Below are 144179 nucleotides of genomic sequence, written 5' to 3'. Positions count from 1 at the left end.
ATCACTGGACAGCGTGACGCCTCCCCTTTCACGTCCCAAACAGGATGTACCCGCTGGCTCCAAGAAGCCAAAATCCCATAAATGTCTTTTGAGAAACAAACCATCTTTGCTCTTATTCCTTTTTTTTTAACATCTTGCTAATTCTAATGTTCATTTCATGATAGTTTTTATCTTTATTGGAAGTTATTCAAGTTATAAGGTAACTCATGATTGGCGACAGAAGTCGCCCTCGAAGCGTGACTCAGACCGACTTGGACCAATCACTTCAACAGGTTTCACATGGCGGTGCCCTTAACGTGGATAAGTGGCGACTGAACTGTCGTTATTTCGCTGGAGCTGGAGGTAAGGCATTTCCTTTGTGTAATGTCTCACCCGTCTTTATCCATCTCTCCACAGTCTATGGTTGGGACCATCAGTGCCCCCTTCCCCTCTCATGTGGCCTGCCGATTGTAGTTTATGTGTCACAATTAAGTCTTTCTTCATCAGAAATGCAATTTTGAGCTAATCTGTCTATATACACTGACCAAAAATATAAGCGCAACACTTTTGTTATTGCTTCCATTTTTTATGGTATGAACTCAAAGATGTGAAACATTTTCCACATACACAAAATAACCAGTTCTATTAAATATTGTTCATAAATCTGTATAAATCTGTGATAGTGAGCACTTCTCCTTTGCCAAGACAATCCATCCCACCTCACAGGTGTGCCATATCAAGATGATGATTAGATAGCATGATAATTGCACAGGTGTGCCTTAGACTGGCCACGAGAAAAGGCCACTCTTTGAGTTCATACCATAAAAACATGTGAGCAATAACAAAAGTGTTGCGTTTATATTTTTTGTCAGTGTATGTCCTCAATCAGAAAAAAATCATTTGGGCATGTTAAAAAAACAAAACAAAAGAAAAACAATTTTAATTGGAGTGAGGCTTAAAGTAGCTGCCAAAAATCCTGAACTTTTCAAAAATCCATCACACATGACTGGAGGTAACCAGCTGTCCGTGTGTATTAATGATCATGTTGGTTCCTGCAGACAAGACAAGGCCATTTATCAGCTGATCAATGTTAGTGCGGCATGCCGGGGTCAGATCCCACTGCTAATCAAAAGTTGCAACAGCTACTTTAAGATTCTGCCTGATATCTCTGGTGGAGAACCGCAAGCTGCAGAAGGTTAATATGCTGCCCCGTGCTAAGCAGGTGCTTAAGAAGTTGTTACGCCCAAACATTATGGGCCCACACAATTAGTTTTTTTTTTTTTTTAGTGTCACTTTTTTCAGTGACTACTAATTACTCTAAATTAGTTAAAGGGTAGATGAAGACACAAGGGAGAAAATACAGAAACTCTGGTCACCAGTTCATCGAATCTATTTAAAGCCTGCATCTAAGAAGCACTTGGAGTCATTTGTGCACTCAGTCCATGTCTAGTGTGTGGGTGTCAATATAGTAGATTGGTAGCATGAAGGGGGTCATCTTGTTCCTCTTTAGCAGGCAACTTTAACAACAGTCTGCAGTGACACACAAAGAAGAGCCACAGTGTGCTTTGGCTGTGAAAAATAGGTATTTGACCCCCATTTTTTATCATTAGTACTTCAAACAAGCAAGTCTGAGATTAAATCTTCATTTTCCTACTCATTCCACTAACCCTCCTTTTCTAGAGCTAAAGGTTGGGAAAATGATGCAAACATCTAGAGAATGTCTTTCAGCAAATCTTTCTTTGAGTTTCCTTGTTTGATTATTAAAGTTATGTAAATAATGTGTAGCTGTGTAAAAAAGAAAAAGGTCACCTAGATAGATGGCTACAAACAAGTATAATGATTTACATATTTCATTGAAAATGTTTAAATTATACTAAAAAAGTTATGTACATACTGTACACTCCTTTTTTAGGCTTTTAAGGTTGTGTGTGTAACATCCACCATCCATCTTTTTCCTCTCATCTGGGAACAGGTTGCAGAGGCAGATGTATAGCCTAGATGCCCAGACTTACTGTACCTCTCTCCAGCCACTACCTCCAGCTGCTCTGAGGGACCCTGAGGTTTTTCTAGGCCCGTCGACAGACATAGTCTCTCCAACGTGTCCTGAGTCTTCTCCTAGGTCTTCACCCATTAGAACATGCCCAGAATACCTCTCCAAGGACACATCCAGGACCCGTCTGTGAACTGTCACCTTAATGTGGTGAAGGGCTTTGAGAGATTGAGTTATCCCAAGAACTAAGCTGTCCAGGGCTTGTGCCCCTGGTTGGACAGACAGGTCCTAGGTGATGAATGGTCAATGGCAAATATTTTTAAAGCGCTTTGTAGAAAGCCCACAGCGCTTTACAGTCGCAGTGCCATTCCCCCATGCACATCCTCCTTACACTGGTGAAGACCTATAATCTCCAAGACCAATTTGGGGTTGAGTGTCACTAATACCTCACTCTGAAGCTAGACCTAGGTTAGGGACTAACAAGCCAACACCTGATCGCCGGCGCTAAAAGGCTAAAAACATAACAAAAAAACAAAAGTAGTAGGTGTTACAAAGAATGTGTTTGTCTCAGCATCAGATAGGTGCAGAACGACAGGATTTCTGGAAGACAATCTAAGCTTGTGGCTAAGGTTTCCAAATGTGCTCTATTGGGTTAGGATCTAGAAATTGTGGAGGCCATTTGAGTCCAGTGAACTCATTGTCATGTGTAACCCTTGTGCTATCCTAGGCACTGGAACATTGGGAGTTGGGTCATCTAGTCCCCACTGGACAGTGCACTGAACCTTTTTTATTCAATGATTTGTGATCTTCACTGGTGTCCATGGATTACATGAAATCTTTCTACCTTTATCCACCTCTGTCATGGTAGGAAGAACACGTCAATGTAAGGGTGGGGTCATCTAAGATCGCAAAAGGGTTAAGAAACCAGTCTGAGATGATTCCAGCTTTATGGCAGCTTATCTTGCTGGAAGTAGTCATCAGATGATGGGTACATTGTGGTCATACAGGTCTGACAAACATGGATGAATTGTAGCCTTAGTTTCCTGTTTTTGGGAGACAGGAATGGTACCCAGTCTTCTGCTGCTGTAGCCCATCTGTCTCAAGGTTGGACGTATTGTGCATTCAGAGATGCTCTTCTTCAAACCTAGGTTATCGTGCTATATATTCTTTGAGTTACTGTTGCCTTTCTGTCAGCTCAAACAAGCCTGGCCATTTTCCTCTGACCTCTGGCATCAACAAGGTATTTTCTTCCCACATAACCATGGAATCATTTCTGTGGCATAATTAAAAATAAAAGTCAATACCAAAAAATGTGTTTTTTTTTTATTTTTAAAATGAAGCTGCATCTGTTGACTCAAAATAAAAAAAAAGGAATTTGCCAAACCGCTTTTTCTTTTTCTTCTTCAACACTGCTCATTCTGTCACTTAATTGAAATAACGAAAAGGGTATTTGACATTTCATATTCAAAAAGTTATTTAGTAAATGTGTAGCAAAATTCAATTAGGAATATCTAATTTGACAATTAAAATGGATTAACAGAAATGCTTTTTTTCATTTTCACAATGTAACTGCATCAGGGCCTGCAATTTCCACAGCTGTGGACAAAAAGGCACAGGGGTGGGGCAAATTGGATGCAAATGAGGCACCTTCCTTCTTTAAGGTACAAGTCTTTTTTTAAATCTGTAATGTGAATAATAGTAAAAATCAATTCAAATCCTTTTTTTCACCTATGTTTCATTTTGGGATATTTGCTGCTTCAGTCCACTGAAGCTGCAAATGATTTTTTTTTTTTTTTTTTTTTTGGCAGTAAAAATGCTTGTCTGTAGGAGTTAGTCCTCACAAGACAGAAATTGGCACTCTTTGTCGGGTTGCCAGATTTGACAATCATTAGGTCTGTTTCGGGGTCAAAGCCCTTTCTATTATTTGCTTAAAAACACGTTCATTAAATTTGCAGACCAACAATCTTTAATTGTTGGCATCAATTAGACCAAATAAAGCAATAATAAATTAATTAACATCTGAAAAAAACATAAATGATGCTTATATGTCTTTACTTTTAATGAGTCACCACGTACGTGGGGGCAATTAAAATAAACTGTTGTACAGTAAGAAGAGTAGTTCACATTTATTTTAATTCTAAAGAAAAGTTTAGGGATCAGAGGGATGACTGCAAAGTCTCATCTTTTAAGGTTATGCTGAAAGAAATTAACTGTGCTGCTCAAATATTTTCCATTATTCTTGTTTTACAGATTTTACAGATCAATTGGTCATTGAAATTCAGCCTAAATTCAAAAGTGTATTTCTGTACCATAAGAGTCCCTGGCAAATAGAACTGCATCAGTATCCACTCCGCTAGTGGAGGCGAGTCAAAAAGGGGGCGGCAGGTGTGCAATTTTGCACATCGAACACCACCATGTAGTTAAGGACAAACAAATTTGTCAGCTAAACTATACTGTAAGACAGTTTGGTAACCCTTCAACACCGAAGATGTCACCAGTGACACCTGATTAACACCTGCTCTTTGAACTAGCGTAACTCTTTAATTGTTTAAGCAATTAAATTTGAACAGATTCTTTGCTAACTTTTTAAAGTTAGTAAAGTGTGGATGAAAGCAGCAAAGCCACTTTTCTACGCAGCATTATCCAGCAGTGCTTTAAATTTGCCATGCTACCCCCATAGCACGGTTTACACCAGAGGATAAAATTTGACGTATATTCTCACAAAGATTGTTGTACTCTTACTGTAGAGAGAGAGAGAGAGAGAGAGAGAGAGAGAGAGAGAGAGAGGGTGGATCTTTAAGACATTGTCGTCTCAAAAGTAGCTCACATGGCAAAAAAGTGTGTACACCCCTGGCATAAACGGTTGAAAAGTTGCTGTAATTTGAAAAGTGTAAAAATTGGAGCAAAAACTCCTGTTTTAAAGGGTTAAAGAAGAAATGTCAACCATGATAATGTAAGAAGGATGTAAACTTTTTAGCACCAACCAGGTTGCACGACCTTCACTATCAAAACTACTGTATCAAGCTGGCTTGTTATCTCTTGTGCTATCTTAGATGACCCCACCCTTACTTTGACGTGTTCTCCCTACCATGACAAAGGTGGATAAAGGTGGAAAGATTTCATGTAATCCATGGACACCAGTGAGGATCACAAATCATTGAAGAAAAAAGGTTCAGAGCACTGTCTAGTGGGTCACCAGCATCCAAAAATTAAAAAAAAAGAAGGAGAAACTCATAGTATGTATTGATCTACAGCCCCTCCACAATCTCACATGCATTTTTGAGATAATTCTTGCAGAAAAAGCTGGAAACTGCAGCTTTTTTTTTCTAAAAGATTCAATAAAAGTTAAGTTAGAAGATTTAAAAATAGTTTGATGCGTGTTCGTTGGTTTCAAGACGTTTAACGACAGATCTCCGTATGCGCTGTCACTCTCACAACCCAATGCATCATGGGAGATGTAGTGCATAAAACGGCCGGAGATCGGTTTTCGGAGCTTCATTGTTTTGTTCACTTGTTACACGGTCTGATACCGGATTCTGTGGAAAGCAACAGCGCAAAAGACGAGCTTTAGCTGGTATTTTTGTTAGAACTGAGCGCTTTACGAGCTAAATCGGGACAAGGAAGTGAAGACTTTAACCACTTCTGATTGGTCAGACTGATTACATGTGATTAAGCCCCTCAAGAATGATTGGTGGAGACAGTCAAAGGAACGGGACTTTTCCCAAACACAGCCGGAGCTGCAGCTGAATCGTGGTACTGTCATTCATATCAAAATGTATTTAATAAAATAAAATAAACGCAAAGAAAAAGTATTTTACGATCTTTTATATTCCTAACTCCTCAGTGTTTTATCAGGGCCTGTTTGGATGAACACAGAGCTGAAATCCTGGAGATGGGAAATGTTTTTAGATCAGTTAATGAGGGCAATTTTCCACGGCACACTTGACCATCTCCCACGGCACACTAGTGTGCCGTGGGAGATGCGCACTGGTTGAAAAACACTGGTCTAGATGACCCAACTCCCAATGTTAAAATGCCAAGGATAGCACAAGGGTTACTTTGACCAGGTAATTCAATTTGTCTTAGAATTGCTAAACAGATTAAATTATGCATAAGGAAAAAAAATATTCATTTTTTGCAAGTGTATACTGTTTAGATTTTGGCTCCACTGAAATGAAAAATATGATTCTTAAACAAACAATTGATATCACTCATCAACAACGGCAAAACAACTCAAAGCTGTGGTGTTGAATGAACCATGCTTCACCTTGTCTAATCAATATCCTGTGGTAAAAAGCAATAAAATTGTGAAATGTTTTTTGTTCGTGTGTTAGACGTCCCATTTAGAGCATGTTTTATAAGAGGACTATAAGTCTGTGTTTATGTGTGCAAATAATTTATGATTATCTAGCGATGTAATCATGCTTGTGGCCCATCCCTTGTCCTCCTCCAGCCCTCCTCTCCCAGCCTTCCTCTTTATTTATTTACCCTGGTCTCATCTAATCGAGTGACAGATCAGTCTGTGGAAAGGGCAGCTTGGCAAGCAACCCTCTGTGACAGAGCAATGCATTAGGACATTAAGACACCAGCTCCTGCACAAAAAAATCAATCACACACCCCCAAATGCATTAGAGGCATAGAAGGCACCTCTCACACCTATCTAGTCCTGCTGCTTTACAATCCCATCGTAGCTCTGGATGTGTGCACACCTGGCTCAGTGGGTTTGCTGATATTCTGCTGTTCAGAAAAGCAAGAGTGCTGGTTCATTATGCAAATCCTTAACTTTTTCTCTGAGTTGTGAAGAACCAACTACACGTTAAAAGCCTTTTTTTTTGGCAATATTTGAAAGACTGCTTGTGATTTTCAAGTTTGTCAAAATTTGATAAAAATGGTTGGACCATGAGAAGGAACCTTGAACACAAACTATGTCTTGATCATTCATGTGAATAAGGTGAAAGGTATTTATTTTTGAACAAATGGAATTAAAAACCTCCAAAAATTCCAATCGTGTGTCCGCCACCAACGGTTGAAAGATATTGGTTTCAAAGGTTAAAGTGGTGCAATTCTCCCAAATCTTTCTCCTTTTTTCCCCCCACAGCTCTATTCTAATATTTGACAACTTGAAGACTCATTTTGGCTGGGTACAAACCGCAATTCTTAATTTCTCCTCAATGTGGTTGGTAATTCCGTGGTGTTAACCCTTGTGCTATCCTAGGCACTTTAACATTGGGAGTTGGGTCATCTAGACCCACTAGACAGTGCTCTGAACCTTTATTCTTCAATGATTTGTGATCTTCACTGGTGTCCATGGATTACATGAAATCTTTCCACCTTTATCCACCTTTGTCATGGTAGGGAGAACACGTCAATGTAAGGGTGGGGTCATCTAAGATAGCACAAGGGTTAAAGGGGGCATCCTCCATTTCGTCACAACCAAATCTTAGTCCCTTATTGGTAAAAGTTGGCCTAAAATTACCTGCAATGCACGTTCAATGGCTCAAAAACAGTCGTAAAAACTTGTGTGGCTATGCGTGTACGTAAAAGTTTTGAATGCGGATGCCCAAATAAACTTTTCATTAGTGATCAACTACACTACCACTGCATGACAGGTGCCTCTCTGGAATGGCAAGATGCATATTTTATTTTTAAAACTAAGTTAAACCTATGAAGAATGTGAGTAGAATCCTCTGCATTTTCTCTCACATAAAATAAATAACGTTGAGAAAGTCCCTTTGAGAGAGATCCCACTTAAAAAAAGAAACTCATTCCACTTTTTTTTTTTTAGCTCCAACTCTAGATAATATATAACAAATAAATATATAAAATCAGTAAATAGCTGTTGCCTGTTGCTCTAGTCACTTCTCTATTACTTTGGCCAGTGGAGTGGGACCAACTTCTTATTTCTTGCTCCAAAAAGCAGCTCTCACTTTCACTGATAAGACAAAACAAAGCAAGGAATTGGCAGGAAGGAAATAAATGGAGAAATAAGTGAGGGGATGTAATTACATTTGCATTTTGAGAACCAATTTGCAGGTGCTCATTTAAACATTGTCATGTTGTCAAGATAGGAATTGGTTTCATCCACATTTCTCCCTCAACTTCAGAAGCCATTATAGTCGACGCGCCCCCGAGGAACTGGCAGCTTCTCTCCACATTCCAGGAACATGTGCCCAAATCAAAAGACAATAGTCGTCATCTAAGGATGAGTTTAAAAAAAAAAAAAAAAGACATTTCTGAGTTAAAGATTACTTCTCACATCCCATTGTTATATATGGTGATGAGAGGATTGGGTTTTGCTTTTTAGTGTGCGACCTCTACCTTCTGCCCTATACTCTTCTCCCCTGTTTGGTGATCCTTGCTGACTCCCCTGAAGGGTGAGATGGGATGTCTGGAATGATGCACAAGGTGGCTGTGGGAAAGTCCTGGCCTGTCACATAGTATCAAGAGGGACATAGGACTCCCTTGCAGTGGCCATTCTTTTGTGGTCCATTTGTGGTGCTTTTCCGTTGCCTTTACACAAGAAAATAGAAGGTTAATTTACAAGTCGGAATGTTTAAATCGCCTCTGTCATATCTGCGTCTGCACCAAAACGCAAACTTTACGCAGGAGTTCTATTTACAGCCAATCGACGCGTCAATGCTGCAGTAAAAAGCCAGAGAAACATATCTGATCTGATCAAAATAAAAACTTCCTTTGTACTTAAAAAAATTGCACTTTATTTTTAAGGTGGTGTGCCCACGCAATAATGGACATAAACACCGCAGATATTACAGGCAAGTTTAATTTTGGAATTACAAGAACATTGCATCATTTATGATCCCAAACATGGATTTTACAAGGACTTAGTGAAGAAGTGTAGTGGGGCCTACATTGCTCAAGTTTTGGATGAGGGAAGAGAGCGGGATGAACTACTCGACATGGGGGTGGCAGGACAAACGACTCGTCTGGGAGCCAGAGGAGAGGGGAGACGGACCGAAGACGCAACGGTTGTTAGACAGACTTCCCACTCAATGTAACGGAGAGGCACCACGAACGGAACAGTGGAAATCCAGGGTTGGGCTTGCAGGGTATTGTTTTGGACCAAGGACATGGGGGTTGCCTTACCTTTAGCAAAGACTGGGGTAATTATACTACCTTTCTCACACTGTGCTGTCCATCACAAAGAGATTTTTATTGTAGTTAAATGTTCTCTCATTTTAGGTGCTCTATAGGATCTTTTGGATGCTATGGTTGCTTGCGATCCTGAGCTGCCCGTTGTGGGGTCCAATGCGATATCTGGGTGTCATTTTCTTAGTATTGCATCCAGTAATAGTGCCTTAAATGTATCTTTTGCATTTGTCTGGTCTGTGACGTAAAAAAAAAAATACAATCTATGTTTTAGAACAACAAGGGTATTTGTAAACTGTGTTCCTTCAATGCTCAAGGAGCTTCCTTAACTCTTGTTGGCATTATTAAAACAAACAAATGGTTCGTAGCAAGCAAACAAATAAATTCTCTGTTGCTTTAACCATTTCTATTTTTAGTCAATCATGTCACAAAAAGACAGGAACATATAGAATAATAAGCTATGCATAAAAAACTGGTTTGAAGTATTTTCCTCAGCTTGTTGAAAGCAGATGTGAGGAGTTTACTTGTATTTGTGTTATGTGCCAACCTGCTACAATAACTGACCAAGCTGTGATGGCAAATTAAAAAAACAAAAAAAAAAGAAACAAAACCGAATTTAATTTTTATACCACAACTGAAAAAATGGAAGTAGTTTTCACTGAGAACAATGTACCACCTGCACCATCCATTATTTATAGCACCAGAAGCTCACATCTGTCACTTGTCATGATGTGTCGTCACATCTGTTAAATGCTAATGAAGTTATGTCAAGTGTGTGTCTGTTTGATTTTAGCACACTGAACACCTTTTTTCCTTTTTTTTATTTTTTAGCATGGCCTTATATAACTTTTAAAAGTCGATATTGACTGTGAACAAAACTATATTACATTAACTTTGGTTTTTCCTCAAACATACCGTAATTTCCGGACTCTAGAGCGCACCTGATTATAAGCTGCACCCATTACACTTTTAAAGGATAAAACATTTTGTACATACATAAGCCGCACCTGTCCATAAGCCGCATGTGCCCACATTTAAACATGTGTTGTAGAATGAGGATGTGTATGTGCTGAAGCTGCGCGTGTGTCAGAAGGAGGAGGGAGCGCGTGCAGCGGAAGGGTGTTGGGGGTGCACATTCATGTTTAATATACAGAGTAAAGGAGAACTGTAAAAAAAGAAGGTTTTTCCCAGAAGAGCTGTGAATGATTCTTTATTAACCCGGTCTGAAGGATCTGAGGGTCCGAACGGGTAAGTGAACCCCAAAGGAAGAATTCTCCAAAATGGATCTGTTACATTTCTCACCCGCAAACCTCATCTACCTTTGAAAAGCAGTACTTCCTTCAGAAAATAGCCAAAGTCCCACACTCTGTTCCCCTAATTTAAGATACCCAGATATACAGCAAACAGTTCCTCAAATATCCACTAGAGACTTGTTTTAAAAGTAAGCAAATTACCAATAATTCCTCTAGCAAATGGCATCTATCAACCCTTGTGCTATCCTAGGCACTTTAACGTTGGGAGTTGGGTCATCTAGACCCACTAGACAGTGGGCTGAACCTATTTTCTTCAATGATTTGTGATCTTCACTGGTGTCCATGGATTACATGAAATCTTTCCACCTTTATCCATCTTTGTCATGGTAGGGAGAATGCATCAAAGTAAGGGTGGGGTCATCTAAGATAGCACAAGGGATAATTTATTAAAGCACTTTACCGTTTCCATGACCCGCGGCACTTTACAAATCACTGTAACTTTCACGCACACATCTAAACATTGATAGTGAGGGTGCTACCATACATGCTGCTAAACAGGCCACTAAAAACTATGTGGATGTCATGACTAGAACGCGGAGGAAGACCCAGATGCTGAAAACCCAGAAGGCAGAGGCAGGCGAGTGAAGAAGTTTTTATTTTCTTAATGTTTCTTGCGGTTGTTGATGGTGTAGTGGGTAATCGTGGCTGTGGCTCTCGAGTGCAGATCCAGAATTTCCAGAGCGGGAGCGAGACAATGTTCGTGGGCAGGATCTTGAAGCCTGGTGTGGCGTGGTGATCTTGATAAGCGTGGACGCTCGGTGGCGTAGCCGTGGTCTAGATGAGGACAGCGGCTGTGGCTCTCAGTGGCAGGAAACGTCAGCGGAGGAAGGCTGAGGCTGTAGCTGCTCCGGATGGTGAACTCAGGTGACTCTCGTGGCGTGATAAGGTAACCTGAGTGCAGAGGACAAGACAAGGTTAACTTAGTGCCGAGACTAAGGGGCCAGACGTAGAGCTTCAGGAGACAAGGGCACCGTCAGGGTTAACGGACTGGCGATGATTGCTGGAGCTGGGTCTCCTTAAGAAGAGCAGAGGCTTGATGAGGTGAGTAGTCACAGCTGAGGGAGATGAGCAGCAGCTGCTGGAGGGGGAGGAGTCTGACAGGCCACCATGACAGTGGAGACCAGTGTCTTGCACATAAATATACATAACTGGATAAATCATCTATGATGTTATTTATTGGAGACCCACTCTGATGAAAACTGTGTTTCTGATGCTTTGACCATTTTCTTGTAGAATCTGTCAGTTGATAGAGGATATTTATGATGAAAAACTAATGCTAAAATTGTATTTCAGTCAGACAACTCATGCAGTAAAGAAGATTTATATCCTTATTTCTTTTAGTTTAGCATAAGGCTCCTTTCAGATACATAAAACAAAGATCTCAGTAGAAAACTTTTGGTATTAAACTACCCCTGACGGAGCTCACAGGTGGAAGCTGGGGAGGAAGGTGGGGCGACGAATGCTCGCGGAAATGGATGAAGAGGGATTGGACCGCACACCTGGAACTTAAGTAAGATGCTGAACAGGTGAGTTAATTGGGCTGAGTGGGGCGAAGAAGTATGTAGTCAGCCGCACCAATTTTGCCTGTGGTATAATTTATTTCAAAATAAATAATTTAATAATCCAGCAATGCCATTTTCTGGATTCTTTTTCCTCATTTTACCTCTCATAGTTGAGCCATACCTATTATGAAAATTACAGGCCTCTCTCATCATTTTAAGTGAAAGAACTTGCACAATTGGTGGTTGACTAAACATGATTCTTAAATAACAATTTGCTAGAAAAGAAGACAGGATCCCAAATACTTTTTTAAAGCAAATTTTGATCTATTTTTAGCTACTTTTTGAATGGTCTGATCTTTTTAGCATAAAGTTATGACTGTTTTGTGCAGATTTTTTGTATGGTGTTTATTTTGTGTTACACCATATTATATTGGTGTTATATGGCACAACACCTGAGAACATTTAAAATTGCTTGGCACTCAAGACTTTTGACAAGAGATTTCTCTGAGCCACAGATTGCCACAGTGACATTGGGTACGAGATGAGACCAGCTGAGCATGACTTCAATCTGATTCTCTGCCAGTTTCTGTGAAAGTCCCACAGCTAAGAAGAATTTTTACAGAGGTAAAAGACGAAACAGGGGAAATATCAGGGCACAGTCATATACTCTGCACAATCAACAAATTGAAAATTGACAAAGAATAAAACTGAAAAGTGCTTCTTGAAAGTGATGAAGTAGCATTCCCTTGAAGAAGTACAATATGGCATCACAAGATATGTCCAGGATACATTTGAATAGGAAACCATGTGGTATTGGCATATGGATACATTTATTTTAAACATTTTGCAGATTTCCAGAACTGGTGTAGTCATTAGTGATGCATAAAAATTACTTGTTTAGAACTGATTGGATATAGTTACAGTATAAATTAGAGGTGAAAGCCCATTACAACATTTTCAAAAAATCCTGATGGATGAAACATAAATATTTTAGGTTTAACCTTAAAGATCAGTTGTGGGTAAGATGAATTGGTACAAAGTCCTCGGTCAGAATGGGCAGAGGCTGCACTAAAAGACAAATTAAAGGTCACTTATCCCTCAAGAAATTAAAATATTCTGCACACATCCACAGAAAAACAGAAAAATGAAGGCATACAGTGTTACCTTCACACTTCAAGGCTTCCAGAAAGTGGTGGCTCTTTCCTTTCTTTGTGTTGAATCAAAAAGTTAAAAGTCAAATGTGTTCAAACTTCAATATCAAAACTTAAACTTTTCCAAAGACCACGTCTCACCACCACTATTCAGATTTTGTGCATGCTGCATGGATGAAAATTGGTCATATGTGAAAAAGTGAAGAAAAGTTGTGGATCTTTACATTAAAGTTAAAAGATGTATCATGAATGTACCATGTTAAAACCGTGGAAGAAGTACGAATAAACCCAGCAAAGAACATGTAAACCAACGTAGAACATGTCATTAGTGACTCATGCGTCTCTTACATAATTTTAACGTGATATGTGTGCCGTATAAGTGATATAAAAGTTAAACATCGGTGTTAATTGCATGAAAAGTCAGTTAGACATACAAGAAATGGTCGTGGAAAGGACAAATTTGCGCATGCATTTCGAAACAATCATGCACAATTGCGTAAGATTTATGTGATTGCGTATAAACCATGTAATATACGCGTAAACTGCGTAACTCTCAAACGACCAAAAATATTGAACAGCTCAAAACCGATTTCACTTAAAGACCCTTCGGCCAAAACCCTTGGCGGTGCACATTAGCAAATGACAAACACCAGAAACACTTATGAGTTATGTATATCATGCATGTATCACGAATGACGATGACAATTCCATTTGTCAAAAATGCGCAAAATGTACGTCGTGGCTGTGTGACATGACCTTAACAGTCAGGACTTCAAAGGACCTTGAAATACCAGAGTTGTTCAAGGTGAGGTTGATTGTTTAGGTTCAGGGGTTAAAGTTTGCATCCTCTCTGTCATCTATATTACTTTTTTACCTGAAGCTAAGTGAAAGAAGGGAAGATATGGTTAAAAAACAAACTCAAATTTTCTTGTGATCCATGATTCTTTCCTTACAAAGTAAGAAAGATTAAGACAATATGCAAGAAAGTCATTTTCAGATGCAAAACACTTGCTTGACCCCATAGAGATAACAGTAGTTGTGAAATACTTTGGAGAATTGAGGCCAATTTAGGCATTTTGTTTAATTTAATATAGTTAAATTTCTAACAAACAAAAAAATGGATTTCTGGTCATGTGTTTTGTGTTTCCCAAACTTCATCCAAACTTAGAAATGTATAATGTGTGAGCAATGCAATACGAAATGTCATAAAAACCTTTTGTTTATATTTCATTATGACAAAAACAAGACACATTTTAATTGCTCATTGATTGTGTTCTGTGCTGTATTTTTTGTTTTTTTCCCAGTTCAGGAGCCCTCATTGATTATCTCCACTAGCCACTTATAACAGATATCTCACAACATGTGTTGCTCCCAATCAATTTGTAAAACAACATTTAATTCAGCCGCTTGGATGGAATTGAGGTTTGCTGGCAGTTTTTCATTTCTTAACCCAAGTCCCGACTGTTCAATAAATAAACAAATGCATTTTATGAAACAAATTGGTTCATTGCCAGAATGACTCTTGATAAATCTTGTGTTGCAAGTGTATGGATTAAGGATTTTTAATGGTTAGGCATCCAATATAAGGAATTGGTCTGATTCTTAAAAAGTTACTCGAGGGCCTTGAGGGCATCTAGCAATCAATATGTAGGTCTAGATTGTTTGGTTCTTTGAGGACAGACAAACTTGGTGCACAAAGCTGAGACAGACAGGCTATTTGTTGTTTAAATATTAACTATAGAGTCAAGGTATTGTATCTGGATTGTTGATACTGTAATTTAAGCACTTGTATGGGTGTGTGTGTGTGTGTGTGTGTGTGTGTGAGACGCTGAGTTAAACGGAAAGTTGTATTTGTCTATTGCTTTAAATCTATCTGAACAAAAAATATTTAAATTTGTTTATTTCTACAAAACATCACAATAAGAAAGTCTTATCCGTGCAAAGTTTGTTTGATTCTGTTTGTTTTTCTAAGGAGCATCCTTGTGACAAGAACAGGACAATAATTTATGATTTGTAAAATATGTACACTTAGTTTAAGAGTTTAACATGAGTTTACCAGCATTTATATGGGTGGAACAACTTTTTTCTACTAGGTAACCAAATCAGTCATGTAGGAAGCCACTAAATGGGTATTATATGACAGATATGCATTAGATATTGTAGGAAATAATCTGTCGCTTTGAGATTACTTTCCTTGTTGCATGTTCAAAAAAGTCGAGAAGAAGAAAACCACGGGATTCCACCGGATTAAGTTTAACAAATTTATTCCCTAACAATATTTCTAAAAACAGAATAAAAACAGATCGATCTGGGTGTCCAAAATCAAGGCCTGCAATACGCAAGAGGTTACATTCCGAAATCACATGCAGCTTGTCTGGAGACAAAGAAAAGTTCCTTGAGTTCAGACTTTTAAGCATGTGGTCAGAACATCCTCCCCCGGGAGCAAGATGGCCGCTGAATCTCCGCCTCTGGTCGCTAGAGATTGGCTGACAGACTTCCTTCAGCCCATCCTTAGAATCACAGCATCTGGTCTCTGCTTCCCATGTGGTACTCCACAGGTGGCCGAAACTTCCCATCATGCATACAGTAGATCATAAAGCTTTTGTTCTCCACACGTGAGCGGACGCCTGGAGTGGTCCCCACAGCTACAGTACCAGAGATAGTTAATTTATGGCCCATGTCAGACCTACAACCAAATGGCCTTAGAAGATCAAAGACTGTTTTCTCCTGAAGGGGGGGTGAGATTGGAGCTCCAGCATCACAACCTCTTTACATATGCAATGTTCAGGAAGCCCCTTTGAAATTCAAAGTATGGGAACCCCACACAGTAAACCTGTAAGAAAACCTTCAATGTAATAAAGATAAGATAAAAGCCTAGGAGAAATGAGGACCACAAAAAATTTAAAATTCCTTCAATATCAAAACCACCTAGGCTGGCTTGTAGAGTGGAAGCTTCACTCTAGAAAGAATTTCACCCGGACACGTCCCCAGTGTGCTGTTACTGGCATCTCCAACTGGCAAACTCTGGATACACTAGAGATTATTTGTCATAGATGGCCTGAGAATATTAAGTGTCCCCCCAGAAGAGCTGGAAGTGGTCAGACGGAGCGACCAATGTCCACACTACCCAAACCTACAGAAGCAGATTTTAACATATGGAGATAGTTGGACAATAACACATCAGCAGCAGCTCTTGGCTCATAAGGGCATCTGTGGCATAATAGGAGAGCAGTTTCCCAGTCATAAGGTTGATGGTTCAATTTTTGGTTGTCCAAGTTAAATGTCAAGATGGGCTATGAACCAAAATTAGTTTACCACTGCATGTTGTGCCTAAGTCACAACTACCCTTAGGGGCTATCAGTCAGTAAAATATGGGCAAATCTGTATGGGACACAAGACCCACAGAGAAGGTTAAGATCGTAGACCGCTGAGTGAGCCCGTAGGGTGAAAATGTCCACATTTTTTTCCTGTGAGCATGTTAAGGGCAAGTTGTAGTGAACACATAAACCCTCATAAGGTAGGTAAAAGAGAAGTAGGTAAGACATGGCATTTTTTGTATTTTCAACCCCCAAACCCTGCGCAAAGAGCCCGTCAGTGCTGTTGAAATTGCACACCTGTGCCAGCACGAAACCTGGCTGTTGGAAATTGGGAAATTATACAACCAGAGTGTAGTTTGTGTGGACATCTCACAGGGACTTATGTATCACTTGTACAACTCGTGCATGCGCATTTGCACACAGTCAGTAACTGACCAGTACTCGCACCTTACAAATGACTAGAGTGCGTCATAACAGCCTTGTACGACAGCATCACCCATACGTGAAGTCAGAGAAACTTACATGATCCTCACAGATACTTCACAATATACCAACCACACGTACGTCAATTGTATGTTCCAATTTCATGATGTTCCTTGAGGTGGTCGTATGAGCCTCAAGGAAACTGTATGACACACCAGTGCTCCCCTTGAGATTTACCTGCTTCTGCCTATAAGCTTCCATGGGCCTGGACAACCCAAAAACCCGCAGCACTCTTACGGGTAGGGCTGGGTATCGTTGAGGTTTTAACGGTACTACTACTCTTATTGATACTGCTTATCGATCCGGTATTTTAACGACACTCTTATAGATACTTTTTGATGACGAAAAATGAATAAATAAATAACAAATTAAGAACATAAAGTGTTTTATTTCCTCATTATGCAACAACACTATTTTTTAATGTTCCAATACAAACCTGGGGTGCACTTGGACATGCTAGACCAGGGGTCTAGCATGGTACAGGTCAGCAACCTGTACCTCTCAGAAAGCCATTTAGATCAGTTTCCCACTGAGATGAAAGCACAAGAACCCACAACACTAGGTGTGTTAGAAAAAATGTTTTTGCCGATATGTTGCGATAGTTCATTTGGCAATACTTGTATTTATTCATTACAGGGCTGCACGGTGGCGCAGTGGTTAGCGCTCTTGCCTCACAGCAAGAAGGCCCCCGGTTCAAGTCCCAGCTGGGGGACATGAAAAACACAACATCAATGGGGGACCTTTCTGTATGGAGTTTGCATGTTCTCCCCGTGCATGCGTGGGTTTTCTCCGGGATCTCCGGCTTCCTCCCACCATCCAAAAACATGCTACATAGGTTGATTGGCAACTCTAAATTGTCCATAGGTGTGAGTGTGAGAGTGAATGGATGTGTGATTGAGGATATTCTACCCTGCGACAGACTGGCGACCAGTCCAGGGTATCCCTTGCCTACGCCCAAGTGGCCGGGATAGGCTCCGGCAACCCCGTGACCCTGAAAGGGAATAAACGGTTAGGAAGATGAATGAATGTATTTATTCAAAATGCTGTCAGGATATGTATTTAATTATTTTTATTCTTTATGAGTGTGATGTTTCCTTTGATCTTTTGTCCGTAGTCCACAACCTTAAATAGACTTTTCTATCTGTCGAACCCCCAGAGTTAAGATGAATGAGATGATGGAAACAAATAACTTTGATGCAGACTCCTTTCTATTTGTTTATTTAATTCAGTAAAACCAATAAATTGTATTAATTTTATGGATGACAACTATTTTTATTAGGAAGCAGCTGTCAGTTTGTCTGGAATCATAAGTGGTGAGTCTAAACCCTGCCTCTCTACTTGTTCATTGAATTCCCCCCCCCCCCCCCCCCCCGTGCAATCCCCCCTCCAGCGTGTTCTACACAGACAGTGGAGCAAACGGTTATCGTAGCAGCAAGGTGACAGGATAGTAAGGGCGCCCTGATGCAAATTTAATTCATTGTAGGTGGAAATGGGTTGTTTTAGTCTACTGCGAAAAAAGGATTTTTTTTTTTTTTTTGGGGCGCTCATGGGGCCACTGACTGTCTTTCTATAAAAACTTTCCATCCCATAACAGACTCTGGTCGGCGTTCACAGCTGCAGACACGACCCCTCTGCGTACTCACACTGCTGTCTTCCTCCTGCCTCTCGCTCTACCTGACGGTGTTAAAGGCACCACAACAATGTGAGAACATGATAGTTATTTTACAAAAACACAGACAGCCGCAGCACAGAGAGGAAAGAGCCACATTTTGGACCGTTTAGCTCTTTCCGCCAACGTATATCTTTGGTAGCTGTCCTGTGTGCGCGCGCCACTTACTGTCTGAACTACAGCGCCGCCCCACCATGCACACAAATAGCCAAATAGACATATCCTCTTCAGCAAGAATAGTGGAGTTAATATCATCATTGATAAACGGAAAATTGACTGACTTGGTGAGTTAAATATGGCATATAACGTTTATATCTTGTGGGACACAAAAAAATGTGATTTTTCCAGGACCGATAGCAGAACCGCTGAGGTCAGATCTTAACGATACTGCGGTCTTGAAGAATGTTGCCCCAGGGCTCGTTCAAAACCGGGGCTCGGTACCCATCCCCTTCTTACGGGTCCGTGTGACTAAAGCCTTAGAAGTTTATGAGTGACTAAATGAAAATGCAATATTTAAGTGCTTTGTTTTCCAATAGCTTTAGAATCAATTTATTAAAAAAAAAGTAGGACCAGTTCCTATGAAACAGAAACTGCAATAAAGGGATTTCCCCCTTTTACACCAAACTATCACAAAACTAAAAGATTTTACATTTTCAATCAATGGTCTTGTAGTTTTAGTTGTAAAAGAGGTTAAATGTCTAATGTGGTAATGATAAAGGCTATTTTTAATGAATCCTGATCCAGATCATTTGTTAAACAAATGAAAGGTCTAAAAGAAAAAAATCACATCACTATTTCTAAGCTAATATGACTAAACTGAAGGTAAAAGGACCAGATATGACTCCAATATGTGCTTATTATGCTAACACATGGTGAGATAAGCTTTCCTCACATGCTGGCTGCCCTTTGACACACATTATTATAGCTGACAGCGACTGGGGCTTCAAGCCCAACTGTCATTTTCTATAAACTACCAGATCTCTCCTATGGATGATAAGCCTTTCTTACGTGTCCTTCGAAGCTTCTTAGGGATTCACACAAATAAGAATGAAGCTCCACCGAGATGGACATATGTCATTACCTGTTATTATTCAATACAAATACTTCTCAGCTGTACTTTGTCATATCTGTGACAGCTCTCTGAGGTGTTCGGTGATGGAGAGCTGCTGTGGTGTCACGGTGCCCCTCTCAAAAAACCAAAAGGTGAAAACACATCCTCACCACATGGAAAATAACAGAATAAAATGAAAGTCTGAGTTATTCATGTCTTGGGATTAAAACAACTTATATTGTGGCTTCACAGTCAGCTACACTTTGATCACATCAAAAAAGGAAAGACACTCCAAGCTTCCAAAAGAAACACTATTTGCAGATCAATAAATTATCAAAAAAGTACTAATATATTGTAAATGTTCCCACCATTGACTGAATATTAAAAAGCTATACGGAGTGACCCCTCCCCTCTGCGTTCAAAACAGGAAGTACCTTCTGGCTCCAAGAAGCCAAAATCCCATAGACACATATTAAGAAATAAACAGCTATTACTGAGTCATTCTATTTGTTATAATAACCGTTTTTGCTCTTCTAGCTGTTTTTAACATGTTCGTAATAATCCAGATTTGTTTCTCCCCACAGCTGAGCCACACCCTCACTGGTTCTTTGCTGAGGAGTGATTTTAGCTAGAATAGCTTGCTCCCTATTTAAGTTGATTTAAGTGGGTTTTTTTTGTCTGGTGAGTTTTTTGTTGTTGTTATTAAATCATTAGACTTTTTGACTTGTGCCTGGACCTCTTTCCTTGCATATGGGACCTCGCCAACCAGCCCGTAACATTGGTCTCACGCCAGAAAAGATTGATTGAAAGATTCTCCTGAGCCCACTTTAGGTGGAAGGGTGGGCACATCCAACAAACTTACTCCTGATTGGTGATAGTGGTTACCATAGAAATCAGACTCAGACCATTGACTATATGTAGAGTAGGGGTGTGTATTGGCAAGAGTCTGGCGATATGATACGTATCCCGATACGCGCCCCGCGATACGATACGTATCCCGATATTTTACCGAAACATATTTTCTTTCTCTTTTTTTTAAAAAATATGACTTTGAAAATACTCTTCCTGAATTTCAATATGTCTTCCATTGTAGTAAAAATTTCAAATTCAGTTTATTTAATGATCAAAATGTTAAGCACTGCAACTGTATCTCATATATGAGTTGCTTTTACCAAGGCAAATTCATAGTGCTTTTATTTTGGCAACTAAAAATAAAGAAAGATTTCCACAACAAAATATTTTTCGGTATAAGAAAAAACAAAGAATAAATGTGCCTTAACTAATAAGTTTCTATTGGGGAATTAAAATACTGGGTATTTTTTAATACTGCTTAATGTAGCTTCTTCAGTGCTTTTAAACGGTTCAGGAGCCTGAATGGTGCTTTAAAAAATAAAGGGTGGGGGCACTGATTCTTTCCAGAAACAATAAAGTGTGATGATGAGGTAGCATGATGACAGAATGAAGGAGACGCTTTATGTGACAAAGATGCTTTGTTTTGTTAACATATCACTCTGCTCTGCACCGTTGCAGCCAGGCTTTCTCATACTAGCAAACTATGAACGTCAATCACCACGATGTTGGCCTTTTTTCAGAGCGTTGTACACATCCCTCTGATTTATCAGGTCTCTGAATTAGAATCTATTGCTGGGAGGTTCTGCAGAACTTTAGCCCACTTTGCCGACAGCATTAGCCGATGCTAAGTGCATTAGCCGATGCTAAGTACATTAGCCGCTGCGCAGCTGCACTGCTTTTTGTTTTTATCTGAGCCGCTAAAAACACAGCAATCCACGTTTTTATATCTTACTGGCAGCAACATGGCACAGGGTTTCTGTTTTGTATCCATTCCAACTGAAACCGAAGTATTTCATGTCTCATAAAAACAGAACAAGCTGCCTCTGGCTGCAGTCTTCCTGTTGACTTGTGCAGAGTAGAGCTGCTCAAAGAGGCTCCGTGCGCTCTGCTGCCAACTAGCGGTCGGAGGGTGAAGTGGACAACAAGAGTCAGACACTGGCGGATGCTCAGAAATAATTAAATAAATATCGTCATGGCAGCATTTTGAATCGATACAATTATTGCCAAATGACGTATTGCGATATATTGCCGAATCGATTTTTTCTTACATCCCTAATGTAGAGGACAGTCACCGATAGAAAATGTCTTACTTCTGGTTTCAACCAAATGAAGAAAACTCAGTCACCACTTTTCAGCAATACCTCTGTTGCCAGGTTGGAACCAGACATCCTCAGTAAGCCATGATTGGTCCGTGGTGGTCTTGATCTAGGTTTCTAGGACAACCACTTCCTGTAGGGAGCGTGTTAGAAGGCCTTCCACTAAAAGCCTGCTCAGGAGAATCTGTCCAACACTTTGAATGTTTGATGTGAGGCCATTTACTTTTATTGATGCTTCTGATTGGTCAGTGCATACCTTGAATAGCTTACGCTACAGCAAAAATATCACAAAAAAATTAGGATAAGCAAGAACATGTTAAAAAGCAGAGCAAGAATGGTTATTCTGACAAATATTATGATTTAGTAATAGCTGATTATTTCCCAATAGAAGTCTCTGGGATTTCGGCTTTTTGGGACCAATGGGTACTTCCTATTTGGAACACAAGGCGGTGGGGGGGGGGGGTCACTCAGTCCAGTTCTTTGTATACAGTCAATGACTCAGACCGACTTGGACAAATCCTTGCTTTCTGACATTGTCTGGTTCCAACATGCTGATGTCCATATTACAAAAAATGGCAACTGAATAACTTATTTTATTGGAACCAGAAACAAGTCATTTTCTTTGGGTGATCTCACACTCACTTAGTCCAGTTCTCTAATACAGTCAAGGGTTTCCATCGAAACCCTTGACTGTATTAGAGAATCATAAGTGGTGAGTCTAAACCCTGCCTCTCTACTTGTTCATTGAATTCCCCCCCCCCCCCCCCCCCCCCGTGCAATCCCCCCTCCAGCGTGTTCTACACAGACAGTGGAGCAAACGGTTATCGTAGCAGCAAGGTGACAGGATAGTAAGGGCGCCCTGATGCAAATTTAATTCATTGTAGGTGGAAATGGGTTGTTTTAGTCTACTGCGAAAAAAGGATTTTTTTTTTTTTTTTGGGGCGCTCATGGGGCCACTGACTGTCTTTCTATAAAAACTTTCCATCCCATAACAGACTCTGGTCGGCGTTCACAGCTGCAGACACGACCCCTCTGCGTACTCACACTGCTGTCTTCCTCCTGCCTCTCGCTCTACCTGACGGTGTTAAAGGCACCACAACAATGTGAGAACATGATAGTTATTTTACAAAAACACAGACAGCCGCAGCACAGAGAGGAAAGAGCCACATTTTGGACCGTTTAGCTCTTTCCGCCAACGTATATCTTTGGTAGCTGTCCTGTGTGCGCGCGCCACTTACTGTCTGAACTACAGCGCCGCCCCACCATGCACACAAATAGCCAAATAGACATATCCTCTTCAGCAAGAATAGTGGAGTTAATATCATCATTGATAAACGGAAAATTGACTGACTTGGTGAGTTAAATATGGCATATAACGTTTATATCTTGTGGGACACAAAAAAATGTGATTTTTCCAGGACCGATAGCAGAACCGCTGAGGTCAGATCTTAACGATACTGCGGTCTTGAAGAATGTTGCCCCAGGGCTCGTTCAAAACCGGGGCTCGGTACCCATCCCCTTCTTACGGGTCCGTGTGACTAAAGCCTTAGAAGTTTATGAGTGACTAAATGAAAATGCAATATTTAAGTGCTTTGTTTTCCAATAGCTTTAGAATCAATTTATTAAAAAAAAAGTAGGACCAGTTCCTATGAAACAGAAACTGCAATAAAGGGATTTCCCCCTTTTACACCAAACTATCACAAAACTAAAAGATTTTACATTTTCAATCAATGGTCTTGTAGTTTTAGTTGTAAAAGAGGTTAAATGTCTAATGTGGTAATGATAAAGGCTATTTTTAATGAATCCTGATCCAGATCATTTGTTAAACAAATGAAAGGTCTAAAAGAAAAAAATCACATCACTATTTCTAAGCTAATATGACTAAACTGAAGGTAAAAGGACCAGATATGACTCCAATATGTGCTTATTATGCTAACACATGGTGAGATAAGCTTTCCTCACATGCTGGCTGCCCTTTGACACACATTATTATAGCTGACAGCGACTGGGGCTTCAAGCCCAACTGTCATTTTCTATAAACTACCAGATCTCTCCTATGGATGATAAGCCTTTCTTACGTGTCCTTCGAAGCTTCTTAGGGATTCACACAAATAAGAATGAAGCTCCACCGAGATGGACATATGTCATTACCTGTTATTATTCAATACAAATACTTCTCAGCTGTACTTTGTCATATCTGTGACAGCTCTCTGAGGTGTTCGGTGATGGAGAGCTGCTGTGGTGTCACGGTGCCCCTCTCAAAAAACCAAAAGGTGAAAACACATCCTCACCACATGGAAAATAACAGAATAAAATGAAAGTCTGAGTTATTCATGTCTTGGGATTAAAACAACTTATATTGTGGCTTCACAGTCAGCTACACTTTGATCACATCAAAAAAGGAAAGACACTCCAAGCTTCCAAAAGAAACACTATTTGCAGATCAATAAATTATCAAAAAAGTACTAATATATTGTAAATGTTCCCACCATTGACTGAATATTAAAAAGCTATACGGAGTGACCCCTCCCCTCTGCGTTCAAAACAGGAAGTACCTTCTGGCTCCAAGAAGCCAAAATCCCATAGACACATATTAAGAAATAAACAGCTATTACTGAGTCATTCTATTTGTTATAATAACCGTTTTTGCTCTTCTAGCTGTTTTTAACATGTTCGTAATAATCCAGATTTGTTTCTCCCCACAGCTGAGCCACACCCTCACTGGTTCTTTGCTGAGGAGTGATTTTAGCTAGAATAGCTTGCTCCCTATTTAAGTTGATTTAAGTGGGTTTTTTTTGTCTGGTGAGTTTTTTGTTGTTGTTATTAAATCATTAGACTTTTTGACTTGTGCCTGGACCTCTTTCCTTGCATATGGGACCTCGCCAACCAGCCCGTAACATTGGTCTCACGCCAGAAAAGATTGATTGAAAGATTCTCCTGAGCCCACTTTAGGTGGAAGGGTGGGCACATCCAACAAACTTACTCCTGATTGGTGATAGTGGTTACCATAGAAATCAGACTCAGACCATTGACTATATGTAGAGTAGGGGTGTGTATTGGCAAGAGTCTGGCGATATGATACGTATCCCGATACGCGCCCCGCGATACGATACGTATCCCGATATTTTACCGAAACATATTTTCTTTCTCTTTTTTTTAAAAAATATGACTTTGAAAATACTCTTCCTGAATTTCAATATGTCTTCCATTGTAATAAAAATTTCAAATTCAGTTTATTTAATGATCAAAATGTTAAGCACTGCAACTGTATCTCATATATGAGTTGCTTTTACCAAGGCAAATTCATAGTGCTTTTATTTTGGCAACTAAAAATAAAGAAAGATTTCCACAACAAAATATTTTTCGGTATAAGAAAAAACAAAGAATAAATGTGCCTTAACTAATAAGTTTCTATTGGGGAATTAAAATACTGGGTATTTTTTAATACTGCTTAATGTAGCTTCTTCAGTGCTTTTAAACGGTTCAGGAGCCTGAATGGTGCTTTAAAAAATAAAGGGTGGGGGCACTGATTCTTTCCAGAAACAATAAAGTGTGATGATGAGGTAGCATGATGACAGAATGAAGGAGACGCTTTATGTGACAAAGATGCTTTGTTTTGTTAACATATCACTCTGCTCTGCACCGTTGCAGCCAGGCTTTCTCATACTAGCAAACTATGAACGTCAATCACCACGATGTTGGCCTTTTTTCAGAGCGTTGTACACATCCCTCTGATTTATCAGGTCTCTGAATTAGAATCTATTGCTGGGAGGTTCTGCAGAACTTTAGCCCACTTTGCCGACAGCATTAGCCGATGCTAAGTGCATTAGCCGATGCTAAGTACATTAGCCGCTGCGCAGCTGCACTGCTTTTTGTTTTTATCTGAGCCGCTAAAAACACAGCAATCCACGTTTTTATATCTTACTGGCAGCAACATGGCACAGGGTTTCTGTTTTGTATCCATTCCAACTGAAACCGAAGTATTTCATGTCTCATAAAAACAGAACAAGCTGCCTCTGGCTGCAGTCTTCCTGTTGACTTGTGCAGAGTAGAGCTGCTCAAAGAGGCTCCGTGCGCTCTGCTGCCAACTAGCGGTCGGAGGGTGAAGTGGACAACAAGAGTCAGACACTGGCGGATGCTCAGAAATAATTAAATAAATATCGTCATGGCAGCATTTTGAATCGATACAATTATTGCCAAATGACGTATTGCGATATATTGCCGAATCGATTTTTTCTTACATCCCTAATGTAGAGGACAGTCACCGATAGAAAATGTCTTACTTCTGGTTTCAACCAAATGAAGAAAACTCAGTCACCACTTTTCAGCAATACCTCTGTTGCCAGGTTGGAACCAGACATCCTCAGTAAGCCATGATTGGTCCGTGGTGGTCTTGATCTAGGTTTCTAGGACAACCACTTCCTGTAGGGAGCGTGTTAGAAGGCCTTCCACTAAAAGCCTGCTCAGGAGAATCTGTCCAACACTTTGAATGTTTGATGTGAGGCCATTTACTTTTATTGATGCTTCTGATTGGTCAGTGCATACCTTGAATAGCTTACGCTACAGCAAAAATATCACAAAAAAATTAGGATAAGCAAGAACATGTTAAAAAGCAGAGCAAGAATGGTTATTCTGACAAATATTATGATTTAGTAATAGCTGATTATTTCCCAATAGAAGTCTCTGGGATTTCGGCTTTTTGGGACCAATGGGTACTTCCTATTTGGAACACAAGGCGGTGGGGGGGGGGGGTCACTCAGTCCAGTTCTTTGTATACAGTCAATGACTCAGACCGACTTGGACAAATCCTTGCTTTCTGACATTGTCTGGTTCCAACATGCTGATGTCCATATTACAAAAAATGGCAACTGAATAACTTATTTTATTGGAACCAGAAACAAGTCATTTTCTTTGGGTGATCTCACACTCACTTAGTCCAGTTCTCTAATACAGTCAAGGGTTTCCATCTATGGTTTAATTGCTTGAAGAACATGTATTCTCACATTTGTAGGGACTAATTTAATTACAGCGTTTTTAGGTCTTACCAATTCCTCTTTTTCCTTTCCATGTTCTGCACAAGATTTTAGTCTCCTCTAAGGTTAAAATGTATCCCACCTTTATCCTCCCTAACAGACAGCTTTATTTCAGACCTTGAAAGTTTTTTTGGTTGGTAAAAAGGACTTCATAGTTGAAAACACTCTGAAATCAAGTTCACCCTCCCACCACTCCACACCTAGATAAACTGGTAAATATGTTGTGTTTGCACCAACTAAATTGTGTGACTCTTTATAAATGTAAGACTTTGTCATTGTGGTATTCACTGTGAAAATTCATTTCAAATATATTTACCACTCAAAGAAATGTAACATTGCAAAACAAGGTCATGGTGAAACTTTCTTTGTTCCTTCAGACTGAATAATCTTTGCTTATGTAACCTTGCTTAGACATTATGTTTCCATTTACTAGAGCTCTTCAAACTATAGAAATGACAACATACATCAACTGGCCACTTTATTATGTACACCTTGCTAGTACCGGGTTGGACCCCCTTTTGGCTTCTGAACTGCCTTTACCTTTGGTGGCATACAACAAAGTACTGGAAAGTACTCAAAGAGTTTTGTCTGTACTGACATGACGCGTTAATCTACTGGAAGTAGCCATCAGAAGAGGAGTACGCTGTGTTCATAAAGGGATGGGCATTGTCAACAACAATACTCAGGTAGGCTGTGGTGTTTTAACCATCCTCCATTGGTACTAGAGAGCCAAAAGTGTGCTAAGAAAATATCCCCCCCATTATACCACCAGCAGCCGCCTGAACTGTTGACACATCAGCTGGAACCAGTCTGGCCATTCTCCTCTGACATCAACAAGGCATTTCCACCCACAGAGCTTCCACTCACTAGATATTTTCTCTTCTCTGTACCATTCTCGACAAAGATAGAGATGTTTGTGGGGAAAAATCACAGTAGTCTCTGAAATACTCAGATCAGTCCGTCTGGCACCAACAACCATGCCACGTTCAAAGTCACCAAAGTCACCAGTCTCCTTTATCCCCCATTGTGATGCTTGATTTGAACTACTGCTGATCCTCTTGACCATGTCTTCATGCCATAATGCATTGAGTTTGAAAATTGCTTTAATGAGGAGTTGGACTGGTGTGGCTTATAAGGGGCCAGTGAGTGTACATTTCTTCCTTTATTAATACAGACTCGTTGATGATCAATAGATCACCATCATTAATGGATAAAATTTTTTAGGATTTACTAAAATTGTTAAGTATTCCTTAAATAACTTGCGACTGCTTCATGTCTCAAAGAGACAGATTTTGACTGTTTGAACCTTTTTTGACATTCAGGTGATCATGTAAGATTTGGACAAGAATGTACTTTCACTGAAGCATACTTGTTTGTAGTGGATCCTCATTGCAATGTCCTGATATTTCTGATGCTTTAAGTATTACACTATCATATTAAAGTATCTAAGAAGTATTATATTGTAAGAGAGAAAAAAACAGCACAGCTTTGATAATTTGAAGACTGTCCCCAACTTACCATTGGGAGTTGGGTCATCTAGACCCACTAGACAGTGCGCTGAACCTTTTTTCTTCAATGATTTGTGAACCTCACTGGTGTCCATGGATTACATGAAATCTTTCCACCTTTATCCACCTTTGTCATGCTAGGGAGAACATGTCAAAGTAAGGGTGGGGTCATCTAAGATAGCACAAGGGTTAAAAAAAGCTTGTATGTTTCTAAGACGGTCATTTCAGATGTTCAACTAAAACCTCCAGTTTACTTTCTATCAACTAGTATGTAAAGAGATGTTGCATTTCAAAAGGGTTAAAAAATGTCAAACAGGGAGTTTAAAGGGCCTATAGTAAACTACAGTCCCTTGTGTAAGTATTTGCCCCATGAACCTTTTAACCTTTTGCCACATTTCAGGCTTCAAACATAAAGATATAAACCTGTAATTGTTTGTGAAGAATCAGCAAGTGGGGCACAATCATGAAGTGGAACAAAATGTATTGACTATTTCAAACTTGTTTAACAAAAAAACAAAAAAACTTAAATATTGGGTATGCAAAATTATTCAGCCCCTTTACTTTCAGTGCAACAAACTCTCCAGATGTTCAGTGAGGATCTCTGAATGACCCAATGCTGACAAATAGAATCCACCTGTGTGTAATCAAGTCTCCGTATAAAAAAATCTGTAATAAATCTGGCCTTTATGGAAGAGTGGCAAGAAGAAAGCCATTTCCATAAAAATATATCCATAAGTGTTGTTTAAAGTTTGCCACAAGCCACCTAGGAAACACACCAAACATGTGGAAGAAGGTGCTTTGGTCAATTGAAACCAAAATCGAACTTTTTGACAACAACTGGAGGTCTATCTGAAGGAGGAGGGCACGCCCACAGGATCACAACAGAGGCTGGTTAGAATTGATGGGAAGATGGATGGAGCCAAATACAGTACCATTCTGGAAGAAAACCTGATGGAGAAGACAAAGATTTGTCCTCCAACAAGACAATGATCCAAAACATAAAGCAAGATCTAGAATGGAATGGTTCACAAATAAACTCATCCAGGAGTTAGACTGACCAAGTCAAAGTCCAGACCGTAATCCAATCGAATCAGTGGAAAGAACTGACAACTGGAACTGGAAGTGAGACGACTGGATCTCTGAGGCACCGCCTTTCGCTTTTTGTGGGTCACGCCCGTTTCAGGATGTCAACCTAGAGCCGGCCTTGGTAGTGTGTCTGGGTTTTGCCCACAAAAACCAACATCTGACCTTTTGCATAGATGGATGTGCATATTGTGTATATAAAATGAAAGAAAGTGGGTGTGCGTGTTAGTCTGGAGGCGTTGCTGGCGATGCAAACCTTTCCTGGAAGGGGCTGTTCCCCACTTTGTATATGTCACAATGTGAGGACCCACTCTTTTTTGTGGATTGAACTTGCCTGGTGCTTAGACAGCAGGGTTTTAAAGGAATGCTCAGAGATGGGTAAATGGATCAAAATACTGCTTTGGTGATTGCTTTTCATGATTAATTTACATTGTAATACACTTAAAAGCTCAAAAAGTTGATTTTGCATCATGTTGGGCCACAGATTTACTCTAATTGCGCAGTTTGCTTAGGAAAATATAAAGTGAGAGTCGTGTGTGGCTAAAACAAAACAACATATTTATTTTATTTGAAATAAAAGGAAACAGTGCAACATAATAATCAGATTTTTTCTCAGAATTTTTCAAATAATGACTGAAATAATGATAAACTACAGCAGGCATGACAGTCTGAAAAACCTACTTTTTTTCTCCATGAAGCTCTTGCTTTGCCAGAGTCTCAGTAATGATGTCCTTGAGCACCAAATAATAGGTTCTGTGTTTTTGGTGACACATGTCAGCAAAAGTGATGTTGGCGATGAGCCTTTGTGGCCTCCAGTGAACAGAAACACAACCCGACCAGACCGCATTTGAAAGGATCAGATTGCGGAGCCTTATCTCTGGGGGCAATTCATTCTCCTCAGAAATGATGAACAGATCAATGTGTGACACACGCTCTGCTGGTACCACCAGGACACTGAGGGGAATACATTACAATGGCGTGGTAGTATCTTAATTATCTCTTGAGTTTTTGTCTAAAAAGGACCCTTTGGGGTGCCATACCTGGAGGTGACTGTTTTATCAAGCCCCGGTTAAGTGCCACATATGGGCGGGGGGTTAACAGTCATCTTGCTTTCTGCAAGGTCATGGGGTAAAATCCCCAAACAGATGGCACTGAGCTCATATTGAGCCTGTATGGGGTAAGGTGTATGAAAATATCTAACAAGCAGTGTAGCCTTCAGGAGAACTGGGTACAACAGCAAAAAAGTGTTTAGCTAAATAGCAAGATGTTGTTCAGAGCACTCCATGCGACTATGAAGCTTTTTTTTCAGGTGTCAGACTCCCCCCCCCCTCTGCCATGATTAATGAGGGCAGAGCAGATGCTGCGGATATGAGGCCCAGACAGTAAAGCAGGGAGTGGCACCTTTATCTGCACCCCACATGATGACAGCACTCATTTCTTCACCTTTGCACCAGTGGGTTGCTGCCTGTGTCTGCAGTTTTGTGCATCTGTGTTGGTATCCATATGTTACAAATGTCTGCGTTTGTCCAGGGCTTAATAATGCAAAAAAGGTTGGCATCCAGAATGTGTAAAGAAGGAATATATTTGCTGTCACCTATATGTTTTTCATTTGATTATAGAGATGATACACCCAAGATATTTCATATTTTGCCTAATCAATGTCAATTCATTGATCATCTACATCTGCTACAGCATCTGTTGGTGACATTAACAGATGCTGTTTGTGAAGAATCACACTGTAAGGAATCTAAATAAATACTGTAAATCCCTTTTCCGTTATGCACAATTTCCACAAGTTATTGTAACTTTTTCTACAGTTTTGGTAAAAAATATCAGGGATTTTAGTTTGTCAGATTGAATTACTTTGGTTTGCAGAGAAAGATGACCAAACGTCATGGTATGGCTGCTCATATTTTTACAGCAAAATAAGCATTGAGAGACTGAAAAAAGGAGCTACAGTCATGACAGTAAAAATTCATGATGATGCTGAATTTGTGGTTGAATGTAGTCAAGGGTTGAACATCAACTTTCATAAGTTCTGCATTGGAATGTATATTGTATGTGTGTATATTGGAATATAGCAACATTGGCAATAAGAGTTAGAATGAGCACAAAGGTTGTTACCAAAAAAAGGAGGTCCTCTTTCAGTCGTTCTTTTTCTGCAAACCTGCAGGACGATTTTTTTTCCCTATGGACTCGTTGCAAACACAAAAACAACATGTAAGGGTAAGTAAGTGTGTAGTATGTAGTACATGAGATGCAGGTGTGTTACAGATTTTTTAGTTTCCCTACCCCCCTGAATCCTGTGCACTGAGCAGGGAGCTCACTAGTGCTGTTCAAGGGGAAAGGTGCTCCTTGCGTGAAACTTGAGTGTTAAAAATGATGGGGTGTCACAACATTAGGCACGTTGGAAAAAAAAGGGTTAGAGTGACAATATCTCCTCACAATGAGCTTTTTTGTCATAAGGAGGGTCCATTCAATGCTGTTACTGTGACCCCGTCCACCTATATAAATAATGCCGCTTTTCTATGTCAGCCTTCATCAACAGGCGGTTCAAGGAAATTAAACAAAGTTTTCCAGATCCAAAGAAAAAGTTGTAACAATTGTTGTGTTTTGAAATTGTTGCCAGTGAAAAGACATGTGGGATGACATAAGCGTTTGCGTGAATGGGAAAAGCCCAAAGCTGTTGCACACGTTTATGACTCCAATGCTGTTTTTTTGGCATCTAATTTATGAAATTAAAACCTCAGTTTGTTGAATAATAACCAAGCAAAGTTATGTTAAACCTAGACTTTCTTTCTGCCAAATGTCAATAGAAACATTCAGAAGTTTTAAAATTTTTATTATAGCTGATCGCCTCTCCATTTCAATCCAAGACAGCAAATTTATATAACTATAATTAAAATGCCAGCGAAGAAGTAAAAACATTTAATTTTACATGCAATAAAAGCGCATCACAGAATTTACTTACATTAGGTTACTCTGGTCATGTCCCAGAAATCCCTAGAAACCTTGTATGCTGTTTCTAGGGATTTCTGGGCCTTTGTCACTTATTCTCAATGCCTCTCTAAGCCAATTAATTCTCTGGAAATTTAAAATATTCTGTTTGATGGTTACATTAACCAGACTGGAGCCTCCTTGTTGTCCAAATCAGCCTGATGTTGTAACAATTGTTGTTATGGTTTCAGACTGAATGTCTCATCATAGGCGCAAGATCTACAGGGGATTATGTCATAGCTAAAAAGTGAGCAAGATCTCAAAAGATGGTGATACATTTTTGCATCTCGGACACATTTAATGTGCTATCTTAGATGACCCCACCCTTAACTTGACGTGTTCTCCCTACCATAACAAAGGTGGAAAGATTTCATGTCATCCATGGACACCAGTGAAGATCACAAATCATTGAAGAAAAAAGGTTCAGCGCACTGTCTAGTGGGTCTAGATGACCCAACTCCCAATGGTAATGTGCCTAGGATAGCACAAGGGTTGATGATTTTAGGAATTGATTGTCAAGTATGTCCATTAGTGTTTAAAGAATCATCTGAAGCTGCCTTTATATCTCAGTAATCATCATCATGTTGGTCAGACCTGATAACTTCAAACACAAGTTGGGGGATAAAATCCACTGATGTTTGTTGGTTTATCATTTATTAATAAATCTATCTCAAATCTACCTCCATTATGTGTGTGTGGAGCTTTTGTTTTGTTTGAGTTGAATTTATTTGCAGTTAAATGAACAGGGACTTGCTTATATTGCCTAACGTTTTTGTAGAACCCGGTTTAAGTTTCTCTCTTAGTTTTTTTAATCAGTATAAATCTTGAAGCAGCTCCTTGGTCATGTACATTGACCGTATAAGAGAACCGGACTGAGTGAGTGTGATGTCACCCATAGAAAATGGCTTACTCTTGGTTCTAACCAAATCAAGTCAATTCATTCGCTATTTTTTCACGACACAGACGTGCATGTTGGAGCCAGAGGATGTCAGTAAGCAGTGAATTGTTTGAGTCCCATTTCTATAGCAACCAGTGTCATCACTTAGGCGTGAGCTTCTTTGAATTTGCCACATTCATTTATTGAAGCATCTGATTGGTCTGTTTATGACCAAGAACTTGCAATAAGGGAAAATAAATATCTAAGACAGTACATTATTTTTACGAAGAAAAAACAAGTCTTTTTAGGGAAGTAGAAATGAAAAAATAAAAAACCTTTGTCATCTTTTAAAATGACACTTTACTTTCCTGATTGAAAAATTGTTTGACTGACAATCTGTTTTTTTCTTTTTTGCCTTTTTGTCACGTTATCATCAATTGCACTGAAAAATATTTACAGTTGTCTCACACCTCAAAATTCATCTCTTCACATGGCCTGCTTGGATTTAATTTTATGTATTCTTTATCAAGCTTATGTCTGACTGGCCTCTCAAAATGAACAAGATCGTACTTCTTGGCATTTTTGCAAATTCAACCTTTCTTGTTAAATAGTCATACTAATAATCCTCTAGAAAAATTGTATTGTATCAAATAATAAAGAAAATATATGTTTTCCAGCAAATCAATTTGGTAAAATGTTAATTTATGTGTGATTTGGACCAAAGGAGATCATTTACAATTCTGTATATGTAGGATTAGAAGCAGTCAGTAATGTGGATACTGTAAAAGAAGACAGGCTGGGTTCCAGCCAGCTGTTTTGCCAGCATGGTTGGCACGTACAAACTGATTGCTTCCTTCCTACGTTGATCTTATTTTCATGTGTAGACGCATACTCTGGCTGGTTGTTTAGAAAGGTCAGGTCTAAATTGAGAGCAGGGAACAGATCTTAAAGGTTTAAGGATCAACTCTCAAAAGACACTTTGGCAACCCATGTGGAGAAGAGAAGATAAAAAGAAGAAGAGTATTTCTTTTTTTCTCCGTTTAAAGAGGATGTTGATCTTTTTGGTAAAGGTGTTGATTTGGATAACACTTGTACTATGTTATTAGTTTTACCATCACATGCAGAAAAACCAATAAGCTTATACACTGAAATCCATTCAAATGAACTAATATTTATGTAAAATGTGTTTTTTTTAGACAGTATTTTGTTTCTTTTTCATGTTTCTTTTTCACATCAACATATCACTATACACACTAAAATATTAAAGATCACAACAATCAAAAAAGCAAAACAAATATGAGAAAAAAAGCACATTTTAGAAATCAAAACAAAATGTTAAAAAATAAAATGAATAAAAATGAGAAGTTTCAGAAAACAAAAGTAATTTCCAGGAATCAAAATGAAATGTTAAAAAATGAAACAAAATAAGAAACCGAAAAATGTTGATACTATGGGAGGTCATTTATCGCATTTGATTTTCAATGTTTTTTTAAATGCGTCTTTATTGCATGTTTAATGTTCGCGTACTAACAAAGGTTTTATGTCTTATTTAGTATGGAGCATATTTGACTTAACTTCATGAAACTTGTGATTTGGTGTGATAGACAAACGCCATCATCCAATGAGTAATGTCCGATACTTCCTACATTTCTGGTTTCTTATTCTGTTTTGTTTTTTAACTTTTCATTTGGATATTACCTTTTTTCCAGAAACGTTACATTTCTCTGGAATTGTGTTTTGGAATTTGGTTTTGATTTTTAAAATTTCTAAAATTTGCTCAGACATGTATTTACATTTCATATCTTGTTTTTTGAAGCTGGGTTAACACCGTCACAGACTGCATCAATATCTGGTTTCCTTTAACTAAGTTTTCTTTAAAAAATATGTATTCTTAATTTAAAAAACAACTGTCCATTTCCTATAATAGCTCAATATATTTACAAATGGAAGTTATCTATTTTTGTTTCAATTCTTAAAATGTAGAAAAAGGTAGATTGTTGCAACAGAAAGATTAAAGAGAAAAATCATAGTCTCTAACAATGGTTGCAACGATGTATAAAGTCCATGTCAGTATTTTGCATGTAAAGAATATTTGTAAAATAGATAAAATTTCTAGATAAAATAAAATGTGCTTTTTTAAATTGTCATTGTGATCTTTAATGTGTTTTTCATTCCGTAATGTATTGATGTGATTTGGACTTTAGGGGCACCGTACGTTTCCATAAATACACCCCTCTTTACTATGGAGTGATTTTTGTGCTATTTGTGCAACACTCTTTGTTTTGAGGATTCACCTTTAAAAATGTGTTCTCAAAAAATTATTTTGCACTTGACACAGAAAAATGCATTTGAAACTTAAAAAATACATGAAAATACAAAAATCTTTACTCCAGAAAATAAAAAATAATTATACAATCAAAACAACTTTCGCTCTTAAAACAGAAAAGCCAGCCAGTCACAGACATCAACCTTCATGTCCATGTCTGTGATTGGCTGGCTTTTGTGGAACATTTGTACCACGGTGCCCTTCTCTGGTTTAAGCGCAGAAGAGAGAGAATTTCTCTCAAGTGAAAATTGCTTTGATTGCACATATTTTTGAGTTTCAAGTGCAAAATCATTTTTTAAGCACACAAAAGATTTATTATCAAACAGTGAGTGTTGCGCTTGGAATATTGATTCAAAAATCACTCCATAATTTGGTTCTTTTAATAAAAGAAAGGATTAATAACAATATGCATCAGAGATAGACACTGTTTCCATTTAAATATTTTTGGAGAAATGAATGTATCCTCATGTAGACACTTGCCTCTGGGAACGAGCTGTGCAGGAAGGTGGGGGCCCCTTATTCATTTATCTTCTATTTATGTTCCTCCATTTAATTGAATTTTCAACCATAGTGCTGGGCCGTGGACATAAATCATGACTCTCAATCGGTCAAGATAGCCCAAAGACGGTTCCTGCTACAGATGTACGAGAAGGGCGGGCAAGGGGCAAGAGGAGGCCAAGATTTATGTGTGCGAGGAAAAACATGACCCTGGGTCTCTGCTGCCTGTCAGCACAACATCTTTTCCATTACCTTGAGGATTCATAAGCACCATTCCTCAGTTAGGGTCCTTGAAAATTTCTGGACTGACACAAAAGTCGGTGTAATTTCAGCCAACTGTTAATACTCCTCTTTTATCACATATCAGTGCAATTAAAACCTGTATTTGGCATCAGGGTTTATCGGCATTCATATGCCCTGTGAACAACAGTGCATGTGTGGAATGAGAAATCCTTGGGTATTTTGCTCTTTTCCCCTCTTTTTGTTTGCTCAAGTAGTTCTGTCTCGCACAGAGAGTCCTTGAAGGAGTATAAACAGCTTCTGATATCAACTTAATTAAATCGCTGCGCTCAAAACGAGAGTTTATCTTGTTTGTGGTAAAAGCTGGCAGGCTGGCATGGTCAAGTATTAAATTTGTATCTTAAACTTTATTAGAAAAGTTACTAATCATTTGCCCCAGCATTTTGCTGTATTAGAATATTTTCATTTGTAAAAACCGGAGTCCAGACGTATTGTTGATTAAATGAATGAACACGGGCAATAAAGGGCAAGGTGACTGAAAACACATTCGATGCTAATGAAGGTGCTGTGGGTGGAGGGTGCGTTTTTCTGTATTTTTAATTTAAATGTGCTGGTAAAAGCAAGGACGGGAATGAAAAAGCCGATTTCATCCGACACGTGCTTCATTTTTATGATTTCACTGTTCAGCTTTTAACGAAATCTAATGTTACTTTGTCTGAAATTCCTGATGACTTCACCCTAATCAACACGGGTCAACTCTATACAAACTCTTTTCTAAAGAAACTGATTTAAGTTTTTTCAGCTGGACGAAATTGTCATTTCCTTTTTCTTCAAAAAAGGGAAAATAAAAAGAGTTTCTCCCAAATTCAATATAATCATTCCACCGATGCCAGAAAACTCCCACACCCTCCGTTTTGACTGCACCCAGCCTCCAATCTGGCTGCAGTGCTTCTCAATAAAGCCTCTCCTGACAAACATGATAGAGAGCCACTCTTCCCCAGAACACCATCCTCAGAAAACGACTCCTGGCTAAAATATTGCCGTTCTGGACAGATGACTTGCCAATCCAAATTAAAAAAGTCAGAGTGGCTGGGGTTTATGCGGCACCCTTCATTGCAAGCTGTATGTCATTCTTTTACTGCTGTTATCCACTGATTTTCTGGGACACTGACACAGGAAGCAGATTCCTGTCAAGCAAAGGTAAACGCAAGATACTTAAAATAAATGCAGAGGCTTTTATTCCCTTAAATCTCCTTAAATCTTAGACCTACATGGATATTTTCATCATTATTAATTTGTTAACTGTCAAGAGAAGGATGCTTCTTTTATTCTCTAAAGTTACAATCACATGTGACCCTGGCATTTAGCCCATGGTGTTTACACGCCTGTCGCTAACCAATGCTAGTTCATGTTTCCCACCTATGGTTAGAAGGCTCGGTGGGAAACGCCGAAGTGGTGCAAATCTCGCAGATCTTGCTCCAGGCTTTTTCTTTCGCAGCTCTATTGCTATATCTGAAAGACTGGGGGTCATGTAATTGTATCTGGGCACAAGCTGGAATCATTTGAAGAGAAACGGAATTTCAACTTCTATGTATGTGGAAACATTGTAGAAATTGACAATAAAGTTACTTTGACTTTGATTATTTTTTTCTCCATGATCAGTTTTCAAACAGTTGTCACTTCCATGAATTAAAAGGGACACCATTAATATGTCACTCCTACATCAGAGTTACCTGATTGGTCAAAGTTTGACCTGGTTTAACTTTCAGGGCGCGTTCAATGTCTGCACCTTTTTCTACGTAGATCCCAAAAACAAAGTGGTTGCTTAAACATCAGTGCCAACGGTAATGTGAACGTAATAGAACACATAACCATTGTTGCTGGATATAGAATTATAGATGCAGTCTCCACTCTGACGCTGCCGGAGCGCTCCGGGCTGCCGTTAAATAAAAGCATGAATTAGCCGCATCATTGAATAAGCCGCAGGGTTGAAAGTTGGTGACAAAAGTAGCAGGTTACAGTCCGGAAAATACGGTACATTTCGCTTTCCTTGGCTGCTGCAGTCGAGGTCGGTGCCGACTCAGCGCGTTCTCGTGTTACTGTGACAACGTGCCGCACCACATTTTTTGTGTGAAAAAAGCGATATAAACCAAGAAAAAAAATAAAAATAAAATTACAAAAACAAATATGTAAAGACATATGGGTTGCCCCGGCCTGCCTGTGGGGGTGGGAGTGGGGGTTGGGGCGGGTGGGGGCTCAGAACTCACGGGCGGTGGCGTTCCTGTATTGTCTGCGCCGGCGTAGGTCTCGAGTGGTCGGGGCATTGGGTATGGGCCCGGAGTGCATTGGGGTGGGACAGCTCTTTGTCCTTGCGGGGGCTCCGGTTATGCATACTCTCTGTTCCTCCTACTGCAAATAGTTGCAACAGAAAGATTGGTGTGGTTGCTGATGGTGGGGCTAATGGATGCCTGAATCGGCCTCCTGCCTTTGCTGGAGCATTCATTGTGATAAAAGTACACTCTAAGAAGCACACATTCATTCAACCCACCTGCCTATATTCACTTTTGCACAAATATGGTCATGGGAATTTTGTTTTTACATCCCCCTTAAAGAATATTAGTTGTGGGATACATTTTCCAACATGAACGTATGAATATAATTAAAACTTGTTACTAGCTGTGTGTAAACTAATTTGTTGGTGAGTGTATTATTGACTGGCCCCCCCATCTCCCTCATTTTAACCCCTTAGCCCCCACCTCTGACATCCCACTCTTTCTCACTTTTTTTTTCTTCCGTTCAGTCCAACAAGGAATGCATATAAATATAGTTTTTATAAATAAGGTTTAGCCTCAAATACAAAAGGGGTTTTTCAAATATACACTCTGTTTGCCTGAAAATCCATAAACCCCTATTGTAACCATCAAGTCTGTCCAACACAAGAGGCCTTCAGCTCTGATTTGCTTGCTCAGCTGTTGGACAGGACAAGATAGAGAAGAAAAAAAATTCTGACAATGCACACTTTGTCTGTCATTATCCCTTACTTAATGGATGATGCTGAAGTCTGAACCTCTTCTGCGAAGTCCAGTAATTCCTGACAATACACACCTAACAGGGTCACCCCATGGTCACTTACAAAAGAAATAATATATCAATTATTAGTAGTTTTTTTCCTCTCTTTTTTTTTTTACAAAAAGCGGACTTTCATCGTAACAGTTGTGGAGTTTGCACAAACCTCCCTCTGCAGCAGTGGAGGAAAATGGTGTTTATGCTGAATGTGATAAGTTAAAGAAAACATCATTTGAGATAGAACATTCTTACTGCTCGTTTTGTCCAGATGATGAAGCAAAAATTTGTTTCAAGAAACAAAGTCTAAATTGTTCAATTCCTTCGGTGTCACCTAGTTGTGTCTCATCGCCTCCTTTATTTATTCTGTTCTTTCGCTTCTGCTCTGTGACCAAAGGAAGCCAGCGCAGTGATATAAAACATTAAGCTATGTGACCGGAATTTCTTTTTTAGGTGTGCATTATCATTGTGAATTATCACTTTAAATCCACACCCTGCAGTTAATCAGAATCTAACATTCACCCGGAGCATATGATGAATGGAAAAAAATGTTATAAAAAGGTATTTTGCTCAAGATTTGATTATTAGGCAAAAAGAAATTACAACTATGAGTAGGGTTACACACACACAAGAATAAATGTGCGCCAGAACAGTCTGATAACCAGCATTTAGCTGCATTGACCTTGTCTCTTTAATGTCTTACAACATCTGCAGCGCTGTCAGAAAGTGGGGTAAGAGAAATGGTTCCTATCAAAGTAATTGCAACCTGCAGGGTTTTGCTTTTATATCGATCAGTTCAGAGGTTTAGGGGGATTGTTTTTTTTTATGTTCTTGCACTTCGGCAAAGCATTTCCTTTGATTAAATTGCAGTACAACAAGAAAGTTGTAAAGGGACAATCAAAGACTGTTATGATAATCTAGATTATGAAAAAAATTAATTTCTACTACTGGGAATTACATTTTTGTTTTTATCTACATCCAGCACCATAAATATTTGGACAAAGACACATTCTTTCTAATTTAGTTTCTGTACATTACCACAGTGAATTTTAAATGAAACAACTCAGATGTCATTGAAGTGCAGACTTTCAGCTTTTATTCCATGGGTTGAACAAAAAGAATGCATAAAAATGTGAAAAACTAAAGCATTTTTTAAACACAATCCCTTTATTTCATGGGCTCTTAAGTAATTGGACAATTGACTTCCATGCTATTGCATGGGCAGGTGTGGGCAATTACCTTGTTATTTCATTATGAGTGAAACTGATAAAAGGCCTGGAGTTGATTAGAGGACTCGTGCTTGCATTTTGAAGATTATGTTGTGAACAGACAACAATCGTTGGTTAGTACACACAAGTTAACTTAGTTTAAAGATGCTCTATTTACAGGTTATCACCTGGCTACTGCTGTCACCAATCCCAAACACATTTCTTTTTTACGTTACAAAACTTTTGTACATACAGACATTTCTTTTTTCTACAGGTATAAAATATTTTTTTAGACACACAAATCTCTTACCACAAGTACAACACTTTTTTTTTATGAGCGGACAATGCTTTGGCAACAAATCTAACTTCATAAACCCAGGACAGGCTGGACATACTACATGTCTTGGATGGCCAGGGAATGCCTCAGGGTCTCTCCTAAGGAGCCGGAGGAAGTGGCAGGAAGTGAGAGAGTCTTTGCATAGACTGCTAAGACAAATGGATGGATGGTGATCACTGAAATCTACACTCTAGATGTGTTCCAGTAACTGTCAGTCTCGTTTGTCCTTCCTATTTGATCACCTAGTCCAAATCAATTATTTAACTCAGTAATTTCACTCTCACCTTTACAGTCATTAAGAAATTAAGATGAAGACTGGGAGAGAGCATCCAGAGTGCCCTAAAGAGTTCTAGTAAACTCTGTCACCTCTAGAGCTCTTTTACTTTTTTTAATTCTCATCTGGAGTGGGGGGAAATTTCCCATCAATAAATTCCTTTTATTGCTAAACTTTTTTCACACAAAGTTCTGTTATGGCAGCCTCGGTCTACGAGAGACTTCTTTTGGAATCACTAAGTAGTGACAGCAACTCTATGGTTTCAGTGTTTGGGGTTGCAGAGGTCTGTTAGAGTTTATTCCACCTGTCCAGATGAAAGGTGGGGCAGACTCTGAAGTCTGAGCCTATTTATTTTTAATGAATTCTATACAGAAACTCAGTAAATAAGAAAAAACCTTTTTACTACTGCAGTGCTCCATTGTTAAAGAAATCAGCCTCAAGAAAGAACACGCCAGTTCTTTTGTGTGCCTGTCCCAAGTGTGGCTAAATACAGAAGTATAACCAAAGCTGAATACATATTAACAGAATTTCCGGGTTACTGAGGATAGAATGAAATGAAGCTGATGATTCACTCTGGTGACCCTTAAAGGGAGCAGCAAAAAAAAAAAAAAAAGCTTGTGCAGATATTTTTCAAAAGGCGTTCTTTTCCAGTAAGATACATACAAGTTTTCTGCATTTTTAGTGTTTGTTGACTTTGTTAAAGTTGAAAGCTTACATTAATTTTATGGGAATAATAAAGCGTTTTATAATCTGGCAATGCTGTGCAATAAAAATGCGGAGCAACTGCTCTAAATAGCTTGGCGCTGCTCAGCACCACCTTCAAAATCTTTTGCTGGGGTTTTCACAGAAGAGGGAAACATAAAGAAACTGGTCATTCAGCAGAGGTTAAGGTCAATGAGAACTGTGTCCGCATGAATTATAAGACAGACTGCTGAACCGTTTCCGCCTGTCGACCACATCTAAAGAGGCATTGATGAGTTTAATGGTGTTTTATTGTGTGAACTCAGCATGTGAGGGGTCTCTGGGTACAAGGAAGAGAGCTCTGACTTTTCACTGATGTTTTATATCCAATTATCTTGAAGCTGAATGGAAGGAGGAATGGCAAACGTGCACTAAATGGTGCGTTTCAACTGGGTCAGACGCACGTCTGTGCTCGGTCTGGGTTGGGCTGTAATTCTTTGAGTCAATAAACACAAACAGAAATTGTGTTTAGAAGCTCGACATTAATAACTGAGGCTCAGAAACAAACATGTCGCATAGCCTAAAACACTAATTGCAAATATATATATATGTATGTAAATGTACGTTTATATTCTTTCAAACATTTCTTTGTGATATATGCATTTTTAGTCACTTTCTATTCTTTTCAGAACAGGATGTATTATTAAATGACTTGACAAGATCAGAAACTTTGTGATTGCAACGACTTGTCTGCTTGTTTTTTAACGTCAATGTGTTAAACTTGTAGTTAATGGTCCATTCCGACCATCTTTTGATCAAATTAAAATTCATTCCCAGTGGTCTTCTAAGTATGAATATGCTGTTTTTAGCCAAAATCCAAAACCTTTTTTAGGACATAAGTTTCTGCAGAGCGACAGTAGTTCATTCGAAATTCTCCTCTGAGCTGTGGGCATTACTGCCTGCCCCCACTTCCCATCAATCATCTGTTTACACACGTTTCCGCTAGCTTGCAGCCCTTCACACTATTAATCTAACGTAAACAAAGACGTACAAGGATCTAGTTGTCTACAAGTGGATGATACAGAATGGAGCGGAGCAGGGAGCTCCGATTGGAGCTTCTACCTCTCAACTTCAAGCTTATAACAATAATTTTTTTTCTACTCCTGGATTAACAATAATTTCAATTTTTTTTTTAAAACTTGTCCTGTCCAACAGCTGGTCAGGCAGATGATAACTGAAGGCCTCTTGTGTTGGACATATTTTACTTTAACAACAGGGGTTATTAATCTTCAGAAAAACCAGAGGTATGTCTGAATAAACCCCTTTTGTAATTGAGGCCAAACTTTATTAATTTCAATCATGTTTTAAAATCTTTGGTGTTGGACCGGACGAAAAAGGAAAGAAGGGAAGAAGAGAGAGGGATGTTAGAGAGAGAGAGGGGGGGGGGTAGGAGGGTGATAATAGGAGGGGGGGGATAAGACCATGAAGCAGCATAAAGCAACAAGTTTAATGGTTGTTTATCATTTAGGTAAGGTTCAAATGTTGTACAAATCTCAAAGGGCGGGGCCTGTCCACACACACACTCAAATGTTATCAACACACCTGCTAGCTGCAAAAATGTCCACATGTCAACATGTACACAAAACAGATAGTGTTCACACACGCATACTTATTTATGCCTTCAAACCAACTAGTGTGAGATATTTCATTCATTCAATCATGCAAACTATTAGTCAAAGGTGAGCTAAAACCTTTGCTTAGGTGAGTGTTTATGTTCTTCTAAAATGGATGGTGGAATGTGAAAAGAAGGAGGGAGAGTGCCCAGCCATCCCCACACCAAAACCCCCGCCGCAGCAGCAGCGGCAGCCGGAACCCCCCAACGCCGCACGGCAGATGGCAGGGAACAACCGCCCCCCGGGCGACCACATCCGCCACCCAGGCCAGGGCCAGGAGGACCGCCGCGAGGCCCCCAGAGCCAGAGAGGAAAGAGAGTGCCGCCCCAGCCCAACCAGGAGAGCAGCCCCCCCGCCGCGCCGGGAGAGCCCAACGCAGGGCCCCACCCGAGAAGGGTGCCCACAGCCCCAGACGAACACCCCATCACCACCCAGCAGTTCTGGATTAACAATAATTTTAATGTAATTAGAAATATATTTTTTTTTCAATAATTTTTAATTAACAAGATCTTTCACCGGAGATGCCTGAATGTTGCTAAAATGACTATGGCTAATTTGAAAATTGTTTCGGATCAAAGCACATTTTTGGCCAAATAGTTAAGTTGGTTCGACCGATTGTACATGGATCAATAGGGGATGATCTTCTGTTTGCCATTTTAGGTCATGGCTCAGAAGAAATTACATTTTTTGAAGGAAAAAAAAGTATAATTTTATCTTAACCCATACAAACCTATGGTGGTATTATTAAGAGGAAAAACATCCGAAATATGTTCTGTGGCCACTTAGTCTGTTGTAAATCGCACATACTTTCCCTTTTAGGAAAAATTGGTCTGGATTCTTATGTATTAGGAAAACGAGAATGGCTTTTTTTCAAACTTACTACTTGTCCTCATTTCAGTTATATACCCTCAGTCTGTTGAAGTGTCTGGTTTTCAGTTCTTCCTTGTCAGGTCATCTGTACGGAGCCCGTGTCCTGACATTAAAAAAATAAAATATATTTCTTTTCCACAGATTAATATCTTGTTTGCACGAAATAGTATTCCGTTCCCACAAGATAATATTCCATTCTCTCGAAATACTATTTTGTTCCCTCGAAACGATTAACTCGCGCAAACGAAATCATTAATTTGTGCGAATGCCACAATTATTCACGTCATAAGTCATTCATAAAAACGGATATGGTCTCGCTTCGGCCGCAAAAGCCGCTTTCATCGGTAACCTCTGTGTCTGTGACCCACATTCATTCAAGAAAGGAAAAACAAAAACACGAATGATCAATTTATTACTGTCTCAATGAATTTAAGAAAAATATAAGAGTTATGATACCTCTGCTTGCTGCTTTGCCATACAATTCACTGGACATCCTAGCTCTTTTGCTTGTCATGCCAGCATTCAGGCAGCTGGCTGGCCGGTAGACACATAGCCAGCTGATGTTGTAATTTAGGGTCGAATAGGAATAATGATATTCGGGACTTTTCTTTTATTGACATACACTTTAGCTGTCGCTTTACATTTGAAGGCTAGCAGGCTACATGCTAACTAGCCCATCATTTCTCCTGTTATTTACATCATAGATTTACAGCAGATACCTTCCCTTTTCTGTCTGTGTGTGTCTCATGACATTGCATTGAGGACACGGAGGATGTCTAGATCAGATTTATTTATTTCAAAAAGCACAGAAAAGCATCGATAATCACGGTCATTCACATCCTGGTACGCTCTCCGTCCATCTTGCTGCAAAAGCCACTTTCTGCCGCTATTTCCGTGTCTCTGTGAGCATTCAATAGGGGTAAAAATAAAAGCAAGAATGATCGATCTATTATTGTCTTGATGAAAATCAGAAAATTATCATAAGATTAGGCTGGCTGCTTGCCGCTTTTTCAAGTTTATTTATTAATTGCATAAGTTTCCATCACCAAGTCTAGTCTCCTGCTTTTTTGAGTCCTACCAGTACCCTGGCACTCCCTGTTTTTAAATAAAAAAAACCTATTCTATTTTCCAACTTCTTATCAGAAAACAAATTTTCTCCTTCTGTGGGCCGTGTGTGAGAGTGTGGCTGCAGTCTGGGAGAAAAGAGCCATTTGGTGTCCAATTTAATCCTTGTTGATGTATTGATACAAAAGTAAAGGAAATGAAGTATGCAGAGGGAAAGGAATTTCCATGGGCTAAATTTGGTCCCAGGGTCTCATCAGGCTAACAGCTGCTTTTCTGGTCAGTCTGAAAAGTCCCACCAGAAATGTGGTGCTGCATCGTGGAACTGATCGACTGCTCTCTTCTCTTGAAAGGCTGCAAATCTATTGCAGGCTTCTGCCAAAAATAAACAGCTGCAACAGCACTCAACAGTAATGGCAGTACAAATTTGCAGACTTTTAAAAATGAAATTACATGAACAGAATCTGATTAACTCTCAACCTTTCCAGATTGACCTAATGCAAAACAGATAATGGCCACAGACTTTTTAAAAGGAGATTGGATTTGATTTCAAGCTGTTTAGGTTGAGAAATGAAAAACAGGTCAGGACATGGCCAGCAATGAGAAAAACTTGTCATTAATACCTCACGATGATGTGTTGCTGTGTATTTTTTAGTCTCATGCACCACTCTGATCCACCTAAAGGGGCCTCCCTCAGACATTTTCAGCTTTTGTGGAACAGGAAACAGCTTTTTGAAAAATAAAAACTTTAGAGCTTAAGAGAAATCTGAATCTTTTGGTGGCCCTGAATTGAAATTACACCAACAAATCAGTCAATGCAAGAACAAATTAAAGACCACAACAACAATTACAAAAGCAAAAAAAAAAAGAATAATTCAGAAATCAAAACAAAATCAAAATTAAACAAAATAAAAATGAAACATTTTGGAAAACAAAACTAATTTCCAGGAATTAAAATGAAATGTTTAAAACATGAAACAAAAGAAGAAACCTGAAAAGTAATATGGGACATCGCCGATTGGATGATGACGGTTGTGGACCATTTTAACCAGACGTTATTTGGCATAAAGTAACACTGGTTATGCTCCATACAAATCATGCAACTATTACTAGTATGCGAACATTAAAAAAACTCAAAAAATCTAAAAATAAATAGTCATCATCCAATCTCCAATGTTTCATAGTACCTACCTTTTTTCAGTTAATGTGTTTTGTTTTTTAACATTTCATTTAGATTTCTGTGAATCACTTTTTTTTCTGAAATATTTTATCTTTCTTATGTTTCTTTTTTTTTTGGGGGGGGGGGTTGTTTTGGTTTCTGGAATATTGTTTTGATTTTTAAGATGTAATACAGTAAACCCTTGTTTTTCGCGGGGGTTACGTTCCAAAAAGAACCCGTGATAGGCAAAATCTGTGAAGTAGAAACCTTTATTTAAACTATTATTATACAATTAAATACTCTATTATCCATTTAAAAGAAAGAACAGACCATTTTACAGGCTCAAGCATTTCTTTCACAAATAAAGGTACTTTAGAAACGTTTTTTTTGAACAACTAACTTCTGTACTGTACTGTCAAATAATAATTTTAATCATCGATGTGAACAGAAGGCTTCAAATTGCGGAGATTAGCCCCGCCCACCATGACCCGAGTAATTGGATTAAACGGGAGAAATTTTAAAATGATTATGAAAAAAATACAAAGTACAGTGGGACAAATAGTGACTCAGGTGTATTTCACTGATCTTCAGACTGAGCCGCTGCATCCTGACTCCGCTCTGCAGTGTTTTCTTCTTTTGAAGCCCGTGGTGCAGGTGTGTTTGTTCGGGAGAAGAACACAGTGATAGGCAGTTGTTGTTGCTCTTTTTTCTATGGGTTTTAGAGAAACTCGAAATTGCAAGGGAATTTGCACGTATGTAATGTAAATTTGGCAAACTGTTTTACGTACGTGTACATATTAAACTGCAACGTTATTGACGCGCAGGTAGAGAAAAAGCGGAGCGACTTTTTAGCCAATCAGAAAGCAGAACACAATGCACGATGTAAATCCGTGAAGTAGCGAAACCGTGAAAAGTAAACCGCGTTATAGCAAGGGATCACTGTATAGTTTATTTTTAATTATCATTATTAGTTTAGCTTTTTTTATTTAATAATTTAATGAGGAATCTTGATTTGAAACCAATCTCAAGCTTCATACACCGGTCATGCGTAGCACATTTAACAACGCGCTGAACGTGGGTTGTTGAATGCGTTTTTTTGGCATATGGTGTTCATACACACCTCTCATTTTGTGTTACTAGCACTATTAATCACATTTGGAAGGGATTTGGTGCAAAATGTTGATGCAAATCTTGATTTGATTGTTTTTTTTTTCCTCGTGTGCATCTCCACTGATACCAAAACAGAGTTACATTCAGCATAAAGATTAAAGCAGTCTTCATCCTTTCAGAAAAAAGGTATGTTGTAATTGAAAGAAAACCAGAGTGATAGTGTAACCGACACTTGACTTCATCAGGATGCGTTTGACCCTCTCCTCCAGCAACAGAAATGAATTGTCAGCAAAGAGAGTGTAGATTGGATCTGTCTGTTTGTGAATGACAACTGATGAAAGCTCCACACCATAAGGGACACTGACATGGAATTACTGCATATCTCGCTAAATTCCTCTCATCCTACTAGGGAATCTGGGAACATTTTAATCTGGGAGGTTTAGGTTAACCTTATATTACCTTTACAGAAATGCAGAAACTGATGTGATCTATTTGCACTCTTAAGTGCACCTAAAACTAGTGTAATTGCACTAATAGGCATAAGTCAAATTAGAACTTGTTTGTTTTTAATTTGTTGACAGGAGGGAAAAGGGAACTGATGATGACGGTATCCATCCCCGTGTCAGGAGACCGCAAAGTCAATGCACAAATATGACTTGTTGATTTTCAGTGAGCTTTGAACACACTCCAGCCTCATCAGCGCATTTGAACACCGAAGCAGATGACTGTCAATCCCTTTTTAATTAAACAATATTATAAGTCAGCAAGAGCGCATCTCCCTTTCAGCTCCCACATCTATCATAACGTGCACTCTGCAGGCTTCTCTGATACCACCAGCATCCACAGCACAGCGACATAAATCTATCAGCTTCTTTTTGCTAAATCGAAAAGTTTTCACATGTTCGCTTGGATGACACTTTCGGCGACGGGGTCCTTTTTCAACAGTTTCGTTTTCTACACTGAAGATTTGTCACAAAGACTAGATGGTGTGGATCCAAACAGCTTATTTTTTTATTTTACTCTGCTGCATTAGAAAGCCCAGTCAGAAATGGGATCCAGGCAGAGCTTGGCAATCTTACAATAAACTAAAAGCCAGCCTTGCTTGTCGGGTACACACCTCATTGAAGGTGATAGAGGAGTGAATACGAGCCCCTCCAGTCGATTTATGAGCTGTTTATTCCAAGACAAGCTCAGGGGATATTGACCCAACTGTCACATATCTCTGCACAGAATACATGCTTTTGCACTCAGACAAAAGGCACCAGTTCATACTGTAAACGCCAAAAAACTCTTGTTTGTTTTGACTTCTGTTAAACTTTCAAACAGTTCTCTGTAATCCTGAATGTCTGTGAAAAACGTTTCTGGTGCTTGAACTGACGACCTACTCCAATATAAATGTTGTTTTTGGTATTTTTGACATGTTCTTGTTTTTCTGATGATGGAGGACAGGAAAAGTCAAATTTGCATTTTTGAATATTTCTTTATTCAAGTAGTTGTGAATCAGGAGCAGACAAAAAATGCTCTTTTGTAAAATGTTGTAGTTGTGAAATACAAGCTACATTCTCCAGGCCACCAGCTCCCTGCTCCACTCCATTGCAATGCCTCGACCTGTAGACGACTAGATCGGTGTAAGTCTTTGTTTTCCTCATCTGAGTTGGCACCTGGCTCAAAATCTGGCTGTAAGCTAGCGGGAGATCTTGTAAGTGAGAAGTGGGGGCAGGGTTGCTCCACACCCATAGCCCCGCCCACAACTAAAAGGCAAATTTCTAATGAGCTCCTGCCGCTCTGCAGAAGCTATGTCCTAGAAAACGACAAAGATTTGTTAATTTTAGTTAAAAAATGCATAATCATAATTAAAAGACCATGGGTCTACTTTTACAGTAGAACAAAAGATGATTGGAGTGGTTCTGTAAGCACTATCAGAGCATATTTAGATGAAATTGTCACTATAAATGCATTTATGGCAATTTCTGTGACATAAACAATCTTTAGGATCAGATGAAATAGCCAATGACGATAAATGTAAATCAGTGGATTGGTAATTCCAAGGAAATTCTTGGAAACTATTATTGGACAATATACTAAAATTATCTCCAGGGTACAAAAAGTGACCCCAGATTACTGTGAAATTGAGGCTAGAGTGCATTTCTTCCCCCTTCAGCTTTAATCTGAGACAGATTTGCCATCCACTACACTCAAAGGAAGCCCTCTGTCAGTTTCAGTCAAACTTTGGGGCCTGAAGTGACATCTAATTATAGCTCTATTTCCAACAACCATCTTGCACGCCTTCCGAAACACTCATAGGTGATTTCATTATAGACTTTCGCTGAGAAGCAAGAATCTCCTAAAATTATACCCCAATATCTCCATGTTTGCATGGCCATTATTTAACCAAGAAAGAGCCAGACTTTGCCATTTCTGGCTCCATCACCTAAATATTAAATTGATGCTACAATTCATGTTTGAAACTTGTTTATTGTTTTGACTCAATTTGACTTTATACCATGTTCTCAAGTGTTCTGTTTCTCCAGAGAGAATCCCATCACTGCTGGATTGACCCTGGATGACAGAGTTTACTTTGTCTACCAGTGTGGACGTTTTTCCTGTGTATGACCCCGGCATGTGTTTAGGGTGTGGATGTTATAGAATAAAAGAAACAAAGGTCATAGTTGTGCAGAAATCAAGAGGTAAACAGATGTAAAACTCCTCACACATTATCAAGACTTTTCTCAGAAAGACATGAACATTTTCCCACTTTTTTCTCTTGTTTAAACTCTCAAAGTTCAAACTATGGAAAAATAAGTCCAGCATTATAGAATGAAAATAAAGAAATGATGACGACTGAAGATTCGGTGGGCTGAATGTATTCTGTACAGGACACAAAACAGGTTGATTGACAATTACCTGCAGCCAATCAGCAGAACCCAATTTACTGTAAAAAAAGAAAAAAAGCATGCAAGATTTTACTGAAAAAAATCTGTGAAAAAGCGAGATTGTGAAAGGGGAATTGCAATATAGCAAACAGATACTGTAATTCCACCTGCTTTCAATATTAAGTGCCAAAACCAATAATAATCCTCCCGCAAACAATTCTTCTTGGAGAGTTCACTAGTAGAGGTTAGAATAAAAATGATTCGCTTCCGCACACACAGTTATTTACATACACTGACTTGCTGCAGAATGTACATACACCACATTGTATTTTTTGTATGCCTCTTTTAAATTACCAGTTGTTAGGTCATCTACCTTCAGGTTGTCTTTTTGGTTACCCATCATCTTTTGAACCACAGGAGTCCCTTGCTGTATCGCGATTCATCTTTCATGGTCTCACTGTTTCATGGATCTTTTTACACAGCACAATGTGTTTTGCAACTAGCCAATATTCTCCATGCTGTATCTCCTGTACAGAACGCTTTCAGTTGGCAAAAGTTACAGAAATCCTTGATTGCGATCAGATTCTTTGTTTTCATTCTATAATACTGGACTTTTCTTCAAAGATTGAAACTTTGAGAGTTTAAACAAAAAACAGAAGTGTGAAAATATTTTTCTGTTGAAAGTGTAGAAAGTATGTTTTGTGGAGTATACAGCCTTAAAACAGCTATTTTGCAGATTTCACCTATTGCTATTTATTTTTAGAACGTAACCCTCACAAACAAGGGACCAGTGTGTTTAAAAGGGTCCTGGTTGGCAAGATATCAAGTTAGATAGAGCGAGAACCAGGTCAGCATGAAAGGAGCGCCATAAACAATCACCAACCCAGCTACAGTTTCTAATGTGATTTAAAAGCCATTTGACAAAAAGAAAAACTTTTATTAAATGTTTACACAGAATTTTTGTTTGGAAAATTGTCATCAATTTCAGAATATAAACCAACCCTGGATGTAAACGAGTGAAAACATTTACCGTCCACATGTCTAAAGTTTTTTTACTGTCACGTTTTAAATTGGAAAGCTCCCTGACTGTTTTGCCTCTTCACTACCAACCTTCTGATTAGCTTATAAACGTCTACGTAAACCTCAGTTTGGACCATATGGATAATGGGAGCTGGAAAGTCAAAGACAAATTGGAAACATGCCTTAAATGTTAATTAAACCTTGCTAAACTTGCAAATTGAATTAAGACCCATGTAAAAAATTGGTTGCTTTCAGGGTCAATTGTGTCTGCAAAGGGGTGTGAATTCTCGCAGGGATGCATAACCTCAATTTACTGCACAGTGACTCTGCTTCTACTATGTGGAAGCTGAACTAGATAAGACATTTACTGTGTGTTGATTTTCATGCAGTTGTAAAGTAGCATGAAGAAAAACAATATTTTACTGAGAAGATTACATAACATGGAAAGGTTCCACTGGGGACGGTAGACTTAAGCTGGCAGCTGTGGTATTTTTTTAGCATAGGTTTCTGACAGGGAAGTTTATCCTTCTTGGGTTAGGAGGATCCTTTGTGCTGTGAAGCTAAACTATGTTCAGCTTAACTTTATCTAGGTTTTTCTGCCAGCTGCTTAAATCAACAATTTGTATGTAAACAAAGGAAACAAAAGTTATTTGAATAACCTTCATACTTTGTGTGATTGAATCTTTTTTCTTGTTATACAATGGATGTGTAAAAAAAAGTGTTTAAATATGACCTCTGTTTTTAAAAACTGTTTGAAGCTAGATGACATCTTTAAATCCTGTTGATAGTTCAAAGATTGATATTAACATTTATTTTTAGACAAAAATGTAAGTACAGTGGTCCTTTGCTATATTGTAGTTCACCTTTTCCCTATAAAACATTTTTATGTTTTACACAGCGCACTTTTTCCTGCTCCCTGATTGCAGTGTTGGGTACATTACTTCTAAAATGTAATTTATAATATGGTTATTGGATCTAAATTGTAATTAAATTATTTTACTCACTACCTTTATGAAAAACGAATTCACTACTGTTACTTTACGTTTTTTCCAGCCATAACCGGGCCATAAAAGGGAGAAAAAGGCACAAAGATCCCATTGTACGAAGTTATTGCTTTGAAAAGAAAGACAAAGTATGAACCTGGTTTAAGACAATCTGGTTTGATTAGAATTCAGACAACAGTGTAAAAAATGACATAATCACAAGTTACAATACATGGGGTCTATGACACTGAGATGTGGTAAAAACTGTTACTCCAATATTCATATCTATAAAATCCGAAATTAAGCCATTCTTTTGGAATCACAAAGAACAATTTTTAATGTTCAATTTTCCAGACTTTAGGTTTTCCAGTTCAATGAGTTACACTTTTCTCTCTTTACGTCTGTCGTTTGTGCAAAGTTCTGCGCTGCTGTGAGTCTACTGAATTACCCCCCACCCCCTCTTTGTGGAGCGCATTTAGCGCCAATTCATATTGACCAGAGACACAGTCACGTCCAGCTTGGAGAAACAAAGAAAGAAAGGGTGAAATATTTTAGAAAAAATGGCACCTGGGAAGGACTTGGCTTTTGCCTTTCACACCACAGAGCCGACTTTAGAGTTGTTTCACACGCAACCGAAACATCGGTACTTGGACGGGTCTCTGCTCTGCTGCTCACCTGCTGCTCCTTGGGGATGAGAAGACTCCTTACTACATATCTTTTCATCTCATCTTGGAGCCAGTTTGGAAAAGCAAACTGACTGCAGCAATGACGCCATGTCAGTCATGTTCAGTCAATTTCTCAGCAATAGGGAGTATCTCCACCTGGGCCAGACATGCCCGTGTCAACAACAAACACTGACCTCACCTCATTCATCACTGAAGAAGCTCTCACACCTGTATCTTTGTTTGGTCTGATTCCACTCAGTTCCAGAAAGCAAACCAAAGACGCAACCAGTATAGATTAATAATGAATTGAGAAAATATTTCAGGTTAAAAGCTGATTATTGGTTCCAAGTTAAGTTTGAGAGCATTTTGATATGTTTTTGACTAGTTAAGTTTATTGAAAAATTCAATTGAAATACTGGTTTTTGGCTTTTAAGGTTTTCAACCTATCATTATGTTCATCATGGTAAATGGCGTATACTTATATCGCGCTTTTCTACCTTCTTCGAGGGCCCAAAGTGCCTTACAGTCACAGTCCCATTCACACATGCATTCACACATCTATCAAACTAACCTGCCAAAATGAACAGAAAAGGAAAGCAAAGAAGATGAGTGGTTACGTTGATTCCATGTCCCTTGGAAAATGAGGTCTATAGAGTTGGGCATGAGCTGGAGGAGCCCTAAAGACTGGACAATATCTTTACCTTGATCAATCCCTAAATCTGTGTGTACATGCATGTGCGTATATGCCTTCGTTTTTTATTTTTTTATTATCCTCCTTTTCAGTTCATTTAACCGAGTGCGAATGTAGAACCTAGATAAAACAAAAGTGATGTTTTTTTGGTAACTACAACGCCAATATCGAGATCTCAATTGAAATAAATAATGTCCTAATAGAAAGTGTTACAGAAATCAAATTCTTAGGGGTTTTTATCAATGACAAACTAAATTGAAAGCAACACATCAGACACAAACTAAAGTCTCAAAAAATATTCCCATCATAAATAAATCTAAACATATATTAGACTACAACAATTGTACTGCTCCTTAATATTACCATATTTGACCTACTGTGTAGAAATTTGGGGGAATAGTTATAAGAGCTCACTACATCATCTCTTTTTACTTCAAAAACGAGCAATTGTAAAACTCTGATTTCAGAGTATGTAGATAAGAGGAGTTAAGGATCAATAGGTGTTTGAATAATTCCAAATACATTTGTGAATTTGATCGTGGTGAAATAATCAAAGCTCTTTTAATTACAATCAATGAGTTTTACATTGTAATGTGCAATAATGATTACTGGAATGTTTAAATTACAATCAAAAAGCTATTGATTTTCTTTACTTGATCTGCAATGTGTAGCAATAATTACTGGTTTATTGTGATAATGTGTTCTAATAATCAATGATTATTACATAATGGTTACCGTTACTGTTTACTGAAATCATGAATGAATGTGTTCTGAAGATAATCAATCATTACTTGGCACTGTTACTTGAAAAGAATCTATCGGATCAGAACCGGATTACAAAAACTGTAAAACTATAAAATTAACTAACTCAGTAGGGGTGGGATTATATGAATTCGCTTCTTCCCACTTTTCAAGCAATAAATCAAACTCTACTTGACTTTAGTTAATGATCACTGTATTTAATTAAGCAAATGTCATTTAAGTGACTTTTTTGTTTTGTTTTATTTTCTGTCTTTTTAATCACTTGCATTTCAATATTTCTGTAATGAGTTTGATACATTTGTGTAAATTCTTTATTGCTTTGACTGCAATGCTTGAAATAAATCAAATCAAATCAAAAGAATGTCAGAGCTCACAAAACTTAAGTAAAGAAGTAACAAGGGTTTCTATAGTCTGTAATAATAATTAATTACCTAAATTTTAACTGTAATAAACTACCTTCCTTTGTTACTGACAAAAGTAATTAAATAACAGTAATTAATTAATTAAGTAAGTAAAAACAAATGAGTGACTAGGTTTCGTGAGTAAGTTTTAAATGAGTATGATTTTGATGTGAAGTGAACTTCAATTCAATTCAATTACAAACTGTAATTAGTTTCTCCTTCATGGTCACTTTTCAAATGGTTTTCACTTCTGTGTTTTAAAAAGGACTTTATCCAAATCATACAACCTGAGTCCCCTATAGGTCTAAGTTCAACTGGTTAAACTTAACAGTTGCATGCTTTGTACGTCGACCCCAAAAATGGACTTAAAAATTGTGTAGCAATGTACAGACACGAGAGTTTTGAACGCAGACGCCCAAAGTGTTTATATGTGCATTTACATAGACGTTTCATTGGAAGCAGTTGCTGGAACGCATGTTTCCGAGCCCGCTTTGAATGTAGCACAAGAAGTAATTGAAGAAACTTCAACATTTGATACTATTAGTTTGGCTCCAAATCTGGATTTGGAGTGTGGCAGCTGGGAAGCTCTGGAACGCTTCATGTTGCAGCCAACAAGACCACTCTGGTGGATTAATCTCAATGGTTTCTATTGGAAATTGTGTCTTCAAGCAGCATTTCTCTTCATCTGCAGCATCACCAGGAACTTCAGCTTAAGATATTTAAGAAGGAAGGCAACTGTTTAAAGACACCTTCAGACAAAAAACTGCTTTAAGGCAGCATCAGTCATATTAGCATTTTTTTTTTATTAACATTAAAGGGAATACATTCCATGTACCAAATTGAATATACATCTATAGATGAGCCAAGTTATAATGTCCCCACCAAGGTTTTCAAACAATGCAAACAGTCCACAAATTAGAATATTTTTAAACTTGTCCATCGTGAGACGACTCCATAAATTGTCGTCTTTCAGAAGTGGGGAGCTTGTCCAGTGACAGCTGCCAGACGGTATAGAAAGATTGTGATGGCTGTTTAGGCTTGTAATCAAACAAGATGGACTGCATGTCATGTATCTGCCAGAAAGAGGAAGATATATCTGCTTGGTTAATAGACTAGCTCAAAGATGAAACAAACAAAATAAAAGTTGTGTTACTTCCTCCAGCCAGGCAGTGATTATTATCAAGCAGATGCATTCTTGTAAAATAAAATAAAAAGTTGTGTTACTTCTTTCAGTCAGGCAGTGATTATTATCAAGCAGATGCATTCTTGTAAAAGATACCAAAATCAGTGCTGTTGCTCTTCTTAGTTACTATGTTCTTTTATTTTAAAGTTGCACATTTGTATTGGAAAAAATATAAACAAATCTTGAGTCATTTCCATTTTTCTTCAAAATTAAGCTTATTTATTATAACAGAAATGCACATTATTTATTTAATTATTGATACTTTATTTTTCAAATGCTCTAAAAATAAAAAGTTTTTAAAAAGTAATTAAGCAAATACCACAGTCAAAGATAAATACAATTAGTGCTACCATTTAATACATTTTGTGTTGTTAATTACTTATGAGCTATAATTAGTTGATCTATTTATTAACTAACATCAGTTTGATGTATTTGCATTTAAATTTGTGATATAGTGGCACAGTTAAAGATCAAAGCGTCGATCTGCATATCATATAAAAACGATTTAAACCTAAAAAATACCGTAAATTCCGGACTACAAAGCGCACCCGATTACAAGCCGCACCCACCCATATTCACGTTTTTGACTGCTTTTATACATACACAAGCCGCGTCAGAGTACAAGCCGCGCATGTGTTAGCCGATATTGTCATCCTGACAGATCACGCCCAGCATCCCAGAGTGAGTGCAATTTATTAGCACATTGTGGGTGGTGCCAGTTTTGCCTCTGGGTCACGTATTTGAGTGTATCGACATCTGTCAAACAGCATGGACCTATATTCTGTTCACAAGTTCCTCAGTTATGGTGTTTTTATTTCATTTTTTTTTTACTCATTGACAATCTAGGTATCTAACATAAAATTAAAACAGTAACCATATAATCAACATTACATCCCTCAGTTATAATGAGGAAATTTACATCCGCGATTCCACATTTCCCATGAGTCTTAGGGGCTAAAGGCGGGGCCAATGCCCGGCTCGCCATTCTGTTGTACGTGTTTAAGAATGAGCAAGTAGCAGCAGTGCATGGAGGGGTGAACGGGAAAAGCTCTCCTTCCGCTTGTGTCGCAGCAGCGTTATGGGAGTAACATGACTGGTTAGAAAACACAACGGTAAAATAAAGCAGCGGCGACTGAAAAGCGCGCGCCTCAGCGCGATACGCGCGCCTCAGTGCGGCGCGTGCGTCAGAATTCAGAAGCCTCTGCACTCCGCTCCCGCCCCGCGCGCTCCTTGTCTCCCCTTCCTATCTACTCCGACACCTCTGGCCAGGGCAGCTTCAAGGAGGAGCACTTCGTCCCCATTGCGCCGGTGGATGGAGCAAATCGTTTCTGTGCAAAGCAATCGGACTACTGTACGTTTTGTGTATGAGGGGCGGGTGCGTTGTTACGTGTGGGAGCCATCAGACTGCCATCGGCCCCGCAGCTCAATCAGCAGGAGAAGATGTCTCCAGCTCACACGGAGGCTGTGAGTTTTTCAAAGCAAAATTCCGCTTTTACGGTTTACTTAGAAACCGTAAATGGAGTGTAAATTCACTCCATGCGCTGTTCTCTCCGGCACGCAGCAAACCGGCTTTTCCAAACCCGTTGGTGACGGTGGACTTTTTTACGCTGCTTTTAACGATTGCTTTTAACTTGAAAGCTTCATCATAATGTAGCGGCGATCACGTGCACGTTGGGTCTAATGGCCCCAAAGGATTCTGGGATGCGGCTGGGCATGCGTGTTTCGTTTTGTTGAACCATGACTGAAGTGTCTAAGACCTGAAGTCAAGTCCATGCTGTTTGGCTGCTAAGAGGTGTGTTGAATAAAAATGCCTTGTGCTTGGTGTTAGATAGAGAATTCAAACTATTCACTGAGTTCGAAAGTACGAACATGGCGGCCGCCAATTAAATCCATAAATTAGCCGCGTCGCTGAATAAGCCGCAAGGCTGTAAGCGCAGGAAAAAAGTAGCGGCTTGTAGTCCGGAAATTACGGTAACTAGAATAAAGTACCAATAATTGATTGGTTGAATTTTATCACTTACATAATTGATAATAGTTTTGCCGTTATATGCTGTTGTTATGGATTAATTCTGTTAAGAACTACTAAGTCGCACATTGATGATGTCATAGCAGCTACAGGTATGCGCCGCGTACAGCTGAGTTTAAATAAAACCTTCATGCAAGTAAGCACTTAGACCCTTGTTATAGATGAAAAAATGAGATCAACTCGATTTAAAAAAACAAACAACAAAAAACTTGCTAAATTGTCTGTAATTAATTGCGATTAATGTGATCATTTTACACCCCTAAATTTAATGAAAGTTTAGCTGAAAAAGAGCTTAAAGCTGGTGAGGACCAGCCAAACTCATCCAAAGGTAGTTATGCTGCAGCAGCAGTCTTTCTCAGGCAAAGATGTCAAAGATGTGCAGTGTCAAGCTCTTTTAAAGCAGCACAACTCTGAGGACTGTAACTGCAGTGGTATATCAAGGAAACAAAATGCAGCAGATAAATGGGGCATCACTCTCACTTCCCTCAACCTATCAGCACAGGACTCAAATTTCTCCTTAATCCATTTCCACCTTTGCCCTCGAAATCCTGCTTTATGGTTTCGCAAGACCAATAGGCTGGTGAGACTGGATGATGTCACGAGACCATGCAATGAGATCAAATCCACATGTGAGGGTTAACCAAAATGCGGTGGCAGCTGTAATGGAAGTGCCCTCGGGCCTAAAGCATGTTCTTGAGGCATTTTTCTGATGATGGAGGACATGTATAAAGAAAATTAGGATTAAAATAGCATTTCTGAGTATTTCATTTTTCAAATCATAGTTTTTTTTCCCCCTAAAACGGCATAATCATAATTAAACGACCACTGGGAACGCTTTTATAATAGATCATAAGATAATCTGAGTGGGACTTTATGACAACTAAGTAACTAAAAAACACCAAAATGTAGTAAAAGCTTTGCAGTTGGACATGAAGCATGTATTTTTAACTAAATTTGCTAGTAAAGAGACGTATACACATTTTCTGTTTCACAAAATTACAGTTGATGAAAAAAAAAAACAGAGATATATGGTTAAGATTAAGATATTTGCAAGAAAAAAGTACATTACGATCAAAGTTTGTCAGTTCTTGTGACATTCTGACTTTTTTCCCACATCTGCAATGTTTTGTACACTTCAGTGTTTTGCTTTTTTTTTCTAAGCATGCGTGTAACATTACGCAAAACTAAAAGCCCTAAATCAAAAAATAACTTAAAAAATAAGTTTTTTTTTACTAATCTTAATAGTTCACAGAACCCATCAAGAGTTTAGACCATAAATGACATATTTAAACAAAACAATAAAGCAATTATTTTAATCGAACAAAGCTCTATCACCTTCTACACAAATTAATCTATGCTCAACGTGTTTGATACAAAAAAAAGTGAAACACAGACTTCTTGTACTTCCAGCAGATTTAGATTTAGATAGTCAAAACGTTCCTTTATTTTAGTGAAACCAGCTTTGGAATTTCAACACATGAATGCTGAGACGGAAACCTGACATCAACCTAGACCCCAGAAAGTTCTTCAAAGGGTGAGCAATATTAGCAAAGTCCATTGCAGAACTCATAATCATCAGAAAATGTTGATTGTCTATAAATACCAAATATAGCCATAGAAGAAAAGAAAAAAAAGGTTTTTAATATGTAATTTATTTTTTTTCAATTTCCATTCTGTACTAGGAGCGCCATGAGAAGATGATACATCTTTTATCCAAACCCTCAAGGCCTTTATTTGAAGTTTTACACTGGAGGCCAGTGTGACGATGAATAAACAGAATTACATCCCCAAAGTTTCAATAATACAACTGTGCACACACAGTTACATTTTTTATCCCCTTCTGCTCACTAAATTAAATATGTTTCAGAGAGCAATTTGAAACAATACATTTTGCCATGATGCGGTAAAGCCTTATTAATCTTTGTTGTTGTTGTTTATTTGCATGTTTCCAATCACTTTGCTACAAATGCTTGCTTCAAACTGTCTTTTTTTATTGTTATATTTTACAAATGCGGGGTTGAATCAATTAATCCCTGTAACATTACTTTTTAAAGTCTGATTGCCTTTTCAATGCAACGCTTCCCTGCACATTTTTGCAACACATCCCAGCAGAAATGAACAGACTGTAAACTCAATTAAGCAAACAAAACCAGCCATAATGTGTTCATTATTTGATTTTAGCTTTGCCTTGTTAAAAAGTCCTGGAATAATATTTGACATTTTATTATAAACTCCGGTTTTTGGACTTTTTCCTGATAACAGCTCGGATGGTCCTATTAATCTCTGAGCCAGAGCCCGGCTCTGGAACTGATTTTTCTGACCACAGAAGCCCACAAAACTTAATTCAACTGCTGTTCTATCCTCCACAATAAAGTTGAATTGAGCCTCAAAATTTGGTGCTTTATAAATGTTTGGCAAATTAGCCTTTTGGCCATCTGTTATAGTTGTATCAGCTGTTGATGAATCATGGATTGCGATGCAGTGTTGTGTGATGGATCAATGTGGAGAAGGAAAGCTTTGCATTGTCACGATTATTTCAATGGTTTTTATATTCCCATTTACTCTACATATAGACACATTCCTTCAAATATTTCCTTCAGAAACATTGTTTTTTGGCTCATCTAATTGTAATATTTTTTTTTTACCATCAAACCCTTTATGTGTGAAAACCACCCCATGCATTGTTTTGATCATTTCAGTATAACCTCTCAAGGTTGAAAGTAAAATATTGTCTCTATTATCGCAGAAATTAAATCAGAAGGATAAAAAAAAAAAGTTTCCCATCTCTGTCTGAAACGTTTTGCCATTTTTAAAATTTAAACAGTTTTTTTTTAGATCAACCAAACAATAGCTGGTTCACAAATAACGTTTTTATGATTTTGTAAATGTATTTGAATTTAGTTTTCAGCTTGTGTCAACATCACAACAGAGTATAAACTAAGACTGAACTGTATATATATATATATATTTAAAAAGACGGTCCTAGGTGACATCTGGCTTTAAACAGAACCAAACCCAGTTTTCTTCAATGTCAGTCATACCACATTTTCTACACTATTAGGAAAACTTAAAAGCTTTTTTTTTTTTTAAACAACATTTTTAACAACAAAAATGTGTCTTAAAATCTGGAGCACCTTACACATATTAATTATGGTTATATATGTGTATATATATATGTATATATACATATATTTTAACCATACTAAGCAATTTAACCCCATTTAATCATTAACCACATTTATTAAGTTGTATAATTCTTTGTCAGTTGAAAATAAACTGTACAGAAAATCTTTTATTTAGAAATCAAAACCAGCCCGATGTTTTTTTTCACAAAAACCTTTATGAATTATGAATTTATGAAAATCCTATAATGATCATAACACTTGACTTGACATGACCTTTTTTCCCTCTTTGTTTCATTTACACCTCTGAAAAGTATTTACCTGTCATCACAGCCATGATCCCGCAGTATTCACCCTCAGGACTGTTCATGCGTTTTAAAAATCTTGTTTGACGAAAGTAAAAGCATAGTTGTTTTCCGTAGGTTCGACTGGTTGGTCCAACCAGTTCAACCTGACACCACGCCCTCTACGTTCATGGGAGCTGCGGGAAACAAAAACACCTTCATTCCGTTCTCAGTTTCTCTGTTTGTGTGGCTGAAATTTTTCTGTTTTCCCCTGTTTTAAAAAAAGGGATACGGTTTAGACAGACTTAAAGGATTCTGAAAGCCAAAAGGTAAGATGTTTACTTTTCTTCCTTCTTTATTAACCTTTATAAATTATTTATGAAGTTTTAAAAACACAGAAATATATAATCCAAAACGTCTGAACTCCCTCCCCATGCCAGCGTTCTAAAGACACTGATGGCATCGGAATTGCTAAATTAGGCTTAAGTATGCCACACATAAGCTATTTCACTATCATGGTTATGGCCTAAATATGTTATGGTAGCTGTGGAGAGCGATTGTTTCTCAGAGGAAGAACAGGAGGGTTCAGTTTCTGACCAGAGGAACCGTCATCAGACTGACTGTTAATCTGTCAAATCAGTGTAATCTTATTCAATTAAGTGTTCATAAAAGGACTGACACTTAGATTACTGAGATTATGATTCACTTTTGAGGACAGATATTATTCATTTCTTCAATAAACCCCTACAGGTTGGTACTTTGAATTAAGAGGGTATTGATTTTATGTCATGAATCATCCAAAATTTGTACGGTTACCAACACGGTTTTTGCTTTTCCTTCTTAGAGTTCATCTGTCTAAACATTATTTGTGTTCCATCATAAGACCATAAGACACAGACATGGGGAAAGGTGCGAGTGACGACTGGGATGAGAAGCCCCACAATGTGCAGCAGACACAGCCACAGAAGCATGAAGATACCAAGCCTAAGAAACAGGAGGAGAAGGAGAAGGACAAAAAGAAAGGTTGTCCAAAATGCTGCTTGAAGGTCAGGGACTGCATGATGAGCCCGGAGTGCGGCAGGGCGCTTCAGATCTCCAGTGTTGTGGCCTGGTGTGGAATGTGCCTCAACATGTGGACATGTAAGCTTTACTATCAGAAAATCTCAACTATCACATTTTAACATTTCTCTACCACAAATATTTTTGGGAATATGTTTTCTTTAATTTCCTCTTTTATTTTGTAGAACTGAACAGTGGACTTCCTTGTTTCCTGAGCAACAAACTGAGCTGCCGTCAGACGCACCGTCAAGTCATCCTTTATTCTCCTGGTCTATAACGAAAAAACACTTAGCTTTAAAGTTTCTCATCGCCTATTTATTACTTTTCTATTACTGTTGTATTTTTAGAAGGATGGAAAACAAACCTGTTTCTGATAAGATATGTCTAAATATCATCTAGAACATTATGAAGGAAGTGTTAAGTATTAATGCTGCTGGATGGTTGATTATTTTAATTTGAAGCCTTATTTGTTGTATGTAAAAGTATTCAGTAATTTGCACATTTCCTAATAAATGTTCCTTTTATAGTTTTATCTGGTGTTTTCAATTAAGTAATTAAATCTAATTATTGTGTATTGAAAAAGGAACTATGCATAAAAAAAAGAAAAGTGTTGTTTTTACTGATCAAGAAGACTGAGTAATGCTTTACATTCCTTATTTCTTTACCTTTTTGACATTCTTGACTTATTTTTCTATGAAATTTTGAACTTTTAAACTGAGTTTAAGTAGGCGCAAAAAACGAGTAAAAATGTTCCATTTTGTCTAAACAGAGTATAAAATGTGTAGTGAGGAATTTTACAGCCTTAAAACATCTATAATAATTGTAATAAAGTTAAGTTGACTACTTTATGGATTTCACCTTTCGCGGGTTGTTTGTTGTACGCGCCTGTTGTGATAAATGACGGAACAACAAACTTGAAAAATAAAGAAAAAGGAAGAAAAAATAGATTGTTGGGGTTGTTCCAACTTGTGGAACATTTCATTAACCTTTTTATTGGACGTTATTTAGTTTGTTTTAATAATTGTTGGATCTGTTTATGAATAACATGGCTTCAAACTAAAAGCCCATGAAGAAGAAGATGCTGAGTCTTTGGCCTAGGATCAACTATGAATGCAGAGACAATCATTTTTGGAAAAAATCAAACTACTTCCTCCATTGTGTGTGAGAGAGTTTAGCATGATCAGGATGATTACGCACAAATGTCTACAAAGCGTGAAAAACAAAGCTTGCACATGCACTGAGGATTAACTAATGCCCAGGTTTAGAGGGTGTGTCTGGAAGAAAACTTGTTACTGAAGAAATGAATTTAAGATTTGACATTGGTACGGTTGACTCATCATTCGTCGGCAACAGGTTTTATTCTTCTGTGAGACAATAACTGATGTAAGTGTTAATGCATGTAAAGTATGATGTTTGCATAACATACATATTAAGCCACGACTCCCCAGTTGAACCGTGTCTTACCCATTAAGACAGCTACTGTATGATTGGTCAAAACCCTAAGACATTGAGGAAGGTGGCAAACAGAGCTGGCTCTCCATCTGGAAATTAAATACGCTTTCAAAACAAATAGTGATGTAATCATTGCCTCATATTATAAGTCTTATGGGCAAAAAAAGCCTGAAATATATTTTAAATATCATGAAATAAAATAAAAAAATTAAAACTCTGTAAAGAAGTGACTTTATTATATTAGTAGCAGTACATTATCATTAAAATATTGGCCAACCAGATGTAAATAGGACTAATGCCTAAGGGCCCCGAAGTCAGGGTTACCCGTGCCACACGGTGCCGGAGGGACCCCATAGGGGGGCCTCCTCTGCAACTAGCCTGCTATATCCCTCGCTCCTAACCCACAGTGCATTGATGGACACCTCAGATATCTTCAGGTATGACCCATGGACAGTTACAACAATTTATCTTAGTGTCAGAATTGCTTTCTTGAATGTAACTTTTTTCTTTCTAGATTCATGAGATTTGAACTAATCCACCTCTTCCAACTTTAGGAGGCAGACATACGCTAGTAATTAGTATAAACTGAAGAAGAAGCCCCTCTCTGCTTGTCCACACCAAGGGCTAAACACATATTTAAAAGCCCATGTTTAGGGAATTTTTCAATGTGCTAAACACATGCCCGCTGTGTCCGTAACTGCCCGGTAAGATCCCTCCATGCCGCTAAGCTACAGGAATAGAAAACTGGTTATGCACTAATTAGCTTTGTTTATTATGCTAAATCACTCAGAAGCAAGTTCTCACCCTAACATTTCACCATGCTAAATAACTGATGCTGCTTCATTTTGACAATGCACCTTTTCTTTGCTTTTCCGGTTTCCTGCTTTTCCATCTTTTCAGGTTTTTGCTTTTCTGAGCTCCATACGATTTTGGTCATTTGGACATGTTAAGAAACTTTCCCTTGGATCACATGAATCCCCCAGAGACAGCACACAGGAATAAATAAGGGGGCTCAAAAATATTAGGCAACATTTTAAATGTAAATCTTTGTTAGCTTTTATGAAGTCATTCATCTTCTGTTCATTATCTAAGCCGTTTTATCTCTTCTAGGGTCACAGGGCTGCCGGAGGCTATCCCGGCCATTGTGAGCGAAGACTGGGGACACCCTGGACAGGTTGCCAGTCTGTTGCATGGTCACAATCACACACCCATCCACATTCACATTCACACCTAAGGACAATTTGGGAATAACCAATTAACCTATGAACAATGTTTTTCTAACTGTGGGACGTAAACATACAAATGCGATCAGATGTCCCGAAACACGTATTAAACGTCGCGTGCGTCACAGTGGTCTGCCAGCAGCAGGTTTGGGGCGTTGCGGTGCGATTGGGCCATTGCAGTGCGTGCAGAGGTGAAATATTCTACATTTGGCAAAGAAGACCCGTCATGTCAACTAATGAGGAACTCAGCTTTGTGTGTGACATGTTCTTGTTGTGATCAGCAGGTGGAGTCAATAAGCAACATGGAAGAGAATCTGATCATTCTTCCCCTGAACTTTATGGGCATCATTCAGACACAGCTCCTGCAGTAGATGGTGAACTTCACTGTACTGGGAGAATCTGTGAATGATCTCATGAACCCAGACATGGCAACATGCTTTCTGATGCTATTGTAAAGCTCTGTGATAGATATACCTAATCTCTCAACATTATCTTTGTCAATACTTCTATGTTGTGATTAGATTTTTTTCTCCTCCCACATGGATCAAGAGCGTCAAGTTTATTAACACAGTTTTGGACAGACATTGAGCAATAAAGCTCATCGAAAGAGAGGCGGTAGATGCAAATTTGATGAGTGAATCACTTCGGGTTTGAACGCAGTTATAGAATAAATTGCAAACACTATTTAGGATATACTTTTACTAAAGGTGGATTGTTTTGTATATGGCGCCCCCTGGAGGCAAGGACACCATTGGCCCTTTATAGCCTAATCCCCCAGTGGTTCTGGTTAAACTCATCTTTTTTTGTGCACAGTTTAAACTTTTAAATATCTAATTTGCCATTATATTGGAAGTTTGGGTAAGGGGGGGCACACGGTGGCTGTTGGTATAATGCCTCTCTTGTAAGTTATGGCATTTATTGAATGTACAAAAATGTGGGGCATGGGACATGTTCATAAGCAAGAAGATCTCTCTGCTTCACGCTGTGAGGAAGGTTGGAACATTTTGATGGAAAAAAATGGCTTTCCTTGCTGTCATGTTGTGCACAAACGGGGCCTGACATGAGACTCTACTGCACCAGCCTTAACCAGGTTTTCAATTCTCCATTACCTCACGGAGACATCATAGCTTTTATCCGGCTGCTTTTCTATTTTTGAAAGTAGTGTCTGCAGCCTATGTCATGCAAATGTGCTTAAAAAAATAGAATTTCATTCGCAACAATCTGCTTCAGGAAACCAGGTTTCTCCAAACCCCTAACCTGATTATAGAAACTAGGTTTTTGATTTTCATGATTGTTGTAGTTCCACTAAAGGGAGATGTAATTCATGACTATGTTTGCCATTTTCCTAAAGCTGTGCTTAGGCACCGCCCCTTCCTGGCGATTTCATGTAGTTGAAATCTTTGCCAATTAGTATGAAGAAGAGTCTGTCGTCCTGAAGTTTTGAGCTACACGCTGGGCTTTGCAATTGTGAAAAACGAGATGTCTATTTGCCATAATTTAGATATGAGTTGGGTAAAGGCCTGTCTTTTTTGAATATATATATAGTTAATTAGAATGTCTGTGAAAATTTGTAGGATGCCGATGTTGTTAAAATATATTTTTTTCTTTTTGAGCAGCAAGTACTTCATTTTTTGCCTTTCACTTTTTGAAAGCATTCGCCATTTCTTCTTGCTTGCAGGGGAACATAATACAGTCTATCCCATTCCCACAAAGTCTGTGCCAACTCTTTTTCTCAAAGGAAAATCCGTCGAATCTTACACTTTTTTTTGTTCCTACATCCAGATTAAATATTCTTTAAATTCTTTTGACATAAGCACCATCCAGCCTTTTTCAGAAGCAGCTAAATCCCTTTCAGAGTCACGGGGCTGCTGGAGCCACATTTAGAGGAACCACCAACTCACTATTGTGACTGTGATTTTTAAGAAGTCACACCTCAAAACGGGACTGCTCAAATTAAAAAAATTGATGGACAGCAATTCTAGAGCATTGCATACGTCATTATGCAAATGCAAAGTTTGCCTCTAAGTTTCATGTATTTCAAATTAGAGAACTCCTAGAGATGTAGTCTTATTTAGTCTCCCAGCAGAAACCCCCATATTTAATCATTTGTATTTGTTGCAGGGTCAGAGTGAGGCTAGAAGTATGGTCCTATGGTGACATTGATTTCTAAGAAATATATATTGGTTGTCAATAGTTTATTGTTTTTCATTTTGTGTCCTATTATTTATGGCTCTTTCCCACATTTCTCCCGTGCTGCTGGCTCTCTGCTCTAGCATCTCGTGTGCCACTGTGTCAGGGAAGGCATCACAACACAGGGGTGACATTTCAAGCAGACAGATTAAAGCCTCTCCAATTAATTTTGCTTTCCTTTGCCTGTTAAATACACAATCAACCAAAGGCAAAATGTCACTGAAACAAGCGAGGAGCTGCCATGTGGCTGACAATTACCACCAAGCACCTCAGAAATGCCAATATGTTAAAATGGGAGCTGTGTGTGAGATGAATAAGGACAAGCTGCAGGCTTTGAGGAGCCCTGATAGTGCAGCCTGGCTACAACGGCCTTGTCTGAAGTTTCCTACAGTTTTTATCTGATGGAAGAGCAGACAGCATAAATTGGCAGAAAGGTCATGTGTGCCTTAAGGTGTAAAGGTATCAAAAAGATACAATTTCTTACCATTATTTAATGATACATTAACATTACGAGAACAATGAAGTAAAAAGAGTAACTCAGTTAATGCAAGGCCAGTTTTTCATTCCTGAAGAAGGTAAACTGTCAGCATAGGGTATAGCCTGACCTGACACAGCTCAATTAAGAAAGTGGGAGATGTGAAAGGAGAAAAAAAAGACACAGTTGTCTTATCTTGTGTGGGCGGCCGTGGTGCAGTGGTAGGGCAGTCAACCTCTGATCGAAAATTGCTGGTTCGATCCCTCTTTGCCCGCCCATGTGTTGAAGTGTCCTTGCCAAGACACTTATGGATGTGTGTGTGAATGGGACTGTGATTGTAAAGCACTTTGGGTCTTCAAGGAGCGCAGAAAAGCGCTATATAAGTATACGTCAATTACCATTTCCCTATGACCAAAGGTGAGTATTGGAACAAAGATCAACCTGTTAAATCGAGAGCTTTGCTTTCTGGCTCAGCTCTCTTCACCACAATGACCTGGCACAGCGACCACATAACTGCAAACCCGCACCAATCTGCTTGTAAATCTTACCCTCTGTTCTTGATTCACTCAGTAACAAGACCCAAAGATATTAAAACTCCTCCATCTGGGACAGGAGCAACCCACCCAGAGAGAGCAAACTACCTTTCTTAAAGTAGTTTGTTTTAAGGTCAGGAACGATAGCCTCAGACTTCTCCCTGAGACTATATCCTCCCAAAACAACCTCCATAGGAGATCACCGGGATGCGGTTGAACGGCCTCTCTAAATCCACAAAGCACACATGGACTGGATGAGTGAATTCCAACAAACTCTCCAGAACCCTAGAGAGGGTGTATAGCTGCTGCACTGTTGTTTTTCATTTTTGTAAATGACTACTTGCTGTATTGAATTAAGTTTGCTAATAATTCATTCGATTTAATGCATTTACATCAAGTTAAAAAAATGTGATTAAATTGTAGACAGTGGGTAAATAAGGCGCTTTTTTTCTGAACGCTCATGTCAATGTTTCTGCATCTTAAACTAAAATGTTGGGAGCAAAAATGTACCAAATCACCCAACATATTGTTACCGACACCAGGAGTGGTGTCAAAGCAAGAAAATAGATCTTCTGTTGAAAACAGAAGAAAATGCCAACAGCAATCAACACAGGACGCTTTTCTTTTGTCGTTCAGATTGCGTCTGAGGTGCATGCGCAAACCCATCGTCAGAAACAACCCAGGACACAACTGTCCGCATCAGTTTTGTTCCTTCCGTTCTGCATAAATAAGTTACAAGATCAAACATAAAACAAAATTGTGCTTTTCACATTTAATTCAAAAAATATATGTATATTTTTAATACTTAAATTTAAGTTGTGCATTTCTAAACCAACAGCCTTATTTTTTTGTGTTTAACACACAATTATAATTGACGCTACCTATATCTAGTGAAAAAAATTGTGTTGTGATTTTTTTCCCTTCCTTTTTTGTGGATTTAATAAAAATATTTTAAGAAACTTTTTTTTATTTTTGATGTTCTTTGATTCAACAATTAAGTTCTTATTGAAAATTTAAATCTTAAACTTTAATAAAAGTTTAATACTTACCCTGTGTGATTTAACAACTGATCAAAAAGAATTTGCAAAAATAAGCAAAATTGTAAATGTGGAAAGAAGGGCAAGCAGAAAACTTAAATTTGTGAAGTGTTATTTTAAGCCTCAGATAATGTTTATTTTTAAGTGACTCCTTCCCTATTGAGGTGCATGTGAAAAAGCAGCCCTTTTTTTGTTTATCCATAAAAGTTAGGACGTAGATTAGAATTCCAAGTGGATTCTGTTGGAAAGAGAGTCACTGGGAACACATAAAGTCCATCTGTCGCTCCTGTTCTGAGTGATGCAAATCTCTGCGCTATTTCACAGACCCAAATGTGCCAAACTGGGGTGAAATGCATCCACCTGCCCTCTGCCACTGATGGTGACGATAAAGAAAAACCTGTCTAGGTAAGTGAGCCACATCCTGTTTGTCAGACTGTGGAATCAGAATGGGTTTCGACCTCTTCTGAGTTGGTTTAATCACTTTTGCTACAATGTAGAGCCTATCCACCATGAGATTGACTTGGATCCGAGCCAACCCCAATAGTCAGTCAAGTGTTTTTTAAAATGCTCCAAGATGGATTTGTCGTTCATTTGCAGAAGTGACGTAATACAGGGATGCATTTTTTGAAACCAAGGGTATTTTTGTCACCTAAAATTAGGTCAACAACCACATTTCTTTATTCTAACAAGTTAAAATATATTTTTTCACATGAAAATTTGTTCAAACTCAAAGCATTTTGTTCTATATTTATCAATGTAGTGAGGATCAATTCACAGTGGTTTTTCTTAGAGACTTCTAGGAAACTTCTAGAACACTAGACTTTGAAATTGGAGATTTGTAGACTGCCCTAAAACAAACGCACTATTCAGTGCACTATGTAGCAAGAAGGGAATTAATTCTGACTCATGTCATTACCCTGGTCAAAACTCGATTTCTCTCTCTCTCTCTCTTTATTTTCATGACTATGAAAATTGTTGAGACACACTGAAGGCATCAAAACTATGAACACATGTGGAATTAGATACATAACAAAAAGTGTGAAACAACTGAAAATATGTCATATTGTAGTTTCTACAAAGTAGCCACCTTTTGCTTTAATTACTGCTTTGCACACTCTTGGCATTCTCTTGATGAGCTTCCAGAGGTAGTCACCTGAAATGTTTTTCACTGCACAGGTGTGCCCTGCCAGGTTTAATAAGTGTGATTTCTTGGCTTATAAATGGGGTTGGGACCATCAGTTGTGTTGTGCAGATGTCAGGTGGATACACAGCTGACAGTCCCACTGAATAGACTATTAGAATTTGTATTATGGCAAGAAAAATGCAGCTAAGTACAGAAAAACGAGTGAGCATCGTTACTTTAAGAAATTAAGGTCAGCCAGTCTGAAAAAAATGGGAAAACTTTGAAAGTGTCCGCAAGTGCAGTCACAAAAGCCATCAAACGCTACAAAAAAACTGGCTCACATGCTGACCGCCCCAGGAAAGGAAGACCAAAAGTCACCCCTGCTGCTGAGGACAAGTTCATCCGAGTCACCAGTCTCAGAAATCACAGGTTAACAGCCGCTCAGATTAGAGAGCAGGTCAATGGCACACAGAGTTCTAGCAGCAGACACATCTCTACAACAACTGTTAAAAGGAGACTGTGTGAATCAGCCCTTAATGGTAGAAAATCTGCTAGTAAACCACTGCTAAAGAAAGGCAACAAGCAGAAGAGACTTGTTTGGAAATGGACATTAGACCAGTGGAAATCTGTGCGTTGGTCTGATGAGTCCAAATTTGACATTTTTGGTTCCAACCACCGTGTCTTTGTGCGACGCAGAAAAGGTGAACGGATGGACTCTACATGCTTGGTTCCCACCGTGAAGCATGGAGGAGGAAGTGTGATGGTGTGGATGTGCTTTGCTGGTGACACTGTTGGGGATTTATTCAAAATTGAAGGCGTACTGAACCAGCATGGCTAGCACAGCATCTTGTAGCGGCATGCTATTCCATCTGGTTTGCGTTTAGTTGGACCATCATTTATTTTTCAAAAGGACAATGACCCCAAACACACCTCCAGGCTGTGTAAGGGCTATTTGACCAAGAAGGAGAGTGATAGAGTGCTGGGCCAGATGACCTGGCCTCCACAGTAACCAGACCTGAACCCAATTGAGATGATTTGGGGTGAGCTGGACCACAGAGTGAAGGCAAAAGGGCCAACAAGTGCTAAGCATCCCTTCAAGACTGTTGGAAGTCCATTTCAGGTGACTACCTTTAGAAGCTCGTCAAGAGAATGCCAAGAGTGTGCAAAGCAGTAACCAAAGCAAAAGATGGCGACTATGAAGAACGTACAACATGACATAATTTCGGCTGTTTCACACTTTTTTGTTATGTATTTAATTCCACATGTGGGCTGCACGGTGGCGCAGTGGTTAGCGCTCTTGCCTCACAGCAAGAAGGCTCCCGGTTCAAGTCCCAGCTGGGGGACAGGAAAAACACGACAACAACCTTTCTGTGTGGAGTTGGAATGTTCTCCCTGTGCATGAGTGGGTTCTCTCCAGGGTCTCCAGCTTCCTCCCACCATCCAAAAACATGCTTCATAGGTTAATTGGTTAATCTAAATTGTCCCTAGGTGAGGATGTGAGAGTGAATGGGTGTGTGATTGTGGACATTCTACATTCAATAGACTGGCAAACTGTCCAGGGCATTCCCTGCCTTCACCCACAAGTGGCTGGGATAGGCTCTGGCAGCCCCGTGACCCCGAAAGGGATAAAACGGAATATGATGCCTTCAGTGTGAATCTACAATTTTCGTAGTCATTAAAATAAAGAAAACTATCTCTCTGTCTGTCCTGTAGTTCACCAGCATTCCACTAAGGGCAATAAATGGGCTTTTCTGCTTATTTCAAAATGGCTGCCTCCGTGAATTCTCAAGAACACTTTTGGCAGGAAAGGTTTTGCTAATTTTCTAAACTTTTTGATAAGAATAATTGCTTTATTTTATTCATTTTTTTTAAATTACTTATTGCTGTGTTGAAAGACAGTTAATCTTTTATACGATTAATTCTTTATAATACAGCTACGCCATGTAAATCAAAGGCGCTACTTTTCCCTGGACACTCATGTCAGTATCTTTCTATCTTCAAGCACTTGTGAGCAAAAAATTGATACTATATCTAATTAAAAAAAAATTTTTTTTTGAACGTCTAATAACAAGGTTTAAAAAACACCTTGATTTCTTTTATTTTAATTTTCTGTCAATCCTTTGATGTAGTGGGCTTTACAGGGTTATATATATTTTTTTGTTCACCTTCAACTAAAAGCTTGCATTGACATCCAGTTTCACAAATGCCACCAATTATACACCACTTCCTATATCCCAAGGACAGAAAACCAATTATGTCACATCTGTTGAATTGTTTATACAACAGTTGAAAGGTAACACAGGTGGTAGCCCATTTAGAGAAGTCCAGTGTCCTAAAGCCCTTTCTTTTGGTCACCTTATGATTATTTTCCTTCTTCGTCTTTCTTTCTCCTTGACTTTTTTTTTGCATCTCCCTACATTTTTTTTGTTTAGTTGAAAGAAGGAAAAAGTAATAAAATATTTGGTGACTCTGTTTGCATGTGCAGTGCCACGTTTTCCAAGAAGGGGAAAATAAGAGGGAAGGAGACTGGGACAAGGTGGAAAGATTGAGATGGAGAAAGAAATGAGATTTGTGATCTCATCTGTGCACCAAGGGCGTCTCTCCAGAGCTGCCTTTCTCTGTCGTCAATCATCTCCATGGAGACGCCCTAAAATTCAGATGGATGTGAAGTTTGGATGCATTCCTTATATGCCTGTATGCACCCTCAAAGACACTTTATTGATGCCACTTATCTTGTTTAAAGACACACTCCGATGAAAATGGTGTTTCTAACATGTTTTTGTGGCTTTTTTCTGATGATGGAGCACATATATGTATGGAAAAAATTAAGCTTGAAATTGCATATCTGAGTATTTCAAATGGTTGTGGATCAGGAGCAGAAAAAAATGCTCTTAAACAAATGTATAGGTGTGTTGTAGAAGCTACTACAGCGGGCCACAAGCCACTCCATTCTGATGCATTGTAGACAAATCCACGTGTGACTTAGTTTTCCACATCTGAGCTGACATTTGGGTTCAAGCTGTACCGCTGGATGGGTCTAATATTGCTCACCATTTATGTTGAACTGGTAATGTTAGGTTGGGGGTGCGAGGTAATGTAAGCTATAACGGGCGAGCATGTAAGCAGGGTTGTCATGACCACACCAACGGTTCGCCCACAACTCCGTGGTTAAGGTGAACTTCTGCCACTCTGCAGGAACTATATCCTAGAAAACAACGCAAGTCTTTTGATTTTGGTGAAAATTTGCATAATTGAATTTTAAAAACAGCTGGGAACGCTTTTAAAATAGATCAAAAGGTGATTGGAGAAGGACTTTATATACACGTTAAGGCAAAGGAACATTTGAAACTATCTGCACAGTACTGGTGACATCTGTTTATCCCACAAAAATGATACAAAGGTTTAGGGGGGTTAAATAAATTCTTATCTTGTTTTTTTTTGCTTTTAGATTACACAAACACTGCATGAGCACTGTGTTTTTTTTTAAATACTAGAGCACACAACAACAAGACTTCACTCATTGCTGGATCCCCTTTCTCTTTGGCTTTAGCTTATTCATTCCTCTGATTTCTGTTTAAATCACCACAGCTGTTCCTGGTCTGTTTTTAGCTTTTTGTTTTTTTTTTGTCCTCTTGCCCCCTCAGCACATCCCTGTTGACCTTGCCTGGACAACGCACATCTGGTGAAGAAAGCACAACAAAGACCTCATTTCCTCAGGAAACTCAGGAGCGCTCACCTCCCACAGCCCTTTCTCAGAAACTTCTTCAGGTCAACAACTGAGAGCCTCCCGACCTGCTGCTAGCAAGAAGCACCTGGAGGCAGCTGAGCCAACTATCGGCTCTTCGCTCAAAGGCGTCTGTCGACTCAAGATAAAAAGCCTCATGCATCGCAACAGACCCCACCCTGAATCGCCTCTGTTCACCACATTAACTTTAAAGTTTGCAAGCTTGCAACCTTTGATCTATTGTAAAAATATCCCCACTGGTCTTTTAATTAAATTTATGCCATTTTTAGCTAAAATTTTTAAAAAAATTGTGGCCTTTTTTTCACAGACATAGCTTCTGCAGAGCAGCAGGAGTTCATCAGGAATTCAAGTCTGAACAAACCTGACACCCCCCCCCCCCTTGTTCCCCCACCCGCCCAAAGACAGGTAAAGCAATGACTGCCGTGTTATTCAACAGGAAAAAGGGTCCAACTCCTTACTTGTTACGTTTGTTTTAACACAGAAACACAGTTTCTATTTGTCATAAACACCTATCAGCGTACCTTCTTAGACGTCTTCTTCCCAGTAACCGCCCTGTAACACGCCTCCACCTTCCTGACCAATGAGTGAAGAGATTTTTATTAAGGTATTTTAGTTTACTAGCTTTGATTCGAATCAGGAAAGGCCGCTTGACGACAGTCTGAATACAGACCAAAAGCAATGTCCAGAGCTCAAATCGGACCAAATTAAGCAGGCTGGGTCCCGAACAAACAGTTTTCCCAGAGTGATTGCACCCATAATTACCTGAAATTGCGGATTCGAACCACCAATGATTTATGAAAATGATCAGGGGTGCCCAAACCTTTTCATACGACTGTACAAGTGAAGGATGTCCTTTAGGCTCCACACCTGAGGAAAAGGGGAAAAATATAATCCCCTCCTCAGCCTAAGGCTTTTTGCCTTTCTATAGTCTGGCAGGAGATGTATCTGCTGTCTGCTACTAGACTTGGGAGATGATTCTTTCTTGGTGCTTTCAGTCACTCCCTTCCACCGTCACTCGTCACAGACGAAATAAAAAAAAACGACTGTCATTTGTGACAATTTGTCTTTCAGTTACAGAAATGTACAATATTTGTATTTGTTTAAAACTTGCAGGAGAACAAACACATAATTCAGAGCACAGGCATTATGTAAAAAAAACATTTGGAAGGAGCAAACATCAAAAAATATCTGTAAGTCAAAAAATACATTATTAATGAACTCTGTGTTTAACTACTTTTGCATGGTTACTGTTCTTATTTAACAATCATTTTTAAATCTCTCGGCACCAAATAAAATGTTTAAAAAACATACACTCAATTTCCAAGGATTCTATACATTAGTCATTCCAGACTATGTGAATGGGAAATGGTTGCAGTCAGTTGGTGTAGAGATTTTTCAGTATATGAATCCATTTCTCTTTTGTGCCTCTGAAGTCGAACAAGTGGACTGGTATGGCATACAAATGTAGAAGTGACTTTAACCACCAGCTTTTTCCAGCAGTGGCAGAGGTTTCTAAATGGACAGAACATGAAGATTTTGGGTTTTTCAAATCTAGAAACCAAGAACATCACATCAAAAATAAGTTTTACTTAAATACGTACAGCGGGTGTCATGTATCTAAAGGCAGACAGTGGAGCAAAAAAACGTTTTTGTCATTTGCAGATTCTGCAAGTTGTTTCCCTTCAAAAGATGAGACGGGTCTGTAATGTTCATCATAGGTACACTTCAACTGTCAGAGACAGAATGTAAGTTTGATCAGCACATGTCCACGCCCGTTTAAAGTTTGCCAGAGACTGTCTGGATGATCCAGAGAATTGGGAGAATGCCATGTGGTCATATGAGACCAAAATCTTTGCACTAACAGGGTTTGGAGGGGTAAGGCTGTGGATTTGCAGCCCAAAAACTATACTCCATGTAAAGCATGGAGGTGGAAACATCATGGTTTGGGGCTGCTTTTCAGCAAAGGGGCAAGATGACTAAAACGTATCAAAGAAAAGGATCAATGGGGCCATATATGGTGTTTTTTTGATCACAAACTTCCTTCCATTAGTGAGAGCACTGAAGATAAAACATGGTTGGATCTTCCAGAATGACAATAATCTCAAATACATGGCCCGGGCAACAAAAGAAGTGGCTGCATAAAAGGCATTTCAAGGTTCTGGAGTGGTCTATCCAGTCTCTGGACCTTAATCCAATAGAGAATCTATGGAGGGAGTAGAAAGCTTTGTTGTCCAACAACAGCTCCAAAACATCACAGCTCTAGAGAAAATTTAAACGGAGGAATAGACCAAAAAGGCAATGTGTGTAAACCTGTTGAAGACCTACAAGAAATGTTTGACCTCTGTCTGTCATGATTCTTCAGGCTAAGCGAACCCAGATGCTGGAACCCAGAGTAAAGACAGGTCAGTGGCAGGTGAGTAATGGTTTATTGCTTCTCCGTGAAAGGCTGAGGTTAAGTCCCGACGAGGTCTGAATGTGAAGATGGCTTGTGGCGTGGCTGGAGGTGCTAAGGCGTCGGTGTAAGGCGAGGAGTCTTCCGGCTCACAGGAACGGCTTAGCAGATGATCCACGCTGGCGTCACTCGTAAAGTGGTTTCCTGAGGCAGGAGAACAGGAATTAGGTTGGGAACGTGAGCAAGCAAAGCAAGTCAGAGCATAGCAAGACCAGGCGAGTCACCGTTAGGGTTAACGATCTGGCGTCGGCTTGAGGTGTTGGAGCTCCTTAAGAGCAGGAGAGATGATGAGAAGAGTGACAGCAGCTGGTGGCAATCAGGAGCAGAGTGAAACAGAACTGGAGGGGGAGGAGTCTGACAGAGGCACCATGACACTGTCATTGACAAATAAGGTTACATTACAAAGTATTCAGTTACAATTTTGGTATGGTCTTTTTAAAAGGGACAACTTATAGGCCTAATCCAAATTCTTACCCTACCCCTATATTTAGCCCTCCAAACAGAGAGTCATGGAAAAATAGTGTCTTCTAATTCGTCCCTCTCAATGACATCATCAATAGTCACCAGTCGAGTAGCTGCCAGCGCTCGGAAAATACATAACAGTGGTTTTAGATCTTTAAGAGGCCAGGCCAAAACAAAAAGTCATTACTTACATTTAAATGTAAACTCCTGTGCATCATAGCACACCCGCGTGAAGAAATGTGTTTCTCCTCCGCAGCACAGCGCCATGCCAATTACCCTCATTGCAGAGGGACATAGAGCCACCATGCTGCAAGCGTTTCCCCTTAAAAAAACATTTTTCAGACACCCCTAACCCTCCAAATGCCCCTACAATTGGAGGGACAGGTGGTCCCTGGACAGGGGTAGGGTAAGAATTCGGATTCAGCCATAGAATCTGCGGGTAACAAATACTTTCTTGACCCAAAGTATGAGTTGACAGCAAAGTTGTATCATCGTTCTATATCTTTAAACAAAAAAAAAAAAAGCAAAATAAGTCATTTTTTTGGTCTGTCAAAACAATTTGAATAAAGAAATAGGCAAAAATGCCATTTTAAGCGCAATTGTCTTTATATATGTCCTCCATCATGACGTGAAGGCCACAAGAACATGTCAAAACACATAAAAATGAAATTTTCATTCCAGTGGGTCCTTAAGGTAAATGCTGGGAATGCTCCTGCAGGGTTTGGTAATTGACCTAGATCAGGGGTCAGCAACCTTTTTTACTCAAAGAGCCATTTGGGACCGCCCCTAATAAAAAACAAAGCACCCGGAGCCACAACCCGTTTTGACATCATTATATATATTATGCATGTATATATTATTCAAAGGTGCTCATTACGTCGATCGCGACAGACCGGTCGATCTTCAATGACATGAGTGTAGATCGCGGGCCAGAAAAGATTAAAAAAAAAAAAAAGTACTTCTTTAAAAACCACCAGCCAATCAAAATCCTCACTGAGAAGTACAGAACTTGATTGACATGTAGATTGGCCAATCGGACATCTTCTGAAGCATACGTTGCTGCAAATGCACATTATGTTCTTTAAAGGATGATACCGCGGCCGCGTGTGGGAGGAGCTATTGGTTCTGGTCTGATCGCTGCATGGAGCGATGTGTTTATCAATGCATGGTAGACACTGAGAATGTGGAGAGATCAGGTTTGTTATTTTGAAGAGTTCTACTTGGTAATCATGTTTCCATGTTTGGGTTTATAAAATCATCCCAGGGAAAGTCTCTGCTTCAACTCCCGCAGGGAAAGCTGCGTCTCAATCTGACGCCATGTTTGCATCTCTCTGACAGAGTTTGAAGCTAAAACCCCTCCTCCGCCTCTCCACCTGCTTTTCCTCTCTACCTGTTCACCTGTTCACATCATCTGCAGCTGAGAGTTGTTTCCCCCGTGCTCCTCAGTGTGTCCTACACAGAGAGCGCAAAATACGATAATCGGGCACAAGGTCCAGCGCAGCACAAGGATGAAAGAACCGGACGGAGGTTATAGCGGGGACAGAGCGTGTTAAGCAAATGAATGGAAGAAGGCGGCCCGCTGAGGAAATATTCAATATTGTACACATTTTATTAATAGTCTGAACTATCTTTTATTTCGAAAAATCTTTTATTTTATCAGTCCAGTACGAAAAAAAAACATCAACAAAAGCTGTGTTGGGCGGTTTTTGGCTGGGTCTGGCGGTTTTCAGATGACTTTTGGGCTGGAAAACTGTGACTCTATCTGGCAACACTGGCGCGAACTCTGTCATCAGCGAGTTGGTCTCTGCCCCGCAGCACATCAAGTTCCCGGCAGAAGATCGGAGTGTTTATTGAAGCCGCCCCGCGTGTCTCCTCCTGCTATCAGCTCTGCAGTTCTCGCCCGATAAATATGAGCTCATTACGAAGCTGTTTTTTTACGTGGCTCGCGCTTCGTGCGGAGCCATCAGCGCCTTTGAAATGCCATGAAAAATGAACAAACTAAAATAAAATTTAATTATTATAAAATACTCATTATTTTCCAAAGTCACAAGGAGCCACAACAGAAGGATGAAAGAGCCACACGTGGCTCCGGAGCCATGGGTTGCTGACCCCTGACCTAGATTAAGGGCTAGCATTTGGAAACAAGAGGATGAGTGAATAAAAAATTAGAATAAAAAATTAATAGCTTCGCTAAATATAAAACTTTATTTTAAAAATGAGAATACTGCTAAATAGAGGAAAAAGCTGGTAAACCTTGCTTTCAAAATAATATAGGAAGACAAACCTTCTTTAAAAATCTGGAAAAACAAAACTCACCATTAAACTAAGATAATAGAAATATAAGAACACATAAAAAGGAAATTAACTAGTAAAACAGTCCTAGTGGATAATTAAAAGAGTGATTTTTACCATCCCAAAAATAATATTTTTTGTAGTTTTTTATTCTGTTTGCATTGACTTCTTAAACTGTCTGTTTTTATTAAATTTGTTTTACTTTTTTAATTATTAACCTTCTCTTCGGGGATTGTTAAAATGTGATTAAATTGAACCGAAGGATATGCATGCATATTATCCAGGTTACAGATATGACTTGATGACATGTAACACATGAATGATTCAATGTTTTTAAAATAATCCTTTCTGTTCCAGCTCGTGATGGTTTGTTTGACATTTTGTTTAAACTATAAAATATATCTTTTGAGTTTAAAACAGTTTTGTAATACATAATTTTATTTTTTATTTTATGTATCTATGTACATCTTGTGTTTGTTTTTTGTTTTTTGAACTTCTTTCTTATTAGGATTTTAGCCCCAGTGATCCCCTGTGGGGAGCTTTTATGCCAGAGCTTGCCAGCGTGGTTGTTGCTGCGGTTCTTGAGGCAGCTGGGGTCCAACATTGCTGACTCACAGCTGTAAAGTAGACCCCATTGCTGTTTCGGTGAGGGGCAATAAGCTAGTGGGAGAATAGATAGAAAGGATTACTCGGGGATTACTCTGTACCAATAGTCCTGCCCACAACTCGGAGGCATATTACAGATGAACTACTGCCACTCTGCAGAAATTATGTCCTTAAGAACAAAACAAATTTTTGATTATGGCTAAAAAGGGCATAAACATAATTAAAAATCCACTGAGAGTACTTTGAAAATAGCTTAAAAGTTGATCTGACAAGAACGTTTTATGCTTAAAATTTGAATGGTTTAGGATGGTAAGATAGTTTGCATGTAATATAATACCAAACCAAGGTTGCCTTTATGTACAAAGTTATCTGAATATGAAATTCTGGAAAAAAACAGATTTATGATTAATTTATGCAGAGATTTTTCTCCTCCTCTGACAGGCTCATTTGCACATCTTGAAGTCTCTTTACCAAAATGTGTGTTTTGCTTCTGTTATTTCACAGGAGTGTTATTTGTATGCAAGTCACTCTGAGGCAGCCCATGCAGCAGGCTGGATGGTGGCTTGGTTCATTGGAACTGTGGAAAGTGACCTCCACAGTATATTTTACACAAACCCCCAGTGGCCCAAAGCCCTTTGTTCCAGCTGGAACACACTTTTGTGCGACAGATGCCACATTAAACAGCACTCTCTCTGCCATCAGTGCGTTTCCAAAATCCCCTCACTGTCACTTTGTTCTCGCCTCTTGCTTGAACTGCTTCGTATCTGTGTATGAATGTGTGTACCCATTAACTAGATAGGTGATGGTCTCCAAGGTTCAGGCTGTCAGAGTTGTATTGGATGTGTGTGTTTACACTTAAACAAAGGCTCCCCTAAGTAAGTCTCTGAAGTGCTGATGTTTTGCTTTATCCCATCCAGCCTGAAATGATCCGTGCGTGCTTCGGACATAATGGTGGGGTAATTTTGTTTCTGTGCTGTTGCATTTCGTCAGAGAACTGCCTCACATTATACAATTATGTTTTATTACAAAACAATAAAGCCATGCCTTGGTAACATTATAGTGCCTTCAAGAGACAGATTTAAAAACGACTTTTTCTCCGGGCTGACCAAAACACATTTTCAGTGCAATATCCACTACAAATTGCCTCTCCTCTCAGTGGAACACCATGTGTGTATCCATCTGGTTATTCAGGGTGAGGACAAAATACCCTGCAGCTTGACCATAGACATGACACTTGACCAAATATTCTGAAGACTCCTCAACTATTAGCTAAACAAAAAACCATTGTCCTCCGACAATGCCATATAGTCCTCCGTAAGTGACAAAATCAGAAAAAATGCTGAAGCAATTCAGCCTTTTTTTATTCTATCAGAAAGGTAATGATTTTCTAACTCAATGACAACAGCAAAAAGAAAGAACTTAGATAACGCAAGGACATTGATTGATCTTTTTTTTATTTTTTGTGGTTTGCTGTAAAGTCACATCAGTCCAGAAGTGACTTATTTGTGATTTTATCAAACATAAATAGGCTCAGATATTTGTTATACCAGTTGCACTTCAGGAGTTGTTTCCTACTAACAACCACTAGAGGGCACTGTAGGTGTGTTTCAGTATTTGGTACAGACAGCAATGAAGAAGAAGAACAAACATGAAGGAGAATCTGATCCTTTTCCTCCGGAATTTTGTAAGAGTTTTCTTCAGACGTAGCTTCTGCAGGTAAAGATAGCAGTTTAAAGGGAAAAAAAAGACTGAATCATGAACCCTAACATGGGCTACGTTCACGTTGCAGGGCTTAATGCTCATTTTTTTACAAGGCCGTTCACATTTCCAATTAAATGCGGACTTTTTTGATCTCCTGTGTTTCTGTGAAATGACCCAGAAGTGACCTGCATGCGCAGAAGAGTACTCAACGGTGAACGACGTCACTCGTTGTTTGCGGAAGTAGCTAACGTTAACAATGGATGTCAACAAAAGTGTTGTCAACAGCGGAGCTCTTTTTGCATTAATAAATTTATTTTCCCAAAGGAGCCAGCACGATAACAATATTCTCATTTTAAGAAGGCATTGGAGCCAGGATCGTCTGTACCCACTGTTGTGGAATGGGGATGTGTATGTGCTGGGGCCGTGCCCGTGTGTGGATGTGTATGTGTGTGTGTAAACACAGGAGAGAGCGCGTGCAGCAGCAGTGGGGGTGCACATTCATGTTGTGTGTTAAGGAGGAATGAGAACGGTAATAAAAGAAAGATTGCCCCAGAATAAATGCTATGGACTCTTTATTGACCCGCTTTTGACAATTTGAGGGTCCGAACGGGAAAGTGAACCCGCTTCTGACCACAGTCGGAAATGGAAAAAGTTATTGCAGGAAAGGTTCAACACCATGCTTGGCCATTTCGCTGGAATTTTTTTAAAAAACTGCCCGGTTGCGATAAGAGCCCTCGAGTTTGGCCTGAATAGAGCTGTCACCCCCAATATTAATCAAATCGGTGACCTTGCTTCCCTTCGACTGACTGGTCTCAGCAGCATCGTCCGCCATGGTTGATGTTTATGATCTCGTTCCCGCCAACTTCAACGTAGAATTATGACGTTGGTAGCGTACTGATGACGTACGGGTCGGATATATGCGACCTGACCGTTCAGACGGCTGTCGCATTTCAAAAGATCGTATACGTATCGGATTCAGGACCACATACCCAAGTGGCCTGGGTTGCATTTGAAAAGATTGGATCTGTGTCGTTTAGACTGTCATAGAAGTTTTACGAACACATATTTGGACAAGCATTGTTAAAACAGCAAACTGTCATGTAATTTGGCACACTTCAAAAAAGAGGCTGGAGATGCAAATTTGATGCCTGAATCGCATTCGATATGAACGCAGCATTACGTCTGTCTTGCCAAATTTGTTCAAAAGCCTTGCACTTTTCTCGCAAAAATGCGACTGACACTCCAGAGCGACTCATATGTTTTTTTCTTCTTTATTGTGCATTGTTCCTGCAACTTATAGTCCAGAAAATGAGCACAAAAGTGGAAGCCTCGATTTTAGCCTCGAAGAGCTCAAGAAAATGGATTCTGGGTTTTTTTCTGTTTGTATGGATAGTCAGGTGAGCCGGGTATGCTGAAGGATACTTCCTGTATTCTTGCTGTGTGACAAAGAGTCTTTAAAGTACGTGTTATGTGTCAGTAGCAGTGAGGCAGGCCTTATTAATAGCCTGAATACCAGCTAACACCCAGCACAGCCGTGCAGTGTGATTACCCATGCCACTGCAGTTCAAAACAGATGCTCTTCACCGGCACTGGCAGAGCCTTAGGGGGCCAGCTATTTTGGGTAAATTAGTAAAGACAACAGTTGCTCCCCAGGTTTATGCTGCCATGCTGAGGTGCAGCGCAAGGCGACAGAGTGGAAAACACAGACTCAACCTGGGCAGTGCAGCCCTTCAGGCGTTTGTCATTTGGAGACACTCCAGCTGACAGGTGGCTTCTATGGTCGACTGCTCCCCATGCACTTTAAACAGCTAATTATCTATTCAGCTCAGGCACACAGGTGAAGAGGGCAGTCATTGACAGAAGCAGGTATAATGAAGACAGGCTGTCTGTGGAAACATTTTTTATACATTTGTTATCCATGTATGTCACTGTCCACTTTATTCAAAGGGAATCTTTGTCTTTATGAAATTGCTGCCTGTATGATGGCATTAAAAAATCCAAAGTATGTCATCCATCAGTTTTCAAATAGTTGGAATATATTTTAATTGGCATTTTTTGGAAAATGAAAAATAAAAATTGAATGTGGACCAATAAAAACGAACTTTAAAGAGGGTTTTTTGGGGCCTGTGCACTTCTGGATGAATGATCAGCTGATTCCAATCCTTAAAAACACCAAAAGGACATATTGTATTTGGAGTGGGTCACTGTACGTATTAAAACACTGTATTAACGACGCCCTGCTACAGAGTTGCGTGCTGTCTGCGGTGTACCCTGTCTTCAACCAACAGAAGCTGGATTGACTCCAGCGACCTTTTGACCCCTAGAGGGATTCAGTGGGTCCAGAAAAGTGATGGATGACACACTGTATTCTCTTCAAAAGAAAACTTGTCTGATAGCAGTCTTTTGGTCAACATTTGGTCAGCCGAGGGCGCTGTGTGTAGATAGACCCATGAGTTGACTCACAAAGATCAGTAGAACAAGTGGTAATAATCGCACAGCAGCATGATGAAACTACATGTCACCATTGTGTTTCTGTCAGGTAAGACATCAAGAAAGCTCAGCCGGTATGAACAGTCATTTTAAATGTGGGAGCAGCCTTTGTTGATTAAGTTGAATGGGAATGAGAAGGCTAGCGCGAGCTGAGTTAATGATGCTTCAAAAGAGGATGTGTAGCGAGAGAAATAGCAGCTCAAGGTTAGTTGTTAATATTTGGCCAGAGAGTGTGTGATAAACTTTATTTTGTGTAAAGAGAAGGACGAGGTGACGGCACGAAAGCTGAAATAAAAATTCCTGCATTTTCTTTTCTTTTTTATTTTATTTTATTTCTTTAACTTGTTCTGTCCAACAACTGAGCAAACAGATAAGAGCTGAAGGCCTTTCGTTGTTGGACAGGTTTTACTATCACAGAAAAAGGTTATATAACTTCGAAAAACCAGAGTGTACATTTTTGTTACTTGTGAGAGGGGGGGTTGGAAGAGAGTAAAAGGAAGAGAGGTGGAGAAAGTGGGGGATACAAGGCCTGATTTGAACAAGTTATTATTTTAAGCTGTAACAATTATACCAGATCTGCTGGAAAGACAAATATTACATCAAAGGTGATATTCTGACACGAAGATGATCGGAAGATATCTGTCCATAAATACACTGTGGGTTAGGAGGAGGGATGAAGCAAACAGGGAGCAGTGTGGCAGTGTGCACGTGGGGCTGGAGATACATGCATGCTGCCGAAGTGAACCGTGTGTTCATAAGGGGAACCAGATCCTACCCAGCCAGACCAGGAGAAGGCGGGGGGGACCCCCAGGCAAGAGGCGCCCCAGTCGATGAGACCCAAGCTGCCTGGGAGAGGAGGAAGGGACCGCCCACCCAGCCAGGCGTAGAGGGGACCCCCCTACAGGCCCACCCGGCACCGAGAGGCATAGGAAATATCCCTGCATTTTCTGCTGTAAACTATAGTTGATGGCATTTAGCATCAATAGAGAACTTCCAGTTAGCCCTCCACAATAAAAGCATGGGGAGCAAAAATGTACTGTTTCTGAGTTTCTTCAATATAAAAGTTCTGTTAAAAAAAACTCAAAACATATCAATGCTTCACTGTCAGTTCAACTAAAATTAAACGTCACAGTGATAGTATTTGAAATGGTCATTTTAGTTCCAATATTGTGAAGAAGGGTATTGAACTCAGGGTTTCAGCTGAAGTTCATGTATTTGGTTGATCTATTAAGTCTCTACTGTGATTGATCTTCCAGAATGATTATTGTTTGAAATTTGTGTTTGAGAAATGCATCATTTCTTGTTAAACAAATGGTCATCACATAGCAGCACATGTTGAAATTAAATTCTCAAAAGGAATAAAACCAGTGAATGTGTAACACTGACATTAGCCATGCTTCACTCTGAGAGGCACACTGATGGCTAACTAACTAATATCACAAAAAATACCTTGTTTACACATTTCTTATGCTTTTAGATTTATTTTAGATTAGTGGTGGAATGCTTCAGATAAATTATTGAAATGTATTTGTTTAAAAGTCTCTTTTTTAAACATGTAACTGATTGTTTCGTAACATCTTAAAGGGTCCATACCATGAAAATTGTATTTTTTGCGCTTTTAAGTATATTATAATGTTAATTTATTACAAAAAGAAACCCTGAAATGTTTATGAATTTCTGACTATTCCTCTAAAAATCTGCTCCTTGTGCACCAGCCCTTCCCAACCCACTTAAACGAACGGTATCTCACATTGTGACATAGATAGGTGACAAACAACCCCTTCCAGGAAGAGTCTGTGGTGCCAGGCTAACACAAACAACCCCTTTCTTCACGGAGCTGGCAGTGATCTGCAAAATGTTTTTCTTTTATATACACAATATGCACATCCATCTTTGCAAAAGCTCAGATGTGGTTTGTTTTTTGTGGGCGAAACTCAGCCACGTTGCCGATGTCGACTCTAGTTTGACGTCATGAAATAGGAGAGGAGCAAGGAGCAAAAAGCTTCGAAGATGGAGTCATCTTACTTCCAGGTTGGAAAATAACTTCTATGTCATGGTGCCTGTCAGACTCCTGCCCCTCCAGCTCTGCCTGCCTTGCTCCTCCTAATTAACACTCACCTCATCTACCTGCTGCTCAAAAGGAGACCCAACGCCACAGTTCAACGCCAGTTCGTTGCCCCTTATGGTGACTAAGCCTGGTCTTAAGTTTATGCTCTGCAAACTCTTGTCTTGTTCTAAGCCTCAAACTAATTATTGCTCTTTGTCTCAGGATTACCAACACCTCATGAGTGACGTCAGTGCACCCTTCCCTTCTGCTACTCCGAGACATCCTGAGGACTCCACGGCTCTCTTTAACCGCGCCAAGCCCTCCAGCCACGCCACCAGCCGTTATCAAGTCCGGACCTCATCCAGCTACCACTACCATCATCCTTGGAGAAACAATAAACCCTTTCTCGCCAAATCACTCACCTGTCTTCCTACTGGGTTACAGCATCTGGGTCCTCACGCTTTGAGCGTCATGACATTCTTTTTGATAAGAAAAGGTTTTCTTTTGTGTCTAAGATAACATATAATCATATGCGTGTGATATTGTTACTTCAAAAGGCTTAAGAATAGCAGGGTGTATAGGCCTTTTAATGAGTATTCTGCGTGAATGGATGTAGTAGTTTGTGTGTTTACAACTTGCCTATTTTTCATTTTTATGAGGAATCCCGCTACATCTTTTTTTTATGTCCTTGACCTTAGTGTTTTGCATCTAAAAAATAAAAAAAAGCAAAATTTAAAAAAGGCTAAATGTTCTTCTTTGATGCGGATCTTGTTTTCCGGGCATCAGAGATGCTTAGCCGGTTCATTATAAGCCTCATTACTTTACTATTATGTTGTCTTCATATTTAGCATTATATACTAATTATGTCTAATAGGCTGGCCAAACCCTGGTAACCCCTTTAGTGCTACATGAAAGCACTGACCTCTATCAGCAAGCACTTAGGAGTAGTGAGTCTAATGAGCAGCTTTTTTCCACAGCATTGTTCTAATGATGTCACCTTCTCCTCTTTTAGCTTCTTTTATCTGAAGTTTTTTGTGAATGACTCTTTTCTTTTTTTAAAGGGATGGAGCCGATTTGTTATTTGGCTGTGTGTCACGCAGTCAGACTCCAAAGTTGTGTAAATGATTCGGCGGATGGTTGAGGCTGAGTCAGTCGGTCTAGATGGGGAGTAAATGGGGAAAGGGGAGTATGTAGATGGAAACCTGGCCTGCGCTGCTCTGCTGGGAAATCAGGTGGCCATTTGAATATTCAACCCCAGGGCCAGCGCTCTAATTCCTTCCCCCACAATATGCCACACAAGGAGAAAGGAAGTGACAAAGTGGCAAGGAGCACACAGACAAGAATTTGCATTTTAATGTGCCTGTCGTAATCACTTTGGATAAGAGTTGGGAGTATGAAAGACCATATAACCCCCAGGGTCACCACCAAATAGTTTATAATAGCTGCCACCCAGAAAACAACATCCTGTGTAACAGGAAGTTGTTCAGGAAAGAGTGAGATAAGGAGTGGTGTGAAAACTCAAGCAGGATCAATGGGAAGAAAAAAGCTATACTAGTACCTTTTCCTTTCTTTAAAACGCAAAGCAAGTCTTGAAACGTATACATACAACCTTGAAAATACTTTAAAGATAAGTTAAACTGAAAACAGAGATTAACTTCAATGACAACTTAATGAAAGTTTGTTTTCTTTTAAAGGACACTTTGTTAAATGCTGGGACTGAAGAGAAAACTTGAAAAACAATGTACGATTGAAGAAATCAAACAAAGTCAAACAGATTGACTTTTTATCGTCGCATCAATAAGAAACACAAATCCTCCTTATTTTGGGTTGTCTGATAATTTTATTTTATGATTCGATTCATATTTTAATTTGTGGTTCGATTTGATTCATAGTCAATATTGCTTCATATTGAACAATCCGATTCACTGATCTAAAGGCTGTGTCACTCTGCAGCTACATGCAATTTACGACTTGCTCACGGATGAAAACTGGTTATCCGTAAATATACGTGGAAAAAAGTGAGCTAAGTTGTGGTTCTTCAGATGTATCACAAATTAACCATGGTAAAGCCACGGAAAGCGTTGGAATGAATCACGCGAAGATAACGGAAACCCGCGCTTCAGAGCACTGGGTGGAAAGCACATGGCATCAGCACCATGGTCTGCGCCCGCCACGGGCCCCCGTGATTATTGGTCTAATTAAGCAGTTGGATTCCCCTGATCTGCACCATTTCTAAGTAAAGCTTGTGTCACACAGCCACTATGTACAATCTGCGCATTTTCCACTGTATGAACTTTCTGTCTGATACATACATGATCCACATAATTGATAAGTGTTTTATTGTGTTCATCATTTGTAGATGTGCATAGATGTCTGGCGAGGGTTTCGGCTTACGTGTCTTTACATTAATTTGGGTTTTGAGCTGATTAAAATTTTTGGTCTAACAAATTGCATGTAAACAGCGCAATAATCACGCATGGTTCATGCACAACTGGTCTCCCCAGCTATGGCCGGGAGTCTGTCCCTACGTCCCCACCCCCTGACCCCCCCAGCGGACTGCCTTGGCTGGCGCCTTGCAGCTAACTTAGAACTGGGAATCAGACTGTTCAATTCAAACAAAGCACTGCGAGGGCCCACGGCCGGCGCTGGCCATGGTGCTGATGCGATGTGATTTCTGCTCAGTGCTCTGAATGTCAACCAATTCAACCAGTGTGACTCAGAGATGAACACCTACGTACTGAACAGTCCAGGTGAAGTTTTCTAGATTTATTTTATTTCTTGCAAGATAATCAAGTGTAAATTAAATATGCGTGCCAATAAACAAGTAAACATGAATTTATGGCAAATCCAGTCACATTTTAGTGAATGGATTTGTAAACAAAACATTCTTATAACATTCTCCCAAACTGTATGGTCACATGGCTTAATCTTTACGTGTTTTGCCTGCTGTGATGCCACCCTAACTTGTTTTTACCTCATAGTAAAATAAATTTACCATGCCTCAATCTAAATGGTATTTTGTAATATTGATCTAATGGTTTATTTTATTTTAAAATGATTTTATAATGGGATAGGTTGATTCAATTCAATTAACTTACCTCAGACAAATCGATCTGTTTGAATGTTAGGAATAGCAATTGATTCATCAACTAAGTCGATAAATTTACACCCCTAATCAAAAAAGACATGATTAATGACATGCAAATAACATTTTTACACTGCAATTACTGTTTGAAAACCTCAGTCACATTGTCACGTGGCAAAAAGTGAATAGAAATCTTCACGACCTTGAAGAGTTGAGTTTGATTTCCTGTCATTGCTGAATGTGTCTTTCCATGTATTGATACTTATCACGACTGGTGCAAGGACACTAAATGAGAGGTGTGTGTTCTATTGTCAGGAACAGTTAGAGAGCAGACACACAGGCAGCAGCAGCAGACGTCAGGTTAGGATTTAGAAACTTGAGTCATCCTAACGAGAAGGATGCTGAGTCACTTCTTTTTAGTCTTAAGTCGTTTCAAGGACCTTTTGAGAATAGGGGTTGATGAGACTACCCAGCTTTTCCACATCTGTTATTCTATAAAAACTAATTTTTTTGAGTTTATATTAACATTTAGAAAGGTTACAATCAATATTGGTGATGAAAACATTATATATCTGTATATAAGGCAAATGCAACCTCTGCATTTTAAAAATGATAATCTTGATAAGGAGTTCTAATCTCATAAATACTTTGTTAAACTCCCATGAACCGCACAAATAGCAAACATCAGTGAACGAAATTACAACTTAAAGTCATTTTTCTGAGCCAACTTTGAGTCATTGCAGTGATTATACTCTCTCCTCTGAACCAAAGTCACTATTAAGCCTAAGAGTGGTTTATAAATTTCACGAGTTTGTTCCAACTACGTCCGCAACTTTTCAAACTTCCCTTTATTCCAGGCCATATTTCCCATTTGCTCCATTTTCTACACAACCAATATCTTTCATAATTGTTATTTAGCCTCTCAGACAGTCTGTGCTGCTCTCAGGGGGTTCTCCTTGTCCACTAAACCCTTTACCACTCTGCTGTAATCTGACCCAACCTTCCCTGCCATTATTGCAGCCGCACTCCCAGATCTGGTCCTAATGCAATTGCAAGAACTTTTACACTTTCACTGTTTTCCTGTTTTTGTTTTTTTTTAACTTAATAAGCACCATTATTTTTGGAACACAAACAGAATTTCAGGAAAATTGAATTCATGCCTTTGGTGATAGTTCTGCAGAAACATCCATTGTATTTGGCTTTTGCTAATGTGCCACAAAAACCACACATAAGAAAGTTGCAACTGACCACCTACTAAACATGAGGCAGATTTTCATTTATTTAGCAAGGTATCAATCCAGAAAAGTGAAAATATTTTTTAAAGTTAAATATTAAATTCATTTTCAGAAGCTGAAAAATGGGGAGATTTACCAACTCTTGCAAATTTTAATACAAAAAATTTGTAGTTTTGCCAAATCCCACAAACAAGATCTACAGACCGATTACAATCTGTACTGACTGCAAAAAACAAGAAACAAAACAAACAAAAGAGTGCAGCTCTGCATTATAGACACTCCTCCCTTCTATTCCCTCTAAAATCCAGTCAGGTGAGGAAACTGGTCAAAAAAGCAGGCTACAAAAATCTAAAAGAAAAAAAAGCATACTGAAGCAAACTTAAAAAGCATTCACAAAAATAGCTGAGTGTTATTGTAGCAGTCACTCCATGAGACCCATTTAACCAGTGGCAGAGCTAGAACATTTCAGATGGGGGGCAAATGAGAACAGCAGAGTGGTAGACCATTACAAATGAAAGGGTCAAAACTACGTATTTCAAACAATTTCGTTGTTTGTCAATGATAAACTAATCTTGACTCAGAAACTGGGTGGGAATTGTGGGGCAGCTTTCCCCCTCTCCCCCCTGTAGCTCCGCCCCTAACCCTACAGTGCTTTGTCCACACCCGGCATGTGATGCACATTTTTGAACGTGCGTTTAATCAATAGTGTTCACACTGGATGGGCAGGGAAGGGCTTCTTGTTTTTGTTTTACTAGCACATGCTAGTGAAACACCACCTACACTTGGAAGAGGCTTGGTGTGAAAAGTCAAAGCGGTGCAATTCTGAAAGTTGTTTTAGAGTCCAAACTGTGTTGGTGTTGGTGGAAAAAAAAGTACGGAATCTCCTAAATCTAATAATGCTATTGTTTTTATCCTTTAAGAAACCTCTTAATCAAGGCAGGTAAAGAAATATGGCAGCACATTCAGGCTGATCATACACACAGTCTAATGCAGCCTCCAGTTAAAGAAAAGGAACCAGCAGCACACTCCTGAACATTCATTTCCTCCAGGGAAAGAGTTCCTGTGGGTTTAACATGCAGCTGATGGCTCACTTGATTACCTCCAGCGCTTTCCACTTCTGCCTTTCTGTTGCCCTCTGCGTTTTCCCACCATTGTTGGTTTCCATCCTTGTTTGACCTTATTGATTTGCCCCAAATCACACACTGGCTCACTCGCCTTTTCTTATTTATTTGCACAGTTTAATCTGCAGCGCAGCTTTGACCCATTGTCCTAACAATGAAGTAGAAACAAGCTGCTGCGCGGCTGAATGGAAGAGCATGCCAATTGTGTCCCAATTGTTTTGCTTTGGGGAAAAGGCGCTACTTGTGAGGTTAGCTAACCAAAATATACTTGCAGACCTCAGGGCTTTATCAGCAGAAACATTGAAGGCATTAACACACCGGCCATTTGATGCACATTCAAGAACACACTAAATGTGCATTCTTGAACGTGCGTTTTGCCCATGGTTTTCACAAAGGTCATGTAGGGAGGGGCTTGTTCTTGCTTTTCTACTGTTCACTAGCGCATGTGCGGCACCTACAGTTTAATGATCTCATGAAACTTGGTCGATGCTTTTTCTGTCACAGCTCTGTCACAGGAAACCCGAAATGTGGATTTACATAGACTTTTCACTGGAATTTGTTGCTTGAACACTTGTTGCTGAGGGCGGTATTAGAGTACGCAACAGAGCAAGATGAAGATGAGGAAAACCTAACTAAACAGTACCTGTGGCCTTGTGGTTAGAGTGTCCGCCCTGAGACGGGAAGGTTGTGGGTTCAAACCCAGGCTGAGTCATACCAAAGACTTTAAAAATGGGACCCATGCCTACCTGCTTGACACTCAGCATTGAGGGGTTGGTTTGGGGGGTTAAGGGTTTGGATTGGTTCCTGAGCTCCACTGTGTCTGCAGCTCACTGCTCCCCCAGTGGATGGGTCAAATGTGGAGAACAAATTTCGCACACCTAGCTGTGCGAAATATCAATTAGTATGAGGGGAATGCTGTTGTAGTGTGACCTAACACAGCACTATAGTTATTATTGAGGTACTGGCCGTTACTTTGAACCACCGCTAAATAGCCCGCCTTCTTCTAAGCCAATCACAATCCTTTTTTTTTGCCTTTAAATTAATGAATAATTGTCTTTCTCTGCATGATATATGGTTTTCCGTCCCTTCTCCGCCCTGTTCTACACCTCGAGTGATGCTTTAGAATGTTTTGAACCCTAGCCACCATCAGCATCTAGACCAGGTGTGTCAAAAATCCTGCCTTATTAGCTGCTGACTGCCTTGATCAGGTATGTTTAACCAATAAGGAGCTTCAATGGCAGGTTGGTTCGAAAACATGTTGGACACCGGCCCTCAAAGCCTGGATTCTGACACTCCTGCTTAAAAGGCACGCCCTTCATATGTCACTACTAAATCCGAGTCCCAGTTGGTCCAAGTTTAATCTGGTTTAACTTTGTAACGTGAATTTAATGTCTATGTGTTTGGTTCTTAGAGTCCAAAAATGGTCAGAGAAACTTGCGTAGCTGTGCATAAACGCGGAGGCCTCAAACTAGCATTTACATAGACTTTTTATTGAAAGTAGCTGCTTGAATGTGCAACGTCAAGGGTGGCGTGAGAATAGCTTCAGAGAGGAAGACCAAACAATGTGTCGTTTACAAGTTTATCATTTTATCTCATGATTAAATGCCAAATATACAAAATATGTAGAAAAGTACTTGGTAAAGATGCACTGCAATGCAACATGAATAAAAAATCTGCTTGTGAATGCATAAAATCTACCTCCACCTGACCTTGAGCCGTCAAATACAAATAAAGAAGGCTTATTCCTCTTTAGGCTGTCTTTTTTTTACCACCCACATTTATTGAGGGCGCTGGAAATTACTTCAGTGATGATGCATCTTCAGAATGAATGAGCCTCTACAATTTATGCTGCTACTTCAATAAAAGCTTTCATTTAACAAAAGTTTTTATTATATTCTCTCCATTTCTTTTGTGGGCTTGGGTGAACAGAGATTTTTTTTCTTCTGTCATATTATTTCTGCAAATAAATTAAAGCCTATTCAGATGAAAAGCTTCTGAATGTTTAATAACACCATAACATTTCTTTACTTTGGAAGTTTTTGAAAAATGATTAGGGGAAAAACTAAACACCTGATGTCTGCTTATAAAAAGTATTAACATTTTCTTCAAAAAAACAGGATGGAGTGAGAGAAGCTCATGGAAATTCATACTTTTCATATGAAATGAAAAATAATTAATCTTTATATTTGATCACAGTCTTATATAGATAATATTTAGACAATTTAATTACACTACACAAGAAATAAAGGTTGAATAGAGTATTTATATGTTTGTCTATGTTGATTAAAAAAACAGACTGTTGAAAAGTCATACATATTAAAAATGAGGGGAAAAATATTTGCTATATTTTTTTTTTAATATTTTGATAAGCAACATAAAGAAAGTTGTCCTCTATTTGCACTCTTACATTCCAATATTTTAAATCATTTATTGTGAGAAATAGAAAAAGATAAATAAGAAAAATGCTGCTTGCAACATCTTAGTTTTTATTTTTTATCAACCAGGTATATGACCTTAAAAAAAGCAAGTTTATAAAAAAAAATAGAAAAGTAGAAGAAAAATGAAAAAATAAGACGTGTAGACTCTGTAAAGACACACCACAGCATCTTTTTAGGGTTAAAAATCTGAAAAATAAACACTATTAATTATTTTCATCTATAAAGCAACAAAAACATGTAGATTATGAAAGCCACAATCAATACAAGCATGTACAGAGTCTTTTAAGAACAACCCTAAACTTTAATGACCAATTTAATCCATTCTGGAAGACAGATATTCTAAAAATGAGACTTGGTAGTTCGTCTTGGCCCAGTATCCAACACAGGCTTTGTCTAGAGCACCCCTTTCAACTCCTTCTGACCATCAGCAGTATTATCCAAACATCATCATAATCCAAACAAGTATCATAAGTATCACACTGTAACAATAATGCTATACTCTTCTTTTTTAGTTTTAAAAGCGTTGAGCTGAAAACTTGGTCTTAAAACGGTACCGCCTTAATTCTTGGAGGAAAAAGAAACAATTCATGATCTTTTATTTATCTTACCTTAAAAATTCAATAAAAACTTACAAACTCCTCAATTTGAAAAATCAGCCAAAGACACATCGGTCCGGATCTCACAGGAGCAGCAGGAGTTTTGAGTGTGTAGGAGGAGAAAGGTCGATGACGATTGTGGACCTGAGAACCGAGGGTGGCTGAATGTAGCGGTCAGCAATGGTTTTTAAAGCCAAAAACAGAAAAGGGTTAGGGTTACCATCTGATCATGTTTTATTAACACATGAAAATAAAATCAATCTATGAAATATATTGCAAATGTGGTTTTATTACAAAATGTAGAAGCTTTTCAGTGAGTGAATACAAATATGTGTTCATCCAAGATCTTGTTGGATAACTGCTGTTATTGGGTCAAAGATACTGGATTATCTTGACTACAGGTCAATTTAAAAAATCAGATAATGAAATGGACTTCAGTAGTTTTCATCTTTTGGGACAGTTTTTAAGTATTAATTTTATTTTCACATTTTGCCTTTTTAATTTATTTGAATCATACAACCAAATTTCTTCTGATGTGGATGAATAATATACTATATTTATCTGTCTGTCTGTCTGTCTGCCTGGGTTTAAGGCTTTTTCATATTTTGATGAAAAGAAAGATATCTATCTTTTAATCTTAACACATTATAAATTGTTTGTAAGAATAATATTTTCTTTTAATACTTTATTTTCATTTAATGCACCTTGTAGCAGTAGAAACAACTGAATTTCCCCGTGGGATTAATGAAGAGTTATCTATCTATCTATCTATCTATATGACAACCATCTTAAAAGAGTTTGTACACCTTATGAATCCTTTTTATTGGTCCATTTGCTTGGATTAAACCCATTAAGAGTGGGAGAGGGTAAGTAAGGTGATTACACTTGATGTGTAATCATCAAGTTCATTACTATTTAAATTTGACATGTTCAGGATGTGCCTCACCTTTGCCCTTTTCTCCGGCAGCCCTGTGACCCTGAAAGAGGAACAGCGTGTTTTGAATATGGATGGATGGATGGATGGATGGATGGATGGATGGATGGATGGATGGATGGATGGATGGATGGATGGATGGATGGATGGATCGATGGATGGATCGATGGATGGATCGATCGATCGATTATGTAAATGTCAATTTTTAGGCAACTGTAATTGACGCAATAAGAATGATTGAAAAAGAAGATGTTGTATTTACCTAAATTTTCAAAAAAGTATTTAATTTACAAACTAAAACTGTACTGGGTCTGTACAATGGGTCAACTAAACATGACTTAACAAAAAAACAAAAAAAAAGACATTCCCAGGTTCCCTTTTTCCTCTGCCACCAATAGTTGCTCTCCTACCCTTCTAGGACCAGGTAAGAAACCAGGAAGTCAATATCCACAGTTAATTTTAAAAAATAAAAATAAAAAATTCATGTCAAACACAAAACAAAAATAGCTAAATGTCCGTGCTGCAAGAAATTATTTCTGAACCTTTTTTACTATAACTTAACATAATGTGACAGGATTGCGACTTTGGAGAGAAGTCTGCCATTGTGTGACACTGGATGCTTCATTCACAACGGACATGTAATGCTCTTTAAAGCGCATTTAGTCCACAGTGTTTACACTGGATAAACGGGGAGGGGCTTCTTCTTGTATTTCTTTTTCTACTGTTTGTCAGTGCATGTGCCCCACCTACAGTTAGAAGAGGCTAGGTCTGAAATGTCAAAGTGGGGCCAATCTAGTGACTCTTGCTCCAGGCTCTTTTTTCGGACATTTAAACGACTTGATGTCTTAATATAATTCTGGTTGGGCATAAACTACAGGTTTTTTATTGTTTTTTTATGATAAATTTTCAAATGGTCGGCACTTCCGTGAGCTAAAAGGTTTGACCTGGTTTAACTTTTAACCTGAATTCAATGGTGACGCATTTTGTATGTAGATCCTGAAAAAGGTCTTAAAAACTTTAAAAGCGATGTGTGAAAGGAATGCCAAAGCTCAAAACGAGCACTGACGTGGATTTACATAGACTTTTCATTGGAATTGGTTGCTTGAACACGCATTGCCAAGAGCAGGTGTGAACTTAGTGTAACACATTTATGTTGCCTACGGCATCTGCTAAATTAGGGACGTTTTTTTTTTATGTATGTACAACTGTGCATCAACAACTTAGTTCTTCGTATTTAAAACCACAGATTTTCATGCAAGCTTTTCCTTATAAACCCCTTTCTCATCATTCAAGTTGCTCAAGGGCAGACACAAGTAAAACCATGATCAGAACCAAGAGTAAACAGCAGCAGACCACACTTGTCATCCCCATCATTATAAATCATCTGTACATTCTGGACCAGCGTTCGCAATAATTAGTTGTGGTTGGCATGAAAATATGCACTTGGCTGTAGGAGATGCTCATTTATGTCTCTGGCTAATGACTTGCAGTTAAACTGTTTGCCCAACACTGAAGGAGTTCCATTCCCAATTCCCCACTAGTCCAACCTGTGTGTCTGGACTGCAAACACACTCTGATATGCATTTAAGCCTTTTCATCATTGTTTGCAAAATACTTAGATTGGATTTTGAATTTCAAAAATAAAAAAAAACGAAATAGAAAACATGTTACCTGCTTAAAAATGCATCATTCGCAAAAATTTGTTATGGTGTAAAACATGTTAAAAAAAAAAAGCTTTTCATCCTTATTGTAATTGCAGGAATTCTAAAGAAAGCCATGCAGTGCATTGAAATGATATTTCTGTGTTGAAGAAAACAATAAGCAAAAAGATTTATCATGAGCAAGGGTTGGCATGGGGAGTGCCGGCACCAGGGCTATCATCTTTCAACACAGCCCTGTCCCTTGCGCTGTCGTTTGAATTCTTTGGTTTTCTCCTCGACTCCAGTCCTTTTAATCCTTCCACCCTTTTCACAGAATATAAAAACACAGACAAAAGTATCTTTCTACACACTGTGCAGAACTGCACAAAGGCGACTGCCTTTCATTACAACCTTCTTAAACAATCAAAATCTGAAGGAGAATCCATTTATTTACCGCTGATTACAGATCAACAACTCACTATCCGCTCAGCCATGCCCTATGATGTTATTGTTATTGTTTTTTTTCCTGATAGCACCGTAGTGAAGCATTTTCATCAGAAACACAATGTTTTTTCATGAAAACTTCATAAGCGCTTTGGACTGAATTACTCATATTTTACGGTTAGGTTGAAAAAAATATCTACTTTTTTTGTTGTGCACAAAAATAAATGATCTTTCAAATTGTTTTACTGATGAAAGAAATGTTTCAAACTTTTAATTTGAAATTTGAACACTGAAAAAGACTGCAAAGCATCTCAAAGCACTCAAAACAAAGGTTTTGAAACAGTAGACAGTTTTTTGCAGTTCAAAAAGAAAATTTAACAAGCATTCTGATTTGCACAAAGTTAAATTAGCCTACCCTGTAAAGGGGGTTGAGCTGTACCGGTGCTGCAGGTTTTTGGGTTTTCCTGGCCCATGTAGGGTCGCAGACAGGTCTGTGCACATCTTAAATGGATTGCAAGTGGCTCTTGTAGTTATTTCACTTAAGACTCGTATGCCACCTCAAGCGGCATCATGAAAATGGAACGTACAATTACCGTGCGAGTGGTAAATGTTTCATGAAGTATTTGTAAAGATAATGTAAGTTACACGTGCTTCTGAGGTACTGGTGATGCTGTTGAATGATGCGCATTACATAACACTTTTGTCGTTACTAAAGTACATGTACCGGCTCCTTACTGACAACGCACAAATGCTGCATGCACGGGCTGTGCATGTGATACGACAGTGCTCATAGCAAACGATGCTCTCGTTTTTTAATTTCTAACAGTCAGGCTGCATGCACACAGTGCACATTTGCACTAACAGGCTCCTTGCACACTGCGCTGATTTCAGGGGGGTTGAAAAAATGTAAAAAGTCGTGAGACATGTCAGCATCTCCCCCCCTGCCTACCCTTCTGTGTTGTTTAAGTGTTTCCTACAACCTGTCACCTGCAGCATGCCCGCAAAAAGGGGCATTGACTTTCGCTCTCTGGACTCACTGACTGGACTATGATCTTAAAATTTCCTGTCCCGCACAGGTTTACCTATTTTCGCCCCCACAGACAGCCCACATCCACTCGTAAGGGCAGTCGTCACTAAGGCATCATAATAGTAAACCAACTGCAGGCACAGTACATTATATAAGACTTGGATGATCTATCTTAAGCTACTAAAAGGTTGACACCAGATAAAGGTGAGTGCTTGTTCTTGTTTTTGACTTTAGTTATATGAAAAGAACTCCACTCCAAAAATTCAGAAAGAAATAAAAAACATTTCAGACGCCACTCCCAAATTTGAGTCTCTGATTGGTCAAAGTTCCACCTGGTTTAACTTGCATTGCATGTTCAGTGGTCGTGTTTTTTCTACGTAAAGTCCAAAAAGGGTTGTAGAAACTTGCGTAGAGAGAGGTGAACACGAGAACGTTCAGCACAAAAGCCAGAAAAGTGCATAAACGCGGGTTTACATAGACTTTTCATTGGAAGAAGCTGCTTGACCGTGTGTTGCCAATGGCAGTGTGAATGTAGCTTGAGAAATGACACTTGAAGGGAAACAGAGACAATAGACTTTAGTTGACAACAATGAAAAAAAGCACAAGTTTGAGGATTTCCTTGTTCTGAGCTCAGACATTAATGAGATAGAAAGAACAAAAGTGAATCATAGCAAACGACTTCTGTCATTTGTCATGAATGTTGTTTGCTCATTTGACGCCAGGTCACACTCTCTTAACCTCGGAAGGCAAAATAATCTGAAAACTTTAGAGACAGCTCCTTAAGACTTTGTGTTATTTCCACTAACCTTCCTCCCTCTTCACCCTCTACGGCTCTTCTTTTCCTTTATATCAATCACCCCTGCAGCCTTATTTTGACTTTTTCTATAATCTCAGCAGAAGTGATGGTTTAGAACCACATGCTGTGCCACCAGCTGATATTTGACACAGGCCAGCCAGCATAGTCAATAAAGCTGTCTAATTGAGTGCCACTGGCTGCTGTTTATTGACAAAATAAGACCTGGGAATTAGGTGTTTCTCCACTGGGGCTTGGCGAGCTTGCAGTCCTCCTACCTGTCTTTTGTTGTCTGCCTTCCATCCATCACTGGTTCAGCTTGGTCAGTTGTCAGTGTCAAAGGACGATGCCTTAAATTGAAAAAAGAAAAAAAACAACTATTCTAGCTTCCTCCTGTTGCACAAGGTGGAAGTGGCTGCATAAACTAAAAGGCGAGTAGGTGAACAAGAGGGAAGAGACGAAAAAACGGAAACAAGAATTTTCCTCATTGATGTATGTAATTGTGTGTGTCTCAGAATGTGCATCGACTGAAAGAAGAAGCTTCAGCAAAAAGGCTGTCGCTGAATAAAACACTCTTCAAGAATAATTAGCATTCATGAACCTGGATGCTATCGCTGTCATCAGATGAAGATAAGATCCATGTTACTAACACTCTCTTTACCTTCTACATCAAAGGCCAAACCAAGCGTAGAGCAATGATTCAAACACATGTCGACTGCGGTATATAAATGGTTAAAGACTCACTCAAATAAAAAAATTCTTTTATGTGTTTTTAACAAGTGCTTGTGGCATTTTTCTGATTATGGAGGAAAAGAAAATTAAGCTTAAACTGCATTTCGGAGTTTGTCTTTATTCAAGTTGTTGTGAATCAGGAGCAGACAATAAAATGCTGTTTAAAAAGATATTAAGTCATCGATAAACAGATAAATGACGGGAAGTGGGAGAAGGCTTATTACTCTGCGCCAACTGTCCCATCCACAACTCAGTTGAATTTCTGATGAACTAATGCTGCTCTGCAAAAACAATGTACTAGAAAATGATTAAAGTTTTCTGATTTAGGCTAAAACCAGCATAATCATAGTTAAAAGACCACTGGGAAAACTTTGAAAAATAGATCCAAAGATGATCGGAGTGGAACTTCACGCTGAATAACTCTTTGGCAACACATCATAGCTGCTTATGTCTTTCTAACAGTAAGTAAACTTGCAATAAATCTTAATCCAGCCATCATCGCTAGAACTTGATCAAACACAACCGCCACCAAAGTATCAGCTGAGCTCCCTCAGGTGATTTGCATCATGCTCCAGTCTGTTCTTTTTTTCCCCCCACGCTAAATCACCAGGACCAGGTGGGAGTGATAAGGGTGAGATGGTAGCACAGCCGCCTGGAGGACTGGATACGCCATGCCAGCAAGCCTCGGGCTGACAGTGATGAATGAGCCATTCAGGTATCTGATAATTCGTCACTCACCGGCAGAGAGGGGTCCATTAATCAAAACAAGTGTGTCAGAGCAGCATTTTCAAGCACAAAGCCCCTACCTTACACCACTTTTAATTCTTAGCTACTCCATTTTAACGTGACTTGACATGAGCTAGGAGGAGACCAACAAGGTGCCCGTTCTGTTAGTGATTCACCCATGTGACGGTTGAAGGGACAGGCATGCCCAGGCATTACGGAGTGCAGCCGGAGGAATCGCTGTCCTGGCAGGCTGCTCTTGGAGAGATGGGAGACCTGGAAGTGAGTAGATTGATTGATCCATAGCCGCTGTAATGCATCCGGAGTTCCCCAGTGGAAATGGTGGAGTGTGAAATGCTCAAATCTTGATAGAGGGGTACAGATCAGCAGCACCAGAATCTCCAGAGAGGTTCCCATTACTGCTGCTATATATAACAATAATCTTGTTAAGCTTCCATTCCGTCTGGGAGACGTCAAGGGGTTTGGTTCAGTCAATAAGTGACCCCCTCAGACTGTAAACAATTCAGTTCACTTTACTCAGGAAGGGGGGAAAAAAGTGGATTTAGTTACTTAATTTACATTGAGATGTATGAACACCTCAATGAAAAGAAAAAAAGGTGTATTTTTCATAAAATATGATGAGATATCTGCTGTGGCACTGAAGTGCAGATGACTCCAACTAATCACTCAATGTAAAAACATACCAAAGATCACAAAGATGATTAAAAAAAACAAAAACAAAAAAATTACATTTTACAAAATCTAAACAAAATTCCAGAAACCAAAAGATCCACAACGGGTTGATATTTTCAAAAATCACTAATGTGATTGGAAGTTTGATTTTTGACGTTTGTGTTTTTTCAAATTCGTCCTCAATGTCAGCGCACTAAACATTGTTTTAAAACAGTATATCCACATTTTTTTGTCTGTTTACCTGTCAAATGGGGCTCAAAGTGTTAACTGTTGGTCCTTGCCAAATATATGACACTGTAAAAAATAATGTTTAATACCTGAAATAATAGTCTAAAACGTTTGTGCGCTGCTTCCTAGTGATTGGTCAACTGGTGTAAGTCCCATGTCATTTCAGAAGTTTCACGTCATTTTTTTGCAGCTCCAGTGTAAAAGCCCCGCCCATCTATAAACACTCAACAGAGCGGCGGGACTTGCTCGCTCTGTGTAGCAGGGAGCGGTGGAGCTCGCTTGCAAACCGGGCCTCTGGGCGGCTGGCTGACAACCAGACAAAGAGCCGCTGGAGGATGGGGAGGCAGCCTGCTCGGGCCTCCTGAACCTTATGTTATTTTTCTTATTTTCATCAAGACAATAATAAAAAAAAAAGATCCTCTAGTTAAGTTAAGCTAAGTTACCTAAGTTTTTTTTTTTTATTGTTTTTTCATTTTTAAATTAACACTGTGATCTTTGATATGATTTTGCTTTGAGTGATTTGTTGGTGGGATTAGCACTTCAGGGCCACCGTAGATATGCTACTCTGTATGCTCTGCAAATTTGCCAATAAGAGCATTTAGAGTCTACTTGCTCATTTGGAATTCACACTAAATTACAACTCATTAAATAACTTAGGCTGTCCTTCCCCAAAAGCCTATAAATGAAGGGTAATGTGAAGGACTTTTAGTAGGCTTCTGAAAGAGGAAAAAAAACAACAAAAAGAAAAGATGGATGCTTTGTCCTCTATTTATAGCAGCGTGAGTTTTTTCATCAAACAAAAATAGTGTGCCTTACTACTTTCACCCGCAGTACATCTGCAAAATGAAAAGAAACAGAAACGACCTCGGTCGGAGCCAAACTTAAGTGAGAAGTACAGGGATAACAACAGATAACAAAACCGCATGGTGGAGCGGACGTCTTGGCTCATGTTTATATCGTGCGCAGCAGACGTCCTAGGCTCAGGCTGCCTCATGCCTCATCCCTCACTGCCTCTGCGCTCTCACCACTTTACCACACAGCATCATTTACCCCCCCAGAAAAGCAGGGAAAATTCGCCTCAGAAACTCTCAGAGTGACTCCATCAGTCTGTGCCTGCCTATCTGCAAATGCCAGCTCATTTCTCAAGCAAGGCCCCCCAGTTGGACACCAAGCGCTGCTAACTGCTCATTCTTATGCACCCCTCCTGCCAAATAGTGCATCAACTAGGATGAGGGAAGAGACCAAAGTTTCCCATGACCATATATTCCAGTGTTTGGATTTATCAGAGAAAATTAACCAAAGTAGTTTGAGATGGAGTTTTTGGAAAATCATTTACAAATTCTGAAGACGATCAAATACAATCAAAAAGAAAGTGGGTGTCTGTAAGACTCACTGGGATTGTTTCACTCTACATATGGGATGCAGGCTGTTTGAATCAAAGTAGTCTGAGAGCTTGGGGCTTCCGAAAATTTCTATCTCAGTTCTCGCCTATCAGCCTCTCTTAGGGTTGTTTCATTGGCACAACATAGTGGCCTTGTAGCTTTTCTCTGTGTCTGTGTATCTTTCACTCACAGCTGTTTTCTACTGCCATCTGTTCAAGGGATTCTGATGCATCCCAAGAAACAGGACCCTGCCAGGCTGCACAAACCTAGCCTTTTTACAATTTTGGCGGAAATGAGATCAGGAACCTTTAAGTAGCAGCTGGACTATTTAGTTTACTCTTTAGTTTTAGTTTCTAACGCTCCTTTAAATTGGTAAAACCTCAGTATAAATAACACAAATGGCTGCAATGAAAGTCGCAGTTTTGCTGTAACCCAGATAATATTCTGTGCAATTTTTCATACTTTTTATTTTTTAGAGTGTGTTTTGAGTCCTGATTGGTTTTATATCTCCTCAATGCCAAGTCACCTGTGTATGTGCAACTCGCCAAATCTTTGTTTGGACCTGAACCCAAGAAAGGATTTGTGAATTTAACTAAAAGGGCAGGAACCAAAGAAAACAAAGCCAATGACACCATTCCTCCCAGTTTTAACATCTACATACATTAAACGTTTTATTTTGAGTTCCGTCCAACAATGACTGTATTATTCGGACCATAAGGCAAACTGTAGTAAAAGGCAGACAAAACAGTCATACGATGTGTTATAGCCACCATACCAAGAGGCAGGTGATTGATCAGATAAAATACAAAACATGACTGTCACTTTTTTAGTTCATTATACTAAGGCACAATATGTATCACTTCATGAGCCATGTGTACTACATAAGATCAGTTCCAAGTCGGTTAGCACAGTCATAATTCATTTATAAGATGTACTGTATTGTAAAACACACTGACCAAAGGTGCCTCTTATGGTCCAAACATTGACTGTTTATGAGAAAGGGACCAAGCAAGTGTGACATGGCCCATAGAAAATGGCTTACTTCCATCTCCAACCAAATTAAGTTAATTCACTGACCTTTTTTTTTTTTTTTGCATTACGAACGTCACCATGTTGGAGCCAGACGTTGTCAATAAGGTGGGGTCACTGAGTCCCTTTCTTATGTACAGTCAGTCAATTGGTCCAAAATACACGGTGAGTCATTGTTATAATGTATATAACAAACAAAAAAATGTTAACCCACAATTGTTCATTATTATCTCTGAATCTTCTTGTGCATCTTAATCATTACCGGCTTTTTAGTTTTTCTTTTAAAGAATATTTATGAGTCAATAAAGATTATTGACGAGTCATGTTTTTGTTTCTCAATGCCTAATTAAACTTTGTCCACTTATTTGTTGACAATATTAAGATTTTAGTATCGCTAGATGCCAAAACCAGGTATGCAAACTGCTAAAATTGTAGAGTCTGTCACTCTATTTTAAGTGTGGACATTTATACACAGGGTGGATCTTTTATGACCCCTTGGATTCTAAATGGCAAAGATGATGCCTGAAGTGGTGTGTGCACATTACAGTGATATAGCTAAATAACATCCAAGCTCAACAATTTCCAAAACTTGCCACGTGGGCTTGAAAAACGTGTAAAGGTTTTGTTTAATTCACCCTCCCGTCAATTGGAAAAATAAAAAATAAAAATAAAAACACACCCTTAAATTTGCACCAATTTTAAATTTTGCCGAGTTGATCATATTGAGATTTCCGACAAATCGTGCATTTTGTGGTACAATTGCGAAATTTGGCATGGATAAACAGTACTTTAGGATCCCTCTCTTTTAGAAAAGCACATTAGCAAAGAAAAACATCTAATGTAAATATGGTGGCCCAATTGTTACAAAAATAATCAATGTCTTTTTGCCCCAGTCTCAACAATATGGTCTGTTCATGCACAAAATGCTGTCTTTAAATCTTCTCATGGGTAATGTGCTTTTCTGAAATAGGGGATCCTGAGGTACAATTATGCCAAATTTGATGCTTGTACCACAAAATGCACGATTATTTTAATAACCAGTTCTGCTACATCTAATCAAACCAAAACAACTAAATTTAAAAAATCCTTTTTTTTAAAAATCACACAGAACACAATTTATGTTGGACTTTTTAACACGGAAGTCAATAAAAAATGTGACTTCCGTAACCAGCCCTCAGTGGCCACTTGAGGAACTGAAACATTTGTTATGTCCTGGTTGGCTTGGTTTTGGCATGTCTGACTGTCTTAAATGAGGCGTCCTAATGTAACAAAGTAGAATATCTAGTGTGAAACCTCAAAAACACACAACTCCTACAAGTAAACACAATGTGGACGTGTTGCCATTTACTTCCACCCTCCATGGCATGACAATAAAGGAATTCTATATTTTGCCATGTGCCAAAGTTTGGCAGCCTTGTTACTATATGTGAATGAAAAAAACCTATGCAGAGGAAACTTTGGAAAAGAGTAAACAAGGATTTATGAATGCTCTGTCAGGCTTAACAGTGTCTTCAAACAGTGGTGCAATAATCATCCCCTGACCACTGCAAATAACCGTCAGCTGGGTGAATAGTGTGCAGTTTTCAGTGACGGAGAACTCCACAACAGATGCTGACAGGTTTTGACAGTGTCCCCTTGGGAAGGTAGCTTCACTGCAACACATTTACAGGAGCGTGCAGGGTTACACACAAGCATACAGGGATGTTCAACAGCACCTCTCTACTCATCAAGTGCTCCATTTCCCAGCACATGTTAATAAAGCTGTCATCTCTTTATTTAGTGTACTCTGTTTAAGCCAGCTTCTTAATAAACTCCTTAGAAAAATCTACTCTTAACTCACATCAGATCATGCCATGGTAGGTTATGCCACTTATCTTTAACGTTCTTAATACTTACACGTTTCTACAGTTTGTAACTTCAACTAAACATCAGCTCTAATGCACCAGCGCAGCTCCAAAAAGGGTTCATTCTCTAAGTGTGAAACAAGTTCAGCAAGCAGAGCCATTGCGTATTCATGTCTGGTTTCACAGCCCCTGGAGGTCCTCTCAAAGCCCATTTTACAACAAGGGACTTTCATTAACAGCACTTTCCTTTGTGCCATTCTGGAACCATTTAGCCTTTTGTCTGTCATTTCAGGTTAATTTGTTCTGTCAGAGATGAGGGGTGCTCAGATGAGCACCTCTTCTTCAGGCGACTCTGCGGTGTATCAAAATGAAGATAAGAGAGGAGAGGGTGGATCAAGGGCCACTCTGCATTCACAAACCACTTTGTCCACATCAGGCTGAGATTATGCAGAAGACCGACAGGGATGCCATCAATTAGACTGGGGAATGTGAATCTTATGTTACAGTCGATGGGAGTTGTAAAGTATTAGCCAACAACAAGTTCAAAGACAAAATACAGGCGATGCCTGTCGTGTTAGCGATGGTGTTTAAGGACCCGTTCCTATGACAATTGTGCTTTGGGTGTTTTTAACATGTTCTTATAGCCTTTTTCTGATTACACATAAAAATAAAATTAAGATTAAAATTGCTTTTCTGTATTCAAATAGTTGTAAATCAGGAGCAGAGCAAAAATGCCGTTGGAAAAAGCCCGTCACTATGTGACATAGGTGCTACAATAGGTGGGACACAAAAAAGGCTCCCTTAAAACCGTTTTATTCCGATGCATCCACATGTAGATGACTAGATCCGTGTAGGTCTTGTTTTCCTCGTCTCAGCTGGCATCTGGATCAAAACTGTATGGCTGGATAGCTCCAGTGTGGCTCGTCATTTATTTTGCACCAGTAATGTTATGTTGCGTTCTAAGACGCTGTAAGCGAGTGGGACAACTGTAAACAGATGGATGGTCTGCTTGCTGTGGTAGTGGCAGATGACAATACGTTGTCCAACAATACGTTGTAGCCCACAACATGAGACCAATCGCCCTTTTATATAAGCAAATTAGGCTATAGAAAGAGCCCAGACATATAAGTAGCTGCAAATTGATGATGTAGGCAGGACTTGTTATACCCAACGTCGGTACCGATGTGAGTATCTGCAACTATAACTATGGCTAAATGGTTAAGTAGTATTTCAGGACAACGCGCAGTGGTCTTCAACCTTGTTCCTCGTGTGCTGCTGTCCTGCTTGTGTTGCGGCTAACCCTGCTAACTACTGGTCAACTTGATCAGCTGTGTTCAGTCAATCAAAAACTGGGCTCACTCAACCCAACCAATAAGGACTTATTGAAAACAGGGTTAACTGCAAAAAAAAGCAGGGCAATAACTCGCGAGGAACAGGGTTGGAGATGCTAATGCATTCTCACAAGTTTAAAACAGATGGTGTGCTTTCAGCGAGACCTAACAACATATTATTGCCCTTTTGTCTGTTAGGTTACTGTATTCCCAGCTTTTTTCCACTTTTGATTTACAGTTAAATTGGAATGCATATGTGGCACTACTGCATAATCATTAATTTTAAAATCCTTACCATCCGTTTCATGAACCCGCTGAATCACTTTTGGGGTTTCTGCTACTGTGAGGTGAAGGCAAAGTACACTGTGAACAGGTTTGCTAGCTGTATGCAGGGCCAAACAGTCAGAGCCAAGGCACAATCTAATCACCAATAAAACCAGCACAACCACACATAGTCACATTCACAGCCAAGGATCCATTTGGAGTCACCAATTAACTTATGAAGCATATCTTTCAACAGTGGGAGGAAACTAAAGGACAGGTTTCTTTAAATATACGTAGTTGACAAACTGTACTCATTACTGGGAAGGTTCTGGAACTCAGATTAAAGAACTTACTTGTGTGGAAAGTAGGATTCCCTAACTTCTTTTTTCTCAAAAGAGGAAGTACAGCTTATTAGTGATCAGGGTTGGAAAATACATTGTCAGCCTGATCTGCTGGGATTCTATTAGGTTGACTCTATAACAGAGTTATCAGAGAAAATGAAGTGGGGACAAATATGCTCCTACATTAAAAGACCTCAGATAGTAAATTAAATATGCAGCTCTCACTTAAGCAGTTGTATTAGGTTGGACAGGGTTTTATTCACCACAGGGGGTTTCCCTTGATTATTTAAGTTTTCATTCCCCCATAAGTTTGTCTGACCAGAAAACTAATATGAGTCATAGATCTTTTCATTTCTTCAAAATCTAGGCCCTCCATCATCCTCCAACATGTAAATAGAACTAGTTGGTTTTCAGAAGCATTTTTTGGCATCAAAGTTAAACTGAAGTGTTCTCCATTTCCACTGACAGATCTCAGGAAACAGACTGTCAGGGCGGCTTACAGGCATAAAGAGGAGGTAATATAAAGGCGAACAGACTACAATTCAACTAAAGCAGGAAAAAAGTGGCAGGAATGTTTTACTTCCATCTTCCATAAATCTAAATTGAGGAAACCAAACTGGCAAGTGAAAGAATATGTAAATTTACAACACAAATAGAGGTAAAATTTGATCCAATAAACTAGTTTTGCATAAACACACTTTTTCTGCCAGTAGAGAAACTAAAATCAACTGACGTGAAACCAAAAAATAAAAAGCTAAAGTGATCTAATATGCACTTCTGTTTTATCATTCCAATCTTAAGTTTCGCTGCTGCTCTCTGTTTGATAATTTTTCTGCAATCTTTGCTTTTTAGTTGTTGACTGTCCTTTAAATGCATCACAAATAAAAGCATGTCTAGATAAAGCACTATTTTATATGTGTTACTGAAACAAAAACATTTCTGTTTACTCATTTCCAAGGAAATTCTAAAAAGCCTTTTTGTCCAAACACTGTTATTTTCTAGCACATTTTCAACAGCTTTTCGGCCTGGTGGAAATGGTTCTTTAGGACACAATAAAACTAAAACATTTGTGTGGAAAAGGAACATTATGATGGTTTTTGTAGATTATATCGCATTTTAGCTTAGTATCAGAAGTCAGAGCTCTGTCTCCCCCTCTGGTCACCAGTGGGAGCAGTCTCCTGTGTACTGAATGCACTTCAGGTCCCAGGAACCCCAGCGTGTACTTGGATGTACTGGATGCTGCACACCTGACTCTCATTCACTCAATCAATCACAGTCTACTTAGCACTGTACTGAGCCACACTCAGTGCGAAGTATTGTTTGTGCCACCCAGCCTTCCTTACTGAGTGTTATACTTGGATCTAATCTTCTGTTTCCTGAAAATGTGTCTGACTCCATTTGTCTGCTGCCAGCCCCGACTCTCATCTAGATCCTAATTACCTTGTCTCCTCTCTGATGCTCTCATGCCTGCCTGACCCTGATTTAGCTTTGTGGACCTTTAGCTGAGCTAATAAATCTGCTGCATTTGAATCCAGCCTTCTGCCTGTTCTCGTGACACTTACAGTGCTTTGCAAAAGTATTCAGCACTTGAACTTTTCTACCCTTTGCCACATTTCAGGCTTTAAACCTAAAGATATAAAACTGTTTTTTTGTGTGTTTTTTGTGAAGAATCAACAATAAGCTGGACACAATCATGAAGTGGAATAAAATTTATTGGATATTTCAAACTTGTTAAACAAAAAGAAAACTGAAAAATTGGGCGTGCAAAATTATTAGAGTGGCAAGAAGAAAGCCATTTCTTTAAGATATCCATAAAAATGTTGTATAAAGTTTGCCACAAGCCACCTGGGAGACATAAAAAACTTGTGGAAGAAGGTGCTCTGGTCAAATGAAACCAAAATCGAACTTATTAGCAACAACACAAAATGTCATGTCTGGTGTAAAAGCAACACAGCTCATCACCCTGAACACACCATCCCCACTGTCAAACATGGTGGTGGCAGCATCATGGTTTGGGCCTGCTTTTCTTCAGCAGGGACATAATGGATGGTTAGAATTGATGGGAAGATGGATGGAGCCAAATACAGGACCGTTCTGGAAGAAAACCTGATGGACTCTGCAAAAGATCTGAGATTAGGACAGAGATTTGTCTTCCAACAAGACAATGATCCAAAACATAAAGCAAAATATACAATGGAATGGTTCACAAATAAACATATCCAGGTGTTACAATGGCCAAGTCAAAGTCCAGACTGTAATCCAATCGAGAATCTGTGGAAAGAACTGAAAACTGCTGTTCACAAACGCTCTCCATCCAACATCACAGAGCTGAAGCTGTTTTGAAAGGACAAAAATTTCAGTCTCTCAAGGTGCAAAACTGATAGAGACGACCCCCAAGCGACTTACAGCTGTAATCACAGCAAAGGGTGGCGCTACAAAGTATTAATTGAAAGGGGCTGAATAATTTCGTTCCACTTCATGATTGTGTCCCACTTGTTGATTCTTCACAAAGAATTACATGTTAAATATCTTTATGTTTGCAGCCTGAAGTGTGGCAAAAAGTTGAAAAGTTCAAGGTGGCTGAATATTTTTGCAAGGCACTATAATTTGTGGAAAAAGCCATGCAAATCTTAACCCTTTTGCCATTCAAGGTACTTTAACATTGGGAGTTGGGTCATCTAGACCCACTAGACAGTGCGGTGAACCTTTTTTCTTCAATGGTTTGTGATGTTCACTGGTGTCCATGGATCACATGAAATCCTCTCCACCTTTATCCACCTTTGTCATGGTACAGATAACACGTCAGTGTAAGGGTGGGGTCATTTTGACCCCACAAGATAACACAAGGGTTGAGCCAATCCTTTACACCTAGATTGTCCAAATTTGTTTGTATGAGGAGTTTACAAGGATTTAAAAAAAGACCAAAACAAAATATTTCTTATCCATAAAATGTCCACAAAAAAGGGAAAAATATCTATAGTAGCTTCCTTTTTGTATTTTTAACATGATGTTGTGGTATTCTGATGATGGAGGACATATGAAAAAGGAAAGCTTAAAATTGCCTTTCTGATCATTTTTTTTAATTGTTGTGAATCAGGAGCAGACAAAAAATACAGTTAGATAAAGGTTGTAGCTTTGCTGTAGAACTTACAACGGCAAGGAACAATCTCCCGGCTCCACTCCCTTGCGATGCATTGACTGGCAGACATATAGATTCATGTACGTCTTTGTTTTCCTCATCTGATTGGCTGGATGGCTCTGGTACTGCTCGCCATTGTTGGTGCACCAGTAATGTTTGGTTGGGGCTGTGAGGGGCTAATAAAAGACCACTAGGAACGCTTTTACAAAATATTAAAAGATGATCGGAGGGATCAAGTTTTTATCCACCAAATTTTCTTAGTCATTTTATGATCCTTTTCCTAATATTTCAGAAAAATATATAATTAGCGCCCACACCTTGCAGCAAAAGGGCCTGGTTCAAATCCCGACTGGGTCCCTTTTCTGTGGAGTTTGCATGATCTCATTGTGCACGTATGGGTTTTCCCATACTTCCTCCTACAGTCCAAAAACATGTTTCATAGGTTAATTACAGTAGTATCTCTAAATTGTCCCTTAGAGGTGCATGTGAGTGTGTGGCCCTGTGACAGGCAAAGAACTGTGGGTGTACCCCACCTTTGCCTGACTGTGGCTGGGTTTGCTCCAGCAGCCCTGTGACTCGGAAAAGGTATTCAGCAGAGTCAGAAAATGGATGGATAGATGGATCCAAATTTAATCCTAATCAAATCAAACAATAGGTTGATTAAATAGCCTTGATTTGCTCTACAAATTTTTTCTCCCAAAAATGGCATCAAATGTGTCTCAATATTAGTCTTTGTACACTCCATTGGGCTACAGATAGTGGTCTATTTTCCAGTTTCAAGTGGACTCTGCTGATAATTTTGTGGATACATTTCTGGTTTAAAAATATTGTTTCTGGATGTAAACGCACAGAAATGCGCGTTTTGGGTCTTACACATTACGCTACATACATTTTGAAGACAATTTTTCTGGCGCTACATATTTAGTAGTGACGTATAGGCGGTGTACCTTTTCATTCACTGAATTGCCAAGTGTTTGAAAATGGGTCATGAAGGAAAAATTCATAATTGCTGTTTGTGCCCGGCCGGAATTCCATGACACCAAGTCTTTCATATATCGGAATAGAGCTGTAAAAGAAAAAGCCTGGAGCAAGTTTTGCGAGATTTGAGATTTCACACCAAGCCTTTTCCAACTGTAAGTGGTGGACATGCACTAACAAACAGTAGAAAAAGAAGAATCCCTTCCCTGCTTGTCCAATGTGAATGTCATTGGCTTAATACACGTTTTAGTGTGTCCATAGCTTAATAATAAAGCAAGCTGCTGTTTCTACTCAGCTCTTTTCCATAAACCTGTCATTGCCAACCTAAAAGATTTAAACTATGATGGCACCAAAGCAAACATGCATTGTTTGTCAAAGGAACGGTAAACTCCCTGGCTAATCGTAACATTCTGTAAGTATTTGCGCTTGCCCTGCTTCTCCTCAACTCTCCTCTCTTCTCTCCTGTGTCTGTACTACTGCCCTTTGACTCCTTTTAATATCCAAGTGTAGTTTTGAGGAAGAGTAGGGTATGTCACATGCAGGCAGGCCGCAGAGAGCAAATTCATTATTCAGACCTTTCTGCTGCTCACTTAAGCTACTGCCTTGCAAATTCCATCTTTTAGCCGCTGGAATTGAGATTGTGTCCTACACATCTATCATGACCCCATTCCACCAACACTTTTACCAAGCCTTAGGATTGAAGCAGCTCTTTATTGTATGTCTCTGGTTTTACATGAAGTCAGAAATTTGATTTGACCTCATGTAATCATTTTTGCCACATGCCCACACATTTATTGAAACACAAAATGAAACAAGAGATCCATTTAATATTGAAACATTATCTTATTACTTTTCTCATTACTTTTTTATTTTAAGTGCCATGGTTCACGCTCAGGAAAGGGAGTCAAAAGAGTCGACTCTCAATCGATGGGTGTCGATTCTTTACTTTTTTCTTTCGCTGCATACTCTCTGCCTGCTCGTTAACACCGAGCGCGATTTGCGAGGCAGTTTCATGTTAAGTCAATGGAAGAGATGCAATCTGAAGTCCTGCAGCGCAATTTGAGCTTGGGGTTTGGCGCGTCGGTCTGGCAGCGGCACAATTTGAGTTAACATTAGCAACAGAGGCAACGTGGAGTTCAGTGTCTTGGACACTTCGCAATGCAAGATTTGAACCTAAAACCTTCTGACCAGAGGTCGATCGCCCTACCACTGCCCTAAGGACATCTTTTTCATGTGGAGAAAAAGGTTAGACACAATATTAAGCAAAAATTTAAAACGTTGAATCACTCAGCAATATTTTAGTATAAAACCACTGAAAGCTTAGTTTAAGCACGATGCAACATTTTTCTCCATTTTCAAGCCAACACCTGCACTCCATCCCCATTTGGTTTTGTCCCAGGCAGTGCAGATGGGTCATGCAGAGTAGTAAACAGCACTGTTAGCCTCACCGGGCTTAATCTATTGAGCTGTCAGGATGAGGAAGAGGCACAACTGTACGAGAAAGGGGAAATTTATGTAAGTGTCGCATTAACGCACACTCACATCACATCTGTCTGCTCATTGCACCCTCACACACACACACACACACGTTTTTTTGGTTCCTGCATGCAGTTAGTTACACAGGTGGTACTGAGGAAGGGAAGCAGCCACTAATCACTCTTCTTTTTTCCCTTGGGATAAAGTTGAAATTGTGCAGAGTAAACAAAAATGACTGCATGGCAATTATAAAGCATTTTATTTTATCTGATCCACAAAAATATCAGTTTACCTAGAATATAGGCATAAATGGCTCATGTTTTGTAAAATAATTTATCCATCAAGTCATCTATTCAGTTCACCTTTTTCTAGCTTAGGCTGCAAAAACCATAAGAATTTTTCCCTATATGTATTTCACATCGTTGCAATTCTTTTTAGTATTTATATCACTTCATTCATTTGAATTAAAAACCCTGGTAAGAAGGAGTTTAAGTTTGTAGCCACGCAGAATTCTGGATTTGGATGTGTGTGGAGACAGGACACCCGGGACCACAGTTCAAAAGGGGAGCACAAAGAGTTTATTCCAAAAAATGTAGGATGTTGGCTGAGTCTTTTTGCTCTGTCCTTTCGTTGAAGCCAGTAGCCTCTCCTAAAAAAAACTGAAAAAAACCCAGAGAGAACTTAAAAAGACTACACCAGGCTCAATAAAAGAAGTAAAAAACATGCAGGCTAAAACACATAGAACCACTAAAAACATGGTTCAGTGTCAGTTTAGTTTATTTCAAACACAAATGAAGAATCAACAAAACAATAAAGTGTGCTTGAAAAGGAGAGTGGGTTGAAGAGAAATCTGCTCCCACCCCTTTTTACAAAACCTGATGATGTGCACATTCAATATGCGTACTGCTATTTACAGATAAGGACAAAACATTCACGGTACAATTCTGCATGGCAACTGTGCAAAAGTGAAATTTTTTGTTCAATTAATCGTTTCTGGTCTTATATAGTACTATTAGTGACTTCTTGTAGGTTCTTTTGAACACATGTAAACTTTTGGTTTGTTTTAAACCTTCATCCAATCCATTCCATAAGTCCACACCACAAATTGATAAACACATTTTCTTTTTTGTTGTGCGAATGCACTAGTTTTTGAAATTCAATTGTTTTCTTAGATTGTAACTCCCGTCTCTGAACATTTGCTGTAAGTTTATTGGAAGTAAGTTGTATCTGGCTTTATGCATGAGAGCCGTCTACAGTTTCACTTGATCCCATAGTTTCAATAAACCCGACTTGAAAAATAGAGTATTTGTATGTGTCCCATAATCCACTCCATGAACAATTCCAAAACCATTGTTTCAGTTTCGCTAATTCTGTATTTACTGTTTTTTACAATTTCCCTGAGATTCTCCCCTGTACAGACTATACTTGTGTCGTCTGGATATAAAACGTATTTGAGTGAATTTGATACCAAGTTTATGTCATTAATGTAAAGGATGAACAGTGTGGGACCTAATATTGACCCTTGTGGAACTCCACAGCTTAAATTCAATTCAATTCAATTCAATTCAATTTTATTTGTATAGCCCATATTCACAACAACAGTCGTCTCGATGGGCTTCGTATCGATAATTGGAAAAGTTAAACACAAAATCAAAAGGATCATAAACACATAGAATTCAATAGGAAAATACTAAATTGAACTAACAAACTGACTAAGCTATAGGCTATAAGCTGTAGGAGCAGTAGTAGACACGAGCCAGAGACGAGGTACACGGTCAGGGATGATTTACAGTCCTCCAGTTGGGCAAACTGCTGCCTGTTATATCCTCGTATTCCATATCTTTCCAGTTTGTTTAATAGAATGTTATGATAAATTGTGTCAAAAGCCTTTTTCATATTACTGCAAACTCTTTATTGTCAGTGCTATTTATAGTCTTCAGTTAGTTGCATAATCACCATGGATGCTGATCTTTTTTTTTCTGAAATCATATTGGTCGTCGGATATTAGTTTGTGTTTTTCTATAAAACTTTCTAGCCTTGTGAGGAACACTTTTTCGAGTATTTTTGAGAATTGGCAGAGTAAAGACACTGGTCTGTAATTTGTAAGTTGGTGTTTATCCCTTGATTTGTGTAATGGGATTACTTTGGCTATTTTCATTTTTTGTGGAAATGTTCCTGTTTGAAACGATAAATTGCAAATGTAGGTTAGCGGGTCAACAATAGAATCAATGACCTTTTTTATCACCATCATATTAATTTCGTTAAAGTCTGTGGATGTTTTGTTTTTGAATTCGTTGTCGCTTTTTAGAACTTCTTTTGCTTCCACCGGTCTCAAATAGATCGAGTTAGGATTTCTTTTTATGCAGTGTTCGACTGTTTCTTTTTCTGATATTTTTGAAAAGTTTATTTTGTCGGCTAACTTTGGCCCTATTTTTGCAAAATATTCATCTAACTCCTTTGTCATGTCGTGTATGTTGTTGCACATCTCATTTTTACCAACTAGAGAGTCTGGGTAATTTGTTTTCTCTTTGTGTTTCCTGATGACACTTTTCAGTACTTTCCAAATTTCTTTAATGTTTGATTAGTTTTTTTCTAATATTTCTGTGTAATAGTCTTTTTTGCATGTTCTTATGATACTGGTTAGTTTGTTTTTATGTTTTTGGTATCGCTGCTCCGCTTCAACAGTTCTGTTTTTCAAGAATTGTTTGTATAAGTTCTTTTTTTTGCATGCGTTTCTCAGTCCGGTTGTCATCCATGGATTTTTATTATGTCGTTTTCTATTACAGGATTTTGTAAGTGGGCAGTTTTTGTATTATATGGATGTAAACTCCTGTTAAAATATTTCATAAGCTGCATTGACATCATTGCTTTCATACAGTTTTCCAGGTTTGTGCTTGTAGTTCCGATTTAAATGCATTCATTGATTCCTCTGCTAGTTTTCTTCTATAAACTATTTGATTTTTTCTTTTATTTCTCTGCAAACGCATTCATAGTTAGCAAATACTGGGAGGTGGTTGCTAATGTATGTCATTAGCAGTCCGCTTTTTGTTCTGTTTTCTAGGCAGTTTGTGAAAATATTATCTATCAAGGTTGCGGTGTTTGTTGTTATTCTGCTGGGTTTGTTGATTAGTGGATACAAGCTTAAAATGTACATTGTATGCCTGAAATCTTCTGTCTTGGTGTGACTGTTTTGGTTCAACTAATTTATGTTAAAATTGCCACAGAGAAATATTACTTTTTTGGAAATATTAGCAAGCATGTTTTCAATAGCACTTGTGAGGGTTTCCATGTCTGATGCAGGGGCTTGATACACACAGCTGACTATGATGTTACTCTGTTTCTCCATACTTATCTCTACAGATATATATTCCATGACATCATCAATACAGCCCGACATTGTCTCCACAACTTTATGTTTAGGACTCTTTTGTAAATAAAGAGCCACTCCCCCGTCTTGCTTATTTTTCCTGTTCAGATAGTAAAGTAGTATAGTTCTCAAGCTGGAATTGTAAGCCCTTTTCTGTCAGGTCAGGTTTCTTATATTGCAATTATTTTGAAAGGTTTGTTAAATTGTTGCAAGTATCCTTCAATGGTTTGGTGATTCGGGTATAACTTTCTGCTGTTGAAATGTATGATTGAGAGTTTGTGATTAGGATTTGTGTTTCTATTGTATTCTTCTTCTGTCTTATAACTGCAGTGGTTCCTCACAAAGTCAAAGAAATTGGTATCTGGGTCAATGTCTAAGTCCATAGTTGTGTATTATTTTTTCATTCTTGTTAGAGAGGACTGTACTTTTGCCGTTTTCTATCAAAATGTATCCATTTCTTCCATTTCTCTGATTGTGAGTACTTTTGCCTGTTCAGGTGGGCCATTTGCCGTTCTGATGACAAGGGACTTATGCACAGCTTAAAAGAGTTCCTATGCAACACCTTCACAATCCCTCCCCATTCAGATCTCACCCTGTAAACCAATCCTGTAGCACCAACTGCTTCGAGTATAGTAGACATAGGGTTCAGGGTCCCAACCACCATGCAGTTTTCCCTGTCCTTTGTTGTTACTGTCTTTAACCCACAAACGTTCCCCCACAAGCAAAGGCATCGCAGTAACCCTTCGATCAAAGCCCCTTTTCGAATGACCAGCGGCTACCAACATTTTTTCGCGTGCTACACCGTATGCGTACTGCAACTTCTGGTGATGGTTGTGCACCCAACCTGTCAGACTGCCTGTGTGCTCATGTTGTCCCACTCCCATCCCAATGTCAACTGGAAGGCGAAGATGGTGCCTAAACATCAAAAAGGATGGAGCAAAACATGTTGCATTGTGTATGGTGTTATTGTATGCTTGCACTAGCTCCAGCAAGTATTCTGGCCACCTGCTCTGCTTATCAATCTTTAATGTGCGAAGCATATCAAGTAAGGTTCAATTCATCCTTTCCACTCGCCCATTACCTGATGGGTGATAGGGAGTGGTTTGACTCTTTGTAACCCCGTAGAAGTCACAAAGCTGTTTAAATAGCTCAAAATTGGGGCCCTGGTCAGATTGAAAGCGGGACGGGCAACCAAATGTTTGGATGATGTTAGTCCAAACAGCACGAACTGTTGTTTTGGCGGTCTGATCTTTCGTGGGGACAGCCCATGCATAGCGTGTAAACATGTCAGTCATTACAAAAATGTTCCAGAAAGAATCTTCAGGTCTATGAGAGAAATTTGAGGGCAAGGATTTCTAGGGGGTAAGTAACACTGATTGATCCTAAAGGAGCCTTGGGCTCTGACCTATCCTTAAGGCTGCACCTGTTTCTCCATGTCAACCCAGAAGAAGCGTTTTCTCAAAGTGGCCAGTGTCCTCCCAGCCCCTGCATGAGCTGTAGCCTCATGGTAGCTTTTCCATATCTTTTGACACTGCAGGGCTGGACACACAATTGGGTTTAATTGTTCGTGATTGGTGGGATCAACAAACTTGTGGCAAAGGACCCCTTCACAAATACAAAGTCTTTGTGCTCCCTTACTGATCGGATTCCCACTTTGATGGGAAGGGTGCACAGCCTGTTTCACATACCTCTTTGTGGTCCGAATTTCTGCATCCACTCCCTGGGTTGATGTGCAACTTGCTGTTCCTCACCAGTTACAATGGCAGATGTCACCAGGCCTGTCGTAGTGGTGGCTGTAGATTGCTGGAGAAGGCACTGAATGGGGTGATGGGAGAGGGCATCAGCGTTGACATTCTCTCGTCCAATCCGGTATTTGATCTCAAGGTCGGAGGATGCCAATTGGCCACCCAACGCTGTTCAACAACACCCAGCTTTGCTGTCGAAAGGTGGGCGACAGGGTTATCACCCGTATACACAACACACTTTGCTCCAGTCAAGTAATCCTTGAATTTTTCTGTTACTGCCGTTTTTAATGCCAGGAGTTCCAATTTAAATGAGCTATAGCTCGCCCCCAGGCCATGATGGCTAGCCTCAGTGGAAAGAACAAAGGGCCTGGAATAGTCAGCATAAGCGAGCACAGGAGCTTCGGTAAGGGTATTCTTGAGCTTGTCAAAGGCACTTGTCCTCCAGACTCCTGCAATTCTCAGCAGAAACGACGATTATTAGGTACCCCCACCAGCAGGGCATTCAGTGGTTGTGTCACTTTTGCAAACTTTGGCACAAATTGTCTGTAGTACCCAGCTAAATCCAGAAATACCTTTAATTCTTTGGCTGTTGTAGGGGTTGGGCGATGTAGAACGGCTGAGACCTTTTCAGGATCAGGTGTCACCCCTTTTTGGTCCACAACATGCCCCAGAAACCTGACCTGTTGGTGGAAAGATTTACATTTAACAGGTCTAAGTTTCAGTCCATTCCTCTGCAACTGCTCAAACACCTCATCTATGTGCCTCAGATGCGTGTTGAAGTCTGCAGAGAAGACAATAATGTCATCCAAGTAGACAAGAACAGAGTCTGTGATTTGTCCACTTAGACACTGCTGCATCAATTGTTGGAATGTTGCTGGAGCGTTTCAGAGGCCAAAGGGCATGCGCTGAAACTCAAACAGACCCACCGGGATAATAAAAGTAGTCTCCTCACGATCATGTGGGTCCATCTCTACTTGCCAATATCCACAAGCCAGGTCTAGGGTGGAAAACCAGGCTGCTTGGGTCATGGAGGTTAGTGTTTCTTAGATTCTGGGAAGAGGAAAAGCATCTTTATCATCGCAGAGTTTAACTTCCGATAATCCACACAAAACCTTCAACTGCCATCTTTCTTTTGAACCATGACAATGGGTGCGGTCCACGGGCTGCTGCTTTCTACGATGATGCCATTTTGCAACATGTTCGTTAGAAGGGCGTGCATGTCTTTGTAAAACGGGGGTGGTAGAGGTCTGAAACGCTCGCGAATAAGGGCCAAATCTCCTGTGGGAATACAGTGCCTCACCATGGAGGTCCTCCCAATGTCCGTCTCTTCAGTAGAGAAAACCTTGGTCCACTTCTGGAGCAACATCTTCAGCCAGCTTTGCTCCTCCTCTGTCAGGTCTGATCGGTCTGTTAGTTTCATTACCTTGAAAGTGTCATCTTCCATGGGGTTGCAAGCATCCACCAGGCCCACCTCCACAACACCCTCATCTCAAGGCACCAGACAAACATCTTGTGAGCTGTAGACGTCTTTGTCTTGGATACGATATACGGCCCAGCTTCTGGTAATGCCCTAAGGGAACAGGGCCACAGCTAATGCCCCAGACTCTTCGAAGGCCTCCACCAGGCCACAGTATTCACTTCCTCATGGTCACTTCACCATCATTTCACTTCGGGCAGGTATGGTGACCTTACAATGTGCCAAAAACCTCATTTTTGGTGGTCACCGCAACCCGTTGGCACATGGCAAACACAGTCCTCCAGGCACTTTGGGACCTTGGGTTCTGTCAGGAGAAAGAAACTGGACCACCATTATAGAACACTACATCCCAGCATGCTTGCACCACATTAAGTGGGTTAGTCAGTAACTCTTCCTCTACAACAAAAACTCCCCGCTGTGCTATCTTATAACAGAATCTTAATAACAAAATCTGTGGTCATGTAACCCCTACACGGAATATTGAGTCCATTTACAGCTTTCAGTTTTATCAATGAAGGAGGTCGCCCCACTTCGCACCCTAAAATGTGCTGCGCGAAGACACTTTGTTGCATTAGGGTGTTCAGTGAGCCTGTGTCGAGGGAGGAGTCCTGTTAATTTTACTCCCCCATCTCCACATCCACGAGAGGACACTGACCCACCAGTACATCAGATGGCCCTTTTGATTTCCCCTTCTGTGCCAACCCCACCGACCAGGCCTCCATAGTGGGGTCTATTAGTTTAAATGTGGCCTACCCTGACCACGTTCCCTGCAGAACTTAGCAATGTGGCCTTCTTTATGACACCGCCTACAAATGGATTTACCCTCTGCAGTCCATGCATTAGCAAAGTCTCCTGCTCCTCTTCAGGCGCAACAAGGAGCTTCAGGATAACTTGGCTGTCCCCGTGGGTCCTTTAAGGCAAAACCTTCAAACAATTCCTGTTTAAGGTCTTTTAACTGGCCACTTATTTCACCCCAGATTTCTCTTTTTAGCTCCGCCTTCCAGTCAGTCCTCTCTGTATTGGCATGATGATCATTCCTACCCACAGCTCCACAGGTTACCTCTGGCCATGTGGGCCGGTGGCCCTCCTCCTCCACCAGGCTAGCTTCTCGTTGGAGCGTTTCAAAACTTCTGTCTGGGTGACGGCAAGCATAGCCCCTTAAGGCTCTGTTTAAGGGTCCTTCTTCCTGGCCAAGCAGGAATTGCTCTTTTAGGTGCTGATCTGGGGGGGCTACATCGGGGTGGTGTTGCCGCAGCCTGCAATTGTCTTTAGTCTTAAAATAAAGGCCTGCAACGGTTCATTTGGTTTTTGCCGACACCCATAAAACTGTGTTCTATCTACTGGGCCTTGAACACGCTGCTGGTAAACACCATCCAACACATTAAAAATCTTGGCAGTTGTGTTACGCTCTTCCTCTGTCAAAACATTTATCTGTCTCCTGTCAACTAAACCTGTCAAGGCCCCCCTTAACACACCTTTCTTTCTCTGTTTGCACGGCAAATGGTATCAGTCCCTGCAGTTGTTCCTTCTAATCCTCATATTTAAGTTCATTATCAAAACCACAAATTTTTGGCACCCAGGGTGCACCAGGGAACAAGCCCATCATCATTTTTTAAGGAGTTTGAGCACTATACCATAAAAGATCCGGGTTCTGACTCCACACAAAATCCAAGTCCTGCCAACAAAGCCAAGATTTTAGCCATGCAGAATTCTGGATTTGAATGTGTGTGGAGACAGGACACCTGGGACCACAGTTCAAAAGGGGAGCACAAAGAGTTTTTGTTTTTTTTGAAAGGGGGATATTTGCTGATTTATTTATTTTTTGCTCTGTTCTTTCGTTGGAGCCAGTAGCCTCTCTACAAAACATTAAAAACCCAGTGAAAACTTAAAAAACTAAAACACCAGGCTCAATAAAACCAGTAAAAACATGCAATCGGTAAAATAATAAATAGCAAGCAATAGTAAAAATACAGCACTGTCGACTACATAAAATCTCCTGTGGGTTATTCGAAAACAGAGGTAAAAAAACCACAGAGGAGTACTTAGCTCGAAGAGGGGCGGGTCACAACCAAACCCTTCTGCGTTCCGACGTCGCTCCCCCCTCTTGGTATCTGCGATACCAAGTACAGGTCTGATACTTCTGTAACAATATAAAAATATGCACACATTTCATAAACAGATGCAGAATTTTTCCTATTTTTATTTATTAACCTTCTTTTATCATTTAAACAGGTCATTTCTGTGAAGTAGCTTTGACAATCGAGTAAAATAGTGCAACTATATCAACTAGTAAAAATAAGCAATAATTAGTCATGTGGAGAAACCTTGGTGACTTTAGCTTTAGTATCTTAATTTTTTATAATTAACATAATCTGTATACATTTTAGATAACTGATCTGTAGTTGCCACGTCGATTTCTAAAATAGTTATTTATTACATAATATTTTGAGAAATTTATCTTTGTCATGTGCTTTATTGATACCTAAGGATTCTAAATTCTGCCTGATCAAGTTATGAATCGGAGAATGGTAAATCATGTAACAAATGGTTACGGTAGAACAGAGGTGGGAGTATATAAGTTCGCTTCCTTCCACTCCCTTTCAAGCAATAATTAATTTTATGTCTAATTATCCTAAGTTTGATACCTTATTGTATGAATGTATAACTGATGATTATAATGTGTTTGTGTACTATTCTTATTTGATTGCTTGAAATAAACCATTTCAAATAAAAAAAATAAAAAAAAATCAAAAATGCCCTTGCTGATGGAAAGAGGTTTTTACTTAAACTCTAACGATACATGGCCCCATGCATTCTTTGCTTTACACGGATCAGTCGTCCTGGTCCTTTTGCTGAAAAACAGGCCCAAAGAATGATGTTTCCACCCCCATGCTTTACAGTAGGTATGGTGTTCTTTGGATGCAACTCGGTATTCTTTCTCCTCCGAACACGACGATTAGAGTTCTTATCAAAAAATTCTATTTTGGTTTCATCTGACCATAGGACATTCTCCCAATCCTCTCCTGGATCCTCCTAATACTAGCAAACTTTAGACGGGCCTGCATATGTACTGACTTTAGCAGGGAGACACGTCTGGCACTGCAGGATTTGAGTCCCTGGCGGCTTGGTGTGTTACTGATGGTAGTCTTCGTTACTTTGGTCGAAGCTCTCTGCAGGTCATTCACTAGGTCCCCCGTGTGGTTCTGGGATTTTTGCTCACTGATCTTGTGATCATTTTGACCCCACGGGGTGAGATCTTGCGGAGAGCCTGAGATGGAGGGAGATGATCAGTGGTCTTTTCTTCCATTTCCTAATAATTGCTCCCACGGTTGATTTCTTCACACCAAGCTGCTTACCTATTGCAGATTCAGTCTTCCCATTCTGGTGCAGGTCAACAATTTGGTTTCTGGTGTCCTTAGACAGCTATTTGGTCTTGGCCATAGTGGAGTTTGGAGTGTGACTGTTTGAAGTTGTGGACAGGTGTCTTTTATATAGATGATGAGTTAAAGCAGGTGCCATCAATAAAGGTAACGAGAGGAGGACAGAGGATCCTTTTACAGAAGAAGTTACATCAATGTGACAGCCAGAAATCTTACGTATTTTTCTGTGACCAAATACTTATTTTTTACCAAAATTCGCAAATTTCTGGATTTTTTTCTCATTTTGTTTCTCATGGTTGATGTATACCTATGATGAAAATTACAGGCCTCTCTTATTTTTTTTAAGTGGGAGAGCTTGCACAGTTGGTGTCTGACAAAATACTTTTTTTTTGTCGCACTGTAATTCTGCTTAACTGAAAGAAAATAGGATCGGGTCTTAAGGGGTTAAATCCCCTTCTCCCGCAGCTGTAGCTTCACTGCCATCTGTCTGTTGTCAGCGTGGAGAATGCCGTTCTCATTAAAAAGAAACAAAAAACATAATATTTTTTTCAGTTAAAATGTTTTTGTAGGTCATTGTTTGCATTAAGACAACCCAATAGAGACACTTGCTGTCAGAGTAAAACGTTTTTTAAAGGAGTTTTTAATCCCGGAAGTCTTAATCTATAATTATCTTGCTTTGTTGGCTGAACTGTTTTTGTGCGCATCCTAATCAAACTGGTGTCATAATAAAATGTGGTAATCATTTCATGATATGCATACTTCTTGTAGAGTATTTGTCTGTATTTGTAGGGATGTCCCCACTGCAGTCACATGATCAGGCCAATTTTCCAATCACGTGACTGGATTGGGGACATCTTCGACAAGAGACCCATGAGTGCCGTTCACATGATAAGTGCAGTCCACCTGCTTGAGCTGTACTGGTTTGACCATTTTTTGCCTCCAGACAGCCAGTATTTAACCATAAGGGCAGTTGTGACTAATGGTCATGACCAGAGGGTTGCTTACGGTCATCGTCTTTGGAACTTACATTAGCTAACTTACATTAGCTCTGTGAATACTTCCCAATACACTTACCACATACACTTTAATTGTAAATTCCATTTTCAAAAAGCCTCAAGAGAACTTCCTGAGTTGATCTTAAGATTCCCTTCTATGCGGCCTCTCCTCTCTGCAACCTTCTAAGGCTCAGGCATTCAAAAACCTGTAGCACCTGAATAGCTCAATTTTTACAAAGTGTCTGGCACCTGTCTTGTTTTATGATATATCACATAACTACAGAGGAGAAGACCGGGGCTATGGAAGTGTTGCTGGATCTCATTTTCCAATTTTTGAATTAATTGGTAAAATCAGACTACTAAAACAAACACGGAGTGCTGCTCATTATTTCAAAGTCGATAGAGAATAAAGAAAACAACAGGCGACTGTGGTGGCTCTTTTTCTTTTTCACTTTGGAAGGAAAATATTCGGGGTTTTCATTTTTGGGGGCTATAAACAACACACATGTTTGTAAATGTATGTTTGAAATAAACCAATTCCAGTGTTATTCTCTGGCTTATCCGTGGTTTGGAGTCTGATCACGTTCCAATCCAACCCAAGTCAGCAGGATTGGAACCATAGCCTTGAGTTTGAAAAAAGTACAGCAGAGTGCACAACGGAATGAAATGTAAATACCATAAATCAGCGCCGAGCAAGAGTGCAAAGGACAGAGTGGGGCTTATGGGTGAGCAACATGTTTGCCTTTAGTTGTCTCCCTCCCACCTGTGTCTATTGGTCTGCTTGCGTTTTTTCCCCAAAGAGTTTGCCACCTGTTTATTGATTAAATACAACCCTTTTCACCACCTTAGACATTTTTTGCCAAATGTCCCTTGCATAACCTCTTTACTAACACACCTACACTCGCACATTCCTCCGAGTCCAAAAGGATTTTCATTTTTTTGTTGTCAAAAAGCAGAAATAACCTTGCACCTTTCTCTGCCACCAACACAAACACAACAAGAGTTTAAGACATCGTGCCACACAAATCTTTCTGCTGTGTCCATTCCTACTCTCTTTACACAATGGGTATGAGTGGACACACAAACACCCACACGCACAGGCTGTTTTCACATTATAACAGGTCATGAGGACATTGTTTGCAGTTGCCCTTTCAAAAATTTGCTCGATGGCAGGTGACTGTCCTTGTGAATGTCAAAGCTGGCTATACTCCAGAGGTACACATGGTTGAGCAAACAAGCAGCAGGCGGCAATGAAAGTCCTTTTTCTTTTTATTGGACACCTCCAAGATGGCTACAAATTTTCCGTCCGTACGTGAAATGATAGATATTTATGCACTAATATCAATGTTTTGTGGTCCCAAAGGAAGAAGTGAACCACTTTCTCCCTATGAGTTCTCTGTTATTTATCACCGCCTCTCTTCTCCCATGGGTTTCCTCTGATGTGACCTTGGAGCATGGGCACTAGGAGCTGTCAGAATGAACTCCACACAATGCTTGGTGTGACTGATTTGGACGGTTGCATGCAAAAAAATGTATCTCCGCCGTGTAAGATCCAGAAACTTTTGCAGATGTAGTGTGTGTGGGAAGTTTTGCTGAGATGTTGTCAAACCTGAGCACCAGGAGAGAAAAAAAACCCAACCTACCTCCATATTTCTGCAAATTTTAGTCTGTGCCATGCCTTAAGCTAGAAAAGGTATTTTCCTGAAATTGGACAGTGTTTCCTGTCAGCCAGAATCAAGTTGTGAACAAAACAAAAACTAATACTTGGACTGTGGCTCTTGGTTACTCAATTGAGTGAGGAAACACTGTGCAGAGGGGGCTTTAGGAGCAACTTAGGTTGTCTAAAATAGTCTTCAACTTATTTGGTCCTTAAATCATGACTTTATGTCATCATTTAATGTATTAACCCTACAAGTATGGAGGTTATCAACTTTAAAAGGTGGAAAAGATATAGGTCTATAACAAAATATAAGGCATGAACTGAAAACTTCTCGTTATTTAAAAAAAATGCAATGTCCCTAAATAAAACTACTTAATGTAAAAGAGTGTATAAGTATTGTGGCTTATACGGACATAAAACTTTAAAGACTTCAAAGCAGATTTTTGTACTGTACAGATTTTTGACTGTATAAGGGAACTAGACTGAGTGTGATGTCACATAGAAAATGACATACTTCCAGCTCCAATGAAATAAAGTCAATTCAATCACCATTTCTTGGTGACACGGACGTTGCCATGTTAGAACCAGAAATTGACAGTAAGCTGTGATTGGTTCGATTCGATCTGAGTCAACGTTTCTATGGCAACCACCCTCGCCAATCAGGAGTTGGAAGATGTGTAAAGTCCACACCCCTTTTTACTGAAAGCGGGCTCGGGAGAATCTGTGAACGTGAGACCACATACTTTTGTCAGACATCTGACTAGCAAGTTTATAACTTGAATAACTTGCATTACAGAAAAAAATATGAAAAAAATAATAGGACTAGAAAGAACATGTCAAATTAAGGAGAGGGGGGGGCGCAACAGGTCTATTCAATTTTAAGAAGAATTGGCACAAGTGTCTTTTTGAATAGGTTTTTGATAACCATACCCACATTCCTAATATGTTTATACGTATGGGATGTCATATTGCTTCATTCAGCTTGAGCCAAAGAAGTTTTCACAATGTTCCAGTAAATAATGTGCGTGTCACAGGATGGATGACCATTTTGCGAGCTCGCCACACTTAGACCGTTCAAAATCCACAACTTATAAATCCATATTTATTTTTTTCCCAAGTAGCTTCCCCATGAGTAGAGCAAGAATGGTTACTCTGACAAATGGAATGACAGAGGAATATATGTTTATTTCTCAGTAGTAGTCTTTTAGATTTTGGCTTTTTTGGACTAGTGGGTATTTCAAAAGAACGGGGGGAGGGGCCACTCAGTTTAGTTCTCATCTACAGTTACTAACCTTTCATCAAATTCACAAAATGTTTTATAACAACTACATTTCGTAAAAACTATCACATTACCTAAAATTGGGCTACATGGTGGACCAGTTAAAGTTCTTGCATCACAGCAAGAAAAGGCCCCAGTTCAAGTCCTGGCTAGGGGACCTGGACCAGAATCACCAACCTCTGTGTGGAGTCTGCACATTCAACCCTGCATGCATCAGCTTTCTCCAGAAACTACGGCTTCCTCTCACCATCCAAAAACATGGTTAATTGGTTACTTTGAATTGTCCCTAGGTGTGAATGCAAGTGTGTATAGCGTGTGTTTATGGCCCTGTGTCAGACTGGCAACCTGTCCAAAGGTGTACCCTGCCTTTGCCCACAAGGATAGGCTCCGGGAGCCCCGTTACCCCAAAAGGGTCAAAAACATATTTAGAAAACGAATGAATGAAAATTGCCTAAAGTTGTAGGAGATTGCATCACAAATTGACATGTTGTAAGAACAGGTTAAATTTAATGTGTTTCTACAGCTATAATTAATTAGTAGATAACATGTTTTAGTGTGGAGAAAAAGCCACTTCTCTCTTCTCTCTAGAATTAACTTCCTTTAAAAGATTATAATAGACTGTTAGCTGAACAAGCTGCTGATTTCAAACATCAGAAAATGAAACTGGCATTTCTGCAAATGGTAATAATCCTGGATTTAAATAAATCTTAGAGGGTTTAAAGCAACGAGCAGGAGCTCATCTTAATTGCAAGATGCAGATAAATCCCAATCGGGCGTAATTTTGGTAACGGGGCCGTTTTGTGACATACCTGAGCTTCCTGTTTGATGCAAAATGTGCGAAGTTCAATCGTGTTGGAAGTAATTATCTGACAAAAAAAAACTTTTTAATATATTTGTATGTTCAATTTAGATATGAAAGCCTCCCTGGACTTTTATGTTAGGACTATATTTTACTGACTGACAAAAAACAAGCAAGATAACCATTAGAATCAACAAGATTAAACTTTTTTTTTTCAAAAGTTACTTTTTGTTGGAGTCTGTGATAAACCATGAAATCCTAAAAAAAGATATTACATTTACTCTCTTTGGACCCCTCCTCTGTTTAATATGAGCACGGCATGAAGGCGTATCAGTTTTCAGTTGAGTAACAGCATACAGTAGTCTCATGTTTGCAAAGGATACCCTAATGCAGCCGTGGCCTCAGTGGGACTCCCTGCGATAACCACATTGGTTCCTTATTGGTAAATAGAATAATAAATAAAATAAATAAATCAAATTTAAATCATCCAAGTCTCTCCAGAGTTTTCCCGGATGGAAGCTTTCCATGTTGATTGGATCAATTAGGCAAACATGCAGTATTTTATTGGAGAATCCAGGCAAGTACAACCAGTAAAATCATTTGGGGAAGGCAATATGTGCCATCTGAATAGCTTCTCGGTTATACCTGAGAGGCATAGATAAAACTCATAAAATCAAGTGAGTGGTTAATGAGATTTGTATGGGGAAGTGGCTTCTATAAAAGTGAGTTTTATTACTTTTTTTTTTCATTACACAGTCACATCTTAAGGAGAGTTCTGCGTCTCTCTTCATTTATTTTGCTTTGCTCAAAAAATCATAAAAGCGGCGAGTTTGTTACCTCAAGCTTTAATGACAGGATGGCTGCCAGCCCACATGTATGTGGTGAAACTCTTGGTCCATTCTATACTACAAACTGATTCATCTTCTGCTACGTACACATCACACATGTGATGCACATTCAAGAACATGCTGAACGCAAGTTCTTTAACGCCCTTTTAGCATGCAGTGTTCACACTGGACTGTCGCTACCTGATGCTAGCACATGTCCAGATCCTACGGTCACAAGGATCTTGCTGCAAACATGAACAGCTAGAACCTGATTGTTTGAAAAAAATAAAAAACAGTACTTCACCTGGCAACCCTAAGAATTACACATTTTCCTGTTTTAAAATTTAAGAAAAGTTTTTTTCTACAATTCTCAACACTTTTGTAAATTTCATTTATGAAATCAAAAAAAATAAAAATAAAAGCTTATCTTCCCTCAAAAACCTTTTTTTGTTCGGACAACTGTAATTTACCATTTAGTCACTTTTTTAAGAGTTAAGAACAAGTGTTCCAAATCTGACGACTTTTTAAATGCCAATTTTAAAAGGGTTCATTTTGTTGATTTGTTGTTTCAATATTGTATAACAATGATAAACTAAAATGAGTGTGTGTGTCAAACGAGTTCAAACGTGACCAACTTTTGTTTCAAACAATCAAAATAAAAAAAAATCATACTAATCAAACTTGGATGTGTATACAGTGTTCCCTTCTTTCATCGCTGTGTTTATGTTCTAAAAATAACCCACGATAGGTAGAATGCACGAAGTAAGATTACAGATGTTTTAAGGCTGTAAAACTCCTCACTACACACTTTATACATTTTTCTCAGACAAACATGAACATTTTCACACTTCTCTCTTTTGTTTAAACCTCCTAATTTCAAACGTTTGTAGAAAAATTAGGCCACTATTTTAGAATTAAAACAAAAATCTGATTGCAAGTGGAGTAAAGTTGCATGCTTTCTTTACAGGAGACATATAAGGACTTGATAAAAGGATGCAACATTTCATGAAACAGCAACCTGCAAGTGATAAACTGCCTTGTGGTAGAGTGTCCATCCTGTGACTCGAAGGTCATCAGTTCAAATCCAGGCCAAGTCATACCAAAGACGCCTCCCTGCTTGACACTCAGCGGAACCCTTGTGCTATCCTAGGCACTTTAACATTGGGAGTTGGGTCATCTAGACCCACTAGACAGTGCTCTGAACCTTTTTTCTTCAATGATTTGTAAATGGTAAATGGCGTGTACTTATATAGCGCTTTCTACCTTCTTACGAAGGCCCAAAGTGCTTTACAGTCACAGTCCCATTCACCCATGCACACACACATTTACACACACATTCACACACTGATGGCGGCTCCACTGCCGAACACTGGCGCCAACCTCCCACCAGAGGCAAGGTGGGGTTCAGTGTCTTGCCCAAGGACACTTCGACACATGGGCGTGCAAGGCGGGAATCGAACCTACAATATTACAATCATGGGTCGACCGCCCTACCGCTGCACCACGGCCACCCGTATTTGTGATTATCACTGGTGTCCATGGATTACATGAAATCTTTCCACCTTTATCCATCTTTTTCATGGTAGGAAAAACACGTCAAAGCAAGGGTGGGGTCATCTAAGATAGCACAAGGGATAAAGGGGTTGGGGATGGATTTGGGGGATTAATCACCTAGGTGCGTGACAGCTAATGGGACTTTTAACTTTAGCAAGGGAACAAGTTTTATCATTTCCGCTCCTGGCTGATGATGTCAGGCGCCACCAACTTGTTGTCTGTAGCCAGATCCCTCTCCCTACAGTTGGAAGAGGCTGCATGTGAAATGTAAGAGCTCTGATCCCATGTATGAAGGACTTGGTGTAACAGAATCCCAGTCGGTCAACAACCCCAATTATTAATTTTTTCTCCATGATCATTTTTCGAAGGTTGGCACGTCCGTGAACCTACAAATTCCAAATCCCTGAATGGTCGGAGTTCAACTGGTTTAACTTTTAAGGCCGGTTTACTGAACACGCATTTTGCACGTGGATTCCCAAATGAGACTTAAAAAATTGCAAATGCAACAGTTTTGAGGGGGGGAAAAAACTGTTGACATTGGAAGTGGTCTCTTGAACGTGCGTTCCTGAGGCTGGTGTGAACATAGCATTTAGGGATGAAAACAATCATTTGTGAGTTTCAGTGCAGAAATATGAATCTCAATAATAGGAGAGACTATAAAGCAAATACACCCAATACAGTTTTGCGAATTTTCCTCCCGTCATCGTAGTTTGAAAAATTTAATCTTATGTTGATGTTTTTTTACTTTTTTAAACTGTTGTAGGGGGGGGGGATTTTTAATGCCAAATCATCCCCGAAAAATAAAGCTAAAAAAAAAAAAATGGACTGAAGGCAGTTTCAGTGATAGTCTCATATACTTCAGAGAGTTGGCGAGCTGTACAGTCTTCAACTGTAAGAGTGATGGGAGAAAATGGCAAAGGAAGCCGAACAATAAAGACTCATATGTCCTCATTCCCCTTCCTGTGGACATGTCGTTCTTCACAATTCACTGTTTGTCATTTGCTGGGTCATTCATTTCCCATCCTCCACTGCTCTTTAGCTCTTTTATTCATTCTCAGTTTGCACCCCACTGTAATCCTTCAGTGTCTTTATGTAATCTATAAAAGTGACAATTTAACAACAGCAGGGATTTGATAAATTTCTGCCCATGCTTGTAAATATTTTGGGGGACAAAAAAACTCTTTTTAAAACTAACATCTGTTTCTTTGACTTCTTTGTACGAACACACATGCACTGCATTTCCCACTCACGCTTCTATGTCACCGTTTCAACCATGGTCCTTGCTGCAGTGCACTCCTTTATCCCCCTCTGCAAGTTGTCCCAATTAGTCAAAGACTATGAGAGACAGAGAGTTAAAAAAAAATAATAATAAAAACATTCAGGAAGTCACATTGTTTGCTATTTGGAGAATTTATTTGTATAATGGTGCGGAACAAAAGTATTTAGTTAATATTTTGTTATGGAAGCCAATGGCAGAGGTCAAATGTTTCCTCACCATACATTCTGACCATTCATCTCTTCAGTCGTCCTGTCCTCTTTGCAGAAAAGGCACAAGGTCTACAATCTTCATAAAAATCATTCCTAGTTTCATGAAAAAGTACGAAAACAACAGCCTTAGAACATCCATAGAACATCTCACTGTCACAGATTTTAAGCCTAATTTACGGTATTTACCATATTATAGGGCCCCCCAGTTTATAACATCAATGAATAGTCTATTTTTAAACTTACAGCATGTCATAAATAAGACGTGCCAAACTATAACATGCATTAAGTGAGGCAAAAGATTCAGAGATATGTCTGTCAGTCAGTCAAAGTTTATTAACTGATACAGTTGACAAACGTTACTCTGACTGCCCTTACTCCCAACCTTCTTAGTACTATGTAAAGAAACAAACCACAGTCCACCACCGCTACACGTCAGTCGGGTTAGTGTATTTACAATAATACCTAACCTTGTTTGCAGCTCATACAAAAAACAGACTCAAATTTTGACAGAGCGTCGTGTACCCTCTCAAAATTGCTTCGACATCTGTAAACGCAAACAGAATTAATCCACTTATAAGGCGCTCAGGATTATTAGGTGAAGTTTCATTTTTAGAAAACATTAAGGTTTTTATGTGCGCCTTACAGTGCAGAAAATACAGTACGAAGGTTTTCTCTAAGCATGACAGTAAGAAAGCCAGAACTAATGTAAATGAAACCTCTTACTTGATTTTACTCAAATTGTTCAAAAGATTTTCTATAAACACACTTCAGGTTGAAGCTTGAGATAAAAGGGCTGCAGCGATTGTCAACAATCTGCATGTCTAAAGTTAGTCTTAATGTCTGCTGCTGACCCCTTAAACAAGGGCTCCCCAGACTTTTTCCAGCGAGGGCCACTTGATGTTTCCATTCTCTGATCGGGGGCCAGGGTCATTTGGAAACGGAGAAAGTGTGACAGACGCAGGGGTGCCAAAAAGTAAACTGAAAGCCACACATAACTATATATTAATAACCCAATCTGATATCAAATATTCCTCTCTGGGTTCTTCGCCAAAAAAAAAAAAAAAAGTTGGGTTCTTTACATAATAAATCAGGAAATATTTAGTAACAGTATTTTTGAAAATCAATAATAACCAAACAAAAATCTCTGCGTTGTTTATAGAAATAAAGTTTCTGTTGTCCATGCACAATCACTTTACCAACCGAGCTACCCAGCCGCTTAATAATCCAGTTTGGGAGATTTTCAGGAGGCTAGCCTAGTAAACACCACTGTTTGTTCTCTCTGATCAACTTTCTAGGTTAAATACCCTGCATTCTGAATAAATGTTTTCCTTACCTAACCTTTTTGTCATGTTTCTGTTTTGATGGGTGGGGGTCACTTTCAAGTTCTATGACTGGGGCAAAGTGAGTTTGCAGTAGCAATATATTTAGCTTAACTCACAATTAAATTCAAATAAGTTTTATTGATGTGAGTCAACAATGCCAGGGATTCTGTTTTCCATGCTTTCATGAATCTCGACAACTTGGCCAGGTTAAAAAAAAATTAAAATAAATAATAATGCAAAAAAATAAGGGTTTCTCTCTGGTATCGTTCAGGGGGCTGGCTGGGTCAAATGGATGTCCGGGCCGGGTCAAATGGGTGGGGGGGCTGTAGTTTGGGGACCCCTACCATAAACCGTTGCATGCTGTAATGTTTAAAAGGAAAAAAAAAACATGAACCTAACTTGCCCTAATAGATTGTGAGTTGGGGCAACCCATTGATTCCGATGTGAAACATGTTTAATAAAAAATGAAAAAGGCGCAGTTCACCAAGTTACCACTAGAAGCTTGTAGCATATCATTTTTATTTTTGTGGTTTGAAGTCATGTACATGGCAACTGCACTCTGGAAGATTTTTTAATACCTTCCTTTCTTTTATGGTTAAGTTTGAGATTGCACACAACTAATTTTCTAATAACATTTGGGTTTTTTGCAACCTTACTAGGCCTGTTCCAACGACTGAATGGATTGTTTACTCCTGTTTTCATGAAGGCCAGGGTGCATATTCAGCTTAAATAGAGACATCCCAGCTAAGAACTGTCTTCAAATTAGCCCCACGCATCACAGACAAATACTTGGCATTGACTCCTATCTAGTCATTGCCTCACAGTCACCTGTTTCACCCATTCCTTCAACTTCAACAGTTGTATGCACACCAAATTGCATTAAGCTGCTACCATGCAAGTGGCTCATTAGATATCTGCATCATTAGCCAGATCTGTACCTAATACAAGAACTGATGAAGGTCAGAGTAAATGATGTTAAGCTATTAATAGTTGGTTGTTACGCTTCATCACTCGGCAGAAATAACCGTCCAGCTTTTTGGGTATATTATAGGCCTTTCATATCGGTGTACTTTCTACGACCTATTTTGACACCGAAATTACATTTGTTATCATGAGACCAAGTCAAGAGAAACTTGAGTTACAGAATTAAGGGGTTCCAGGCCCTGTTATTTTCTGATTTTCTCGTAACTCAACCAAGTTATTTAACAGCCGTAGGGTGTTTTGTGACTATTGTTGTTGCTCAGAAGGGAGTTGGGAAAAAAGGAGTGCTATATATCAACTGGATGAATGACTGATCATGAGGTCAAAGCGGTGATTTGATTTATAAAAAGAATACTCAGCTTTTTTCATGTAGTTTTTCGTAAAAGAAGCTGTATGATCTTCAGGGGACCCTTAGCAGTCTACGGCCTTTTTGTGCTTTTTTTCTTTTCCTAGTTTACAATTTGCTCCATATAAATATTTTAGAAACACCCCAGCTTCCATTTTCTTACAGATATTTTTCATTAGATTACATAATAATTCCACAATGAACCTGCTAAAAACTTAATTCTGAGTATGTGATAATTTTTTTACTGCAAAAATCACTAAAATCTACTGGGCATTATACTTGATCCCCAGCTAGCATTGCACATTTGGACATATGCAGGTTTTAAAGGAAAAAACATTTTTTCAAAGCTGTATCAATGGTAAAAAAGCAACTGAAGCCATTATTCTGCAAAAGTTAGATTTTGTTTTTAAGTTTGAGGTAAATTTTTTGTGGGTTTGATAGAAAGTTTGAGGTAAATTTTTATGGGTTTGATGTTATTCACTACTGAGCCCTGGACAGGACATTAAAGGATTTTAAAAATTAATCGTTCCCGCAAACTAAACATTAGATTTTTCGGGGCAACAAATTTTGATTTTGTGTGTATGAGTTAGTATTTTTTTTGCACGTTTTTTTTTAACATTCACAAGGACAGCTGCCTGCCATCAGGTACACTTGTCATTTGTTTACTCTGAAGAAAATCACATAAAAAGTAGATCTAACAGTTTTTACATTGCATAAATATCAAACATGTAGGGACAAAATAAAAATGTGGTATGAAATATGACAAATGTCTAAAAAAAAAGGGAAAAAAACCACTGAACACAGTATTTATTCCAAGGGGTACCACATTTCTGTCTCATAACTCTTTTTTTATTTTATTTAAGCCAAACATTTTCACAGATTAAAACCTTTTTGAAACCTTAAAGTAAAATTTTTTGATGAAAACTATGATAATAGGTGGGTATGTATCCTTTTTATGTCATTGTAAACAACCAATTTTAAATTTAAATTTTCATACTTGCATATAAGGAACATTTTTTTTTATCATAGAAATGGGAAAAAAGTATATTAAAATACCAAATAAATAAGAAATTCACCATTTTTAGTGGCAATATTTTCACTAGTATTGATGAGGACTTGTTTGGCTAAACGTTGTTCTTCCTTTTAGTTTATTTATTGTTTTAGTTAAATAACTTACTGTTACGCCAGATTTTATGTGTGTCTTGGTTAAAAAGCCTAATGTGTAGAACGTAGAATGTGTAGAATCACATTTCTACTATTGAATTTCCTCCTGAATAGTAAGAAAAGACTTGGCATCCATGGTTCTGGTGGATGCCCCGCCCCATACTAAGGCCAAGTCTTTTCTGATTGGTTGTAGAACATCTACAGACAGTCTGACCTGCTGTCTATAAGCAGATACCAGGACTGAAACCAGATGAAATGCAGTTTATTGTACCATAAATAAAATCGACGAATTCCAAATAATCTGTCAAAAAATAAAGATCTATTTATAGGTATTTATTCTCCATTGAAAATGTTAAGAGTTTTATCACAAAAGAATTAAAGATAAGTAAACGTTTTAGTAAATAATGGAGACACACGGTTTGTGGTTGGCTTGAGCCCTGAGGTGGTTTTCGGGGCTCAGAATAAAAACCATTATCTCTGACCTTGTGATTTTTATGATCCCTCTTGAATGGACATGGCTTGCAGCTGCTGTGTTTCTGAAAAATTCCTCAAGAGATTTACAGACAGAGAAGCAGGGTTCTACGTAGGCTGTGAACTGTAACCAGATTCAAAGAGAACGCTGCTGTGGATGGTATATAATACCATGACGACAGTTTAAAACCAATTACTATTTGATCACTTTTTGTTATGTTGATCTAAATATAAAATTATACAACTTTCTTAGATTTTTTTATTATTATTAAAACACTTACCCAACAGTTCTTTAGAATCAGTTATGTAACCTGCTTGGTTTTTGTTTTAAATGGGAACATATTTTCTTTTCTTTTTTTCTTTTTTTTTTGGGGGGGGGGGGGTCGTTTTTCCTCAGTCTATAGTTTCAATCCTCCACACCTGTTTCCGTTGTTCTTTGTTAACTTTAAGTCATGATTTTGTCATGTTTGGTTGGAGGTTACTGCCGTCTGCCGACCTGCCTCACTTCTCTTCCAATTGGGTTTTCTAAACCTTCATTCATGTTATGCGTGTTGAAGCATCTGCATGTACAGTGGTGGACAAAATTGTTGGTACCCCTCAGTTAAAGAAAGAAAGTCCACAATGCTCACTGAAATGACTTGAAATGTTCAAAAGTAACAATAAATTAAAATTTACTAAAAAATAAATAATCAAAATTAGCCATTACTTTTGAGGTCTTGATTAACAGAATTATTTAAAAAAACAAACTAATGAAATGGGGCTGGACAAAAATGATGGTACCTCCATAAAAGACTGACAACTAATTGCCCAGGGGGTCATGATGAACTCAGGTATGTCCTTTAATTGACATCACAGCTGTTTTCAAACCCATAATCAGTCAGTCTGCCTATTTCTTCTTTCTCTTTCAGCTTTTCCCATCAGGGGTCGCCACAGCGAATCATCGTTTTCCACCTCACTCTATCATGGACATCTTCTACCCTAACATTAACCAACTTCATGTCCTCTGTTAAGACATCCATATATCTCCTCTTTGGTCGTCCTCTTGCCCTCCTGCCAGGCAGCTCCATCTCCAACATCCTTCTACCAATATATCCACTGTCCCTCCTCTGAACATGTCCAAACCATCTCAGTCTGGCTTCTCTGACTTTGTCGCTAACACAGGCAACATGAGCCGTCCCTCTGATGTACTCGTTCCTTATCCTGTCTAACCTGGTCACTCCTAAGGAGAACCTCAACATCTTCATCTCTGCTACCTCCATCTCAGCCTCTTGTCTCTGTCTCACTGCTACCGTCTCTAACCCATAGAGCAGAGCTGGTCTCACCACTGTCTTGTACACCTTTCCTTTGAGTCTTGCTGACACTCTTCTGTCACACAATACTCCTGACACTTTCCTCCAACCGCTCCAACCTGCCTGCACTCGCCTCTTTACCTCTTTTCCACACTCCCCTTCACACTGAACTGTTGACCCCAAGTACTTAAACTCCTGCACCTTCTCCACCTCAGCCCCCTGTAACCTAACGCTTCTACCTTGAACCCTCTCGTTCAGACACATGTATTCTGTCTGTCTGTAGTCAGTCTGCCTATTTAAAGGGAGACAAATAGTCACGTTGCTGTTTGGTGAAAAGGTGTGTACCACACTGAACATAGAACAATAGAAAGCGAAGGAAAGAATTGTCCCAGGACATTAGAAACTAAATTACAGACAAACATCGTAAAGGTAAAGCTATAAAACCATCTCTAAGCAGCTTGAAGTTCATGTGACGACAGTGGCACTTATTATTCAGAAGTTTAAGACCCACGGCACAGTAGCCAACCCCCCTGGACGTGGCTGGAAGAGGAAAATTGATGACAAATTTAGGAGACGGATAGTTGGAACTGTATCCAAAGAGCCCAGAACAACCTCCAAAGATGTTAAAGGTGAACTCCTAGATCAAGGTACACCAGTGTCAGATCGCACCATTTGTCGTTGTTTGAGCCAGAGTGGACTTCATGTGAGACGACCAAGGAGGACACCACTGTTGAAAGGAAATCTTAAAAAAAGCCAGACTGGAATTTGCAGAAATGCATGTTGACAAGCCACAAAGCTTCTGGAAAAAGGTCCTTTGGACGGATGAGACAAAACTGGAGGTTCTTGGTAAGGCACATCAGCTCTATGTTGGTAGACTCAAAAATGAAGCATACAAGGAAAAGAACACTGTCCCTACTGTGACACATGGAGGAGGCTCAGTTCTGTTTTAGGGCTGCTTTGCTGCATCTGCCACAGGGTGTCTTGAAGTCGTGCAAGGTCAAATGAAACCTCAAGATTATCAAGGCATTCTGGATAGATATGCGCTGCCTAGTGTCAGAAAGCTTGGTCTCAGTCGCAGGTCATGGGTCCAACAGGACAACGATCCAAAACACACAGCCAAACACCCCCAAGAATGGCAAAGAGAAAAGCGTTGGACTATTCTGAAGTGGCCTTCTATGAGTCCAGATCTGAATCCCATTGAACATCTGTGGAAGGAGCCTGAACATGCCATTTGGAGAAGACACCTGTCAAACCTGAGACAACTGGAGCAGTTTGCTCATGAGGAGTGGGCCAAAATACCCGTGGACAGGTGCAGAAGGCTCACTGACAAACACAGAAACCGTTTAATTGCAGTGATTGCCTCAAAAGGTTGTGCAACAAAATATTAAGCTATGTGTAGCCCAGGTGGTTTTACCTACTTTGTTTTGCCTTAACCGTCTGTTAGTTTCCTATCTGCGCATTTCTGGTCACCTTCTGTTTCCCCTTCGACGTCACTCTCTCACGTGAGCTAGTTGGCCAATCACGGCCAAGCTTCTCGTGTCATCAAGATATCACGTGATACGGCGCGACCAGACGCATACACTTATTAGGGTGCAGGGAATCAATGGTTTAAGACGCGGCGGGGAAGCTACATGAGCGGTACGGTATCAGTCTGAATTTACATCTCGTTAACCACCATTTTCCGCTAAGTGATTATTGTGGTAAAATGTTGTCATAGGAGCCCTCTATCCGGTCCACAGTTCTACCATTCATAAAGTGTTGGTAATATGTGGTTGGCGGAATCTGGTGAGTTGTCTATTTGTTTGTTAACGTAGCTTTAGCTGCTACTGTGTATCAGATGTGGTTAACGTTAAATTTTACCTATCATATCCAAGCATAATGACTCATAGTATGACCCGAATATTGTTAATTCAGTGTGGGTATATTTTATGTTAATATGATTAATGTTTTGTCTTTGTCTTTACATGAATGTAGCACAGCTAGTGCTGTGTTTATGATTTTAGTGTGCACACTATATGTTATGATGTTTGATATTTTTTTGATATGTGTTAACACGCGATTTCCTGTGGCTTTGGTCCTGTTATCCAGGCCGGGTCCGGGTGGCGAGCTAGACCTTGGAATCTGAACACTAAGAAGAGCCGCGTCCTCCCTCCGGGCCGGTAGAGGGTTTTTGTTTTCTTCTTGTCTTTCCCTCATAGTCAAAACACAGTTTTCTGCTGTTCCCCTGAACGGTCCGACAGACCTTCATTTGACTCTCCCCACCGCAACGGCTTCCTTGAGCCACTATGGACATCCTCTGAACGGTGGGCGAGTCTTGTTTGAACATTTTCTTCCTGTGGTGCAGTTAAAGAGAAACTGGACTCTTCTCCTCTGACAAAGCCTATCTCAACAAGAGTATAGTAATGCTGATGTGTTTACTTCTTGAAATGCTTTTGTATATATATGTTTGAATGGCCATTCTGTGTTTCACTATTTATCACTGTAAATCATCTGCACAAGTCATTAAAGGTGCTAATCCATGAACAATTCCAGTCTCCTGCCCCTCCCTCCTTGAGACGATAACTAGACTTCTGATCTCTTATGGAGTCCTATACTGTTCATAATTAAATAAATAAATATTTAATTAAATAAATAAATATGACCTCATGCAAATACACAATCAACCAATAAATCTCTCATAAATATATAAAGAGATCATGAAATGGGGAAAAAGCTGCACACAGATTTTAAATTAGCCATTATATTATTCAATATATTTCATTTTGCTTTAAAAACCTGTTCATTATTTTAAAACAGCATTTTAAAATACTCATTTTATTCATGTGGGATATTATTATAATTCTACGTCTTTTTTCAGAACCTTGGATTTCAAAATCAATATTTTCCAAAGTAGCTTTGTTTTTATTTCATGTTGCTGTTTTTCCCAATGGCTTATTTATTTCATGAAGAGCTTTTTCAGGAGAATGAGTCTATCTGTCAATCAAACTAGACAAGGCGGAGACACTTTTGTGATTGGCTATTCCTTTACTCAGACATGAGCAGCAGCACCCTGACTACATCGATCAAAGATGCTTCACCAAATGTGACGGCGCAATGCACACCCCTCAACACTAGAGGGAGTGTGCACCTCAACACATCCACAGTGTTACACGAAATTGGGCAGTTTTGGTTCTAAATTTGCGGATAAAAGTGGCTTTGGGCGAGTGTGCATAATTCAGTTGGTTTTGTGGTCCGTTCGGCAATTTTCATCTTCTCATTAACATCTAGTAGTGGCCTAAGATAGGCTGAGTGGTTGTTGGAGTTCCACAAAATTTCTATGAACTGGAGTTCCATGAACGCAACATGCCGCGTGTGGGAGGGGCTACCAGCCACTGCTTTAGCCTGATAGCCACATGGAGCGGTTGCCTGTGCTTATCTCAGAAAAAATGCATGGATGCACAATGTACACGGAGATTGTTAAGAGATCAGGTTTATTTATTTTGAATAGTTTCACATGATAACAATGTTTCCATGTTTGAGTTCATGAGATCATCCCAGAGAGCCTCTGCTTCAGGTCCTGCAGTCAAACTACGTCTTACGTGTAAATCAGAGCGCCCAGGCAGCGCGAGAGTGAGTGTGTGAGCGCAAGTTAAGGGTCTGTTGCCCAGTTCCCCGGAAAAGTAATACTAAAAAAATGTTTCCTCCAAAGTACAGAGCGTGATTTTTGGAGTAAACCCTGGCTGCAGAATTGCTCAATCAATCCCGGATCTCCGCTGCGTTTTCCGACCACGGTCAGAAACGTCATCGGGAAAAATAAAATCAGAGGACGTGATTATAATAGTTTTCTCATTGAAAATAGAAAAATATCATAAGGTTCAGGAGGCCTGAACAGACTTGTCCCGCTTTGCGCAGCTGCCTGGTCTGAGTCTGTCGGTCCCCCAGCTCGCCTCCTGTGAGCCGACACAGTGTTAGCACGATGTGAGCTCTGAGTGAATGGCGTAAGAATGAGGAGTGTTTCAACGGGGGACTTATAGACGTGGACGACCGGAGCTCCTCTGTGGTTTGGTTCACACAAACCCTCAAACTACAAAAACAGAGTCATCCATGTTTGCTGCGGCAGACAGATTGTTTTTCTCTATTTGACCTATAATGTCAGCAAAGCCGCGCGGATATCGCTGAAATATGTCACCTCTGACTGGCACACCGCTGAGCGGGTATCGAGGAATAAGAGTCGATTTCCATGGATGAGCCAATGAGCGTTTAGATCCCGCCCACTTTCACTGATTGACAGATAGACTCATTCTCCTGAAAAAGCTCTTCATGAAATAAATAAGCCATTGTGAAAAACAGCAACATGAAATAAAAACAAAGCTACTTTGGAAAATATTGATTTTGAAATCCAAGGCTCTGAAAAAAGACAGAATTATAATAATATTCCACATGATTAAAAATGAATATTTTAAAATGCTGTTTTAAAATAATGAACAGGTTTTTAAAGCAAAATGAAATATATTGAATAATATAATGGCTAATTTAAAATCAATGTGCAGGTTTTTCACAATTTCATGATCTTTTTATATATTTATGAGAGATTTATTGGTTGATTGTGTTTTTGCATGAGGCCATATTTATTTATTTAATTAAATATTTATTTATTTAATTATGAACAGTATAGGACTCCATAATCTCTAGCCCATTAGCCATTTAGTTGCTTATTCATATCAATTGGTAGCTTCCGGTGACAAAGGTGCTACATATGGCTAATAGATAATTTATTCTTACGTTTGAAGGTTTCAAGTCATTTCAGTGAGTGTTGAGGACTTTCTTTCTTTAACTGAGGGGTACCAACAATTTTGTCTACCACTGTATAAAGACAAACCCCACCAAAGCTGTCGAGTGTGGCTTTTATCAGCAACTTGCAATATTTGACAAAACAACACTCTGTATGCCATTTTGACAAAAGTTATAAACCAAAATCCAAACGAAACAGAGAAATTAGCCATGGGAGCAAGAAAGAGCTTAAGAATAAAAACCTTTTTAAAAATACAAAAAACTCACCATAGTTTAGGCACAGGAGACCACCAAACAAAGCCCTATAACTCCAGGCAGCCCCCCGTACAGTTGTATAAGCCAGAACAAACAAGACGTACTCCAATGAACCTTCAAAAGCATGGTTTTCAAGGAAGGAAAGTATGGATTTTTCTTTTTTTTTAAGTCTGGAAAGTTAGTTTCCCTAATGTTGGAGCTCGGAGAAAGAAAATCAAAATTTCGGCTTTTAACCTGTCCGTGTAACATATCCAAACTGACCCCAATACACAAAACTCTGACCTAAGATGAGTTGGAGTTTAGTGCAGTACTTTTTCTCCTAAATTTAACTTTTTGGTCTTCAGCCAAGGATAATTTAATTAAAACATTCCCAAAAAACTTCATGGATTCTTTGTGTAGAAGCTTAACTTTTACTTTGACAATCACAGATGAAACGATCCTCACAAACCAAACCTTAAAAGCTCCATCGTTAAAAACAACTCAAGGTTGAGATTGAAAAGGGACCAATTTTCTTTTTTTGGGAGTATTTTAACTCAGAAAAAAATGTAAAATGCTCAAAAGGAAACCACTATGACTTTAGAATTAGTATTCCCAAAAAAACAACCCAACAGGAATAACCCAAGAATTTTGTTGAAGAAATAAATGTAGTCTATAAATGCAAAGGCCAAGAAACATAAAAGTGAAGGAAAAATGTCCTAATGTGAACAGTTTTCTTTACTAGACAGTACACTCGATCCCAAAGTATATGCATAAATTCAATTCAAAAGAAGTTTTTTTCAAAACTGTTACGCTGGTGAAAAAGCCAATGAGTCCATTATTCTGCAAAAGTTGTTTTTTTTCAGGCAAATTTTCATGATACTATTTGATATTGTTCACAATGAACAAAAAGGGGGAAAAAACTGCAGATCTCT

The 144179-nt window shown here is 39.2% G+C and overlaps 1 long non-coding RNA gene across 2 annotated transcripts; it reads left to right on the top strand.

The window, feature by feature from the left end:
* Nucleotides 1-61934: 61934 nt before the first annotated feature.
* Nucleotides 61935-63743, top strand: LOC101159864. 2 transcript variants are annotated; one of them, XR_910686.2, is made up of 3 exons: nt 61935-62068; nt 62623-62879; nt 62984-63743. It is a non-coding gene; the product is annotated as an uncharacterized LOC101159864 (long non-coding RNA). The 2 variants fall into 2 exon arrangements; XR_177560.4 differs by having other exon boundaries at nt 61948-62068; nt 62584-62879.
* Nucleotides 63744-144179: the final 80436 nt, after the last annotated feature.

This window comes from Oryzias latipes, chromosome 19 (genome assembly GCF_002234675.1).
Source record: "Oryzias latipes chromosome 19, ASM223467v1".
Lineage (NCBI taxonomy): Eukaryota > Metazoa > Chordata > Actinopteri > Beloniformes > Adrianichthyidae > Oryzias > Oryzias latipes.
Note: the sequence above shows the minus strand (reverse complement) of the source record. Positions and strands in the feature narration are given on the sequence as shown.